Source organism: Microtus oregoni, unplaced genomic scaffold, assembly GCF_018167655.1.
Source record: "Microtus oregoni isolate MIOR12 unplaced genomic scaffold, Mior012 000020F_ref0000438, whole genome shotgun sequence".
Lineage (NCBI taxonomy): Eukaryota > Metazoa > Chordata > Mammalia > Rodentia > Cricetidae > Microtus > Microtus oregoni.
Window position 1 is genome coordinate 16,695,548 of NW_024543079.1, and position 102,065 is coordinate 16,797,612.

Below are 102,065 nucleotides of genomic sequence, written 5' to 3' on the forward strand. Positions count from 1 at the left end.
CCCTGCTTAGCCATCTCTTCCTGGAGACAGCTTTCCCCGTGCACCCATTGATTGAACTCTGCTCTCCCCCAAGATCCTAGAAGGAGCCTGTCATCTTCTCCTGCCACACCGGGATCTGCCTGAGGGTGGCGACATTGAGCACAGAGCCTGGCGTTCACTCACCATCCAGTAAGTGTTGAATGGGTGGCTTCATGGCCAGCCCCTTAAACTTTACATACTGCTATTCAGAGAAGAGTGTTTTGGGGCATCCTAGTGGCTGCCTGCCTCTTCACCCACCAGGGCACACACGACCTTCACTTCAACCCTCCTTCTGTCCCAGTGCTTGAGTATAAAGCTTTGCCTTCAGAGATAATCATGATTGGCCTTCAAGTATCTCTTCTTCCTTAATCTCTCTTCGCCTTTCCCCACCACATGGATTCCATATCTGCACATTTTCCCGACAGATATAATGTATTTATAACCCCTAAACCAACACTCTGCAAGCAGAAGGGACTGGAGGAGCTGGGAAGGAGGAGTTAATGAAGGGGGGTGCCGCTCAGGAGAGCGGAGCTGAGTTTTCAGGGTGACGGTAGGCTTGATGAGCAGTTAGCTATTCGTGGCTCAGGGGAGAGGTTTGGGAGAGTTTTTTAAATGCTTCTCAAAACAGCCAGTTTCGGGCATGCAGATAACAGGAAAAGGCTTTTTGGGGGACCCAGGGAATAGCTGGTCATCCTTGCTCGATACAATGACCAGGCTTCTGTGATGCAGAGAGCATTTTACAGGAGCCCCTGAGGGAAGCGAGTGAGCTAGCCTGCAGCACAGACCAGGTCAGTGTGTGTCCTCTCAGCCCCATCAGCCTGGTCAGCTCAGGCACATCTTAGCCAAGCCTGAAAGTAGCCCCACCCTCTCTAGCAATTCGCTCATGCTCTCCATCAGCCTGACTCCATCTGTCCCCACTACCTGCCCTGCCTTGAGTCCCATCATTCTTTCCCTTCGAGTCACACCCACCACTCTGTTGTCACCCCCACTTGCCCCTCCAGATCCAGATCCCTTACTGGTCCCCTCTCCATATCTGCATGCCTCCTTTTTGTTGTCTGCTTATCTGCCATCTTTGTGAATGTCTCTCCATTATCTGTGGTTCATTGCTATGTCCTCATCTCCCGTGCTATGTCCCTAGTGCCTCCTCAGCATCCTGTCTACCTGTGACCCCAACTAAATCATCCTCCAGACCCTTCATTCCATGATGTCCCTCCCAGCATCTGAATCTATCCCCTCCGACCCCTCATCAACTCTTTCCTTACCCTCAGAGTGGAAGGGTCTTAAGTTCTGAAACTTACATATCCCATTAACCCTAGCAGGCCTTCAGATTTCCCAGTGTTCTCTTCTCTCTGCTCAGGTGGAGATAGCCTAGCAACTTCTCTGGGCCTTGGTCTCCCCACTGTCTTCTTCACTGCTGCTCCTTTCCAATAGCTTCAGATTAGTGAAAAAAAGACAAGGAGTGTCCCTGTAGGATGCCAGGAGCCTCCCTATGCCAGGCCCTTTGCCTGACTACAGTAAGGGCTTAGTCTCAAAACCCACTCCTGTCTCCTCTCTGGCGTGGATCTGGGGTCTGAGGGTCCCAGGTGAATTGGTTTCTGTTTACCCTTCTTCCCAGGGTATCAGGCATGGAACCCCAAATACTCTCAAAGCTCAACAACCTCTGAGAAGTTCAGAAACCCTGGTAAGGATGCTAAAAGTGCTCCCATCTGACCAGCTGCCAAATCGGAGAGGACCTGAGGGTAGAAACAACTAACTACCCTGCATCTCTTAGCCAAAGCATCCAGTGCGAACAGGCCAAAGCCACAGAGCTAATGCTTGAGGCCCTGGCTGATGCCAGGCGTCCTCCGAAGCATCCCCACAATTTGTGTGACAGAAACACCATTATCCCTTTTGCCATCAGACACCGCCTATCCTTTCCTGAGCTCACACAGTGTGTTACTAGGAGGTCATGGCTGCCCAGCGGCTGGGGAGAACAGGTTCTGAGGCCTAGTGCAGAAGCCCAGAACCTTCAGGAGAGTTGCCTCTCCTGCCGGAAGAGAGCTATTGAATTGTCGATCTTATTACTATGTCTGCCGCCATTACAACCTCTTCTGGTGGGGCTGCAGAGAGGGCTCAGTCTTAAACAGCTCTCTAGCTCTTCCAGAGGGTAGGAGTTTGGTACCCAACAGTCATGTCCAGAATGGCTCACAACCACCTGTAGCTTTAGTTCTAGGGCATGCGACAGGCTCTCCTGGCCTCCATCGTCATCTGCACAGACTTAGCACACATGCACAAACATAAATAAAAATAAATCTTAAAGAAAAAGCCCACCACTTAAAGAAGCTCCTGGAATCCCAGACCACAGGTCAGGCCTCCCAATGCCCTTAGCACTAAACTACAGCAGTTTGTTTGAATTGGGGTTTATTTAGTTTATTGGGTTTGTTTGTTTGTTTGTTTGAGAGAAGGTCTGGAACAGCCCAGGTTGGCCTATACTCGAAAGGTGGCAGAGGACAGTTTTGAACTTCTGATCCTCTTGCTTTCACCTCCCATGTACTGGGATTACAACTGTGTGCCATCATACCTGGTTCTCGTGTAAGTTCATTTTATTGTTTTTAATGATTTTTAAAAATGTAATTACATCATTTCCCCTTCCCTTTCCTCCCTTCAAACCCAGTCCCATGCACCCCTTCTTGTTCTCTTTCAAATTCATGGCCTCCTTTTTCTTTATTGTTGTTGCTGGTGGTGGTGGTGCTGCTGCTGGTGATGCTGGTGGAGGTGGTGGTGATGCTGGTGGAGGTGGTGCTGGTGCTGGTAGTGGTCCTGGTGGTAGTGGTGGTGCTAGTGATGGTGATGGTAGTAGTGTTTGTGCTGGTGGTGCTGGCTATGCTGGTGGTGCTGGCTATGCTGGTGGTGCTGATGTGTGTGTGTTCCTAAATACATGAGTACAACTTGCTCAGTCTGTAAATGTATACTTGTAAGTATATGCTTTCAGGGCTTACCATTTGTTATTGGATAATTAATTCCTGTGCTCTTCCCTGGGAAGACTATTTCTCCAGCTCTCAGCATTCCTTAGTTGCCTGTGGTTCTTTGTGTAGAGTTGAGACCTCACCTGGTTGTCTGCGGTTCTGGGGATGGGAGAGGGCCTCATGCACACAAGAGGAACACTACCAAATGAGTTCCCAGACGACTAGTGTTTCCACAGTGGGATCTATTGTTACTCCTACTGCCAGACTTATTTATCAAAGTTGCTGATTGAGAAAGGTAAAGTGGCAAAAGTTCCCATGATGGAAACTAAAGGGGACAGCTGCTGCCACCTGCTGGGGGTGCCCACTAACTTCAAGCAAATTCTCTTCTGCCTGCAGCCTCTTCTGTGACATCTGGAGCCCAGAGTGCTCCTGTGGGTGGCACCCAGGATGAGTTGGCCCAGCGTCTGTGCCCGGGCAGCATGTTGGTGTGGTCTAACTGGAGCATGGTGCACCTGCCAGCTGCTGGACATGTCGCTTCCTGCAGGACAAGTGCCCATAGTGTGGCACAGGCCTGGACAGTGGAGAGCACTCGCTCACGATCGGGGGCCCGCCCGTGGTCATAACTGGGAAACAAGACACCACACAGAGGCACCAAGAATGAGAAAGAATGTGGGCATCAGGGCGGGGGCAGATTCCTTTAAGGCCTATAGGGACATAGGTAGGGGCACTTTTGGAGGTGAGACAAGGGCACAGGACTTGGGCAGGTGTTTAAAGTGGGCATTAGGGACAGTGGGCACAAGACAGGCATTGACAAATAGCAATGGGTAAGGGATGGGCAAAAGGCATGGAGTGATCATATAGGGGTAGGAGGCAAGGGACATAGACACTGGAGCATGGGGTAGATGGGGATGGGGCATGGAAGTGGGCACAGGGCATAGGTGCACAGGGGATGTAGGTGTAGGATATGAGCGCTTGGCCTAAATCCTGTGTTTGGATGCCAGTAGCTAAAACACCAGTACCTGTAGAACTCTTGTCTTTGGAAAAATGAACACAGCTTTAAGGCAGAATCAAAGACTACAGGCTGGCTTCTTCCCAGGGCCACTGTTCTTTACAGATCGCTAGAGGCGAACCTACTGAGGAGGGGGGGAGGGCTTTCAGTAAGGACAATGTCCTCTTTGTCCTCCCCCTGCCTTGTGAGTGAGGTGACTTATCGGATTCTGATTATGGATGCCAACATAATAAATCCCTTTTAACAACGTGTCAATGTGCCTCTGATTTTATTCTTATTTCTTGGTGCTGGGACTCAAACTCTGGGCCTTGTGCATGCTAGGTGTTTGCTCTGCCACTGAACTACACCCCCAGCCAATAAGCCGCTTCTGTGTGGAGAAAATGGTGTGATTTGGCAACAGACTGAAGTTTACTGCATTTTTTTCGTCCAGCCATTTCAGGAATGTTTATTGAGTTGCTGCTGTACTCCAGTGCCCAGTGCTGGATATGGGGGACAGGCCAAAAGAGTGTCGTCTTTACTCTCTTGGGGTTCACAGCCGGCTTCCAGCTGAGGTCCTAGGACTGCCCCCACTCCTGACCTTCACAAATGTGATGATGGTAAGGAGTTACATAACAGCTGAGTTAAAAACCAGGTTTATCATTCACTAAATGTGCAACCTCAGGAAGCGACTTTCAGAACCCCCACCTGTGAAGTGCCCTGCAGAGGGCGTGGTGTGAGGTGTGAGCGCGGATGGGTGGATAAGCTTTCCAGGCCCACTGCAAGTGGCCACTGGCTTGGGAAGGGGCAGAGAAAACACTGACCCACTGGACAGGCTGACTTCGGCCACACCCTTGCTGTACCCCAGCTCCAAGCTGAGGTTGGGGAGCCTAAGTTCATAGGACATCCAGCCCGTCCTCTGTCCTCTGAGCTCTCCCAGGGCCAAGGCTTCTATGGGATCCAGGTTAAGAGCTCGGCCCAGAAGGCACTCCTCCCCACACCAGTCACTAGAGGGCGCCAGGACTCAGGGGAACTGTGTTGAGCAAGCTCCTTCCTGTCCTTGGAGCCCTCCAGAGTCCACAGGCCAAACACCAGGACCTGGAACAGTGCGGCTCCAACGGCTCTGGCTCTGCAGTGTGGGAAGGGGGTGGCAGAAGAGAGGAAAAGCCAGAACTAGGGTACTTGAGAAGCCTCTGTGGCTTGTCCCACTCCATAGGGACACTGCTTAGATTCCACCCTTCTCCCCTGCCCCACCTCTGGTCACACCTGTGTCTCTGCAGCCCCTCTGTCTGAGTCCAGGTTTCTTCATTCGTTTCAGCTACTGCGGATGACAGTTTCTCTGTATGCTATGGTCCCTCTCCGAAAGGTCTAGGTTCTCTCTCTCTCTCTCTCTCTCTCTCTCTCTCTCTCGTCGTCTGTCTGTCTACCCGTCTCACTCAGTTTCAGAGCCTGGCTCTGCCCTCCCACCTCTTCACCCTGCAGAAGCTCACAGCTTCCGACTGCTGGCCTCTCTTGCCCGCCTCCTTAGACTTGACAAGGGCGGTGAGAGAGGAGGGAAGGGCAGCGTGGTGGGCCCACCTCCTTTTGCCTTTCTAGGCTGGGAGGCTGGGCCAGTGGGTCTTTTAACGGCTTGGGCAGCCTGTGCAGATCGCCAGCCCTGAACACTTTGCCTGGCTCTGCAGTCAGCATGCAGCAGCAACCATCATCAGGGCCCTTGGCTCCTTCTGCAGAGCCCACCAAGCCCCCTTACAGCTACATAGCCCTGATTGCCATGGCTATCCAGAGTTCGCCGGGTCAGCGGGCCACCCTCAGTGGCATCTATGGCTACATCATGGGCCGCTTCGCCTTTTACCGGCACAACCGGCCAGGCTGGCAGAACAGCATCCGCCATAACCTGTCCCTCAATGAGTGCTTCGTCAAGGTACCTCGTGACGACCGCAAGCCGGGCAAGGGCAGCTACTGGACCCTGGACCCCGACTGCCATGACATGTTCCAGCATGGCAGCTTCCTCCGCCGCCGCAGACGCTTCACCAAGCGCACAGGTGCCCAGGGCACCAAGGGGTCTATCAAGGCAGACCCCAGGCCTCTCAGATCCACCAGCCGGGACCCAGGCACCCCCAACACCACTACTGGCAAGTTGTGCCCATTCCCACCAGAGGTGCCAAACCCCAAGGGCCTAAGCTTTGGGGGTCTGATGGGGTCTTTGCCAGCCAGCGTATGTCCAGCAACCAGTGATGCCAGGCCCCAGTTGCCCATTGGACCCAAAGAGATGTGCTCACCCAAGTCTGCAGGCCCAAGAGAGCTCACCTCGCCCTCCCCGTGCCCAGCATTCGGCTTTTCTGCTGCCTTCTCTGAAGCGGAGAGTCTCAGCAAGGCCTCCACACCTGGTGTGGCTCCTGAGGGCATGGGGAGCAGCTACCAGTGCCGAATGCAGGCGCTGAATTTCTGTGTGGGGACTGACCCTAGCCTTGAACACCTCTTGGCCTCGGCAGTTCCCACCCCGACACCTTCGACTCCTTCAGCCTCTCACCGGGCCCCACTGTCCCTGCCAGCTGACTCCAAGGAACCCTGGGTGGCTGGGAACTTCCCTGTCCAGGGAGGTTCCGGGTACCCCCTGGGGCTACCTCCTTGCCTTTACCGGACACCAGGAATGTTCTTCTTCGAGTAAGTGACTGCAGTGGGTCCCTCTGCAGGGCCTCCGTCAACTGTTCTCTGCAGATTTAGTCTGGCTATAGGACCTAGGACACTCTTCAAGGGCCCAGCCCTGGCAGGCCAAGGACTGTGAGGAACGGAAGGCAGAAGTGAGCAGTCGTCAGCCAGGTGCCCCCGGCCTCCTGACAAACTTGGGATGGGGCCCTCGAGACTTTCTCTGTGGTTCTCAGGGCTAATAAAGCCAGTGTGATGGTGAAGGTCTGTCTGCTGAATGGCTGGGGCTAAGGGTGTGGGGGCACTGTGGTATGGGGGGTGCTCTAGGGGAGGGGGACCTGCCTGGAAAGGTTCTGCTTGAGACTTTCTCCTGCTGGGGACTTTCTTGGGGAGTTTCCCAGGAAGGGAAAGTAGGGCATGAGGGCAGGCAGAGGGGAGAAGCAGCCAAGATCCACAGAGTATGGGAAAGCCGGACTGGCGGAAGAGGCTGCCTTCAGTCCTTGAACTGTAGCTAGATGCTGTCTTTATGAAGCTTCACCATGCCCACTGCCATCCCCTCCTAGGCTTGTTTCTGTCATCTTGCCTGGGTTCTATGGAATATCAGCCCAGTTTACAATAGTAGAATCCAAGGCTCAGAGCTCACCCCAGCTCCAGGAGAAGGTCAAAAAACTAGCGGAGTGCAAGGGTACCCAGGTCTGTGTGGCTGACACAAACTGAGGGAAGTACAAGGTGGAGAGCTGGCTGGGGACAGTGTAGGATGCCCCAGAGGAGAAATTGAGCCTTTCTGAACCTGGGGCTGATAAGACACCCTTCACTCTGTGGACAGGGAATCAGGGTTTAAAGGCAGCGCCTGGTCTTTATTTGAACTCTCCACAGTGATGGAACCTCTCCTGGGTCCCTGGGTCTCTGAGGTCTCCTGCTTACTTTTTGCCGAAATCATATTGCATTAATTTGTGTGTGTGTGTGTGTGTATGTGTGCGTGTGTGCACATGTGCGTATTTGTGCGTACACAGGGCTCAGAGGCAACTTGTGGGAGTTGATTCTCTGCTCCCCCTGTGTGCGGCCTAGGAATCAAACTCAGGGGTCATTACCCACCTAAGTCATCTCATGAACACATTTCTTTGGGGGGGGCATGGGTGGGGACCCACGACTGTCCTAGACACTGAACACAGGCAACTGAGCTCCAAGCTTCAGCGTGAACAGAGCAGGAAGGAGGGCTGTCCGCATATACCCTCTAGAAGAACCTGAGACCTCACTGTCGCTCCAGCACTTCGGAGAACAGAAGCAAAAGGCTTCCTGAGACTTGGTCTCCTCTACTGCACCATGGGTATGGGCTGAGGCAGAGGGAAGAAGTGCTGGTGTGGCCCCATTTCGTCTCCTACAGAGAGCCCACAAGGCCTTGTGTCCCATGAGGTGGCACCCAGTGGCTGCCCTTTCTTAGTCAGGTGACCTAGTCTCCTCCACAACTCCTTCCCTGGGCAGCTTATCCAGTGACTTCAGGCTCTGTGACTCCCCCTTCCCTTCACAGGTCCCCTGGGGCTGTAGAGGAAGCTGGCCTGCTGGCTGGCCTGACTGAACTGTCTGGTTCCCACAGACTCCAGAACTGAGGTGGAGGGGGAACTGAGGGGCGCAAGCTTGGTATGACTGGAAGGAGGTGGAGAATGCCTGATCAGCTGGGCGAAGGAGACTGCCCCCTTCTCCCCTCCCTTTTCCCCCTCCCAACCATGCCTGCTGCACCCCAACCGGCAAAACAGTGGGCTGTTGCGGTGGGGAGGTAGCAGGCAAGGTCCTCTATAGTGAGGGGTGCAGACACACAGAGCAGGGGACACTCATTCATGTGATGTGGGGTCAGCATTGTGGAGTGTGGGAGTGGGTATGCTGGGGAGACACGGTCCCTAGTGGTGATTCTTTCTCAGCTGGGTCAGGGAAGGAGGCCGCGGTTGGGCACTGTTCCTTGCTTTGCATTCCTCTGGAGCCTTGGTGACCCCAAGTCCCTTCTCAGCCTGGCAGGAAGAGGAGAAACCAGCAGGGCTGGGGAAAGCACCCAGCCTCCCCAGGATGTTCAGCCTCTGCGCCCAGGGCCCATGTCCCTGCAAGGAAGGCTGTCACCTCTATGCCTTCCAGGGCTTGGGCTGGGGTGACAATGAGACTTGGGTTCCTCTCTGGTTCTCTGGTTGGTGCTGCCCATACCGCCATTCCACTGGTCTCCACCCAAGGGAGTAGCTAGCTCATAAGCAGGCTGAGACTTTGCAGGCCCAGTCCTTAGGAAACACGGGGCGGGGGGGGGGGGGGTTGTTAAGATAGAGGGAGAGAGACAGCCAAACTTAGCTATGACCACACCTCTGTCCTTAACCCCCAAGACTACTTGTCTGTCAAGAAATGGTGATGTTCCCAAACAGCTAAGTAGGACCTTGGTCTAAGCCTACCTGGAATACAATCTTAGACCAAGACCAGTCCTTGGGGCCCTGGTTTCACTCTTTTTGTCCAGAGGGCATAAAATAGGTCATTTGATTCGACATGTGAGTCTCGGGAGTATCTGGCCTGGGGGACAGCCTGGGAGATGTCCCATCCCTTGGTCAGGAGTCCTAGACATCATGATCTAACACTATGCTCAGTATCCAGCGGGGACCTTACCACTGGGCGTCCTGCCCTCACATTCTTTCTGTGGCTTACAGATGCTTCTGCCACTTGCCTGACTGCCCCTTGCCTGACTGCCCCTATTGGGAGGTAGGGTGTAGAGCCAGTAAGTGCCCTCATCTAGGTCATTCTAGATTAAAACATCTTGATACAGATGGTCAAAGTCACGCGGCAAGGCACAGCAGAGGTATCTCCTCAACCCACCCCATGCAACTCGTAGGGGCAGAGATGTGGTATCTGACGCCTCAGGGACTCCTTCAGTGGAGGCTCATCTGTCTCCAGGCCCAATTCCAGGGACCACTTACTTTTCTTCAGAAAATTAGAGCAGACGGGTTTCTGAGACCAAATCAAATCCTAAAATGGTAGAATCAGTATTTAAGACTATTCCAGAGTTCTTAATCACGTCAGCTCAGATCTGTGGAATGCAGTTGACAGGGACGGCTGACCCTCTTGCGTTATGTGCATTCCAGGAAGCAGAAAGGGCCTGTTCCAACAAAATATAGCCACCCTATTGGACTGGCATTACCTGCTGGCATTTGGTCTGGCTGCCCAAGGTCAGAGCGCCCATCTGCCTTCAGAAGGGCACGGATGGGGTCCCCACCACACCCCCAAGGGCCCACCTCCCTCATGGACTCCTCCACTGAGCTTATCACAGGCCTGCCTCCCGCCCACTGCTTCCTTCCCTGCTGAAGGCATTCCCCTGCCTGAGTTACAAGTTACTCATGCCTTCCCACACCCCCAGACAGCATTTGGCTGGTGAGAGACCCTCTCCCCCAGAGGGCGGCTTCCTGCAGCTGCCACAAAGATGAGAAAGCAGGGGGAGGTTGTGTTGGCCTGGCACATCTGCCTGTGGGGAGTGCAGGAACCAAGGAATCCAGGCCCAATATATCCTCCCTGACCAAGCTCCCATCACCCCCTAACCCAGGCCGCTAGAGGCAAGACTGCCTTCATTGCTGCCGCAGCTGTGTGGCCTGGGAAAAGAACTTCCTTTCCCTGTTCTTCCGAAGGATACAAATGCTGTCGTCCACCCCCAGGAGGCTGGTGGAAGGACTCTGTAAGTTAGCTTTTGCAAAGAGCTTAAAACTAGGCCTGGTGCTCAGAATTGCAATATAAATGATAGTTAAGTGAAATAAATCTGTATTCGGGGGCTGATATGTCCCCTTTATCCCCTGCCAAGATGGTGTCTCACTGCTCTAGAAGACGGGGACAGAATGTAGAGGCAGGACTAAACAATACTGTCCTTTCGATTTCTTGCAGTGTGGATTCACTTGTCTGAGCCTCAGTTTCCTCGTCTGTAAAATGGGGTGCTGTTTTCGATGCCCAGGGCTGGCATGTGGGACCCCATCTGCATCCTCGTGTGTAATTTGGTCAGCAGGGATGAAATTAGAATTAAGAAGTATCCACACCTGAGGTCTCCCCAGTCTCCGCCCAGGTCTCTCAGCCTCCACAGCAAAGCCATTCACTGGAGGCTCCTCTGCGCTCCTGCTCCTCTGTCCTCACCATGCTGGTAACTGACGGGGTGACTCAGAGGAACAGTTGGTAGGCAGAAGGAAGTGGCCCCACAGCTAAAAACAGACCAGAGGCTCCATTAGTCACTCATCAGCCAGGAAGGCCAGGGATGCCCCCAGGTCACTGTCCTCTGGGCCCGTCCCAAGGTAGCCCAATGTCACTTAGGTACACGGAGCACAGCAGCTGGTCCTCCCTCCTTGCTGGCAGCCAACTCCTACGAGCTTCTCCACTCCAGAGCTCTGCGCCCGCTGCCTGCTCTCCAAAGCCTGTCCCCTCCTTGCAGGGTGGCGTGCTACATACAGTTTCTGTCATTGGTCAACACCACCCCAAAGGACGCCCCCAAAGCCTGAGTCCAGCTAACTGTACCTCACCTTCCCTCTCCTACAGTGTCATGCTGCCTTCACACAGCCCCACTGTGAGGCAGTCACAGCGGTAGGGTCTGCACTTATCCTTCTTCACCTTAGAGCACAGGTTTGGGGGCAAGGGCTGTGTCTGCCCTGTTCACTTTTCCTCCTCTCTACCTCACAGTAGGTGACTAAGAGACAGTAGGGATATGGCGAATGCTTACCAAGTGTGTGGCGCCTTGGCTACCATCGTCCTCAGTGGGCTGTCCCAAAGGAGCCCAGGGACTCCCTACCTCACTCAGCACCACCTAGGGCTTCTGGATAAGGACGTGCATTTGATATCTCTCCCTTCACTGACTGAACCCAGCTTTCATGGCACCCTTTCTTCTGCCTGCACAGCCCTCCACTACCCTCCATAGGGCTCTCTCCTCGCTCCCAGCCCCCACCAAGCATCCTCAGAAAAATACTCCCTGACCACTGTCCCGTTCTCCCCCAGTCAGCGCATGCTAAGGTCAGTGTGCTTTGTCCCCTACTAGCTCCCTGAGACCAGGGACTTTGTCTGGTCACTGCTGTCCCTTGCTGCAACCACTGAAATAGCCTGAGACTGGCTCAGTAACCTGCGCCAGGCTCTGCCTGGGCATCTCACTTGACTTTGGCACTGACCTTGGGAAGTGGGTATTATCATCACCCCCGTTTTACGGACAGGAGCCTGAGGCTCAAAGAGGGCAAGTAGGTAGATTTGAACCCGGAACTGCATATCTATGACTGCCCTTGAAGCATCTGAGTTCTCCAGATTCATTGCTGTCTCTGCTAAAGCCACTGGATGCAGCCTCCTCTGCTCTCCCTCGCCGCAGTCTCTCCCAGTTACCCAGCGGGCTATGGGCAGATAGCCGTCTGGAGCATGAATATTACCATACTCTTCCTCTGCTCAGAGTTCTTTTGTGGTTCCAGTACCCCGACTCAGCCTGTCCCCCAAAATTATTTCCTTCAACATATGCAAAAACCTTCCTAGAATGTGCTCAGGCAAGTTTGCTTTTAGGCTTTCTGTACTTCTACACTCGCCCCGCCCCCATATTCTCCCCACTGCCGTAGAAAGCCCTGTTCATTTGCCCTCACCAGGAGTGTCACTCCTAGAGAGATGACACGTCAAATTGATGACTTTTTCCTGTCCCTATGGTCTCCTGAGTTTTCTTCCAGATTCTTCAAGCCACTACCCTTCCTCTGGGGTCCCAGAGATGTTGTGAGCCCTCCCTGGAGATTGGCCCAAGGAAACTTCACCCACAATGCCCACTCACAACCTAAGATCCACTGAGAAACTGCACCTCAGTTTCCTCAGCTGAGAAATGCTAGATGGTTAACACAGGGATTTTCTCAATGCAGTGCTAGGGTTCAAGAGGTGCTTCCTCTTGAGGCAAGAGGGGGAGGAAGAGAAGCAGGTGCAGAGCTGTCTCACAGGCAGGAACCAGCCCCCAACCTCGCAGAACAACCCTGGCTGCCTTGCTCCCTCTGGGCGAGGGCCTGTGTCTTTTCCCACCACTGCCTGCTCGGGTTCAAGGTGGCCAGAGGAATTCAAGGCCACTAGACTTAGACAGGAAGAGGCAACGTCACCAGTGCTGGTGTAATCCAAACCAGATGTGGCCTCGGTGGCTTCCAGACCCAGGGGGTGGTCACTGTGGGCCTGGCCCAGGCCCAGAGGCAGGAAATGGCCTTGGAGGAACACTCTCTGGGCTGAGCCCAGCTAAGAGGAGGGTCCACTGCAAGCTCTTAACCCTTCTTGGCCCAAAGGAGTATCCAGGCCTAGCCCAAGGCAGGCACACACATCAGTAACACAGGGGACAGTCACTGCACTGTTGCTGAGACCAACGCTGCGCAGAACCAGCCATGCCCCTGGACTATGAGGAGCAGGTTACACTCTTCCTGGAGTTCAGGAAGCTCACAGTCTGGCATCCTGGGGATGGCAGTGACCTGGGCCCAGAGCCCTGGCCGTGGACTACTTTGAAGTCTAGCTCCAGCTTGAGAGTCCTCTGTCAGCTGTGGCCTCCGGCCTCCCTTGGTGCAGCGCTAGGGTGCAGATGGTTCCTCCCAGCTGCAGTCAGGGACAGAACTCTGTTGAGAGCAAGGAGCTTGGGTTCCCAGCTCCAGAGAGGCCAAAGACACAGCTCGGCAACAGGCCAAGTCCCTATGATCTGGGCTCAGTGGCACACACCTTTAGTCTCAGCACTTGGCAGGCAGAGCCAGGTGGATCTCTGTGAGTTCAAAGCCAACCTAGAATAGCCAGTGAACCTTCCTGTCTTGGGGAAGAAAAAGTTCTTATAAAACCCCGTCCTCCCATCTGTGTTGTCAAGTCTATCTGCTCTGCCTCTGAGCTCCCGGGAGGCCCAAAGCTGTCTGATTACTCACGCAGATACAGTTCTGGGAGAAGGGAGACAGGGTAGATTTGGGGTTGGAGCGTAATCATCCCTGCCTGTGATTCTTGGAGGGCTTCTTGCCCTGGAAATATTAACTTGTTGTGTGGTCTTGGGCAAAGTCATCTTTCCGCTCTGAACCTGTCCCTCACCAGTGACATACAGATGGGCCCCCATCCTATCTCTCATCTGTCGTGACGACCCTAGAAGTTGAAGAAGAAAGAAGAGCTAAGGCTGTGATCAAGTCATGGAGATGGAAACAGACCCAGGTGTGGTAGCGCACACCTTTAATCCCAACACTCAGGAGCAGAGGCAGGCAAATTTCTGTGAGTTCAAGGCCAGCCTGATCTATGTACTGAGTTCCAGGACAGCCAGAGCTAGAGAGAGAGCTCCTGTCTCCAAAAAAAAAAAAAAAAGGAAATAAACCTTGTACTTGAAGTCAGGGTTCTAGGTCGTGTTGTTGAAGTCTTTGGTGAGGGGCCTATTGTAGCCTCGGTTTCCCTGAGGGGATCCAGACCTTGCTTCTCTGCTCAGGCTAAACCTCATTCCCTTCCCTCCCCTCTGGGGTGACTCATCCCTCATCATCTCATCATCGTTCTGTGTGGCCTGATGCTCAGCCAGGGTGGGGCCAGGGAGGCAAAGAGGACCATTCAGTGACAGCCCAGACCCAGCTGGTGGAGGTCAGGGTTGGGAGAGGCAGCAGGGTACCAAAGGGCACTGGGCAGCAATGTGTGGTCTTGGGGGCCCCGCTGTTAGGACAGCTGCCATTCGCACCCCCAAACAGGTTTTTGAACCTTTCAATTCCCAGTGCTAAGGTCAGGCTTAGATCCCCCCCCCCAGTCCCAGATCCCACACCCCATGTGATACCTGCTGCTGCATGAACACAAGACCGGGGGAAGGCGTGAGGTGCCTGAATCTGTACTCATGGAGGCAGGGAACATACGACAACATCTCTGCGGTCTCAGTCTGTAAACACACCCAAGGCCCAAGCCAGGGGCAGTAGGGCAGCAGCCAGAGCAAAACCATTGCCTGATCAGTCTGGATGCTGAATCTGGCTCCCTGCCGCCTCTCTAGCCGTCCTGAAATCAGCTGTTCCATCTGACAAAAGGCGCAACACTTTCGTGCTGGTCACTGCAGGCTGGGGACGCTGGTGTTCACTTGTCACCTATCATCTCTGCCACTCTGGCAGGGCCGCCCCTCTAGCAAATGGCCCCCGCCTGCGAGGATGGCCTGGATGAGGCCAGTGAGAGCAGAAAGCAGGGCTGACCATAGCATCACAGGCCATGGGATCTGTTCGCCTTTTTCCTGGATGTTCTGTGTTCTGCTCCCTCCTTGATCAATGCTGAGTTCATGGCAAAAGTTTGTTTTGAGCCCCGGCCCCAGACTTATTGAGCAGGCTTCGAGTTCCTTCCTTGCTCTGAGCCTCAGTTTCCTCGCCTGTTGAATGGGGACAAAGACTGCCCCCATTTCCTCCCTGGGCCTTCTATAATTAACTCATCTTGTCTCCATCTCACCAGAGCGCCATCCTCTTCTCTCTGTGAGGCCGCTCTTACCTGCGTCTCACCTGACTCAGTTTCCCTCTGTGAGATACAAATAGTATCTACCTCACCATCCCACTCAAAAGAACAAGGATCTAATCCCCGTTGTGCCCCTGACTAGGGTCTAGCACAGGTCACTCTGTGCTTCGACTCTTGTGGTGAGGAAACCGAGGCACAGCAAGGAAGCCGCTTGAACCCATTCTCTCCTCCTTTGGTGGTCTAGCTCCTGAGCCTGCATCTGTGAACACCACACTGTGTGTGGGTGTGTGAGCTCGGTGACCGGCACGTAGTAGGTGCACAATTAACGAAATCTGTGATCTCACATGAGTATGGGCACGTGCAGAGGGAAGGCGGTCGCCTCCAACCTGTATGTTTATTTACAAGGCACAAGCTGAGAGCAGGTTGGGGTCTGCCCGATGGCTTCACACTCCTGCAGGACAGCTCATCCCGACATCTGGGACCGTGAATGTCCCTGGGATGGGCACAGAGTAGCCGGGCTGGGAAGACTCGGTCCTCAGGTGAACTTGGAGGTAGTCTCATGTCTTCCAGGCCTCTCCCCACCACCGCCACCACCACCACCACCACTCCAGGCCTGCGCTGGCTTTCTCTCACAGAGTTCCTGTGTGTTGGGTGGGGGCCAGGAGGCCAGATGACCTGTTGGGCTCCTGAGGCAGGGCATGGAGGTCCTCTCACACAAAGCCTACTCTGTCCTCCCCTAGCAGCTGGGCTACATCCTTACCCTTCTAGAAGCTTCCCATCCACCACCACAGCAGCCCACCTGCTGGACCCCCAGCCATCCCACTCCAGGCAAGGGTGCCCCAGGTGGGGCAAAGCAGAGGCTACAGGGCAGCAGTTCAAAGGAGGGAGCTAGGGAGAGACTGGGGAACGGCCTGGACGTCCTTGGAGTCTGGGTGGGGCTGATGGGCCACGGCCCTGTCTGAGGAGGCGGTAGCAAGATGGATTCCAGGCCACACTCCACGTTCACAGAGGAGAAGCGATACTGAATGAGGGCCTGGGGAGCCTCGAGCCTCCCGGCCTGGTGCAACTTTGCTCTGCCCAGCCTCCTCTGGAGATCTGGCTGGCTCTCTCTGGCCTTCTGAGCTGTGTGGCTTCAGCCTTGACCACTGTGCAGCTGCGTCCAGGCTTAGCTGCTCCTGGGGCTCAGACCCCCAGAGCCATCAGTGCCCCCGAGCTACTGATCTTCTTGAAGCGATTGGCTGCGCTGACAGCAATGAAGTTTTTCTGGGGGATGAGAGAGAGAAATTCTGGTCAGCACTTGAGCAGAGGAGAACCTGGGGATGGCGTGTCCTTCAGAGTCCCCCCATTCTGGCCAGAGAGAGGGCTTAGCAGACAAAGAAAGGTGCTTGCAGACAAGCCTGAGTTTGTTTCTGGGAGCCTCATGGTAGAAGGACCCCCAAAGCTGTCCTCTGACCCCCACACAGAGGCCACTGCACGAGCGTGTCCTCTGTACCCTCTATTATATACCCGTCACTATTTATTTATTTATTTGCTAATAACTAAATGTTAAATAAAAAAATTTTAAAACTTTTAAAAGACCCACCCCCATTAAAGGAGAGTCAGAGGCCAGGGGAGCCACAGTGCCTAGCCCAGCTCTGAACAGCACCAGGACACTGTGCAAACAAAAGAGGCCCTACACCCCAATCTGTGAGTCCCTCAACCTGTGGGTGTCGACCCCTTTGAGGGTCAAATGACCCTTTCACAAGGGTCACCTAAGACCATCAGAAAACACAGATTTTTGCATTATGATTCATAGCAGTAGCAAAATTACTGTTATGAAATAGCAACAAAAGTAATTTTTATGATTGGGGTCACCACAGCATGAGGAGCTGTGTTCAAGGTTTGCAGTATTACCGCTGTTCTACAGCTGGCCTTCTGTTCCGCTCTGACCTCCCTTTCGAGTCCAGCCATACAGCCTGCGGCCTGGTGCTCCCACCATTCAGGTTCCACCATGGGGCTTCACACTGGCTGCTGTCAGCCTGGATCCCTCCCCATCCCCCCGTCTCCTCCGCCTCCTCCTCCGAGGTCTTGATTCACCTGTTGCTCCTTACCAGGCCCTAACCTGTTTAAAGGTGAAACCCCTCCCCCGGCACTCCCAACCATTCTCCTGCGAACTCTCTACTTTCACTGCAGGTCAAGTCCAAGACCCAGATTCCTGCCTCCTGTCTCCACGGCAGCAGTGGAGCCTTTAGTAGTAACAGGTGTTCAATAAACACTCGGGTCATGAAGGGGGTCGGAGATGCTCTCTGGAGCCTGAACCCCCCTTTAATGATCCTCCCCTGGCAGGAGAGGTGGGCGACAACGCCAGCTCAGAGCGGGAGCCAGCCCAGGACCCAGAGAAAAGCCCACGTTTTCCAGGCCCTGCCAACAGGGATGGTTGGGCTGGACCTGGCCTCAAGGCTCTCCCACCCCTCAGGCCTCCTCCTCCTGCCCCAGCTTTGGTACCTTCCAGCGCCTCTTCATGAGGTATTTCTTAAGCAGGATCTGGGACTTCAGACGGCGGTTGCAGCGTTTGGCTTTCTCTGCCAGGTTGTTGAGCCAGGGGTGAGCCAGGCACTGTTCCGCACTCATTCGGGCGCTGAGGAGAAGGCAGTGAGGTGAAGGCAGGCCCATGCCAGGCCCACTTGACCGGGATATGCACTCTGCCCTTGAACATACAAGGTCCCCAGCCTCACCTCTGGTCCTTCATGATGAGGTTGGAAACAAAATCTTTGGCCTCGTCCGACACAGCCTCAAAGGTCTCCTCATCAAAGTACCAGTTCGCAGACAGGACATTGTTTAGGGTCTCTGTGTCATCATCTCCCAGGAAGGGGGAGAGACCACTCAGCCTAGCGGGAAGGAGAGTCCGGCAAGACAGTGAGGCGGCAGGGTGGGGCAGAACCCAGGAGGCAGCATGTGCTGGAAAGACCCGGGGCTTCCAGAGTGGGACAGACCTGGGTTTGAATCTGGCTGGGTGACTTTGGGCAAGTCACTTCCCCTCTCTGAGCCTCACTCTTCTCATCTGTAAAATGGGCATGGTCACCCCAGCTTCCCAGGGTTGCAGTGAAGATGGGGAACGGTGAGTGTGAAACACACAGTGGGCGCACACAAAAAGATGTCCCCTGTCCCTCTGTCCTTACCCCAGGGGCATGGGGAATCTGCTGTCCAGAGTCTGCCCAGGATGGGATACTGTACTTTTCGGTAACCTTGGTTCTTCCAAATATAAAATGGGTATAAAGTTCCCCCTTCTGGTTCTCCCTAGCATTCCCCCCCAAAAACAAACACCCTGGCTGCGGGGTCAGACCACTCCAGCAGAACCCCAAAGTCAGTCTTGTCTTCTACCCATCCCCGTGCCCCTGCTGACTTGGGCCAGCACCTCCCCAGGGCTCACAGCATATAGGTGATCACCCCCAGGCTCCACATGTCAGTCTTGTCAGAGATCTGGTCATAATTCACCACCTCGGGCGACAGGAACTCCGGAGTCCCAAAATTCACCTTCAGTTTTTCATTGGGGTTGTACCTGGGAGAGAGAGATTGAGAGCTCAGGTCCCCAGCTGCCACCAGAAACATCCAGCCCCTTCGCCACCTCTCTCGGCCCCATCCACCCACCCACCCAGGGGTACCTCCGTGCTAGACCGAAGTCAATTATCTTCACCAAGTGGCCGGTGGTGTTCACACACAGGATGTTCTCTGGCTGAGGAGACAGGGATGGCCCAGGTTGGCCTCTGACCCAGCTCACCCTCCTTTCCCTACCAGCTTCATCCGGGCCCCTTATTGGGGCCCCCGCACATGGGCGCAGATCCTTAGGTGATGCTCATTGACCCTTCAGGCCTGTTTGCACTCTCCCTAAGGAGGCTGAGGTCCTGTGAGGGAGGGGCTTGTCTCAAAGCACAAGATGGCCCAGTAGGCACAGATGGAATCTTTCTCCACTCAGTCGTGTGGAGGGTGGAAAACTGAGGTCTGCAGATAGGCAGTGTGCCCTGGCCAGAGGGCAGGCAAGGATGCTATCAGAACGAGCAGCCTTGTAGGTCCACGAGAAGGCCTCTAATCAGCAAGGTTTCTGCTGCCTTTAGCTGGGCAGTGCCCGCCTCTCACGAGCACTAGGCCTGTGCTACTTCATTTAACACATGTGTGCATTTTGCGTGTTATGTTGCTGTGCATGCATACGTGGAGGTGGGGGGTCTCTCTCAATCATTCTCCACCTTGCTTTTTGAGATAGGGTCTCTCACTGGACTTGGGGCTCACTGAATGGTGAGACCAGTCAGCCAACATGTCCCCAGATCTTCTGGTCTCAGCTCCCTGCTGCTGGAATCACAGGAATGAGCCGCTTGCACCTGGCTTTCTTACCATGGTTGATGGGCATCCGAACTCAAGTCCAAGTCCCCGTGCTTACATGGCAAGAACTTTACAGACTTGGCCATCTCAGTTCCTTTTATCTATTTTTTTTTTTTGAGATGAAGGTCTCACTATGCTACCCCAGTATGGTTCTGAATTGCCAGGCTTGAGCAATCCCTCAGCCTCAGTGCTTGGACTATAGGCACCTGCCACTTCTCCACCTTACTCCTCAGCGCTCCAGGCCAGGGACCACCTTCTCCCAGCCTCTCCTATGCTCCGTCAAAGTTGGTGGAAAAGTGTGCTAGTGAAGGGCACATAAACTCACCCCAGGCCTTCACTTTATCTTCTTCCCACAGGGGACACAGGACTAGGTCAAGAGTAAGTGGGGTGAACATTGAAGTTAACATGGTTCAAAGACAGGAGCTAACGAGGTGCCACCTCTGCAGAGTGACTTCCACACCTACACCATCCAGGGCCTTCATCCCCCTGACCTGACCATTCAGCAGAGCTCTATGGTCTATTTGAGCTCTGTGGTCATTCAAGAAAACAAGACGTGGGGACTTCGCTAGCATCCCAGTGCAGGGAGAGAAAGAAAAGCTCCTGATAGAAGTGCACAGGGACCCAAAACCTGATCCAAGCCTTCTCAGAAACCTATTCCCACCAGACTTAGGGATGCCCTGCAGCCAAGACACACTGCTTTCTGCACTACGAACCCCTATAAGAGCACACTCTTATGATTTCTTGGAGGCACACTCCCTTCTCCTGGGACCTGGCATTTTAATTAGGGACCCTACTCTACCCCCAAATCAGCCTTCACAAGGGAATAACAGACATCCTATCCTAGCTCCTAGAGGGACCCATCTGTCCCTCTAACTCAAGAATTACCTCTGACTCTTTCCCAACCCACTCCACACACGCCCTCAGCCAGGTACTCCTATGTTTCCAAGCGCACCCTGCAGTCCCCCCCACCCAGGCTCTCTCCTAGCTTCCTACCATGGCCTCCTAAGCCCCCATCTCCTCTCTCTCCTCCCATTTGTCCTCATAAGTACCTGCAGGAGCTGCTGGGAGAATCCCATACCCTCTCAGACCATGACACTGAGCAAAGCCAGAAGATGTTGGATGCTCCCATCCATGACTCTGCTCTACCGGACAAATGTTTGCTTCTCCATCTCTACTCTCTGCACGCCCTGGGTACTCTGTTGTGCCTTCTGTAATCTTTTTAAATGAATTTTACTTATTGGACATTGTATAATGAACAGGGAACAAGTCCATCCTAGTCCCAGTTGTAAGTTCCCGCACTAGGATGCTCTTTCCTGCTGCAGGCACTCAGCAACTGTACGTTAAGTGAATGAAGCAGGTACCCACCCCCGTACTGATGGAGCTTATTAACTTTCCCTCTCGATACTCATTAGCGTCTGTCACAGCGACAGGAGACACCTGGTAGCTTGTGTTTCTCCTCCCCATTCCAGGCCCTAAGCAGTTGCCTCTAAGCTCTCTGCAGCCACTGGTGCTGATGGGAGTGAGTGCACCGTGCGGAATCTGTCTGCTGCCCCTGGTCAGCTGTGTGCAGGATGTGAAAGTCCTCTTAGAGTTCATCACTGGCGCCTGCCTCCTACGCACTGCGACCCTGGCATGAGGCTTCTCAGCGAGCTCCATGGAGGAGTCCCAGATCACGGGACTGCTGGGAAGTGGACCCTCAACTCTAGGTTCTCCATCTGAGTAAGGAATGCACACTGGCCATTCCCAAGCCAACACAGATATAGCCGCTATGTGACACCAGCAGCTGGAAGGCATCTAACACCAGACAGTGAGCTCCATGGACGTTGAGACTAAGGGATGCCTCCCCCAACGCACCGCTGCCTCTCTATTCCTAGCACTTAGCGAGCACTCGGGGTCCACTTGGAAAAAGCTGGAAGATGGAGAAAGGGGACTAGGAGGAGCTAAAGAGACGGGTGGGGACAAGAGTGACACGGGATGGTGAGCACTGTTCCAGGGAGCTTCAGCCCACTACCTTGAGGTCCAGGTGCAGGACTCTCATCTTGTGCATGAAGAGGATCCCATCACAGATCTGCCTGACGAACACCATGGTATCCACCTCGGTCAGCTGGTAGTCCTCATCCACGATCCTCTCAAAGAGCTCGCCACCCTCGATGCTGTGTGCACAGACCCCTCTGCAGACTGGCTCCGGGCCGCTGGCCCTGCCACCCAGCCCCGGCTCCCACGTCAGGCACTCACTACTCCATGAACAGGATGATCTCATGTGAGGTCTCAATGGCCGAGTACAGCTGGATCAGATTGCGGTGGTTCAGCTGGTTCATGACCTCGATCTCCAACAACACCATTTCCTGGGGAGCAGGAAAATCAAGGGGACCCACTGGGCACCAACACCCCCACCCTCCAGCCTCTTCCCTTCTGGTCTCCTTGCCTCTGCCACTCTCTCCCTATAACCTCACCCTGAGCACTTGCCTCAAGTCCATAACTATGTTGTATCCAGGGGGAACCAGTTCCCAAAGCCATGTGTGGTGGCACATGCTTGTAATCCCAGAATTCAGGAGGCAGAGGCAGGAGAGTCAAGAGTTCAAGACTAGCCTGGAACACACAGTAAGACCCTGTCCAACCCCCACCCCTAAAATGGGATTGATTCTCAAATACATCATGAACTCTGCCCTCATCTATCCAGCGACCATCTTTACCATTTCCCTTGGGGATCTAAGCAAGTCCCAGATTCTTCGTGTGCTAAATACGTCCGTGGTACCGACCCTTCTCCGTGATTGACTTGCCAGCAGCCATCAGAAAAAAAAAAAGACAGAATCTTCAACAAGCATTGGGGACAAAGAGCTAGGAGCTGTGGTCTCTGCATGCCCACCGACAGTCATTAAGGCCTTTGCCACAGTTCCACCAAAAACTAGATCAGAAACTCCGCCATTCCTCACCCCCTCTCTCTAAACAACTGTCACTTGTGGTGGTCAGGCCAGTGGTTCCTTTGCCGACTGATGTAGGTAGGAATGCGACTGGCATGTGCTATTGTTCAGGCCTCTCCATGTACCCGCATCCCCAGGGAGCTGCTAAACTCTAGGGACCAGTGCAAGGCTGTCCAGTTGCAGCTCTTTCCCCTTCATTCCACCCCTCCATCCAGCTCTCAGTTCACCTCCTACCACTTCCCCAGAGAGGCCCGCATGTGACATGGTCCCTCTGATCAAACTCCCCATCCCTGCCCTGGTTCTCTCAACACCTGGTGCCATGCTCTTCGTTTTGTTCCAGCTTTTAGTCATCTATCTGACCCTACTCTCTGATGTGCTGGTCCCATGAGGTTGGGGACTTTTTCAGTCCTGTAACATTTCTCTGGCACCTGATACAGTGGAAGGCAAAGAAAAAAAAATGTTCCATGATCAATGAACCAACAGCTGGCTCCAGTTAATTCACACAGCGCATGGGCACTGAGCATCCATGCTGAAACAGATCCTGTGATAGAGGCCAGGGAAGATCAGTCAAAAGTGCAGATCTGAGTGCAGATCTGAGGCTGGGGATGTGGCTCAGTTGGTAGAGTGCCTGCCTAGCATGCATGAGGCCCTGGGTTCAATCCCCAGAACCACATAAACTGGACACAGTGGCAAACACTGCAATCACAACCCTCAGAAAGCAGAAGCTGAGGGACCAGGAATTCAGGATTCAGCCTCTGCTCCAAAATGAGCTCAAGGTCACTCTGGGATATGTAAGCCCCCATCTCAAATAAATAAATAGGTAAATAAAAGATACACACACCAGTGCAGGATGAAGCCACACAGAAAAGTCCCAGCTGTGCTCTGAGCAACACCGTGGCTGTGTTCCCATGGTCTTGGTGGGTCCCAGCCTTCCATACATGTGGCTATCTTTTCCTAGGACACCCTGTAACCTCAGCCCCTGCTATCTCAGCCCTTTGGGCTCCTCCTCCCTTCTCTCTCCTCCTTCTTCCATCTCTGTGATGCCAGAGTGAGTCCTGAACGCCAGGAAATTGCTCTGCTTGAGTCTCTTTCCCACGGTCCTCTGCCTGAAAGTCTCCCGTGGCCCGCCACTCAAACACTTTCCTCTGCAAACCGTCACTCTGTAGATGCTGGTCCAGCCGGGGCTGAGGCAGGAACCTCTCTGTTGCTCCTCACGCCCTCCCCTCCCCACAGCTTTCCTGAGACACAGCTCTGTTGGCACCTGTTGCCAGGCAGACTTCACTTCGCCCACGGCCCTCAACCCCTGTGAACCCGCGCACAGCTGCTCGCTCCTGGAACCAGAGCTGCTTAGACCTGCGCAGACCACTCTGGCAGTGGAGGAGAAACTCTCCACTGAGCTTCCTTTCCTTGACACAGGCTGCCTGGGGGCAGGTTCCCCAATGTCTGTCACAGAACCTACACCAATAAACAACCATGCTCCCCAGTGCTACTGAGCTTCACAGAGGGCCCAGTAGGAAGAGTCCCTGAGAACTGGGGTATCTGGTTTATGGCTTGGGGCACCAGCCTCCTGCAACAGGCTGTGTCCACCCTATTCCTTATGTGTTATCTTTAATGACACAAGCTTCTCGTATCAGAGCCCAAGCCTAGCGCTGTGGGTAGGTAGAGATAAGAGATGGTCCGCTTTCCACCACTACCTTATCCTTGGGAGTCTGTTTCTTGATGACTTTGGCTGCCAGTTTGAGGCCTGTGGCTTTCTCAGTGCAGGTGCACACAGCTCCAAACTTCCCACTAGAAAGAGAAGTTGAAGTGAGGATGCTTCCAAGACCCAAGGGTCAACAAGAACCTGTGCTCTGTTCTCCTCTGCCCAGGCCTGCCGGTGACTCTGGCTGCCCCTCTGAGAGATGGGCGCATTCACCCCACCGGCCCTAACTCCCTCATGATGGTGTCTGGAGAACATGGGCGAGGTGGACCAGCCTGTGGATTTCCTATAGGAATGGCCAAAGGCACATCCGGGGATGTGACCACAGTCACCACACCTCAGGATGTGATGGATAGCACGTGAGATTACATAGAAGCAAGTGCATGCATGTGAGCCATGTCCTAGTGAGTGTGCCTGCGCCGCAGGAGCTGGTACACCGACCCCTGCCTGCCCCGTGCATGGTTCCAGGCTTGGGTCCCTGGCTCACCCTCCCAGTGACTCCTTTGAGTTCATGCTGAATTCACTGTTGACATTTCCGGTTCTCAGCTCCACGATCCTGTGTGGGAAGGGGGCCGGAGGTGGTGGACAGTCATCTAAGGAGACAGAGTTGAGCTGTTAGAGCCAGGGGCGGGGACCTCTGGGAAAGGTCTTTGACACCACTGTCTCCTGCCTACTGATCTGCCCCCACTCCTCCCGAAAAGATGAGTTTACCGAGTGATTCCTGAAGGATACCTGATCAGAACGGGACCCGGGTTCCAATTCTAGTTCTGCTGTGTACACCCAAATTGGCCTTTGTACACCCAAAATCTGTCTCCATTAGGGGAATTCAGGTTCGCTGCAGAACTGAGGCCGCTAGCTGACTGGACTTAAATGCAAGCTCTAGCGGGGAGGAAGGGCTGTTTCCATTAAAAAACCTCCAAACACCCAAACAAGCCCCCACAACAGCTGTGAAGTGGAATCCCAGACAGTGTGACTGCTGTGTCTGGGTGATGGTGTGGGTGGAGACACTTGCTCACCACCTCATTACACCACAGCGGGGCGCCCAGGGACGCAACAGTTCGGTGGTGACATGCTGCCATCTAGTGGACATCATGGGGACAGCGGGCTTGGAAGGCCAGCCGGCTGACTCATGGGAATGGAAATCTTTAAAAATAGTCCGAGGCAGCAGGGAAGCCACTCTGGTGATAAATCAGACAGCCCTTGGAGGTGGTTCAGGTCCAATCATGCCAAGGATGTGATCTCTGGGCGGGGTGGAGGTCTCTGTCGCCGCGAGGGCAGGAGGCAGGGCCCCTGGCCACCGCCCAGCCGCCAGGTCCTCCCACCCTGTCTGGGTGGCACTCTGCCGCGAGCCAGGCAGACTGGCTGGTCTCCCAGGGCACCTCAGTCTGGAGGAGGGGGTGTCAGGACACTCTGGGCTCTTCTGACCCTATGTCACCCCACCCCCAGCCCGACGGCACCCTTGCTGGGACCCCTTCCCCCTTCCTGCTGCTCAAGTTGGCTCTCCTGCCACCCAGGGCTTTCGCTGAGTACCTGTGGGGTGCGGCCCCAGCTTCCCTGGCCCCTGGTCCCACACACAAACACCTGTGCAGCTCATGGAACCGCTATGACTCCCTGAAACCCTCCCCTCCACCATTTCGTTGCCCTGCACCTGTAATTGGAGCCCTTCCTCAGACAGAGCCCGCAAGCCCACTTGGCAGCATCTCTGGCTCCACTCGGCTGCGTGACTGTCTTTCTTTAATGCCGTGTTAGCGGAAGTAGAAGACAATCAAAATTGGATTTTGAGTCTGACAGCCTTCGCCATCTGTCTTTGGGCGTTTAGTTTCCCTGTCCCACCTCTATCAGAAAGAAACACTACCCGGTGCCCTGTGCCATTTGAACTGGGGAGCCCAGGGGAGACCCGGATCAGGGTAGATCAGGCCTCTGCATACGGAAGGATCCTTGGGACTATCCCATCCCTTCCCTCCCCCATCTTCCGTTCGCTTCAGCCCCAACCTGCCCCTACCTACCCAGAATTTGGAAGCAGTCTTCCTCCCTGGCAGTGAGACAGAGGGCCTGCCCCACCTCCGCTCTCTCTGAGGGAACAGCCTGGAACTCGATCCTCTGGGAGGTGTCCCCTTGCACCTTAGCCTGGCCAGCCTGGCCTGGGGCTTTCTCTGCCTCTGCCTTCTGGTTCTCTTCCAGGGTGTTTGTCCCGCCTTCTGCCTTGGCTGGCCCAGGATCTTGGGAGTCGGGGGTCACAGACACCCCTGTGAAGATGAGTTCTGTTGTCTCAGTTAGGGGCTTCTCAACCTGTGTCTTCTCAGAGCTAAGAAGCCAGACACACTGTGCAGGTTAGAGGCTTCAAAGACAACCTTGTTCCCCCTCCCCAAATACGTCCACCTCCACCATCCACTTCAAAGGCCAGTTCTCAACACACGGAGGAACTACTGACGGGATCTGGCTGCCATGACGTAGCTCATTCTACCGACTGACAGGAAACTATAAGCCCCTGATTCATAAAAACAGTTGCCATGTAACTGCCACTAATGTGTTACTATCAGATGGTGCAAGAAGTGTCACTATTGTGTCTGCAGTTCACGAGTGTCCAGTTGTGCGGAACTGATTGCATTGGCTGACTAGTGAACCCTTAGTCGCCTCCTTGTCTTAAATTAAGAAGGGCTACCACTCTCCAGCTCGCCACTTGCCACTCATGAAATAAGTCCCCAGAAGTCTTGAGAAAACAAACAGGCAACCTGGGTGGCCTTTGGGGACATCCCCTGTCTGACGTTCTGTTCTCTGAACAAAGGTAATATCCTGGTTTCTTCGGGGACAATGTGGGAGAATGGGGGGGGGTCTGGGACAGAACTACCTTCCCAGTGCTAGATGTGATAACACCCAGTACTCAAGCCAGGGGGAGGGGTAAGCCTGGAAAGGGAGCTCCCCGCTGTTTCCCTCCCCGAGCAGGGACATTCACCATGAGATGACGGCAGGACAGCTAGGGCTATGAAGAAAGGCGGGTGAGCCTCTTCGTCCTGCTTCTCGACACTCCGCTGCTTTCCTGCCCGCCTTGGGCTCTCCAGGTCCCTGCTTGCCCGAGAGTGCTTGCTTGGCATCCTGATTCTGGACGCTGGCCTCAGGGGTGGCAGAGGGCTGGGGCAAGGCTGCAGGAGGCCCCACACTGCCTTCAGCAGGACCCCCGTCCCCGTCCCCATCTCTTGAAGGGCCCTGGCTGCTGGCTGAGGCTGGAGTTGAGTCACCCTTTTCCGCTGGAGCAGGGGCTTTGGCATCTTTCTTCAGGGAGGGTGGATCTGAACCTTTCTTTGGGTGCGGAGTATCAGGGTCTTTCTTTGTGCTAAGGGGGCCCAGGTCTTTCTCTGTCCCAGGGTCCTTCTTTGTGTTTGGAGGGCCCAGGTCTTTCTCTGTGTCAGGGTCTTTCTTCGTATTAGGGGGGCCCAGGTCTTTCTCTGTCCCGGGATCTTTCTTCGTATTAGGGGGGCCCAGGTCTTTCTCTGTTCCGGGGTCTTGCTTTGTGTTTGGGGGGCCCAGGTCTTTCTCTGTGCCAGGGTCTTGCTTTGTGTTAAGGGGACCTGGGTCTTTCTCTGCTCCAGGGTCTTCCTTCGTGTTAGGGGGGCCCAGGTCTTTCTCTGTGTCAGGGTCTTTCTTCGTGTGAGGGGGGTCTGGGTCTTTCTTTGTTCCAGGGTCTTTCTCTGTGTTAGAGGGGCCTGGATCTTTCTCTGTTCCAGGGTCTTTCTTTGTGTTGGGGGAGCCTGGGTCTTTCTCTGTTCCAGAATCTTTCTTCGTGTTAGGGGGGGCCAGGTCTTTCTCTATTCCTGGGTCTTTCTTCATGTTAGGGTGGCCTAGATCTTTTTCTGTCCCAGGGTCTTTCTTTGTGTTTGGGGGCCCCAGGTCTTTCTCTGTCCCGGAGTCTTTCTTCATGTTAGGGGGGCCTGGGTCTTTCTCTGTTCCAGGGTCTTGCTTTGTGTTAGAAGGGGCCAGGCCTTTCTCTGTTCCAGGTTCTTTTTTCTTGTTAGGGGGGCCTGGGTCTTTCTCTGTTCCAGGGTCTTTCTTCGTGTTTGGGGGGCCTGGATCTTTCTCTGTTCCAGGGTCCTTCTTTGTGTTTGGGGGGCCTGGGTCTTTCTCTGTCCCTGGGTCTTTCTTCATGTTAGGGGGGCCTGGGTCTTTCTCTGTGTCAGGGTCTTTCTTGGTGTTAGAGGGGCCTGAGTCTTTCTCTGTTCCAGGATCTTTCTTTGTGTTAGAGGGGCCCGGGTCTTTCTCTGTGGCTGGGGGGCTGGGGTCTTCCTCTGAAGCTGGAGTTCCATCGCCTGCAGCACCTTTAGGTGTCTGTTCTACAAAGGAGGGGGGCATCATCAGCATCCCCGTCCTCCCTTCCCCTGCCAGGCCTGACAGAGATCGCTCTGGAACAACCTGTCAATGCCTGAGCCACCAGGACAGGCCTCCCACCACTCTGCATACTCGCGCTGAAGTGAACCCCAACAGCCACTGATGGAGGCTCCCCATCTCCCCGGTCCCTCCAGCAAGGGGTTCCTGGACCCAGCCAACTCCACGCACAGATTATCCCCATTCCCGTGCAAAACAACCTTGGGCACAGACTTCCCTGTGAGGAACCTGCCCAACCCTGGCTTCAAAAACATCCCTTCTGAAGCTCCTCCCTCCCATCTCCTGCCCCAGCTTGGCACCTGCTGACAGGCTCTGGATTCCCAGCTCAACTGCTCCGTTTTCTGTAGCCATGAGGTAGGTAGGCGTGTGTTTCTGCTTGTCTAACTCAAGTCTTTGTTGCTGCAGAAAGAGGAGAAAAGTGTATCAGGCTGTCAGACACCCTCCCCCTCTTTTCCGGTTTTGGAGAGAGAAGGCCAAGGCCAAGCAACTGGGAGGAGAGATGTACCTGGATAGAGAAGGGCAACGTGGTGGCCGGCAGTCTGCTCAGGAGCAATCCTGGGGTGGTTGTAAGGGATTGGACCCGGTGGGCAGAGGCGGAGGTAGGGGCGTGGGCAGTGGAGGCGGAGACTAAGAGGAGGATCTTTGACACCAGGGGCCATGGAGTGCGGGTTGCCACCACCTGTCACTCTTGGCCCCCGTTCAGAGGACACGGCATTCTTCCCACGGCCTGACATGGGGTAGAATAGCATTGGAACCATCAGGAAGAAAAAAGGAGGGGGCACCTGGGCCCTGGGGAACAGACTGTGGCCAGGCCTTGCCGGGCATCCCCTGTGATTGGGGTAAGGGTTAGGGGCTATAAGAAGAGAGGCCCTTGGTGGGCTGAAGGGCAAGACTATGGCCAGGACCAAGTATGGCTCTGCCCACCTCTTTGCCACACCTCTCAGGGTTCCCAGGAGCTTGGGGAGAGCCACCGTGACTTCAGGGCCCAGCTCTGTGCCCCTTGGTATCCGGATCCACTCAGACCATCTCTGGGTAAGAAATCACGCCAGGGTCACTTGCTTAATTGTCTATAGGTCCAGTTTTTTTCCTGAGAAAAAGTTCCTTTCCCTGAGTTCTTTGGGGCTGTGGAGGTTTGGGTGAGTAGCCCAGGGAGACCAGGAAACATAAGATGGTCCCCCTCAAGAAGGGCTGATGGGAAATTTCTTCAGGGATGGGGACCCAAGTTCGAGGTGTTCAGGCTGAGATAGGGCAGGGAGGACCATGCTGTAGGGTGCTCTCCCCCTGCCCAGAGGCTGCGGCCCACACTTTTCTGGGAGAGGCCCTGAGCACTGGCCAAAGCTGAGTGTTGACGGGATTGTGGGGTAGGTGTCTGGGTCCAGATGCCAACTGAGGCAAACCTTTCAGTGGCTCACCATGCCTAGTCCTGGCCACCGCCCCGCAGAGGAGGGATGGAGGCTGCCAGGAGCCCAGGACCTCTCTGTAGTGGGGGAAATGTGGCATTGTGAAATGGATCAGGAAGCTGTTAGGGACAAATATGAAGTCACCTCCAAAGGAGGGAAAAATCAGGTGCAAAACAAGACAGAGGGGCTGGAATTTGTGCAGACTTCTTTGGCGGGATAACGTGAAATACATAACTTGGGTGGAAGGAAGCCTTCAGGGCTTCTTACCATTATTTGTTTTGATTTTATTTTTGGTTTTTAGACAGGATCTTGCTATGTGGTCCAGGGTAGCCTAGAACCCATGATCCTCCTGCATCGGCCTCCAGAGTGCTGAGGTGACAGACATATGTCACTCACATCTCCAGCCTTTCACTGTTTTCCTTGGGCTTGAGAATGTATTAAATTTCAAAATGCATGATTTCTTTGAAAGCAGGCAAATGTGGAAGGTGCTTGACAAAGCTAACAGAAGCTAGTGCAGGAGCGCCCCAGGCTTGGTTTCTGGCTCCGTCTCCTCTCTGGGCTGGTCCTGTTCACTATTTCTCTTCTTCAAGGTTCAGCAGACAACATGCCTCTTCCAGGAAGCCAAAACAAGCAATGTCTATGTAGTGCTTCCCTGTGAGGGCTGGGCTGGATATGAACCTAAGCTCACCTAAGATAAGAAAGGGAGTCCCAGCCACCAAGCACCTCCTATTGGCCTTTTCCAACTTCTCATTTCTCATTGTCGTTGGTCGTAACTGTGGGCCACACTCACCCCATTTTCTGGATGCAGGCAAGGAGGGCTACAGGAATGAGTGACTTGCCTAAAGCCTCCAGCGTAGAGGAAGCTAGGCATACAGGTTAGTAGGATGTTCCATACACTTCACTCTCTCCTGCCATGTAGATCCATGGCATTCAGAAGGTTCAAAATGTTTCCTGCCCTCGCCTGGGATGGGGAAACCTCTGGCCCTCTATTTAGCTGTCTCCCTAGCATGGTTTGGCTTGCCTTGAAATGTTGAAATTCTCCACCCACAATGCTCCTTGGTGCCCTGAGACGGTTGCTATGGTCAGCTCACAGCCTAAGCATGGCCACCTGGTACTTGGCTATGTCCCCAGCATCACATACCTGCCATAATGGCCAGTGGTTGACTAGCAAGGCTGGTTGGGAGTCTGGATGCTTTACTAGGGTGGTCCTTGACGACATCCCCTGGTTACCTCTGTGGTTATCAATATGTCACCTGTCAGACCCTGAGCGCCAGGTCTGATAATGCCACGAGTTTTCTTTTGACCCAGCTCCCAGGACCCACACAAGAGTCCTTAGAGTTTGGTGTTTCACATGTTAAAGATGCAGAGACCGATGCTGCGTATGGGGAGCGGGGGCGGTAAGTGGCTTGTCCCAAAGCCCTCAGCCTGGTGAGTGGCTTCAGAATGGTCAGATTTGAACTCGGAGCTACCTCTCATCACAACAGACTTTTATTCTAATCTGTTGGTCTTGTTAGTATTCCCACACAAGAACCCTAGCACAAACCCTCCCCAGTGCCAGCCAGGTGCTTGAGGAGCATTGTGGGTGGTGGGGGCAGAGGTTGATGTTCAGTTGCCCCACCTGATCTGTGTAGGTTTTGTTTGTCCGTTTGTCCATCTTTGTCAACTTGATACAAGCTAGCATCCTCTTAGAAGAGGGAACCTCCTCGGTAAGATTAGCCTCTGTGCAAGCCTGTAAGGCATTTTCTTGATTAGTGGTGGATGTGGAAGAACACAGCCCATTGAGTGGTGTCATCCCCTGGGCAAGGAGTCCTGGCTTGTATAAGAAACATCCGTGGCCTCAGCTCCAGCTCCTGCCTCCAGGTTCCTGCTGTGAGTGTCTTCCCTGCGTTCCCTTCATGGTGGACCGTAAGCTGTAAATTGAAATAAACCCTTTTCTCCCCAAGTTGCTTTTGGTCATGGTGTTTTATCACAGCAATGGAAAGCAAGCTAGACGGGGTCTGTCACTGAACACAGTTTAGCTGGGCTGACTAGCAAGGGGCCCTTGGCCTCTCTGGTGCGGCCACCCCCAGCTTTCACATGCGTATCCAGGATGGAACTAGGGTCCTCATGCCTGTGACACAGCACTATACAGACTGTTCCACCCAGAAAACTGGCTGCCTCACGGCTGACTCTCTGGAGCCTCTGGCAATGTGTTTTGAAGAGTGAGTCTCCCCAGCCCCAGGAACATCCCGCCTTTAATCTCGAAGCAGCCCTATGGGGTCAGGGTCAGGCGCGCTACAAGGGAGTTCTCAACCACGATTTATGAAGATGGCATTCGCCCCAGAGGTCTCCTCCTCTGCTGGATGACCCCCTCCCACAAGGAAGCTCACTGAGTTTTTAGAGACCTGTGAACACCCAGGGTGGCTGAGAATGTATGCCCAGCCTGTGTATGTAAAGCACTTGGTACAGGAGAAAGAGGCTCAGGACTTGGTGATGTGGTGACCACTGCAGATACAGAGCCCAGCTACTTTGCCTGCTCTATCTATCCAAAGTGCCTGGGATGGGAAGTCGGCCTAGTTCTGATCTGTGTGGGATGACCTGGTCTTGTCAGCTGCTCGCAGGGAGTCCCCAGGGTTCTCAGAACTCTCTTGGAGGCTCAGGGGAGGGGCACAGGGAGAAGGGCACAGGGGAACCTCCTCAACCTGGCAAGAATCTACCAGAACCACTGCCCACCTAACTCATGAAGGGGTTTCCCCGCCCTGTGCCAGCTGCGCAGACGCCCTCTGTCTCCGTGGGGCCAAGGCAGGAAGTGGGACAGTGCCAGGCCCAATTAAACCTGCCAGGGGAATTAAGGTCAGCAGGATGCAATTATGCCTGTTGGATTTAACAAGGCCAAAGGGAAGGCTTCTCTAGCCAGAGTTCACGGCTCCTTAGGCCACTTGCCCTGGGCAGCTCTGCCTTCCAGGAGCACGGGTCCTGCCCATCTCCAGGCAATCTCATTGGGAATGCAGGGGTTAACGCCACCCAGCACTGCTTCTTGGCTCCCCAAAGGAAATCAGTCTGTCCAAGAGGCTTTACAAGGGCCTGCTTGAGGAGACGCTCCCCCGCCTGACCCTTTCCTCTGTGATGGAAAATTCAGGCAGTTGAGCAACGACAAGGGAAAGGCCGCGTGCACTCCAAACCTTCTATGAGAGCCACTGGGCTGTCATCAGCACATTGCTTTCCTTGTCCTCTCCCACTCGGAGCCCCGTCAGTCCTTCCCAGCCAGTCCTGTGAGAAAGCTCTGTCCCTGTCATACACTCTGTCCTTCCTGCTGAGATTGGTGGAGGAGAGACAGCAGCAGGCATTCTGAGTGTCTCTTACTCGTTTGAATTGTGTGGTTCTTTTCAATGACCCCTTCTAGCTATGACTGGATGAATCATAAGTGAAACCCTGTCAACATGGGCACAGACAGAGCACAGTAAGGGTGACGCTGAGATCTGAAACACACGGTGGGCAGGAGTGAGTTCTCAGCAGAAGGCACCAGGCCGGTGCTCCAAGCTCTCTTTCTGCCTGAGCTCCTGGAATTCATTTCGGAGGAGGGCTGCCTGGGATTGGGTACCAGGAGTTTGTCATTTTGAGCAGCTGAGCAGGACTTCAGATGTTTTGAATGCAAACCCAAGATGGAAGATTGCCATGCCAGAGACCCGCTCACTAGAAAGCATTACCAGAGGCCCAGAGAGGGCCAGCTGCGAGGCAGGCTGTCTCGGGCTGAGTCACCTGGGTACAGCCAGAGGAACGTTCTGGGGACACATCCTTGTCCTGTGAGGCCATCCTTCTTAGCCCAGATGCACACCGAAGCCCCTCAGGGCTTCCATAATCTATGATGTCCCCGCTTCTCGAACTTAGCCAATTACATCAGAGCCTGAAGAAGGGGGCATCTCCCCAGAAGAATCTGAGGTGCAGTCAGGGACTTTCCTGGGAGGCAGGAACTGCTTCTCCCTTGCCTTGAAATCCCTCCAGGGGTGGGAGAAAGTGACGTATGTGGCAGCTGTTACTTTTGACTTGTAGGGGGCGTTTGCACATCCTCCTATCTGAGACCTCTGTAAGCCCAGGTGTTAGGGACCACGTCTCCATCAACCCCGTGTCCCAAACAGCACATGTAATGGTGCTGTGTGGTTGACAGTGACAGATGCTGCTATTCGCCATGTGTTGATGCTGTGCCGGTCAGGCGTCCTTAGCTCCCCTCACCACAGACAGTAGATGTTAGAATCATTCCCTTATCTAAGAGGAAACTGAGGCAGAGAAGAAACTGAGCCAAGGCCTCAGAGGCAGAATTTGAATTCTAACTTCCCCTGGACCCCACGGGTTTCATTTCTTCTGTGTGCCAGAAGCAGTGGCCACTGAAAAGCAAACTCTTGTGTGAAGAAAGCAAGAGCCAGGAATGGCAGAGCAAGCCTTCTTAACCCCAGCACTCAGGAGGCAGAGGCAGGCTACCCAATGAGGCCCTATCTAAAAACATAAGAATACTGGGATATTGTCATCAACTTGATGGCCCCAGTAGTTCTATTAATATGGAAGAATAAATACTCTTTCTTTGGCATGGCTCTGGGACAAGGGAAGCCGGTCCAGCCCCTCCTCTCCTCCTTCCCCCACCCCAGTCCAACCTCTGCAGCATAAACAGCAAAGCTAAAAATAGCTCCCTAATGACGTCAGAGGAACAAGGTCATCTGAAAATTGCCCACAGCCACTGGACACCTCCCTATAGGATCAAGTGGCAGAAGGGTACCCCAGTCCGGTGCAGCTGTTCCAAGAACAGGAAATGTCCCGGGAGCAGGCTTGAGCACAGTGCACGGGAAGGTAGGGGCGACGGGGTGAGGCATGAATGTGTCACGGAGGAGGAGTGGGCCATGCAGAGTGCAGACCCAGGAGTTAGTAATCTGACTTTGTTCTGGGAGTTATTCTCAACACACGATCCCAGGAAACGGCTCAAGAAGTGGAGAAATCGTGTTCTGTCCTGTGGGTGGCCAGGCAGCTCCTAGCCTGGCCTGCCTCTGCTATTTTTAAAGCTCCAGGTCTCTTGGCTAACCAAGCTGTGTTACCATAAGATTGAGGGGATGCCTGGCAAGCTCCGAGGGGCTTCTGGGTGGAGGAAGATGAAGGGTGTCCAAGCTGAGTAGAAGTAGAAGCTGAGAAGGTTCCTCCTGGGTGTAGCCCACCTGACACCTGGGCCACTCTGCCAATCATTCAGGCCTGCTGAAGCTTGTGGCTCTAATGACCAGAAGCTGCCACATCCCTGACAGGAGCCTGAACATCCAGCAGGGCATGGCCCCCATCAAGGGGATTCCTGTTCTAGCAACTGTTGAAAAAGGAAAGGATCTGCCCCGTGGCCTGAGAGGCTTAGCTGGAGTGCCCCTCCCCCTACAACACACATAGACAGTGCCCAGCTCAGAGGGTACCCCAGCTCACAAGCCTCACCCTCCAGGAGCCCCTAAGGACACTCACACCCATGCACAGACCTTGCTACTTCCAGCAGCATAACAAATAATAATAATCGCTGGTCTGTTACGTGACTTGTTGGAAGAATCTATGAAGAATCACTGAAGAGATAAACACCTATTCAAGGAACTTAGCAACAGAAACGGCTGGACAGAGAAACTCTCCAGGGCCCCGAGTAGGGAGGAGAGTGTGCTCATCCTGGGTGTTTCTGAGAGTGGCTGCCAACTCCATGGGAACCTGAGTCAGGATCAGCAAGTCCCCTGCCTGGTACAGTGGTCTCCACCTTTGGGCATGCAACACCTCCCTTGGAGGGTTCATGAAAACACATAAGCCTGGGCCCATACCAAGGGCATCTGATTCAGCGGGGCCAGCATGAGGATGGTGAGTTTGCATTTCTAGTCGTGGGTGATGCTGAAGCTGTGGCTTCATGGAGAAAGCTCTCAGGCTAGGATGCTGAGCCTCCCTTTGCCAGGAAGCCTGCGGCAGTAGCCAACAGTGTTGGTGCACGCGAGGAAACACAGACACACTCAGCGAGACACAGTCAGCATCCCGCCACGGTGGCTGGCTAACTGCTTCCTGGACTGGCCTTTCATTGCCTCACTACACACTTCAAGGAAGGGAAAAACGTGCACACGTAAGGAAGCCAAGAAGAGCCATCGCAGCATCGCAGGCTCAGGGAGCCCAGCACCAAGTCAGCGGCCAGTGGGACCGTTGCCACCAGCTCCGCTCAAGCCCATCCCTTGCTCCTCTCACTTGTGTGAATTCCCATAAACCTCCTGCCTCACAAAGAAGGCACCTGGTTTCCTTTAATTGGCTGCTAATGAGGCCACTGAGCCTGTCCTGTCAGGCTGTTAACCAAGGGTGAACAGCAGGGGCTTCTGGCCACTGCTGGTGACACATACCCACTGACAACTAATACTGAAAATGTGACTCAAGCGTGGTCATAGTCACAGAAGCTAGCAGTGACCATTGGTACCCACAGTGGCCGGGGTCACATTAGAGCCAGGGAAAACTCCCCTTCACCAAGCTGGAGAGGCCCATTCTGGGCACATTGTTCCAATAACCTTCATCATCATCTTTCCTTTCTGAGACTGTCTCCAGCCAGGCAGACCTCAAGCTTGGTACAGCCCAGAGATGATCTTGAACTTCTGGTTCTCCTGCCCCCACTTACCCAGTGCTGGGATTACAGGCATTTGCCACCATGCCTGGTTTAACAAAGAAGCTTGGGATTGAACCTGGGGCTTTGTGCATGCCAGGCAAGCACTCTGCCAACTGAGCTACACCCCAACCCCTACCACTCCAACTAAGATGAGACTGAAGTCCGGAGAATTCGTCATACTCGAGGCCATGAAGCCGGAGGAGCAACTCCCAATTCCCCAATATCAGGTTTGTTTAGCTCTCCAGTGCTCCCCCCAGACTTTGTGCAGGCTTACAAAGCAACTGGTTTCCTCAGCCACCAAAGCCATGAAAAGCAAAGCGCAGCAGGGAGAAATGAAAAGAACAAGATGAGGGCTGGAGGGATGGCTCAGTGGTTAAGAGCATTGCCTGCTCTTCCAAAGGTCCTGAGTTCAATTCCCAGCAACCACATGGTGGCTCACAACCATCTGTAATGAGGTCTGGTGCCCTCTTCTGGCCTGCAGGCAGAAGCATACAAAATAATTAAATAAATAAATATTTAAAAAAAAAAAAAAAGAACAAGATGAGGATTTACTGCATCATCTTAAACCGTCTCCAACACGACTGCTTCCAAGGGGAGAAAAATGAAAAACATGTATCACATCTTGGATGGGGCAAGAGGTAGCTTTATGGAGTCTGTTAGTAATTGAACATTCTGTGCAGTCTTTAACCAGTTCCAAGGTCAAGAGAAACATCAGAAAATATGTGTGTGTCAGAGGACAGCAATATTCAGGGATTAGTTCCCTGGAGTGATCTGGGTTCTGCTTCCAGAACAGCCCTTGGAAAGTCCTCAACAAGATAGCACGCTGGCCTCCAGCATGCTTTATTGACATGCACGTGGGAAAGCAGGGCTGGGAGCTAGAGGCGTTCTGGCAGTGCGCAGCAGCAGGCTTTAAAAGAGCCTGAGCATGGAAGTGAACCGTGGCATCTGAAGAAATTACCTAGGGAAAACTCGGGAGGTGACAAGATGAAAGGAGCCTTATGCATTGTCCTGGCTCAACCTTACTTGACAGAACCGAGACTCAGAAAAGAGGAATAATGCACAGAATGTTCAATTACTAACAGACTCCATAAAGCTACCTCTTGCCCCCACTTTCCAAAAGACACATCACAGCCTCCAGAGCGAAAAAGTCCAAGGACTTTCTCCTTTCCAATCTGACCGGAAGGCTTGGGGACAACAGGTCCACCGTGGACATCAACTTGAAAATGTAGCTGCAAGGCTTTAAAACAACATAACTGGAATTATTTCCAGGAAGGCTTGGCTAGGTGCCAATACATTTTTGGTTTTGCTTTTGCTGGGCGTGGATGTCAGTAATGCTGACACCATGCTAGCTAAAAGCAGCTTTCCATTGCAACTATGAATAACTTGCAAATAAACATGCATGCCAGAATAACGCTGCTGCTGTGCTTTCCCTGTGCTGCGAGTGTGGCATGTACTTGTCTGTGCGTTATGTGCACACCTGTGCCTCTGTGTATGAAGGCCAGAAGTCAGGTGTCCTCATTTATTCTGCACCTTTGAGAGAGGATCTCTCACTGAGCTCCAGAGATCTGCCTGTCTCCCTCCATAGGTGCTGGGGGTGCAGATTCGGGTTCCTATGCTTAGAAAGCAAGGGCTTTATAAACTCTGTCTAACCTTATCCATGACTGCAGCTTTTAGGGGAATTTGTGCTTTTGCGTGTGCACATGTGTGTACGTATGTGTGTGTTTGGGAGCACGTATGTGCATACGAACGCCAGAAAACAACATTGGGTGTCATTCCTCAGGACACCCTCTACCTCATTATTTTTTAAAGAATCTCTTTTTCTTACATTCTAAAAATACGGTTGCATTTATTTACTTATTGTGTATGGATGCATGCCATTGTGTATGTGGAGGTCAGAGAATAACTTGGGGAAGTCCATTCTTTCTGCCATGTGGATCCCTGGGATTGAACTCGGGTCCTAGAGCTTGGCAGCCAGCACTTTCACCCACTGGACCATCTCCCTAGCCCCACCAGTTTTTGAGGCACGGTCTCTCACTTACCTAAAACTCATCAGTTTGGTTAGGATAGCTGGCTGCAAGCCCCAGAAAACTGGGATTTCTTCATCTCTTCAACACTGGGATTACAAGACTATATTTTTATTCGAAAACAGACTTTAGCCCGAGCACAGCAGCTCCGGCTCTTCAATGCCAAGTGGCCATGACAGGAAGTCAGCAGGAGCCTGGAAAGCTTACCATCACCACCTCCCTTACCACCAAGCACTGTTGAGCAGCGTGGCCCCAAACTGCTTCTCACGTTTACTGTTTAGGTAGCTGACTTCTCTGACCTTTGCTCCTGAAAGAAGACCTGAGAATACCGTCAGAGCCCAAACAGGCTGGGTAACAGCCCCTGGCCACGGTCCTTGGCAGAGTCACACACCCACACACAACTGCCCGCAGAGCTGGGGCTAGCAAGTCGTAGCTACTCCAGGCTCTGCATATCAGAAATGGTCAGCATCCCCTGCCCAGTCTTTTCTGTCCCCCTAAAGAGAGGCCAGTTGATGACTCCAAGGCTAGGCTTCTTTCCTGATAAACCTAAATCTCCTCCAGTCTACAGCCTGAGTCTGCAACCACACTTTCTATTTACACACTGCTTTCAGGGAGACCAGGACCACAACACACAGGCATGGCTTGGCCTGAGCTCAGCTTCTGTCATACAAGACAGGAAAGGGCAAAACCCATCAGCACGTTTGCAATGTCAGCTGCTGCCTCCCCCACCCCATGTACGCGCGCATACACAGAGCACTGAGACGTCAGGTATGTAAGAAGGCAGAAGAAACAAGGGGCCCATGCCTCTGCCCTGGACTTTTCTGTAGCAACATTGGCTTTAGCTGAGTAACAAATTGTCCTGGAATTCTTGGCTTTGGAGCAAACATGTCAGCTCCCTGGTTATACCTTCGTCACTGCTCAAAGTGCCTTCCTGCTCTTTCCATAGGCCTGGGTTTGTCCTGTCTCCAGGAAACTTTATATGTTGTCTAAAGTGAGCGTCCCAGCAGGCTGCAAGGCAGATGGCAGCTCAGGCTTCAGAATGTTGACCAGCTCCTACCAGGTTCCACACCAGACTGACAGCCTCTGCAGAAACAGGAGCCTAGCCACGTGGATCACAGCTTTTGTAACTGCTGCTGTCAGCACTGAGGAACTTCCCCCAGAGACTTCTACAAATTGAAAAGACCCAGAGGTGTGCACCTATAATCCTAGCACTTGGGAGGCTGAGGAAGAACCATCCATAGTTCAAGGCCAGCCTGAACTCCAGTGAGGCCAAAACTAGCTGTGCTATATTAGGAAGCTCTGTCTAAGTAAAATAACAGGAGAAGGAGGTTCAAGCAGGCCCTCCATTTATAATACACAAGTCCCCAAGGCTCAAGAAGGCCAAGCCAAGGCCAGGTGTTGCTTATCTGTCCCTGGACTTCAGACTAGCACTTGTTGCTAGATTCCCATGAGACTTCACACTCAGAAAGTCAGGACCTGCTCAAGATTGTACATGAGCGGCATCATTCAAAGCCAAACCACACTGAAATGAGCATGAAGCAGAGTGATGGAATTTGTATATAAAGGCAAAGGAGGGAACGTGTGTGTGCAGAGGCTACAGGGAGAATACAAGAAACTGGTGACACCATCTCTGGGGAGGACAACTGAACAGCTGTGACAAAAGCTATGCCTTTCTACCTTCGCAGCTTTGAATCATATGCATGCTATGTATAAGCTTTCCAAAACCAAATCAAGAGCATATATATATATATATATATATATATATATATATATATGGACTGGAGCTAGAGCTCAGTGGTAGAGCACTTGCCTAGTTAGTACAAGGGACTAAGGTCACTTTCTAGACCTCCCTGCCAAGTATTTGTGGGCATTGCTTGATAAATATACACACACCTACAGAGACATTTCAATGAAACCCAGTATGGACGGGTTACTCCTAAAGAATACGAGGTGACGAATGTCAAGCATGTGTTCTACATAGCATGCACCATTTTGTGGGCAAGGAGCAGTACTACTACAATAGCAGCTTCTCTTCACCAACGCTGCTCTGCCAGGCAGGGTACCGAGCTGTGAGCCCGAGTCACGGCCATCTGGTACTAAAATGCTAGAGCAAGCAATACCAACCACAGTCTGCATACCACTCAGGTCTACTTCCGGGGACAGAAACTCGATGGAAAAGAACCTGGAGGGAATGAAACAGCAATCAGAACAGCAGCCAAGCTACTGCACAGGGGCAAGTGATGGGCTGAAGGAGGGTGACAATGGTCTTGCCTGAATTGGCACAGAAACATGCAAGGGGAAGTCAAAACAACCTTGAGATTCACTCCCCAAACTGTGGGGAAAGAATATTGCATACATAATAAATAAATAAATAAATAAATATTTAAAAAAAAAAAAGAATAGGCCTTGCTTTGCTTAGTCTCCACAGCCAATCTGTTAGCAACAAAGTACATTCAGAGGGGCTAGAGTCACGGTTCTTCAACTGCATGCAACTCCAACGTCAGAGGTCTTTTGGTCTCTGACAGCACATACCCTTAAACATTAAAATAAAAGCACTCAGAATCCAACCACACTTACCATCCCTACCACAAACTCAAGCCCATGTTACAGTCGGTCCCCTACTGGATGGAACCTCCTTGCCAACAGCCTCATCAAAATGCCACAGGCTCCCCTGCCACCAGGCTGCTTTATTACAGACACGTGCCCACTGTTCGTCTCCCTGACTGAAGTATAAACAGGTCTTTTCTGTTGCTTTAGCTCTTCTCTGGATTTGCGGAGGCTGGCAGTGCCAAGCTGTGCATGTGCAGCACCATGTCCTTGCAGAATGACTAGATGACGAATAAAGGAGGCGCTCTCCGCACTGCTTTGTGGGCCGTCGGGAGGACCAAGATCACACATCACACTACAGAAAACCCTGGTTCTGTGACAGAACCTCTGACTAAAGTTACAAAGGCTTGTATAAAATAAATTTAAAAGGTAGTCACTGCATGAACAACAACCACAACAAAAAGAATATAAAAATAGGCTCAATGTCATATACGATGCTGAGAACTATCCTGGCCACAAAATGAACATCTTTTGCAGTGGACTTGGAATTAGCTTCCGAACCCCACATGGTGATTATCTGTAACTCCAGTCCCAGGGCATCTGGACTCCTCAAACACCCACTGGTACAAGTATACAAGAATTCCACGTACATACACATAGGTAAAACAGCCACACCAAATATAATCAACAGATTTCAGGAAGGAAGGAAAAAGAGACAATGGGAACTTCTGAAGCTGAAATATGCGCGTTTGCACTGGGCAAGAGCCAAGAGCCTACAGGGCCACAGGTGAAGTGCTATGGTTTGGATGTAAAACACCCCCATAGGCTGGTTTGTTTCTTGGTTCCTAGCCTGGTACTGCTTTGGGAGGCTGTAGAACCTCTGTCCTGTGAGGTCCATCTGGGGAATGTAAGCCAACAGGGTACAGGCCCGTGGAGCTTACAGACATGTCTTAACTTCCAGCCCGAGTGGTGCCTTCTGGACACCCTGCCACAGACTGAACTACATCACCTTGTCATCCCCGTCAGGAGGATGGACAGCATTCCTGGAAAACAGTGAGCAGAATATATCCCTGTGACCTTTAAAAAAAAATGTTATTCCAAGTCAGGTTTGAAAATGCAGGCTGCACCAACGGTAAAGAACGTGCTTCAACAGCAGCTCTGGATGAAGGCGTCCGTGAATCCATGCCGTTGTCTTCCTTGGTGCCATTAAGGACGGCCCCTGCCTCAGAGCACAGAGCTCCTTAACCACAGACTCTATCTGAACAGTGAATGAATCTGACAGATTGGAGGCTTCTCATTCATACTGTAACGGAAACCACAGCCCAGGATTTAACGTCCTTTATTTTGTGCTTAAAATATACATAGAAAAGAAGGGTGGAGGGAGATTAGGAGAAAATGATTAGCCTGTGCTAAAGTAAGCACTTGAAATTCTAGTCAGAGCTAAGCCCAATGGTAAAGGAGCAATTGATGTTGGAAGGAAGACAGCTACAAGAAGTCTGGTTAAAGCCTAAATGAGCTGTGTCTCATTAGCTCAAAACTGTTTATAATGATCCTCAAGAAAACTGGCATCCATAGTTGTCAGGTCCACTGCCACGCAGAGGTGGCCTGAGAAAAGGCTGTCTCTATGCCCGGTGTGATGCACAGAGCATCTACTGGAATCGGGTGGAGAATTTAGGAGACACGGGCACAGTCAGCGGCAGCTCGCTGGACTTCACCTCCACGGCTGTGTACTTGCGGATCGGATTCGCCTTGTGCACCTGAGGAGGAGGAGAGCAAAACTCCAGTGAGAAGGATGCTGCACAACTACGCAGTCGCTTGCTTTGTCTTTTATAGGAAAGCGGTTGGAAAGCTTGACAGAGCCCAATTACAAATATCAAATGGAGAAGTAGGGTGTCCTAACAGGTTTCCACTGTCGCTTACTGGGTCCCTCACTAAGAATGTCAAACTCATCCTCAGTGTAGCTTACTAGGGAGAGTAATAGAGCCTTTCTCAACCATGGCAGACAAAGTCACAAGGTAAAAAATTGTGCCAGAGCTTGGAGCAATGGCTCAGGGATTAAGTGAGTGCATTGACAGCTCTTCCAGAGGACCCAGGTTCAATTCCCAGCACCTACAACCATCTGTAACTCTAATCCCAGGGCATCTGTCACCCTCCTCTGACCAGAGGACACCAACAAAGCACACACAGGGTGGATATGCATACATGCAAGCAAAACACTTATATAAATAAATTAATAAATCTTAAAATTAAAAAAAAGTAATATTTTTAAAAAGGAGACCTAATGCCCCTTTTCTAGCTTCCATGGGTACTCCAATGCAAGTGGTACACAGAAGTATGTAGTCAAAACACTCATATCTAAAAATAAAAAAATATTTAAAAAAAAATCACCAGAGTAAAGTTTTAAGCTTATTTGATTGACTTTTAGTATTCAACAAAATCAGTTCAAACCTAAAGACAGAAGAGCAATAATCAAGAAGGCTGCTGGAGCGAGAGGTGTCAGCCACTCATGAAGAGTGTAAGATCAATCTTAGAGTTAGCCAGTTTAATGCAGCAACAAGCAGCAGTGACTACTTGTGCTTAGGATGCTGCAAGGACCTACACCGAGAATCGCTATAGAGATAGATTTATACTGGGAACAAACTCAGGTACCAGGCAGGTAGCTGAAAAAAAAAAAAAAAAAAAGAAAAGGGAAGAAAAAAATAACATGACAAAGTAGAGGCTGATTTTCGGGGTGTACGTGGGAGAGACGGTACTGTTCCCCTCACTAGGCTGTCAGGTGGATGTGGAATAGCTTGCCCCAGCTCCACCAGAAAACACAACAGAGACGAGCCAGGGTTTGGCAGTGCACACGCTGCCCAGTCGATTACCAGTTCTCTCCGTAGCCTGGCCAGCTCCTCCTTTTGCTGCTGCTCTTCCTGTTGCCTGGCCTCCTCCAACTGCTGCATCTTCCAGGCTTCCATTTCAGCCGTCCTCTTCTCCAGCTCCTGCCGCTCCTTGGCCCTCTTCTCGGTGGCCAGTTGAAAGGGTTCCTGAACTAGAGAACCAGAAGGGTTCTCTGAGTACAGAAACAGAGACAACATTGATGCAATGCAGTACTTCATAAACCTAGTCCCCCAGGACTAGGCCAAGTGGAGAGACTTGGCTAGCACCCAAAGGCCACTGAGGAAGAAGCGTGAAGTAAAGTCACATTACAGACTTGCAATGCTGAGTAGCTGGGAAGGCTTACCGAAATAATTTAGTGTAAATGAGACAAAAGCAAGACCCAGAGAGGTGAAGTAGCTTGCTCAACCCTGTATGCTAAGTAGAAGAATCCCAACTTCCTGCCATGTTGCCCACAGTTAAGAAATCTCCACACCCTTCCCTCATCCACTGGCTCTCTTCCTGGGTATGACTAGCCTGTGACTATCACTGAAAGGCCAGCTGTGTCTCCCACGACTCCTGTTCTACCCCAGTTGCCCCAACACACGACACCTTAAGGGTGCTACTAGGTCCAACAAGAGCAAAAGGCCGGGTCTGAGGGAAGAAAGCTGCCATCCTCTCAGAGAAGAGTTCTTGTTGGCATAGCAAGTCCTAGAAACCCATTCTGGCCCAGCCCCGGGTAGCACATAAAATACTACCAGCAACTGATTTCTTCTCCTTCTTGGGAACAAAGGGCTCTTGGAAGATGACAGTGTTTGGACGAGCCTTGAAGCAAGCTGCTTCCTTCTGCTGCTTCTGCTCTTCCTCCAGCTGTTAAAAGGAAAGCCTGTGAGACAGCAGCATACAGTGGCTCCTGACGACTGCACCAGCAGCACACATTCGGGAGGTTCTGGACTGCCTGTTAAAAAGCTAGCACTTCCTACACCTTATTTCCTGTGAGTGAGTGGTCAGACCCAGAGGCTCAATTAAATCAGGGTTAGTTTTTGTTTTGAGGAGAGAAAGAGAATAGTGATAGTAGCAAGATTAGATGACAATTATACCAGCCTATAAGCAATCAATCAATCATGCCTTTAATCGCCTATTATGATATATAAAGATCAATTATATCACATACCATGCTGAGAAAACAGCCTGTCTTATTGAGAACCAATTCTCTCAGCACGATTTTTTACCAAAGCACCAACTTAAGGAAACAGATGAGAAAGGAGTTACAGAAACTCTTGACTAAGGAGTCCTGCACCACCAGGTGACTGCTAACGGAGAAGCAAAATTCAGCCTTCTGGCCAAATGCAACTTGAACTAAGAATAGTATTTACATGTTCAAATATACATATGGGGCAAATGGGGCAAATGGGGAACGAAATTATTTGACAAAAGTCATACATAACCTATTAAACTTAAAATAAACGTTACCTGACCTTTTACAGAAAAACCAATGTGACTCCTGGTTTACACAGAATATACTAAAGTAATCAAATCTCTCATCCCAGACGATTTCAAGAGATAGTGGATCTACCTGTCCAACCTCTAGTCCCGCCCACTCACTACACAACCATCAACCAACAACATTCCAGCTGCTCCCTATTCCTACCTGGTGCTTCCACAGCTCCGTCTTATAGGCGCCTCTCTTGTCTGTCTCCAGCAAGAAAGGCTCAGCTTGAGTCACATTCTTTACCTTTTTCTCTGGCAAATTAATGGTGTCAAAATCGGGCAGAGGAAGTGCCTTGAACTTGGGCACCTAATGGAAAAGCAAACAGAAGAGTAACATAAGGATCTTCGATCAATGGGGAAGTCAGGAAAACGTATCCCACAGAGGACATCTGATTCTGTTGACGACTTCGGTACCTTCCCATCTTCAAATCACTGAATAAAATAGATAAACACAAAAACTTACAAGGAACTCTTGCCAGACTTGGCAATGCACACCTATATGCCCAGACCTCCGGGAGCTGATGAAGCAGGGTTAGGAGATCAACGCATCTGCCTAGACTACATAGTGAGACAATTATCTCAAAAGTCAAGCAGAACCAAAAAAAAGCCTATTAGCAAGTATGCTGGTGAGCATTTTGCCAGCTTGACACAGTCAGGGTTATTTGAAAAGGGGAAAATTCAACAGAGAAAACATGGCCAAACAAGAACCTTCTTCCCAAGCCAGGCGGTGGTGGCGCACACCTTTAATCCCAGCACTCGGGAGGCAGAGGCAGGCGGATCTCTATCAGTTCGAGACCAGCCTGGTCTACAAGAGCTAGTTCCAGGACAGGCTCCAAAACCACAGAGAAACCCTGTCTTGAAAAAAACAACAACAAAAAAAAAAAAAGAACCTTCTTCCCAAGTGCGGTATTTTATCATAGCAATAGAAAGCAAACTGAGACAGATAGAAAGCAATATTTGTTCCTAAGAATGTGCACGAACCTGAAAGACAGGAAGCTAAGTCAGTTCTCAAAGCCACATGGTCTAGCAGAAAAGCAATTGACCTTTCTCTATCCCAAAGAAAACCTAGGTTTTCCTCCTAATCCTTCCAATACTAGCCTCCTTGTGCCAGGCAGATTACTTAAGTTACTTGCCCAAAACAGATTTCCAAAGAGGTCTTGCAAGCATCAGTGGAAAGCAATGGTTTTAATAGTAATTTCATATAAAAGGCATACATATACTTTTCATTAGAAACTATATTTTCATATATTTAGTAAAAGTTCCCTGAATGCCAAGCAGTGTTGGCGCACACCTTTAACCTCTGCACTCGGGAGGCAGAGGCAGACCTAGCTCTGTAAGTACGAGGCCAGCCTGTTCTACAGAACAAGTGCCAGGACAGGCTCCAAAGATACACAGAGAAACCCTGTATCAAAAACCAAAAACAAAGTTCCCTGAGTGAGGTGTGGTGATACATCCCTATAATCCCAGTACTTAGGAGGCAGAGGCAGGACAAACACAGATTCAAAGCCAGTCTGGTCTACACAGCATGACACTGCCTTAAAAAAAAAAAGCAGAGGGGGGAAAAGCTTCCCTTTAAGAGATCAAAGAATAGTATTTTGCAAAATAAAATACCTACCTCTCCTTTCTGCATTTCTTTTATTTTCTTCTCCTTCTGCAACTGGCGCTCTTTGTCCCGGGTATCAAAGGAGAAAGGGCACACCTCCACAGTTCTGGCCTCTGGGATGTGGGGCTTGTATGGCACCCCATAATGTGGCACAGGTTGAGCTCGTATCACGACTGGTTTATCCTCTTCCTGAGAGAGAAACTACAGTTTAGAAACAAGACTCCTCAAGACTCCCTGCCCACCCACCTCAGAACGGGAATTCTCAGAAGGCACTGTATGAGATTAAGTCACTCAGCCTGAGATGTGACTACAGAAACCTAGCTTCCTTTTCTATCAAAGATGGACAATGCCAACTCAGCTGCCACACCACAGGTCATTGCAACGTAAAAACATTTGGTAAACGACAACACAGTTACTCTAAAAATCTCAAGTTCCTCACAGGGATGCTGGAATAACTAATGAGACCCAACAGACAAAATGAGGAGCAGAAGAAAGTACTAGGCAAGCATACTTCCACCTTAGACTCTGACTCAGACTCTAGACTCCACTAAAACATGTGACTGGAATTAATGGTTGCCAAACCCAGAATAGGACCAAGTTAGTTGTTTGGGTTCAAGCTAGTAACATAAGATTACCGTGTATTTTAGTTTCCACTGAACCTATAAAAAGGTTTATGCTGAGGTTTGCTATAAAATTACCCTAACTCTGGATATATATAGATAAAATAGGAGATGTAATAAGAAGCCAGCATGATCAATGACAATTAACATTTTATAGTTCCATGAATCACCACTTTCAGACACCTTTGTGACCCTTGTGTATCAAGGACAATACAATGTAACTGCTTTTTTAAAAGTCCCTCTCTGAGCAGTGACAATAATTCAGGGAACTCTTGACCATGTTACAAAGCCAGCATGACCAATGCTAGAGGAATGGACAAGCCTCTGGTGCTTAACTTCCCTGCTGTTTTCACAGACTGCAACCCGTTATCGCTCAGTCGAGAGTCACACCTTACCAGTCGCTCTCAGAGGAGCAAAACAGATGGTCAAACATTCATATCATTCTTACAGACTAGAGCTGATTGCCTTTGGGCCCCATTAATTGTAAAAACTCAAATTGATGATGCAGAAAAAAAGGAAACATCCTCCTCCCAAGCAATCACCTCATCTTCTCTGGGGGGCAATCGAATTCTGTTCTTCAATGCAAAAACTGGTGACTTGGGGACAGTGGCTGGAATTACCTTCTTTTCAGGAACACCCTAGAAGGAGCACACAGTTCAATTAAATATTCCAGAACAATATTTCCAGTACACAACATGAAATACTAGAACCCAGGCTGAGAAAATAAAACCCAGATGAGCAGACACTTGCCAACAAGCCTGACCTGCATTTGATCCCTTAACCCATGGTGGAAGAAGAGAACCAACTCCCAAAATTATCCTGACCTCTACATGAGTGTGCAAGGACTAACACTCTCATACAAACATCACACACACACACACACAAAACCAAAAAAGGGAAATTAAATGCTTTCAAATGTTCATGTGCTGAGACAGCAGAGGCCTCCACTGTGAGCATTGTCAGGACCTCCAGGAGCCTCACTCACGGAAACCAAAACTGATCATGTGTAAATTCAGTATACAAAATGGTGCAGTATTTGCATTAATTGATGTACATCTTCTCATATAGTTTATGTCATTATTGTATTACTCATAATACCTAACACGATGAAAATGTGTTAGATATATTTATTCTAGCATATTTATTATATCATATTATGTGAATTTATTATATCATACAATGTAGGGAATATTAGCCAAGGAAAGAAGTTTGTACATGTAATGTATTTTTTTTCTAAATATTTTTCCATCCATGGTTAGTTGAATTCACAGATGCAGAACCCATTAATTACAGTTGATTGTACATGCAAAAGTTTATTGTACCTATTTATTTTTATTTTATGTGTATGAGTATTTGGCTGCAAGTATGTATATATGTGCACCATGTGATGCCTGGTATCAGAGAGGTCAAGAGGGCATTGGGTACCTGGGACTGGAGTGATGGAAAGCAGTACACCACAACCTTATGGGTGCTGGAAATCAACCCAGCTCCTCCAAGAGTCATGAATGCTCATAACTGCTGAGTCATCTTTCTAGAAAGCCCCAGATTTTCTGTTTTCTGAAGACTTCTATCTTCACAGGAAATTCAGTCCGCAGACTTTGTCATTAATATGCTTTCACATGTTTTAAAAATCTGTATTAAGTGTTTTGCCTTGGGTTTCAGGTTCCCTGGAGCTGAAGTTACAATTCTTACTACAACAAATCTGACGTTCGGCTACACCCAGCACAGATGGACAGACAGCACCACTGCGTGGTGAACTGCACTAGGACTGTGACAAGGGAAGAAAGCCTGGAAGCCAGGGTTCTGCTCTAGCCCAGCTCTGCTTCCCACCTGCACGAGTGAGAGCACATCAACAGCTTCCTAGGCCACAAATTCTCACAAAGCAAAGCAGTTCAATATCTAAGGACTCATTTAGTTTGGAAAGACCCCCTCCCCTTTCATTTTTTTTTACCTTTCTCTGCTTCCAACCCGGGGATACAGTAAGAGTAGTCTGCTTACAGCATAAAGAGAAGCAATGAAACCCCTAAGCAGCAGCCACACAGACAGCTCGCAGAGCAATCGATCCTCATAATTTCAGAAAGGAAAAGGTGTTCTGTAAGGAATGATCTGGAGTCCAGCATGCGTATCAGTTGTTTACAAATACCTGTAACTCCCATGAATCATATAACCCCCCCTTTGACCTCCATATAAATAAAACAAACCTTTTAAGAAAAAAGAAAGAAGCCGGGCGATGGTGGCGCACGCCTTTAATCCCAGCACTCGGGAGGCAGAGGTAGGCGGATCTCTGAGTTCGAGACCAGCCTGGTCTAGAGAGCTAGTTTCAGGACAGACTCCAAAGCCACAGAGAAACCCTGTCTCGAAAAACCAAAAAAAAAAGAAAAAAGAAAGAAATCTTTGGGGAACCAGTGAGATGGTTCAGGGGGTACAAGCGTTTGCTGCCGAGAATGGTGATCAGAGAGTTCCATTCTTGGAACTCCCAAATAAACACAAAAAAGTTATGGTTAGCCAGGAATAGTGGTGTACAACTTCAATCCCAGACTTATCTCTGTGAATTCAAAGCCAGCTTGGACTACAAAGCCAGTTTCAGGCTAGCCAGGGCTACACGAGTGTCCCCCCCCCCCGCCCAAAAATAAATAAATAAATAAAAAATAAAAAGGAAAGATAAAAGTTAGTCAAAGCCAATGAGGGCCTCTATTAGACACGAAGAAAAAGCCAGGCGATGGTGCTCACACCTTTAATCCCAGCAGCAGAGGCAGGCAGATCTCTTTGAGTTGGGGATCAGCCTGGTCTACAAAGGCAGTTCCAGGACAGTCAGGGCTTGTTACACAGAGAACCCCATCTCAAAACAAAACAAGAAAAGAAATACAATTTCCACAAACAGAAGTTTCCTTTTTGTTATTTTTACATTTCAATTTCAAATTCTGAGGCCCAGGAATGTTGCCATTTGCATCTGTCTGCCTTCACTATAGTGTAGGGCAGTGGTCCTCAACTCTCCTAATGCCGTGACCCTTCAATACAATTTCTCATGTTGTGGTGACAGCAACCATAAAATTATTTCCTACTGTTACTTCTAAACTGTAGTTTTGCTATTGTTATATATATATATATATTATATAATGTAAATATCTGTGTTCTTTTATGGTCTTAAGCAATCCCTAGCAAATGGGTCATGACCCACAGGTTGAGACCCTTTGGTGTAGGGTTAGTGATCCAAATTCTCTTCCTGGCTTGAAAATCCACCAATCCCTAGGCTTGCTTTGAAATTCCACCAATCCCCACCCTAGAAAGCTCTACCCTGGAAAGCTCCTCCCCCAAGAAACCCTATATAAGCCTGTCTCTTGCTCAGTTCTTTGCTGCTTCTCAACTGAGCAGAGGCAGCGATCCAATAAATCTCTTGTGTGAAGTTTGTTGTGCAGTGTGACTTTGTGGTATTCCTTGGCTCCCCACAGCCAGGAAACCCCTCGAGAGCTGTACACTTCCACAGAGCACCTACAGGAGATCTGGGGATGAGAGCATGCACTCTATTCTACCAGGCTCTGCCAGCTTTAAGGACAAATGCCTGTCTTATTCCCCCTTTGAGCTCCCAGTGTCTAGCACGGATTATAGATAGGAGCTGGTACACATCAGCTTATAATGTCTCTCACAGGGCTTTCAGTTAAAGAGGGAATGATGATTATTCCTAGGTATGATCATGGTTTTTATAAAGCCTTGCAAGTATAACTTGAGGTTGCAAGGCAACACACAGTAAGTCGCACAATGGCATGAAATTTGCAGTACTGGATACCAAGAGGTAGATACAAGGACATCTCTGCATCCTAGAAGTTTAAGACAAGACTGAGCTACAAAGCAAGACCCCACCTCAAAGGAAAGAATAATTATTTCACCAGTGCATTGTGTGTTAGTTTATACTTTATCAACTTGAGCTTTTACAGATCCTGGTTATCTATGCAAGGTTCAGAAATCAAACTTGCCAATCCTGAGGGAGGACGCCATACGAAAGGGGGCATGTGTCAGCATCACAGCCAGCACAAGGATGTCACTTCTACTATGTGTCACCAAAGCTTGCCCCTCTACAGAGCACTCTCTGAAGTTTCCCTCCCTCTTCTCAAGTTCTGCAGCCCATTAACTACATCTCTTGCCCGGGCATGGTGGTGAACACCTTACTCAGCACTTGGAGGCAGAGGCAGATGGGTCCCCGGTGAGTTTAAAGTCAGCCTGGCCTACAAAGTGAGTTCCTTGACAGTTAGGGCTACACAGAGAAACCCTGTCTTGAAAAGTCAAACAAAAAAAACCCAAACCCCAGAAAAGTTACATCTATTTTCAGAACACATCCACCTATAAGTCTATAAATTTTTTTGAGTCTCTATTATTTACCCACTCGTTGCCTCTTACTAGACTTGACATTTTAAGACCAAAATCCAATCCTGCTGGATCTTTTTGTCATTCTCCAGACTGATACAATGACGCCCCGCTCACGTACCAACATGAACATTTGTGAGTAGGCGGATCTTTAGTCATGTGCAAAACACCTCTGCCTGCACCCACACCTCAAGTATTCTTACCACAACATCCTCCAGGATCTTAGTTGGGCACGGTCTGGAATGAAACTCAAAGTGTTCATCCTCTGATTTTTTCTTTGATTCTCTCTCCTGAATTCGTTTCTCAATTTCCAAATCAAAACCAACAGGCTGAGTGGGAGGTTTAACAGGTATCTTGGGCAAGACAGGGCCACTTTCAAAAATTCTGGGATCAAGTTCCCGAGCTTTGAATTTGTATCTGTAAGGAGGGAATTTAAATAATAAACAAAAAAGGCTTTTTAAATTAAACTACACAAAGTAGAACAAAACCTATAAATAAGCAATAAGATGATCCACCATGTACAGAAAAATCTCTCCTCTCCATCTTCTCTTCACCTCCTGAGAAGACTAAACGAGGCAGGTGGGAATATAGAGGCTTGGGACTCCATGATGGCAAGCACCTGTAATCCTAGCATTCAGGAGATAGAGACAGGGGACCAGAAACTCAAGTTTGGGGCTGGTGAGCTAGCTGGCTCAGGGGTTAAAAGCACTGGCTGCTACTCCAAAAAGCCTCAGTTCCCAACAGAGAACAACCATCTCTAACCATCTCCAGTTCCAGAGGATCTGATATCCTCTTTCACTAGGCACCAAGCATGCCAGTACTGCAAATAATACATGAAGGCAAAACTCCCATAAATATAAAATAAAATTAAAAAAAAATCAAAATCATCCTTGGCTAATAGCAACTTTGAGGTCAGCTAGGAATACATAAAACCCTTGTCTTAAAAAAAAAAAAAAAAAAAAAAGTAGGGGCAAGCAAGGCTGGTCTGTAATCCAAGCAATTCAGGCCGAGGCAAGAGAATTGGATAATTAGACATACCTGTGCTACAAAGCCAGCCCAAGCAACTTAGTGAGCTCGACTTAAAAAGTTAAAAAGGACTGGGACGTAGCTCAACAGTAGTGTTTGTCTTACGTGCACAAAGGCCCTGGGTTCACCCCAACACCATGATGATCAGGAAAGATCTAGGCAGACAAGTTCTAGCCTTTTCTAAGAGGAGAGCTATAAAAATCCTTTGACAGCCAGGAAGAGGTAAGGTCTACCCAGACTAAGAATCCAAAATTAAGTTCTGCCACTCGGACTTCGGCTTTGGACTTTTACCAGATTGTGCTCCAGGGCACCTCCACATTCCCACCTCAGTCACAGTGACTGGAGCACAGTCTACAGAGCCACCATGAGAAGGAAAACAGCAAGTGCTGCCCCCATCGGGCCGAAAGCAAACAGGCAGGCTTTGCTAGCCTTCCTCGGACACGCCATCAGGACTCACTGCTGCAGCTTCTCAAGCTCCTCAGCTTCCTGTTCTGCTGTACTTTTGCAGGTCACAACTCTCGCACGGTATTTAGTTTGCAGTATGGGAGTCTGGGGGTCTCTTGAGATCTTGGTCACAGATCTGGAGGGTAACAAGTCTGTAAAGCAAAATCAAAGACATTTGCTTAGTTCTCCAAAATCCAACTGACCTGTAAATGCTGACCCAACCAGATAGAAAATGGACAAAGCAGGGCGCCTGGCTTTGTGTGCTCAACCCACAAATGTTCCCTCCCTTCTTATCGAAGGGTAAATTCTTCTGCCATCTTTGCACTGAAACTTAACTATGCCGATGGAGGTCTCTGCCATTGCATAGGCCTTTCGACTGACAACAATCTACTTTGCTTGTTGTTAACAATGTTTTATTACAGTTTTCAGACCTTTACAAACCAATGAGAAACTCCCAACTTTATGAATTTCACAACAAACATCCGTATCACTCATAGCAAGTCAATGGTAAAGCCAGGCATGATAGTACATGCCTGTAATCCCAGCAATTAGGAAGCTGAGGCAGGAGAATCAATACTTGATGCCTAACCTAGGCTACATTTCAACTTTCAAACCGACCTCACTATAGCTACACCAAGCAGGGAGGCAAAGAAATCAGATAGTAACTGGGGAAAGTTAGAGACAAACAGAAAGAGCAAGAGCAACTATCCCGACACATTAGTATTTAGAGCCGTGGTTCTCAACCCTCCTAATGCTGCAACCCTTTAATATAGTTCCTCATGTTGGAGACCCCCAACTATAAAATTATTTTTGTAGCTACCGCATAACTGTAATTTTGCTACTGTTATTAGCCGTTAAGCAAATATCTTTGCTTTCCGACAGTCTTAGGTGATCTCTGTGAAAGGGTCATTTGACCCCCAAAGAGGTTATGAGCCACAGGTTGAGAACGGTTGATTTAGAACCTTAACAATGCTCACAGAGGGTATTTCCCTGGTCAGTAACAAGCCTGACAATTTTCAATCTAGACCTTATATAAAGGTGAGAAAAATTATTATCTGACTCATTTACTGGAGTCTCTTTGGAAACAGAATCTGACTATGAAGGTGTGACTAGAAGAAAACTTAATTCCATGAAGATTAAAAAAAGTCATTATTTTCATAATATAAAATGTCAGGATATAGTAGCAATCTTAAGGAACACTGTAGTTAGGGTTGAGAATGTAATACATCGGTAGAGTGATTGACCAGCATACACAAGGCCTTAGGCTGAATCCCCAGCACTGAAAAGGAAAACAGAGAAATACTGCATTTAAAGTAAGTAACTCATGTGGTCACCTACAACAAAGTGCTAAGCAATGCCTAATAGGAAGAGAAAATTTACAGAGCTTAAAAGCGCACCCTGTTTTACCCAAAATATTAGCCATATTTGTTTTTGAGTCTGGGTTCTTTGTCGTCCACGCTAGCCTTGAAATCACTATTTAGACCAAGTTGGCCTTGAGCCCCCACCTCCCAAATGCTCAGATTAGAAGCATACACCACCAACCCCCCTTAGCCACATCTCCTGGTAAGTTATTTTACAGTACTTTTTTCTTTTTTCTTTTTTGGTTTCTCAAGACAGGGCTTCTCTGTATAGCAGCAGCCCTGGCTGTCCTGGAACTCACTTTGTAGACCAGGCTGGCCTCGAACTCACAAAGATCAGCCTACCTCTGCCTCCCAAGTGCTGGGACTAACGGCGTGTGCCATACCCAGCAACTATTTTCAATTTGTAGACTTTATCTTCTTGTAGAAATTTCTTTCATAAAGACAGAAACAAATAAAAGCCTCTCATCTGTCCACCACCAAGCTGGGACAAACGCATCAGCATTTGCGCCCGTTCCCCGCGCTCTCCGACTATCCCTCTAAACAGCCCCAGCCAGCAAGGTCCGGGGAGGAAACTTACTCTCGTCCTTCTTATTCCTCAGGTGGTATCTACTAGGGGTTCGTTTGTGGAAGGCTTCGACCTGCTGTGCAATGGGCACATAGGTAGAAACTGCTTCGTCAAATGTTCTTTTCTTTCCTTTGGACAGATTGAAGGGCTTAACAATGGTGCATCCTTTAGTCACTCGGGCCTGTGAAGGGAAGAGCGGTTGAGCAAATTAAATGAGATCACAGCCACATACTTAGCCCAGCTGTGGAGCTAGGAGCCTTACACATACGAGTCCTTCAGCAAGGGTTACATCAGTCTGTGCAATCATGTTTCTTCTTTTGAAAACTCTAGCACTTAGCAAATTGTTTTGCTATAATAGTACATATGCAGTTTTCCCCAAGTATATAATGCTTTGAACCAATCAAGAGCAAGTTTTCTTGGAATTCAAAGAGAAAGGGAAATGAAAGATAAAATCACTCATACGAAACTGGCATGGGCTGCTGGGTCTGCATCAGGTCAGGCAGAGGCCTAACTTAGCTCTCTCCACATAGACCCTCAAACTGATTGACACAAAAGTCTACCCACTGTGGAGCATTAACTTCTCATCTATTTTTAGTGAGGTTTTTGGTCGGGTCTCTCTGCATAGCCTTGGCTGGTCTGGAACTCACTATGTAGACCAGGTGGCCTTTAACTCATGAGAGATTCACCCATCTGCCTTCCCAGTGCTGGGGTTAAAGCCATGCACCACTAGGCCTGGCTCAATCATTAATTGCGAATGGAGGCAAAACTCAAGGGCACATTTCTAATGAGGCAGCGACGACAAATTCTTAAGGCTGACTTGAGCAGCGACAGAGTATGATCTCATCTCAAATAAAAGACAAAGATGACTATATAAATGTGAGCAGCTCACTACCTGCAGAATGTTGATTTAGGATCATCATTGCTTCTGGTGGTGCTCTGCTAATAAAACTAGACACAAGGCCAGGCGGTGGTGGCGCACGCCTTTAATCCCAGCACTCGGGAGGCAGAGGCAGGCGGATCTTTGTGAGTTCGAGGCCAGCCTGGTCTACAGAGCTAGTTCCGGGACGGGCACCAAAGCTACAGAGAAACCCTGTCTCGAAAAACCAAAAAAAAAAAAAAAAAAAAAAAAAAAATAGATACATTTCGGCACCAGTCATATATATGATGTATAGACATTCATGCAGACAAAACACATGCACACATTAAATAAATAAATAGGGGAGGCTGGAGAGGTGACTCAGTGGTTAAGAACACCTACTGTTCCTCCAGAAAACCTAGAGTTCAATTCCCAGCGCGCACATCAGGTAGCTCAGACAACCATCTAATTCCAGCTGTCAGGTAGTGATCCCACTTCCTCTTCTAAACTCCACTATTACCCACACATACGTGACACGCACTCACAAGACACACAGGTATATACATAAAGAAAAAGAAATAATAAAAGTATTTAAAAATAAAATTTTGCCTGAAGTCAGGAGGGTGGTATACACCCAGCATCCCATTATTGGGGAGGGGAAGGCAGGAGAGTCAGGAATCATTCTCAGCTACACAGTGAGTTTGAGGCAAACCTGAACAAAATACAACTCTGTCGTTTAAAAAAAAAAATCAAACAGCTGGCTGGAGAGTGGTTCCACAGTTAAGAGTGCCTATTACTCTTTTGAAAATTAAAAAAAAAAAAGGAGCAGAACAGTGGTCATGAATTCCTTTAATCCTAGCACTTGGGGAGGCAGAGGCAGGAGGATCTCTATGAGTTCAAAGACAGCCTGGTCTACAGAACAAGTTCCAAGACAGCCAGGGCTACAAAGAGAAACTTTGCCTCTAAACCCAACCACCACCACCACCACCACAATAATAATAATAATAATAATAATAATAATAATAATAATAATAATAATAAATAAACTGAAAACAATGAGGTCTGCTCCAACTTCAGTTTTCACATGGGCTCTGTTAGATCTTGAACTCAACACTGTAGCAACAAACTTTTTTTAAGATTTTTTTTCCTTCAGATTTGATGTTTATTTTTTGAAAGAACAGGTCCTAAAACCTTTATGCAAATAACTAACCCCTGGTTCTACCCCAATCTCCTTTATCAATTAGCAAATTTGTCCTGCAGGCTAAACTAGGTGTCAACTATGCTCACATGACCCTAGGTTTATGTCTTTTATTTCTGACATTATAATTACATCGTTTTCCCCTTTTCTTTCCTTCCTCCAAAGTCTCCCATATCATCACCACCCCAATTTCAGATTTATGGACTCTTTTTTTATTAATTTTTGTTACATACATACATATATATTCCTATATATAACCTGTTCAGTCTGTGTTCTGACTAGTCTTATGTCAACTTGACACAAGCTAGAATTATCTAAAAGGAGGGAACCTGAATTAAGAAAATGCCTCCATAAGATCTAGCTGTTTTTATCTTAATGATTAATGTGGAGGGCCCAGACCACTGTGAGTGGTGTCATATAAAAAAAAAAAAAACAACAACAACAACAAAAAACAGGCTAAGCAAGCCATGGGGAGAAGCCAGAAAGCAGCACTCCTCCATGGTCTCCAAGTCAGCTCCTGCCTCCAGAATCCTGCCCCGTGTGAGTTCCTGTCCTGACTTCCTTCAGTGATGAAGAGTGCTGTGGAAGTATAAGCCAAATAATCCCTTTCCTCCCAAGATTTCTGTGGTCACGGTGTTCTATCACATCACCAGTCACCCTAGCTAAGACAGTCTGTACAATGCAACTCGTATGTATGTTTCAGGGCTGACCCTTTGTACTGAATAACCAATGGATGTGCTCTTCCCTGGGAAGACTATTTCTCCAGCTCTCAGCATTCCTTAGTTACCTGTAGTTCTCTGAATAGGACTGAGGCCTCCTGAGCTTTCCCTCATCCATGTTAGCATGCCTACTGTGGCCGTCCTTGTTCAGCTTATGTTTAGGCAGTCACGTGGGTGAGACTGTAGCTTCTGACATTCCTAGGAGACACAATCTCACAGCAAACTCCCTGATCCAACTGGGGCTGGGGCAGCCCTCTCATGCTGTGTCCAGTCTCATTAGCAGAGTACCACCAGAAGCAATGACAGCCCCATCTTCACATTTGCTGTCATCATTGTCTTTCATTTGAGATGAGGTCATACTTCCCACACTCTCTTCTACACCTGAACCTTCAGGTGCTGGAGAAAGCCTCTACAAATTTGCCACACAAAATTTTATGTGCTTCCTATTCCATCTTAATTTTTACACCAACTTGGTAGCATGCTTTCCCAGGAGTGATTTGCTGACAGTCACAGTTCACAGGGAATTTGTATCTACCTTGATTCAAAAGTAAGCCTCAATCATCCTATATCGTAAATAATGACCACAAATGCTCCAGCTGAATCCTACTCAATTAGTAATAAAAATGCTGTTGCCTGGCAACTTACAGGCGATGCAGGATGCTTTCGAAGTTCAGACATGAAATTCATTTCTTTATACTCTTCCTGGTTCTTGGGATGTTGTTTGATTCGCTCATCTGTGAGGAAGTGAAAGTCAACTGTTTTGGTGACTTGGCTCACGGATTTCTTCACAGGTTGCACTGAGGAACAGAGGAACACAGCATTAAGAACAGAGAACACTCTTTCCGCATCTCTGTTACTTATGGATCGAGGTTTTATGTTCGCTGAGTTCTAGTGGGCTTGAAGTCCTTTGCTCAGATGCAAACTGGGTAAGGAAGAAGAGTCGGCTACTGGGATGCAGTCAGAGCTTGGAGAAAGATATTCACTCCAATTGCTTTGATAGAGTCATGACCTCACCCCCCTTTGTGAATCGGTGCTAGAGGTGGAACCCAGGGCCTCACAGATTCTAGTCAAACACTCCATACCACTGAGAATCCAAGCCCATCGACTGACTTGAAAGGCAAAATTTAAGTCAGAACTATTTGACAGAACTATTTTTTCTCTTCCACCTTTAAGATGAGAAGGAAATGACAGGCTGGCCAGGCTGCCTGAATCTCAGTCCTTTTGCTGACACACAAGAGAAGAACAGCATGCTCTGAGAACGCACTGGTGTAGGTGGTCAGGTTGAGAAAGAAATCCTGGGATGCAGCCAGTTTTAAATAAATACATGTCCTATGCTGGCTACTCCAACTGGTGTTTTTGCTTTAGAGACCTCAAAAAATGCTACCAAAATTCCAAGAAGCACCCTCCTAGTTAAGGCCCAGCGAGGCGCAACAGACCTGGCCCTGCCAGAGCAAGCTTCTTGAACTCCTCATTCTTCTTCCGCATCTCCACCACCTCCTGCTGCATCTTCAGTCTTTTCTCCAACTCCTGCTCCTCAGTGCTTTTGAGAACCTTCTGCCTAGAAACAAGAATCAGTAAGAGAGAAGAAAGGTAAAAAGGGTTAAGTGATTCAAAGGATGCAAAAGCTGATGGGTATAATCTATGATATCTGTCAAAACCAAAGTCTATCTACTAGAAACCAGTGTAGGCTTAATTAGGTAACATTAAGAGAAGATGGGTACTTTCCATGAAGACACTATAAAATTTTCAGAGAACAAAGCTTAAACTACACAAAACACTAGACACCACCAAAGACTCATGTATTTGTCTATACCAATAATAAGCTTTTGTGCCACATGAAAAACTAAGCTAAAAAGCCAGAAAAGCCACAATAGAATTCCAACATTTGGGAGGTTAAAGCCAGAGAACTGTAAACCAGCCCAGGTAACCTAGCTAGTTCCAGGTCCAGCAGTGTAAGAAGGAAAGAAAAAGCCAGCCAGTGGTGATATATGGCTTTAATCCCAGCACTGGGGAGGGACAGGTAAGCAGATCTCTAGGCGTTCCTGGCCAGCCTGGTCTACAGAGAGAGATTCAGGGCAGCCAGATCTACAGAGAGAAGCCCCATCTCAAAAAACAAAAAAAAAAATAAGTAAATAATTTGATGCTATAAATATTGTATCAACTAGATCTGAAACAATGTAAAATTAAAGAAGCAGATAAGGGGCTCGGGATGTAGCTTTATAGTCAGAGAACTTACTAACATATGCGAAATTTAATCTCCAGTACCACACACACACCAGGAGAGGTGGTGGATATCTACATCACCCGCACTAGGGAAGTGGAGACTAAAGAGCAGACGTTCAAGGTCATCCTTGGCTACTTAGCTAATTACAGTCAGCCTATGCTACAAAAACAACAAAAAGGTGTGATACTGCAAATCTTTTTTTTAATTTCAAAATAAAATTTGTAATAAATATCAACACCCATAAAACCATTATCTATTATTAAACCAGTGGTTTCCTAATGTTGCGACCCTTTAAGACAGTCCTTTGAGTTGTGGTAACTCCAATCACAAAATTATTTTCATTCTTACTTCATAACTGTGATTTTGCTACTATTATGAATGTCATTATAAATATTTTTGAAGATAGAGGTTTGTCAAAGCGGTTGTGAGCCACAGGTTGAGAACTACTGTACTAAAATATGAACAAAATTTTCCAGAAAAAAACTGAAATAATCTTTTGGCAAATGAATAAAACTGACACCCTCCCCCCCAAGTCGATTACTGACTGTAAATCCAAGGATAAGAAGCTCAAGGAGGCCTGTTCAACTGAGATGGGAAGAAGTTGTACTGATCTTGTCCTGTGTTTTTTGTTTTGTTTGTTTTTTAGCCCTGATTTTCTTGGCACTCTGTGAACCAGGCTAGCCTTGAACTCAAAGATCTACCTGCCTCTGCCTCTGCCTCTCCCAAGGGCTGAGATTAAGGGCGTGCACCAGAGCCCAGCTTTCCAGTGCCTGTTTAAACTAGCACCAAGGCCAGCTGGCCTGGGTCTGAAAAAGCATGGAATAAAACCGGACTCGCTGAACATAGCAGACAATGAGGACTACTGAGAACTCAAGAACAATGGCAATGGGTTTTTGATCCTACTGCACGTACTGGCTTTGTGGGAGCCTAGGCAGTTTGGATGCTCACCTTACTAGACCTGGATGGAGGTGGGTGGTCCTTGGACTTCCCACAGGGCAGGGAACCCTGATTGCTCTTTGGGCTGACGAGGGAGGGGGACTTGACTGGGGAGGGGGAGGGAAATGGGAGGTGGTGGCAGGGAAGAGATGGAAATCTTTAATAAATAAATAAAAATTAAAAAATAAATAAAATAAACCAGCATCTGTGAACATCTGCTTTCCATCTCGGCATCCTGCGGGTCACAGACAGCTTCCAGGGGTTTCCCGAAATAGCAGGTGTGCTGTACTTACTCTAAAGTTTACACTGGGAAAGAGATTTACCTTGCAGGTGGAACAGCAGCCACAGTATGTCTGCCCTTGGCTTTCTCTAGACTTTCTCTCTCCTTCTTTCTGGAAGTACTGCCTTCCTCCTCTTCCTCTGGTTTCTTTTTATGAGACCTTGAGTTCAAAATGAATAAAAATAAATAAATTTCAGCTTCCTGAAGCACACCCTCATCTGGGGGACTAACAACAATTGAAGCACAAGGCTCTTCAGTCCCATCGTCAGACCATACATAGCAACAGCTCCAACAGAGGTCGGTGAGGCATCTGCCATGTTAACCGACAGAAGACAGTAGTCAACCTTCCTGACAGCTATGATCTGTTTCTCAGTAAATTCAGAAGTAGCAACAATGTAGCCAGCTATAAGTAAGCACTGTACCTGCTTTGCAGCCCCCACTGCAACTGGGAGATCCAAGTGACAATCTGAACAACTAAGATAAAATTTAAGATACAGTCTCTGGAGAAGGCCTCACTTTCCTGAGTGAGTGACAGCTGCTCCCTTTACAATCTACGCTCTTGAACACTGATGTACTGTCCACAGACACAGCAGCTGCTTTCTGGCAACAGCTCAAGCAGAATGAAAAAGCTAGGATGTCAGAGCTAAAAATCAACCAAAGCCTTCTTTTCCAAAGAGACGTCTGAGAAGCAAAAAATTTAGTCACTTTAGAATATTCCTTGTGGTGAAACACATTCCCAAATAAATAAATAATAATAATAAGCACGAACATCATATATTCTGGTCAGTCTTTGCCACAGAAGAGCACTGGGGCAAACCTCTAAACTAAGATTCAAGCATCTCCAGAGGGGACACAGGAAACAGCTTAAGAGTTTCCCAATCTACAGCCAGCAGACTGTAGATGGACCCATGGGTAACTTTAATAACTCAGCACTCTCTGCTCAGGAGAGAGACCTACCTACCGCACAGCACAGAGGTCTTGCAAGGCCAACGGTAAAGCCTTGGCGACTTACATTTTCATTCTTTTGGGAAGTGGTAGGTCACGGGCAGGAGTGGTGCATCTCTTGGCTTTCATTTCAACAGGGGCATGTTTTTTGTCTTTGTGCTCCAAATCCTTCTGAGCAGAGAGTCTAAGGGATCTCCTATGGTGGAAATGACACAATTTATCCTATGATGAATATATTTACTACAGATACACAAACGTTCTTCAGACAGTAGAAGTTTGTCATACTGCAAGGCCAATAAAACATTTATTATCCATTCTCTAGTAACCTAATGTTAGTGAAAATTTGCTGTTTCCCACCATAAAATTCTGGTATTCAAATTTGCTGGTGGTTTATAAATTAGTCCTCAATAAAATTGACATTTAAAAACACCAGCAAAACAGACTAAATAGGGTCACGCTGTTGTAATCTCAGCACTCAGGAAAGCTAATATAGCAGACTGGCAAGACCTTGTCTCTAAAAGAGAAACCTAGACTCAGAGCCCTGGGTGTGGAAGTAGATGCCTCTAATCCCAGGGTTGAAGAGGTGAGGAGGGAGCATTTGAGATTAGCCTAGCCTACAAATTGAGTTCCAGAACAATCTTAGCTATATACAATGAAAGCCTGTCTCAAAATTTAAAACAGAGTTAAAATACTAACTATATTTGAATGAGGCTGGGATAGTTCAGTGGTAGAAGACTTGGTTGGAAGGACAAGAAGCAAAGATCTGGGTTCACTTCCCAGGGGAGATAGGGAAATAGGATAACATCAACAACAAAAGACAGTGACCAGAAAACAAAGCAGTGATAGATCTAACCAGATTATAATATAGTAATATAAATACAAGCTGGCAACATTTCAAATAAAATAAAAATTAATGAGACCAGGTTTTTTGAGGGGGTTTTTTGTTTTGTTTTTTTTGTTTTGTTTTTTCGAGACAGAGTTTCTCTGTGTAGCTTTGGTGCCTGTCCTGGAACTAGCTCTTGTAGACCAGGCTGGCCTCAAACTCTCAGAGATCCACCTGTCTCTTCCTCCCAAGTGCTGAGATTAAAGGCATACGCCACCACCGCCTGGCCCCCAAGACCAGTTTTTTCTTTGGTTGCTTTTTTTCTTTTTTTGGGTTTTTGTTTTTTGTTTCGTTTTTGAGACAGGGTTTCTCTGTGTAGCCCTGTCTATCCTGGAACTCACTATGCTGACCAGGCTGGCCTGAAACTCAAGAGATTCACCAGTCTCTGGCTTCCAAGTGCTGGGATTAAAAGCGAGTGCCATCACCTCCAAGCTGGGATTTTTTTGTGTTTTTTTTTTTTTTTAAAGCAAGAGTCCACTAAGTGCCATCTACAAAACATAACTGTTTGTGATTGTTTAGTTACTTTAAAAGTTCCACATGCGGCAGGAATGGGGAGGAGGGGGGCAGTCAGATGATTCAGTGAACAGAAGAGCTTGTGTCCAAGCCTGATCCCAAGTTCCTATTGCAGGAACCACACCGTTGAAGGAGAGAACTGACTCGAGCTACTGTCCATATGCATAATGGCATACACACACAACATAGGTGTGTGTGTGTAATTTTAAATTTTTAAAAATGTTTTTAAAGATTTATTTTTATTTGCTGTGCATTAGTGTTTTACCTATATGCACATCTGTATGAGGGTGCTGAATCCCCTGAACTGGAATTACAGACAGTTGTGACCTGCCATGTGGATTCTGGGAATTGAACCCACATCCTGGGGAAGAGCAGCCAGTGCTCTTAACCACTAAGCCATCTCTCCAGCTCCATAATTATAAATTTTTAAATAAAAGCTGGGCATATAACTCCGCAATAGAAAGATGCTTAGCACAAATGAGAGTGGTTCAAATTCTAATGTCACAAAATAGTAAGATGAATAATAAAGACAATGATAGAATAAAAGTAAAGAATAGACGATATATATAAACCTGATCATGAGAAAGCTTCTGTAATATTCAGAAACAAATAAAGGCATTTGAGGGCTGAAAAGACAGACTCAGTGGTTACAAGAAGTGGCTGCTCTTCCAGAGGATACGGGGTCATTTCCCAGTACCCTTATGAGGGCTCACAACTGTGTATAACTCCAGTTCCAGAAGATCTGGCACCCTTCTGACCAGGTGCCAGGAATGAACATGACACACATAAATAAATGCGAGCAAAACACCCAGAAACATAAAATAAAATAAATGAAATCTTTTAAAAAGAGAGAGGAAGGTAATTGACATCAGAAAAACATAACCTGCCAGGAGGTGGTGGTGCACACCTTTAATCCCAGCACTCCAGAGGCAATGACAGGTGGATCTCTGTGAGTTCAAGGTTAGTCTGGTCTACAGAATGAGTTCCAGGACAGCTAGGACTGGACAGAGAAACCCTGTCTCAAAAAAATGAAAAAGAAAAAAGAAGAAAGAAAAACAATCATTTTATTCATACAAAGTTTTAAAATAAAACTGATGAGTTTGAATCCTGGCTTTGAAACGAACTTGCCTTGAGCAAGCAGCTAAGTATGTATGTAAGCTCCTACCTACAAATTAAACCTACAAGCTCCAATCCACAAGCACTGAACGAACACAGCAGTCTAACAGCACTGACACAGGCCATCGATCCGCAGAGTTACTTTACTGCTTGAGCAGTTCCAGTAAGACCCACAACTTTTTTTTTTTTTTTTTTTTTTTTTTTTTTTTTTGGTTTTTCGAGACAGGGTTTCTCTGTGGTTTTGGAGCCTGTCCTGGAACTAGCTCTTGTAGACCAGGCTGGTCTCGAACTCACAGAGATCCGCCTGCCTCTGCCTCCCAAATGCTGGGATTAAAGGTGTGCGCCACCACCGCCCGGCAAGACCCACAACTTTTGTGCCCACTCTTACCTCTGAGGCTGGACAGGAGTTTTTCCTGATACAGTCCCCTCTGCAGTCACGGAAGAACACACATTTGATGGAACGGAATGGTTTTGAAGATTTTCTTTTTCTGCCTCGTTATAGTAAGTGTTGTCAACTATGAGAGACCAAAAACCTAGTTAGGCTACTGCAGAAATGTCCTAAAATACCCACTTATAAATATATTAAAAGGGCTGGGCGGTGGTGGCACACGCCTTTAATCCCAGCACTCGGGAGGCAGAGGCAGGCGGGTCTCCGTGAGTTCGAAGCCAGCCTGGTCTACCAGAGCTAGTTCCAGGACAGGCTCCAAAGCTACAGAGAAACCATGTCTAGAGAAACAAACAAACAAACAAACAAAAAAATCATATGGGGCTGGAGAGATGGCTCAATGGTTAGGCACATTTGTTGCTCTTTGGGAACCTGAGTCGAGTCCCTGTACCTACATGGTGGTTCACAACCACCTGTAACTCCAGTTCCAGGGGTTCTGACACCCTCTTCTGACCTTCATGGGGACCAGGCATTCAAGTGATGCAAATATATACATGTAGGCAAAACACTCAGACATAAAAAAAAATGAAATAAACCTAATTTTTAAAAGAAAAGCATGTCTGCGTGAATTCAAACAATAAATATTCATTTTTAATTTTAATATTTTAATACCCCACAATCAATACTTAAATCTCAAGAAAAGCAAATACATGTGTATATATGTGAGTATGTGTGCATAAGCATGTTTGTGATGATACAGAATTCTAAATTAAAATCATATGTATGCCATACAAAAATATCATTCCAAAGCATGAAAGCTTTAACTTAGGTAAAGTTATGCAGAAGGCCTGCTTACAAAAGCTATTTTGCTTATACAACATATACATGCGTCAAATTATCACACTGTACCCTATAAACATACAATTATGTTTAACAATTAAAAACAATTTTTAGGTTGGCTATAATGACCTAAAGACAGTCTGAACTACATGAAACCATGTTTAAAAATTTTAGAAACTAAGGTCTGGGATGCAGCCCAGTAGTAAAGCATTTGTTCACCATACTCAAGGACCTACATTCAGTCACCAGCATAGCAAAAAGGAAAAGGAAAAACAAACAAATGCCAGAAAACACACACACACACACAAGAAAGGAAGATTATACACTAACATTATTTATGAACCTTGATGCAAAATTCTTTTAAAAATGCAGCACTCAATTATTAGCACTTATCAACCATGCATAAGGTCCTAGACTTAATACCCAGCACTAGGGAAAAAAAAAATCTCCCAAATGAATCCTAAAGGCATATAAAAAGAAAGCTACAGTCGCGTATGGTGGTGCCTACAATGTCAGCATGCAAGAGGTGAGGCAAGAGGAGCACAAGTCTGAAGCCAGCTTGAGCTACATACAGACCTCTTCTCAGGAAAAAGAGCAGCACATGGTTAGCTGTACATCCACTACGAACTGACTCCACCCATTCACTGACAAACCAACAGCCTCTGCTGACTGACTCCCTCAGAGCCACAGCGCTAGTCCCCACCGGCTATGGTCCAGGCTCTTGTCTAAGCTGGTTCTCCTTACCTGCCTTCAAAGGTGTGACACGGCCTTGCTGAACTTTGACTTTTCTCATTCCCTGAAAAAGCTCACCAATTCCATTCTTCCCAAGAAATTTGTTCTCCAAGCTGGCCTTCTCATCTGTGAAATAATCAGTAAGGAAGCAAAACAAAGAAGAATCAAGCATTAAAATGGGGAGTAAAGTCTATTGCCAGGACCTTTAGCACAAACACAATTCTAGCAACTAAAGGAAAGGAATGTGCAGTCAGGGACAGACTGCAAACTCTCCCCAAAGCAACATCCAACAACATCTCACAGTTAAGGAAAGTGCAGATTCTGTACTCCTTTATCTTTGTAAGGATACACAGTTAGGGCCACACCAATATTATCTGGCCCTATTTACCATTTAAATGCATCACATTCTCCTTGAAGAAAACTTGTAGCCACCAGGAACTGTAAAATTACAAAGAACAGATTCTATTCACAGAGTGTGGGGTGTGTGAGAGGGGAGCAGAGCAAAGTTTTCTCAAGGAGTTTTATCTTGGGTTCTGCTGTGACTAAAGCTGGCACAAAAACAATCTGTTCCAGCAACAGGAGCACAGGGAGCCCCTGAATAGCTACACTGTGCACGGACATTCTGATTATAACCACGTGAAAGATGGGACAAGATGAAAGAAAACAAGAAAGAAATACACTATATAGCTAAAGTGATTTTCTAAGTACAGGATTATTTTTTTTTCTTTCAAACTTTGCATTTAAACTTAATGCTATGCTAATATTCCCTTTCTGTGGATATCGGCAGGGTAAAGAAAAACTTGTAAAAGGAAATCTTTGGACAGTCTGGGTGTTACCTCGGGGTTGCAGTGCTATTGGGAATGGTAAAGACCACTCTAGGACAGCAAGCCAGACTATCTGTTTTTCCTTCCAACAGAGCCCTCTGCTGAGAGTAACACTGAATCCCTTCCTCAGGAGAATACCAGACACCATCTTATTTGGACTCTGCATTTTAAGTGGTAAATGAAGCTGCAATAGAGTCATTTGTGTTCCTACCACACAGTGATGTTAATGTCTCTTAATGAGGAAGGTGGAGACAAGAGAAAGAAGAAAATGAAGAAGCATCATCAACAGTTGGACTCACATTATCCCAAAGTTTTCTCAAAATACAGCTACAAGCTGAGGGCTGTCAAGATGTCTCAATGGTTAAGAGCAATTGCTGCTCTTACAGAAAATAAAAATTCAGTTCATAGCATCCATGTCAGGCAATCCACAAATAAACTAGGCTCTATGACCTCAGACCCCCTCACCTGGCCTCCATGGGTACTGCACTCATTCACACACAGATGAGACATACACAGACATACAAACAAAAATCTTTAAAAAAACAAAACAAAACAAAAAACTTGGCCTAGTTTTTATACCATGTCACAGAACATCACAGACTCAAATCTGTTTGTGGATTAGGTTGTTAGTACTAGAATGCCTAAAAACAATTTTGGAGTCTGGCAGTGGAAGCACACAACTTTAATTCCACCATTTAGGAGGCAGAGGAAGACCAGTCTCTGTGAATTCAAGGCCAGCCTGGTCTATAGAGCTAGTTCCAGGACAGCCAAGGCTACACAGAGAAAATCTGTCTTGAAAAACAAAACAAACAAATTTGAGGAGTCTGGAGTGATGGCTCAGTGGTAGGAGTATGTCCTATGTCTTCAGAGGACATAAGTTAGGTTTTCAAAACCATATCAGGTAGTCCACAACTGCCTGGAATTCTAGTTCTAAAAGATCCAACACCTGGTCTTTGTAGGCAAGTGCACTCAAACACACATACCCATGTTGGGGACAGTCTATGCCCAGAGGACAATGGGGTAGGTTTTATATCATCACATATATTCATGACATCATTTTTGATCCCCCCATTTACGCCCAAAAAAGCACCTATAAACTGCATATCGTAACATATGTCTATAATCCTAGCTCTGGGGAGCTGAAGACTGGAGGACTGTTAGTTTCAGGCCACTCTGGGTTATATAGCAAATTCAAGACCAATGTGAGCTGGGCTATGCAGTAAAGTAGTGCCTAGAAAAAGGAAGGCAGGAAAGTGGAAAGGAAGAAAAGTGGGTGGGCGGGCAGGCCAGGTGCTTGCTACAGCAGCACACACACTAAAACTGGAACAGTACAGAAGAGATTACCATGGCCCCTCCACCAAGGATGACAGGAAAATTCGTGAAGTATACCAAATTTTTTGGAATTGTCTTTTCCCCCCCATATCTGTGGAACTGTATTGTAACCCTAAATTATCAGTAAAGATGATGGTTCCATCTTTTTATAAAAAGAAACAAAAGCTAGGCATGCTACTTCACAACTGTAATGCCAGCATTTCCAAGGCAGAAGCAAGACTGCCAAGAGTTCTAGGCCACTCGGGGCTACGGTATGAGACCTTATCTCAAAAAGCCTAACTTTACATATGAACAGACATATGTAGTCAAAATATTAACTGTTTTACTAAATCATGAGTGAGAAGCTGTCATGGTGTGGAAAAGAATGTACAGACCAAGCCAGGTGGTATTTGTGCATTCTTTTAGTCCCAACACTCTGGAAGCAGGGGCAGGTGGATCTCTGAGTTCAAGACCAATGTGGTCTACAAGAACGAGTTCCAAAAGAGCCAGAGCTACACAGAGAAACTCTGTCTGGAAAAGGAAGGGAGGGAGGGAGGGAGGGAGGGAGGGAGGGAGGGAGGGAGGGGAAAGAAATCTAGTTATTTCTTTAGAGTCTCTTGCTTTTTAATTTGTTTAATTTTATTAATTTATTTTTATGTGCATGGGTTCTTTTGCACACACGTGCATGCCTGAGCCTGTGGTGGCCTGAAGAGGGGATCAGATCACCTGGGACTGGAGACATAGACTGCTACTATAGTGGGTTTTAGGAAGGACAGCCAGTGCTCCTGATGCTCAGCCATCTCTCCCAGCCCTTCTACTCTTCAAGTGTCCTCAGTGCAAAACAAGACACTAACCCTTAAATAAACTGGCAGAGAAAGCAGAAACTTACCAAACCAAGAGTCTATATTTTCAGTATCTTCTTCAGCATCCAAAGATGAAAAGTTGATAAAGTTGGTGGGGGCATCAAAAGAGTAAGTAGTTTTAACCTGTGACATTGCCCCACTTAACGCAGAAGAATCAGCTTTTCCCAAGAGGGTGACACTCTACAATAGATGACTTCTGAGGAAAGAAATGGTTACAAAAAAATGGTTGTTCATCAATATTAATTATTGTTCTCTACCAACTACTTTTTGTATCAGTTTTATATTTCTGATTTAGAAAATCATCTGGGGAGCTGGAGAGATGACTCAGCAGTTAAGAGCACTTCTACCAGCCTGGTCTACAGAGCTAGTTCCAGGACAGGCTCCAAAGCCACAGAAAAACCCTGTCTCAAAAAAAGCACTTCTAGAGGACCCAGATTCAATTCCCAGCACCCACATGGCAGCTCACAACTGTCTGTAACTCAAAGATCTAACACCCTCATACAGACATACAGGAAGGCAAAACAACAATGCACAGAAAATAAAAAATAAACTATAAAAAAAGAAGAAGGAGGAGGAAGTGGTGGAGGAGGAAGGGGAGGAGGAGAAGAAAGAAAAGAAAGAAAGAAAGAAAGAAAGAAAGAAAGAAAGAAAGAAAGAAAATCACCTGGAACTGGGCATGGCAGTACAGTCTTTAATCCCAGGACTTGAGAGGCAGAGGCAGGAGAATCTCTGAGTTCAAGACCAGCCTGGTCTACATAATACATTCCAGGTCAGCCAGGGATACATAGTGAGACCCTGTCTCAAAACACCCTCCCCCCCACCACACACACACACAAAGCATCTGAAAAATAGACCTCACTTTGTCAAATCCACCTACAAGTTAGTTGCTTGTGAGATTGTGAGATTACTTGTTTTTGGAATTAGAAGTCATTTTGGGACTATTGAGATGACTCAGTAGGTAAAGGTACATGCCACCAAGCCTGATGACCTAGTTTGATGGCTAAAAGCCAGTTGGTGGCAAAACAGAAACCTGACTCCTGCAACTTGTCCTCCATATACCTGTTGTGGCATGCATCCACACGCAAAAGATAAATAAATGTACAACTTTTTTCCCTTCTAAAGAAAGGCCAGGTTTGATGAGTGCCAACACCCGCCATTCACTGTTGGATGTTGCACTCATTATTAATTTTCCCTCTGTCATTTCCTGTTTCGAAGCCTTTCTCCCATTTTCACTCTGTGCCTGGTAACCTAATGTCTAAAACGATGTCGTTAACTTTTACACCTATCGACAAAAATCTTTACCCAAGTCAAACTAAATCTCTAGAAAATGTTATGCAAAGTATCCAAAACCACAGAGCTTTAGTTCTTCCAGAATAATAAGCATCTAACTTTGTATCAGTTGACTTCATAAACATTTCTCCTGGTACACTGCAGGTTCTGAAGACTAAAGCCAATCTAACTTGTATATCAGGGTGTTTAGCAGAGGACCTTATGTATAGAAGAGAGAAACATAGTTTTCCCAAGTACTGGTTTTCATTCCTTAGAAATATTTTAAGAAAAAGAAATATTCTATTCCTGGGCTGGAGGTGTAGCTCAGTGGTAGAAAGCACATTTAGTATGTATGAAGAAGTGAGTTTGATCTCTATTACAGAGGGAGGAAAACAAAATTCCCTAGGCATGAAGAAAATGAGTTAATACACATCAAGCCACAACATGCATAATAAGTAAAAGGAACAAGTCAACAATACAGACCTAAATCCCAGCACTTGGGAGGCAGAGGCAGGCGGATCTTTGTGAGTTCGAGACCAGCCTGGTCTACAAGAGTTACTTCCCAGACAGGCTCCAAAGCTACAGAGAAACCCTGTCTTGGGAAAAAAAAAAACAAAAAAACTCTGCATTTCACTGTGTGCAAACCCACTCTAGCTTTATCTACGTAACACAATAGTTGAAAGTAGTCTGAAAAATATTCTAAAGGTCATACTCACTGACAAATCATTGCCTATAAATCCCATTAAACTGTTTGTCCTAGAAAGCATTCTCAGACAGGCCATCAGGGCACAACATCTGTAAATGCCAGCACTGCTTACTGAGTGTCCATGCCAGAGCTATATAGGGAGACCTGGTCTAAGGAAAACAAAACAACAGCAACAGAAACCTCTCTAAACTCCTATAAAAACTAATTAAAAATTCATGCTTGCCGGGCACGATGGCACATGTCTTTAGTCCACTAGTCAGAAGGCAGAGGCAGGTGGATCTCTGAGTTTGAGGCCAGCCTGCAGAGCAAGTTGCGGGACAGAATCCAAAGCTACAGAGAAACCCTGTCTGGGGAGGGGGGAAATTGAACCAGTGCCAGATGTAGTGGCATACACATGTAATCTCAGTATTGAGTAGGTACAGGCCAAGGCTAATGTGTACTGTGAAATAATCCTTCTGTACACTGTGAAAATGTGTTATTCTCATTGTTAGTAAAAAGATGATTTTTACTAAGCAGGATTTTTGGGGGAGAGAAAATGCTGGGAAAAAGGGCAGAGTCTGAGGAGCCTCGAGACAGACACAGAAGAAGGTTGAGAGATATCAAAATACAGTTTGGGATCATAATGCAAGTTATGATAGAAAGTAAATTAGGTACAAGACTTTGGACTCACCAAGATAAGATGCATAATAAATTATGTTCTCTGAATTCATCAAATGCAAATGGACTAGACATTGTTGATGTACTTATTGCCTGTATATATTATATATAGTTATTGTACTTACTGTATATAGTTTTTCTTATATTAGCTATAACCTTTTTAAAAAAATAATTTATTTCTATTTTATGTATATTGGTGTTTTGATATGGGTGTCAGGTCCCCTGAAACGAGTTATAAATAGTTGTGAGCTACCATGTGGGTGTTGAGAATTGAACCCAGGTCCTCTGGAAGAAACACTGAGTCATCTCTCCAACCCCTATAACCTTCTTTTTTCTCTTAGACAAAAAAGGGGAAATATAGTGACATTTTGTTTATGATCTAACAAATAAAGCTTCCTGAAGATCAGAGTGCAAAGCAAGCCTCACTAGTCAGCCTTACAGGCCAGGCAGTGATGGCACACACCTTTAGTCCCAGCAGATACACTAGTTAGCTACAGAGGCTGGGCGGTAGTGGTGCACACCTTTCAAACCAGCACTAGAGAAGAATATAAGGTGGGATGTAATAGGAATTTGCTCTTTTTCAGTCTGAAGATTCGTAGAGCTCTCTAGTGGTTGGCTGCTTTGCTTCTCTGATCTCTCAGCTTGAACCCCAATATCTGTTTCTGGGTTTTTATTAGTAGTACTATAAGAAGCAACATGGGAACTTTACTAATGAGGTAAATGAGCCTCAGGGCAGCCCATAGATGAATAGAAATGGGTTAATCTAAGTTGTAAGAGCTGCCTGGAGACAAGCCTAAGTTATCGGCCGAACACTTATAACTAATATTAAGTCTCTTTATGTTGATTTGGGAGCTATTGCTGGGACACAGAGAAACTTCACCTGCAAGTCTAGGCTACATAAGGCCCTGCTTCAAAGTATACACACACACACACACACACACACACAAAGCAAGGTCTGGTAGCTTACACCTAGAATCCCATCACCCAGGAGGCAAAGGCAGGAGGACTTACAAGTTCAAAGTCAGCCTGGTCTACATAAGTGAGCAAACATTACAGTCATATAGCTGCAATCACAACACATCTTGAATCTGCTTCACATATGTTATACAATACTCCATGGCAATAAATTTGAACATATACCATCACTTAATCATGTGTAAAATTATACTCCATTTTTAGAGTTTTCCCCAATATTTTCACTAAAAATACTTCTAACTGGGCAGTGGTGGCATATGCCTTTAATCCCAGTTCCAGGACAGGCTCCAAAGCTACAGAGAAACCTTGTCTCAAAAAAAAAAACTTCTAGGAGAACATTTTTACAGCTAAATTCTGTACATATTTGTTACTTTTTCTCTAAAATAATTCTTAAGAGGTAAAGACGCTGATTCAAGGGATGTTAATGCAGACTATGAAAATGTTCCTCAGAAGAGGAGAGGAGTGTGCCAGGTCCTCAGCCCCATCCACCACCAACTCTATGCACTGGCAACTTGCATACTAGAGGTCTGCAAACTACACCACTGCCCCATACTCTGAGTTTAGCCACCCAACCTTCATTACTGCTCAGTGGTTTGGCCAGCATTTCCTTAGCTTCTCAGTGACCTGAGTAATGAGAAAAATATTTCTGGGTTTTATAGTGTCTCAGAAATAATTGTAACAAATAACATAGTCAGACGTAGTGGCACACACCTTTAATTCCAGTACTTGGGAGGCAGAAGCAGGCATATTTCTGTGAGTTTGAGGCCAGCTGGTCTACATAGTGAGTTCCAGGACAGCCAGAGCTACATAGTGAAATCCTGTCTTGAAAAAATAATAGGCCCAGGTAGTGGTAGCACACACCTTTAATCCCAGCACTCAGGAGGCAGAGGCAGGTGGATCTCAGTGAGTTCAAGACCAGCCTGGTCTACAAGAGCTAGTTCCAAGACAGCTCAGACTGTTATAGAAAGAAACCCTGTTTTGAAAAACCAAAATAATAAATAAATGAATGAATGAATGACAGGATTTTGTTTGTTTTTGGAAACAGTTCCTGGCTGTACTGGAACTCACTCTGTAGAACAGGCTGGCCTCGAATTCAAAGAAATCCACATGTCTCTGCCTCCTGAGTGCTGGGATTAAATTGTGTGTCACCACTACCAAGCTAAATAACAGGCTTCTGCAGTGACATCACTATATACACCATACAGTTTCTTCCCATCAACTCATTACAACCTGAACTCTTTTTCTCACCCCTTTAGTTTTTCAAGACAGGGTTTCTCTGTGTAACTTTGGAGTCTGTCCTGGAACTCACTCTGTAGACCAGGCTGGCCTCGAACTCACAAGAGATCCGCTTGTTTCTCCCTCCCAAGTGCTAGGATTAAAGGCGTGCTCCACCACTGCCTGGCACAGCTTTAATTCTTTATAACAACATTCTCTTTGAGGACTTAAGAGTAGAAACATGATACTCTCAAATTAAAAAGAACCATAGGTAACATCTGACTTTTGTAATTTATAGATAATGATTAATAAAAACAAACAAGGGTAGGGCTGGAGAGATGGCTCAGTGGTTAAGAGCACTGGCTGCTTTTCCAGAGAACGTAAGTTCAATTCCCAACAACACATGGTGGCTCACACTGCCCTCTTCTGGCCTGCAGGGATACAGTAGCTGCTTGTAGCTGAGGATAATCTTGAACTCGCAGAGATCCGCCTACCTTTGCCTCCTGAGTGCTGGGATTAAAGGCGTGTGCCACCACTGCCTGGCAATAAATAAATCTTTAAAAAACAAGGGTTGCCAAAGACACATGACAACACTTAAAACTGTGGTTAAAAACAACTGCAGGAACAAAAATAGCTACTAGAGATGCCAGGTTGTAGTAACTACTAAATCTTTAGTGTTTCTAAGGTTCATTTACAACCTTGTAAAGCATCACTTACCATCCTCATGCTGGAAAAGGAAGCTAAGGATCAGAGACTGTCCAGCCACGTTAAGAGCAATCAGCTCCTGGCGGCAGCACACCCTCTGGCAGCCCTCACGGGTCCGCAGGAATCAGCAGTGCTGGGAGGGTCAGCTCTCTATCTGCCCTAAGCCAGCCCTTCACGTTTCCATAGTCTTTTGACTTGAGAAGGCTCTCTATTATGCCATTCTAAACTTTTCATTCTCCTTCATTTCCGCTTCATCATTTGTTTAATATTCATTTTGTTGTTGCTGCTGCTGCTGGTTTTTTTGTTTTGTTTTGTTTTGTTTTTTAAGACAGGGTCTCACTATGTAACCCTAGCTTGTCTGGAACTTGATCTGTACAACAGTGATGGCCTCAAAAATTTATCAGTTAGCCTCTGCTTCCAAAGTGCTGGGATTAAAGGCATGCATCATGACTCCTAGCTTTTCTGTTGTTGCTGGTAAGGGTGGGGGTAAAGACAGGGACTTACATAGCAGATTGGCCTGGAACTTGCTATGTAGCCACACATACACAAAACAGAAACAAATTCATACCATATAAATAAATACATAAATAAAGGCAATTTTTTTAAAGGCCATTAGTGAAGAATTTTTCGGGCAACAGTCAAAATCCCGTGGTTGAAAGAGGGCATTTTTCTCTTCTTTTGAACAACTATGCTGAAAGACATGGGAAAATCTTAAGATTCCCATGATCTCAATGCCTAATTGAGGTCACTGGGAACTCTTCCCAGGCAGGACTATAATGAAGACAAGCAGAGCTGAGGAAGGAAGATGGGAATGTAACAAGCCACAGTTACACTTAGGCCTCTGCAAACTATGACTTCAGCAGCTCTCTCGAGAAGCACGTAATCACTCTACAATTTCTATTTTTTGTCCTTTATTCAAGCCTCTTTCCTTTTCTTTTATTTATTCTTTTTTATTTATTTTGTACTTCTTATTTATTTTTATTGTATATGCATGGTGTTTTCTCTGCTCGTATGTCTGGGTACCACCTGTATGCAAGGCCAGAAGAAGGGCAGATTCCTCTGGATCTTAGATGCCATGTGAATGTGAGCCATCAAACCCTCTGGTAGCAGCCATGTTCTTAAATGTTGACCCATCTTTCAAGCCCCTTTCCTACTCTTCATACCAGGCTTAAATCTATATTAAACCCCTTTCTAACTCAAGCCAGGTGTGACATTTGAAAGGCCGAGGCAGGCAGGCCAGCCTGGTCTACAAAGTGAGTTCCAGAACAGTCAGGGCTACACAGAAAAACTGTCTCAAAACAAACAAACAAACAAAAAAAAAAAACACTAAAAACCTGCAAAGTGTTCAAATCTAACCTTTCACACGCTTTTGTTGTTGTCTCTTTGGCTGGCCTAATACCTCCCGTCTGAGCCTCTGTGATTTCAAAAAATCAAAAAAAGAGGAAAAAGGCAACATATTCATACATCCACATACATGAAGGAGTGTTAGTAACTGAGTCTGTGCAGGGGCCTGGGAGACACATAGTAGGAGAGACTGCACTATAAAGCTTTGTGCTCTTTGAGAATATGCTTTATTATTATATAATGTCTACCTTTCCAGTTGAAAGGCTAGTTAGGTAAGCAACATTTACTTTCCTCTAAATTTGCACTTCAGAAAAGATTGAATTCCAGGAATGTTTGCTAAATATTCTTGATAATCTGTCCGGGTCCGATGCTAGCCTGGACTCTCAATTATTTCTCTAGACCAGACCACAACATAAACTATCTCTCCCTGGACCGGCGTGGAGGCGCGGGAATAAAGGCACAACTCACATGGCTTTATCGGGAGGGAGATTCTCTGTGATCCCTCATGAAGTCCTGAGTTCACATCCTGAAGAATTTTTCTCGTTTATTCTCCAAACAGTCTTTATACCAAAATTTAACTTAGGGGAAATACATGAGCATTCTGTCTCCTAGGTAACCAGGAGAATGGCTTTCAGTCCCATCCACAACCACCTGGCTGCTGTGGATGCTAGCTGTCACGTAGGTTTGAATTGGCATTTCTATCAGGCATCCTCCAAATTACAAAGAAGGAGCAAAACCATCCTGACCTTTTGTTAGGCTGCGAAGGCCTGTCTGGTAGGCTACGTGGCCATCCTCAGGTGGTGCCTATGGCTTTAGAGCCTGGCTGCCATTCCATATAGAAATATGGGCCTACTATAATCCAAGAATAATTTCAACCAACTGGTTTTTGGAAATAATGTTTTCCATTTATGTGATCCATAAATTGACCACTACCTTGATTTGTTCAAACATTACATATCTTTCTAGTATTTCCATATATAGGTTTTCTTAAGATTTATTTATTTATACATTTTAAGTATGAGTGCTCTGCCTGCATGCATGCCTGCATGCCAAAAGAAGGCATCAGATCCCATTATAGACATGTGAGCTGCCATGCGGTTGCTGAGAAGTGAACTCAAGACATCTAAAAGAGCAGCCAGTGCTCTTAATTGCTGAGCCATATTTCCAACCTCATCCTTTTTTTCCCCACTTGTATGAATATTTTGCCCGCACATACACATATGTGCACCACATGCATGCCAGTTGCCGGCAGACGTCAAAAGAGGGCATCAGATACCCTGGAACTAGTATTACAGAGAGCTATGAAGTACCATGTGGGTGTTGAATTCAAATCTAGGTCCTCTGCCAAACCAACAAGCACTTTAACCATTGAGCATTTGTCCAGCCCAATTGTCTATTTTTAAAATGATTTATTTATTTGCATTGGTGTTTTCCTACATGTGTGTCTGTATAAGGGTGTTAGATTACTTGGAACTGGAGTTACAAACAGTTGTGAACCACCATGTGGATGCTGGGAACTGACCCAGGTCCTCTGGAAGAGCAGCAGTGCTCTTAAACGCTGAGCCATCTCTCTCTCCAGCTACCACCTCCAGTGGTCTATTTTTTTAAAACGCTCCTTTTACACTATCTTTTTGTCTAGATTGGCCAACTCAGGAGGCTACCCTGCCACTCTTGCTGGGCATGGTGTATATACATACACCTATAATTGCAGCACTTAAGAACCTCAAGCAAGAGTACTGCCTCAAATTTGAGATCACCCTGGGCCTACATATTGAGGTCCAGGCCAGCCTAGGCTACAAAATGAGACTGTCTCAGAAAAAAAAAAAAACAAAAGAACAACAACAACAACAAAAAAAAAAACCACTCTGCCTCTCCTCAAAGTGGGCTCAAATTAACAACTATATATCCATTATTCCTTGAGAACTCTCATCCTCTCCATTAAAGGCTAACAAAGTATACGAAGAAAACCTAAAGAAGGGTTGGGGAGGAGGCTCAGTGACAGAGTATCAGAAGAGGGAGGAGGGACCAGCACACAAAAGTGAAGTAACAAACTGTAAATCAAGACAGTTTCATAATACTGCCTCACCACAAACAAGTCAAAATATCAAAAATTAAAGTCTATTAGAGCCTAGTGGGATACCGCAGAGGTCAAGGCAAAGGCAGCTGTTTAAATGAGAGCCCCACGAATGGTGGGAACTGTACCCATCCTGCACCCCTTAATCAAGATTGAATTTCTGTCAACACATGTCTCAATCAAGGGCGGGGGAAGGCACATATGTCAACCACGTTCCCTTAAACAAATCAAGCTGCCAAGCAAGAGAATTAGCTTCATATTTCAAAATTATCTAAAACTGCCACAGCGCAGGCCCCTGAAAAATTATAGATATTCGCAGTAGAAAAATAGCCTTCACCTGGGCTTGGTCACACTTTAATCCCAGCACTGGGAGCCGACAGGGGGTTTGAGATCAAGGCCAACCTGGTACACATAGCAAATTCTAGGTCAGCAAGGACTACACACTGAGTCCTTGCTTCTACAAGAGAAATACATGAAAATTAAAAACAACAACAACAATAAAAATCAGCTGTTTTGTTTGTTTGAGACAGGGTTTCTTTGTACAGCCATGACAGCCCTGGAACCAGCTCAGGAAAAACAGCTTTTAATGAAAAATAATCCTACAGGAAATCTGAGAGCATGGTCTGCTCTTCCAGAGGTCAGGGACTTGATTCCCAGCACCCACATGGTGGCTCACAACCATCCATAATTCTGGTTTGTAGGGATCTGATGCCCTCTTCAGGCCTCTCTGGGCACCTGGCAAGCACATGGTACACATACATACTTGCAGGCAAAACACCCACACAAAATAAAATAAAGTAGAAATATTCTTTAAATAAGTAAAGAAAGCCAACTCAATATGGTATGCATGAACCAAGCTATGTATAAACTAGTTCTTTATAAAATTGCCTGTTACAGGGCTGGAGAGATGGCTCAGTGGTTAAGAGCATTGCCTGCTCTTCCAAAGGTCCTGAGTTCAATTCCCGGCAACCACATGGTGGCTTACACCCATCTGTAATGAGGTCTGGTGCCCTCTTCTGGCCTGCAGACATACACACAGACAGAATATTATATACATAATAAATAAATAAATAAGTTTAAAAAAAAAATAAAGTTGCCTGTTACATATCATCCATCATATCGTATAGACCCTCTGTTTCTCCCCACCAAAAAATAAAAATAAAATAAAATAAAACACTGAAAATATACACATGTGTAATCCAAGTAATCCACAGTAGAGCCAAGCTGTGGTGGGGCATGCCTTTAATCTCAGCAATCAGGAGGAAGAGGCAGGCGGATCTCTGTTAGTTCAATGACTGCCTACAAAAGAGTTCCAGGACTACAGAAGAGTTCCAGGACAGGGCTGGAGAGATGGCTCAGTGGTTAAGAGCACTGCCTGCTATTCCAGAGGTCCTGAGTTCAATTTCCACAACCACATGGTAGCTCACAACCATCTATAGTAAGATCTGGTGCCCTCTTCTGGCCTGCAGAACACTATATACATAATGAATAAATAAATCTTTAAAAAAAAAAAAAAAAGTTCCAGGACAGCTAGGGCTGTTATACAGAGAAACCTTGTCTCAAAATAAATAAATAAACAAGGATCAGAAACTGGCCTCATGCTACTGCTGGCTGGTCTCTTCACTCTCCCCCAAACCGAAAATAACTGGCCTTGACAAGCTCTATAAATCAAAGTGGGCAGGTTCCGAAGGGGTGGGGAGCAGCACAGAGCACATTCTAAGCAGGCCTGAAATTGTAAGCCTGAGGCTCCTAGCAAAATAGGCGGAAGTGAGAGGTCAAGCACCTCACCACCCAGTTTGTGAGACCCTGAGGAAAGCACGAGCTAAACCGTTGGTGATTCAAGAGCCAACAGAAGCCGAGGCTTCAGTAGAGGCAGTCAGTTAAAACAATCTTATCCAGGCAACCCTCTCCCTCTCCCAACACCCTCTCCCACCTGCACAGGGTGAGGGATTTTACATTAACACATACTTTCACTTTACCCAGAGATGAAACATTCACATCTTTTCCTTGTACACAAGGGGATTAGAAAGTCAATAAATGGCAACAAGTCCAACATCTACTTTTGACTATTAGTCAAATGTACAAACTAAACCTGAAGAAAGCTTAATGAACTTGGTTACACATTTGCTAACTTCTGTGTTGAAATTCGATCTGTTTACAGTAACAGATCTGCGGAGCTTCCAAAACTGGGTCCATTTAAGATCCAAAATCAACAGGGTGGTGGTGGCACATGCCTTTAATCCCAGCACTCAGGAGGCGGAGGCAGGAGGATCTCTGTGAGTTTGAGGCCAGCCTGGTCTACAAGAGCTAGTTCCAGGATAGGCTCTAAAGCTACACAGAGAAACCCTGTCTCAAAAAAAAAAAAAAAAAGGAAAGGAAGGAAAGGAAAGGAAAGGGAAGGAAAGGGAAGGAAAAGAAAAAGAAAGATCCAAAAATCAATCCTTTAGCATCCCAACACTCAGAAGTCAGCACAGGACACACTAGACACTTGTTCTAATTCACCCAGAAACACCAAGCAAATGTATTTTCATTTCTTTTTCAAACTTACCAATTCCAGAAAGACATGGTGTCACCGTGAACTGAACGGTTGAGGCAGCAGGACAACCATCAGTTCAAGGACCAACATAGGATATTTTACACAGTGAATTTGAGGCCAGCCTAAGCTATCTCAAACAAGATAGCACAACAGAGATGACTCAGTCGCTAAAGAGGCTTGCTGTGCCAGCCTGACAACCTGAGCTTGGTCCCTAGAATCTACGGTGGAAGGGGGAAAACCATTCCTAAAATATCCTCTGGCCACACACACACCATGGTACTCATGCCCCTAACTGCATGCATGCATGCACACACATACATTTGTGTGCGCATGCACGTACACATACACACGCATGAATACATATACATACACACACACAAACACACACTCCCACTCTCTCACACACAAAAAAAAATTGTAAATCATATTTTACTGAGTTTGTTTGTTTTGAGACAGAATCTCTCTATGTAGCCCCAGCTGTACTAGAACTCACCAAACAGACCAGGCTAGCCTAGCCTTGAACTCACAAAGATGACCTGCCTTCCAAGTACTGGAATTAAACGTATGCACCACCACACCTGGTTCATGTTTACTGTTTTAAAAACTTTTATTTGTGTTCATATTAACAAGACACATCAATTCAGGGCTTGCTCTACTCCCATACCTCCCTTGACATATCTTTGAGACAGGATCACATATTGCCCAGTCCAGCCTTAAAATGACTATATTGAAGAGTGACCCTCAACTCCCCAGTGTTTCTGCCACCACCTACCAAGCGCTGGAATTATACAGGATGTGCCACCAAGCACAACTTGTTCTTTGTTTTGTTTTTTAGTTTTTTTGAGACAGAGTTTCTCTATGTAGACCCAGCTGTCCTGGAACGCATTCTGTAGACCAGGCTGGCCTTGCACTTAGAGATCCGCCTGCCTCTGTCTTCTGAGCGCTGGGATTGAAAGCTGTGCCACCACCGCATCTCTAAAGAGTTGGATAGTGCGTGATTTTACTTCGTTTCCGAATTTAAGGAATTTCTTTCAAAAATATGTACTGGCTTAAAAAGACACACTTCAGTTATATAAACACTGATGAAGCTGATTTACTACCACTCTTTCACTCTTTCGCGTGCACCTCACCATGGATACACACCTGCCCTGTAGTTAATGCCCACGTCACAGATCACCTTCTCAGGTCTCTTCTGAACATCCACAGATACTTCTCATTAAGCACCTGGAAACAGCAGAAAGGTATTTTGAAAGGATAAACTTTAAAAATTTGGCAGGCAGTGGTGGCGTACATACATTTTTAATTCCAATTTTAATTCCATTTTTAATTTTAATTTGGGAGGCAGTGCCGGGCGGTGGTGGCTCATGCCTTTAATCCCAGCACTTGGGAGGCAGAGGCAGGCGGATCTCTGTGAGTTCGAGACCAGCCTGGTCTACTACAAGAGCTAGTTCCAGGACAGGCTCCAAAACCACGGAGAAACCCTGTCTCGAAAAAACCAAAAAAAAAAAAAATTTGGGAGGCAGAGACAGGCAGATCTCTGTGAGTTTGAGGTCAGCCTGGTCTACAGAGAGAGTTCCAGGACAGCCAGAGCTGTTACACAGAGAAACCCTGTCACAAAAAAAAAAAACAAAAAGAAAGACAACTCAATCAAGCAGTGACTCTGATCGCAGCTGTTATATCATAAAGTCCTTACTTGAGCAGATTAACACATCTCCCGGTACGCAGGTATCGATCTAGCAAATGCCTTTTTCCCAGTACTTGTCCATAACGACCACCAGAAGGAATTTGCTTTCAGTTGGCAATGCCAGCAGTATACTTTTACAGTTTTACCTCAAGGATATAGTAACTCTCCAGTCTCATGTCATAGCTTAAATCGACTGCACATTGGTGCACTATACTAACAACATTATGTTGACTGGACCAAGTGAGCAGGAGGTAGCTTTGGACTGGTTGATAACGCACATGCACATCAGAGGATGGAAAATAAATCCAACCAAAATTTAAGGGTCTTCTACTTCAGTGGAATTCTTGAGTTCAGCGATGTGGAGTATGAAGAGATATTCCTTCTAAGGTGAAGGAGATATTATAACTACCCCCTCCCACCACCAAGAAAGCAGCACATTCAGGGGCCTATTTGGATTCTAAAGATAGAACGTACCTCATTTAGATGTGTTAATCTGGCCCTTATACCAAATTTTACTAACTTTGAGTGGGTACTGGAACAGGACAAGGGTCTTCAACAGGTCCAGGCTACTGTCCAGGCTGCTCTACCACTTGGACCATATATATGATCTAGCAAACCTGAGAGTTCTTGAGGTGTAACTAGAAGGTAGAAATGCTGTTTGGAGCTTTTGGCAAGCCCCTATAGACGAATCACGGAAGAGACCTTTGGCATTCTGGAGCAAGGCTCTACCATCATCTACTTACTAGTCTAGCCTGCTTAGGGGAAACTGAAAGTTCAGTCACGGGCCATCATGCAACCTGAGCTAGCCATCACGAGCTGAGTGTTATCTGACTCAGCAAACCATAAAGTAGGACATGTAGAGCAGCAATCAATGTAAGTAGTATGTATGTGAGCAGGTCTGAGTAGCTCCTGAAGGCACAAGCAAGTTACATGAAAAAGCTGCCCAAATGTCTATGGTTTCTACTCCTGTTACGACACCATCTGCTGCCAAGCATGCACCTATAGCCTTATGGGGTGTTCACTATAATCAGTTGACTGAAGAAAAGGAGACGAGGGCCTGGTTTACTGATGGTTCTGCATGTTATGCAGGCACCACCCAGACATGGACAGTTGCAGCATTACAACCCCTCTCTGGAACCATGCAAGTACTGGACAGAACTCATGGTCATACATTTTGTCTGGAAGGAGAAATGACTAGACATTCAATTCTTCACTGACTCATGGGCTGCAGTCAATGACTGGAAGGTCAGGGACTTGGAAAGAGCATGATTGTAAAATTGGTAAGATGTCTAAGGAAGAATTATGTGAGTGGATTTCTCCAAATGGGCAAAGATATTAAGATACTTGTGTTCCATGTAAATGCTCATCAAAAGGTGACTTCAGATAGGCGGTGGTGACACACGCCTTTAACTTAGCACTTGGAAGGCGGGGGCAGGCAGATTTCTAATATCTCTGTGAGTTCGAGGCCAGCCTGGTCTACAGAGCTAGTTCCAAGACAGCTAGGGCTGTCACACAGAGCATTCTGTGGACAGTCAACCTCTTTCCCCAGCCATCCCTGTCATGGCTCATGAACAAAGTAGCCATAGTGGCAGAGATGGAAGTTGTCATGGGCTCAGCAGCATGAACTTCACTCACCAAGGCTGACCTGGTTACAACTGCTACTGAGTACCAGAGCTGACACTGAGCCCCAGATATGGCACCATTCCCCGGAGTGACCAGACAGTGGCCTGGTGGCAGGTTGATTGTATTGAACCACATCCTCCATGGAAAGGACAGCATTTGTCCTTATTCTGGATATGGATTTGTCTTTCCTGCATGTAATGCTTCTACCAAAACTACTATCTGTGAGCTACACAATGCCTTACTCACCATCAAGTATTCAACAGTATTGCTTCTGATTCACTCACTTCATAGCCAGAAAAGTGCGACAGCGGGCCCACAATCATGGAATCCACTGATCTTATCATGTTCCCCACCATCTGCTAGCCTGAGAGAAAGATGGAATGGCTTTTGAAGACAGTTACAGGGCCAATTAGTGGCAGCAGCATGGAGGGCTGGGCAGGATTCTCCAGAGGGTGGTATTTGATTTGAATCAGCATCCAATATTCTGATCTACAGGGCAAGTTCCAGGACAGGATCCAAGATCCAAAACTACAGAGAAATCCTGTCTCAAACAAGCAAAGAAAAGGGGGGGAGGGGGTGTGGGGGGTGTGGGATAGTTCCACATTCGCTATCACCCCTAGTAACCCTCTAGGAAAAATTTTTTGCTTCCTGATCCCTCAACCTAAAGTTCTGCTAACCAAGAAGTTTTGGTTCCAGAGTGTATAGTGTTCTTGCCAAGAGCCACAGCAAATAAATTCTATTGAACTGGAAGTTCAAACATCCCCTGGCCACTTTGGCTAAGAAAGGAATAACAGTGTTAGGAGGGGTGACTGATTCAGATTACCAAGGGAAAATTGTATTGCTTTTCCATAGTGGAGGTAAAAAATATTTATCTGGAGTACAGATGATCCTTTAGAGCGACTGTCTATTGGTGCTAGCATATCCTGTGACCCCAAACCAATGGGAGACTACAACAATCTAATCCAGACAGGATGAAAAAGGGCACAGACCCTTCAAAAATTAAAGCCTGGCTTACTCCTCTGGGAAAGCGGCCAAGAGCTTGCTGAAGGAGGAGGAAATGCAGGAAGGGTATTAGAGGAAGGTAGCTGTAAAGACAGCTAAAGCAACGTGACCAGTTGTAGAAATGAGGATTACAGTTGACACGTTTCTGTCATGTTTTGTTAAGAATGCTTCTGTACATGTCTTTTCTTTCCTCAATCTCTTTATCATGCAATGCAACATCAGTTAAGAGACTATCAGTAGTTATCATATTAAAGTTTTGAGATCCCTAAAGAATGTCCCTCGGGGCTGGAGAGATGGCTCAGAGGTTAAGAGCACTGCCTGCTCTTCCAAAGGTCCTGAGTTCAATTCCCAGCAACCACATGGTGGCTCACAACCATCTGTAATGAGGTCTGGTGCCCTCTTCTGGCCTGCAGGCATACACGCAAAACAGAATATTGTATACATAATAAATAAATAAATAAACATTTTAAAAAAAAAGAATGTCCCTCATGGGTCATTACCATCTAGTCTAACATTCATAATGCATTTGTAGAGTATGTTGGATAGTTATATGATGTCAGGTGTTAATTATAACCTGATTATTGTTTTCATCTGGAAATTAATCATGACATACATGGTTGTGTCAAATTGGCAAGGGGTCAACTTGTGCTGGCTATTCTTGGTTGTCAACTTGAGTACATGGAGTATTAACTAAACCCAAGCAGTTGGGTACACCTGGGAGAGATTTTTTTTTTTCTTAATTAAATAATATGAAATGGGAAGACCCACTTTTAAACAGAATCTCTTGAGGTGGAAAAAACACATCTTTAATTCAGATCTTTTTTAGGTGGGATTCTTTTAATATGGGCCACACCTTCTGCTGGCCGCCTAAATAAAGGACACAGAAGAAGGAAGCTTGCTGCTTCGCCTGCTGGCTCCCACTGGCATTAGAGCACACACTGTGGCAGGTACTGAAGACCAGCTGAGACACCCAGCCTCAGGGAACTACTGGATTCTTCCTTGGTACACAGTCACTGTTGAAGCAACTGGACCACAGCCTGTAAGCCATTTTCTAATAAATCCCATACAGACATCTTCAATCTATAAACTCTGTTCCTTTAGAGAACGCTGACCAATACAGCATCTTTCTATTTATGTTTAATTCCATCTTTTTCTTGTAAAGAACAATTGGGCTGATTTACATGTCTTTGTCTCAAATATAAATCTATCTACACAATAACTCAGGCTAGTCAATCACACCATTATCAATCCTGCTTCCTAAACTTTTTAATCCTGATTCCACAAACTTTTAGCTGGGTGGTGGTGGCGCACACCTTTAATCCCAGCAATTGGGAGGCAGAAGCAGGCGGATATCTGTGAGTTCAAGGCCAGCCTGGTCTACAAGAGCTAGTTCCAGGACAAGCACCAAAGCTACAGAGAAACCTTGTTTTGAAAAACCAAAAAGAGAGAAAAAAAAAAAAAGCTTTTTTAAATAAAAACTTTTTTTTTTTTTTGAGACAGGGTTTCTTTGTAGCTTTGGAGTCTGTACTGAAACCAGCTCTGTAGACCAGAGGTTGGCCTCAAACTCAGAGATCAGCCTGCCTCTGCCTCCTAAGTGCAGGGATTAAAGGCATGCGTCACCACCGCCCGGCCTTAAATAAAAAAATTCTTAAAGGGAAGAAGCAGGGTATAAAGGCTCACACTGTAGAAAACAAATCCAAGAAAAGCTACAGGAAAAAATATATAAAGAAAATGTAGAATTCAGTCCTACTTTTCCACATAGCTTTCTCTTGACCAAATTTAATTGTACTTGCCAAAATAATATGATGAGAATTTCATTCTAATTTGAATATTAGCATAAACCTGACCAAAAGAATGTTTTTACTGAGCCCGACAGTGGTGACATACCCTTTTAATCCCAGCACTCAAGAGGCAGAGGCAGGTAGATCTCTAAATTAGACGCCAACCTGGTCTACAGAATGAGTTCCAGGACAGCCAGAGCTACACAAAGAAACTCTGTCTTGAAGAAAAGAAAAAAGAAATGCTTTTACTTACATACTAGAAAACCCAAATTTGCCAACCCACTTGGTAAGATTGAGTTTTCCACACTTGCTATTCTGTTGTAAACTTTGCAAGGCCTTCCTAGCCATCCAGTTCATAGACATGCAACCTGGTTGTTCTCATCCCCGTCTAGCCAAACCCTGCTTTCCAAGAGTGAGTTTATGTTCCCGTATTAAGTCTCACCCATCTCCTTTACTTCTAAAGTTGCCAGAACCCTTACAAAACAATTTGTTTACATAACAGTAACTTATCCAGTTTATGTCTTAAAATTAAATTGGTAGAGTTCTTGCTTGGCATACACAAAGACCCAGGCATTGAGATCCCAGCACCACATAAACAGTGTGTTAGTGCAAACCCAGCACTCTGGCAGTGAAGGAAGGAGGAAGAACAGCCTATGCTATATATCTTCTTTCAGATCCATGTGGGCTACAAGAAGACCCTGTCGCAACAGTAGTAATCATTATCGTCATCATACACACAAAAAGGACAGTACCCCAGTACTCCCCCTACCATGAGCAAGGTACTGGGTTCACACCCCAATACCACACACACACACACATCAACCATTTTGTCCTCAAGTATACATGAATATATCATGTATCTGTATACAAATGGTATCTAACATGAACCAACAAAAGCTCACAATACACTCTCAAAGGCCAATCAGTTGGTTTTGCTGGCTAAAGGCCACAAAATTTTTTTTTTATTTAATTTATTTATTTATTAAAGATTTCTGCCTCCTCCCCGCCACCGTCTCCCATTTCCCTCCCCCTCCCCCGATCAAGTCCCCCTCCCTCATCAGCTCGAAGAGCAATCAGGGTTCCCTGACCTGTGGGAAGTCCAAGGACCAGCCACCTTCATCCAGGTCTAGTAAGGTGAGCATCCAAACTGCCTAGGCTCCCCCAAAGTCAGTACGTGCAGTAGAGGCCACAAAAATTTTGAACCAAAAATAGGAACTTGATACTATTGAACAGACACTTAAACCAACAGAGGGGCACATATGATTTGGGGGGTGGGGCTTGACAGGTGTTGTAATACACTTAGGCCACACACAAGAATATTCTTACTATTCTTACTAGCCAGGCATAGTGGCACATGCCTTTAATCCCAGCAGTTGAGGGGCAGAGGCAGGCATATCTGTGAGTTTGATTCCAGCCTGGTCAAGATGAGTTCTAAGACAGCCAGGGATGTGTAGAGAGACCCTCTCTCAAAGCAACAACAAAAAGAATAGTTTTACTATAGTAGCAAATAGTTCTTTAGTAGTTTGTATTTTTTTAATATGAGAAAAAGTTAAATAAAGGCAAAGGGTGTGAGGATACAAGGTAAGGATGAGTCAGGAATGCAGGAAAAAAGAAAAGAGAGTGGGGAGAGGGAGGGAGAGGGAGCAAGCAAGCAGAAATAGTTTGGTGGGAATCTTTGCTACTGAGAAAATTATATGCGATTACAAAATCAAGAAAATAGGGGGTAAAAACCCACAATACTATGTTAATACTAAAGGATACACTTTCCTTCTCCTCCAATCTATAAATGTTCCAGGAAAGGAAGCTAAAAGGGCGGAAAGATGTAATGCCTCGATACAAAGGGAAAGGAGAGTAACGATAACAAAATTAATGTTATATCACAAACAGAAGACAATCAAAATAAAATTAACTCTGCCTCAACCGTGTTGGCAAACAACAAAATTACTTTCCTATCTCGGATAAACGCAGTTGGTGGCGATCACATCTCTTTTCCTCCACCAATGCTAATTAATGACAGGGCCATTCCCACCCACTGGGCCTGGCCTTCCCTAAATGCTAAGAGCGCTTAATGCAAAGTTTAGAGCGGAAATTGGAGAGCAATGCTAACACGAACAGTCGTTAACAGTCTAAGGCCTGACAGCCTGGAGCAGCTTCTGCTCCGGGGTTTCCAGGAATACCGACTCCGAGTCCGAAGCTTTACCGCAAAGTCCGGTCGCCGGAGCCCGCGCGCTGCCTAGGCTTTCAGGGCCTGCCCCTAGGATCGGAAACCTAGAGGAATGGCTCCCGGTGCACCGCGGCTCCCCCTTTCCCATCACTTACCCGGCTTCGCCTTGCACCCACTTATCTAAGAAGACACAGCCGCCCCTGCGCTTCGGGATTCAACCGGTACGGTTGAAAATTTGAACTCAGGAACCCGGTCGAATGCACCAATCAGAGGGCCGGGAACAGACAAGCCCCGCCCTCTGATTGGACTCAGAAAAAGGAATGTAGCGACGCCGGAAGTTAGGAGGCGGGACCAAGCTGACAACTGGACGGAGAGCCTTCAGGGAAATGTCTCTTGCATGTGTGGGCGCACATTGAAACTGTACTACAAAACCCAGAATCCTCTGCTCTTATTTGGTTTTGTTGTTGTTTGGGGTTGAGATGGGGGTGCGAGGTTGTTTTGCTTTGAGGTAGGGCCTTTTGGAGCCCAAGCCAGCCGGAATTCTCAGTGTGACTGAGGCTGACTTTTAAACTTTTTTTTTTATTTCCTTTTTTTTTTTTTTTGGTTCCCTGACCGGGAATCGAATTTTTTTTTTGATTTTTCGAGACAGGGTTTCTCTGTAGCTTTGGAGCCTGTCCTGGAACTAGCTCTTGTAGACCAGACTGGCCTCGAACTCACGGAGAACCGCCTGCCTCTGCCTCCCGAGTGCTGGGATTAAAGGCGTGCACCACTTTTAAACTCTTTATCCTCTTGCCTCCCCCACCTTCCAAGCACAGGATTTTCAGGTGTGTATCATCATGCTAGGCTTGTTCCTACTTAATTGGGAGAATTATTACTAGACAAACTGAAAAAAAATTTTAAGTATATAACGGCAGCTAAATATAACGCATACTAGACCTCCCGGAATTCATAGGAGGAAATTTTTTACTGGTTTGTTTGGTTGGGTTTCTCTAGATAGTGTTTCTCTGCACAACTATGGGCCCATAAGAGACATTTCTTTTTTTGTTGTTCTTTTTTTTTTTTTTTTTTTTTTTTTTTTTTTGGTTTTTCGAGACAGGGTTTCTCTGTGGTTTTGGAGCCTGTCCTGGAACTAGCTCTTGTAGACCAGGCTGGTCTCGAACTCACAGAGATCCGCCTGCCTCTGCCTCCCGAGTGCTGGGATTAAAGGCGTGCGCCACCACCGCCCGGCCTTTGTTGTTCTTTTTTTGGGTGTTTGTTTTTGTGTTTTGTTTTTTTCAAGACAGGGTTTCTCTGTAGCTTTTGGAGTATGCTCTGGAACTAGCTCTTGTAAACCAGGCTGGCCTCGAACTCACAGAGATCTACCTGCTTCTGCCTCCCCAGAGCTGGAATTAAAGGTGTGCGTGACCACTGCCCGGCTAAGAGACATTTCTTCAACAGTCTTTTCTTGTCTACTTCCAGTACTGTAGACTCAGCTGTTAACACAAAAAAGTGAAGCTGTAGAGACAGCATCATGGCAGCAAGGACAGAGGCAGTGGTGTGGCGGTGGCAGCGATAACTGAACAGCCCAGAGGCCAAGCTAGCTACAAAAGTGGCCAGGTTGCCCGCTGCTCAACAGCTGAAGAAGCAACTGAGCAGTCCAAGAGTTCAATGTGTGGCTCACGCTTGTAATGCAAACACTTGGGAGGTGAAAATAGGAGGATCAGGAGTTCAAGACCAGCCTTCACAGCCTAGTGACTTTCAACCAAAGACAACATCAACAAGAGCGTGCAGAGAGAAAGAAGGGTTGTAACAGAAGAGAGACAGCAGGGGAGGGTAGAGAACTAAGAGTGAGGGGAAAGAAAAGCTGTACAGAGTCAGAAGAGAAACTGCAGACCCTGGTTGCTGGAAGAGTTCCAGACAGCAGTGAAGTCTTTGGAGCCAAATGTCTCAGACCCCAAACCAAGAGCTGTGACACTAGCCAGTGTCAAGGATAAGGAATCTTGACTTCCTAGACCTACACAGCCATAATACCCTATGCTGTCAAGGACCAAGTCAATTGTATGGTTCAGGCCTGCCTGGAAGTTGCAATGCCAGTCACAGCAAATGGTTAAGGAATCATTTCTTCCTAGGTCAACGCATGAGTGTAACAGACACAAGGCCTGAATGAGAACAGTAACACTAGAGGGTACTGCCTGCAGCGTTCCTGCCTGCCTCCTGCCACGCAAATATGCTACCCGGAAAATACATACCTGTAACAAACAGAAACCAGAAAGCACATTTAAAAAAAAAAAAAGAAAGAAAGAAAGAAAGAAAGAAAAGGGAAGGAAGGGAGGGACAAAGGAGGGAGGGAAGAGAAAGGAAGAGAAGGAAGGAAGGAAGGAAGGAAGCAAATAGAGAATTTGTGGAGGGTGTAGAGAAATGGCTTCCTTCCACTCTTCCAGAAGACCTGAGCTTGATTCCCATCATCTTTGTCGGGTGGCTTATGACCATCTATTCCTTCTTCGTAGACAGATAGACAGACATGTGGATTTCTTTCCCTTCCTTTTTTTCCTTTTTTTGTTGTGTTTTGGTGGTGTTGGTGAGTTGGGGGGGGGGATGTTTTTGTTTTGTTTTGTTTTTGAGAAAGGGCTTCTCTATGTAACAGTCCTGCATGTCTGGCTGTCATAGAACTCACTGTGAGTTCAGGCTGGTCCTGAACTCACAGCGATCCACCTGCCGCTGCCTCTCCGGGATTTAGCACCATCATGCCCAGCCACATGAATTTTTAAAAAATAAAAATAATCTACGTGACACAGGACAAAATCCAACACAAAAAAAAAAAAGTAAAAACAGGGCTGAAGAGATGGCTCAGTGGTTAAGAGCACTGACTGCTCTTCCAGAGGTCCTGAGTTCAATTCCCAGCAACCACATGGTGGCTCACAACCACCTATAATGAGATCTGGTGCCTTCTTCTGGCCTACAGGCAGGATACTGTATAAATAAATAAATAAATAAATAAATAAATCTTTTTTTAAAAAAAGTGAAAACAGGCAGTTCTCAGCAGAATAATACCTTCATACATCAAAGACATGAAAAGAATCTAGCCATGGTAGCACACTCCTGCAGTCCTGGCTCTCAGGGCTTGTATATTCCAGGCCAACTTGGGCAACACAGCAGCACCCTGCTTCTGCCTCCTGAGTGCTGAGAGTACAGGCATGCCCCACTTAAAAATAAGCATTTTTACAGTGCTAACTGTTAGATCTCAAAAGCAAAACAAATGGCCAGTGTTAACTGAGGTGCCTATTAACATAACAAAGTGGACGCTGGCTGCCAGTCTACCTGTTACAGGGTCCTCCTGGCTGGCATACCCCATCCCCTACCCAAAATTCTCCAGCCCAGGGACTGGCTGGGTTTTTTTTCCCCTCCTTTCACTGATTCTTATATATCCCAGCCATTTTGGCTGTGCCAGTCTGTTGACCTCTGTGCCTCTTGGCAGCCGGTGTTGGTTCCTGCTCTCCTGGCCTCTTGGCTTCTGGTTCTCTGCTCCTCTTACGCGGCCCAGCTCAGTCTGATCACTAATAATAATAGAGGGATTGCTTGGTGGTTAAAAGCACTGGCTGATCTTCCAGAGGACTGCAGTCTGGCTCCCTGTACGCATATCCAAAGACTCACGATTGACTGTTTCTTCAGTTCCAGGAGATTTGACACCCTATTCTTTTTTTTGTAAAGAGTCATCTTACTGTTTTTCTCCTTTTTTAATGATTTATTATTTATTATATATACAATATTCTGTCTGTGTGTATGTCTGCAGGCCAGAAGAGGGCACAGACCTCATTACAGATGGTTGTGAGCCACCATGTGGTTGCCGGGAATTGAACTCAGGACCTTTGGGAGAGCAGGCAATGCGCTTAACCACTGAGCCATCTCTCCAGCCCCTTGACACCCTATTCTGACCTCACTTATACATACATTAAAAAATAAAAATAAGTGGGTGGGGGAGTTGGAGGGGTGGCGCACACCATTAATCCCAGCACTCAGGAAGTAGAGGCAGGCAGATCTCTGTGAACTTGAGGTCAGTGGTCTACAGAGCAAGTTCCAGAACAGGTTCCAAAGCTACACAGAGAAACCCTATCTTGAAAATACAAAAACAAAGAAATAAATCTAAAGTCAATGATCTTTTTAAAAGTGAGGGCAGGCGAGGGGCTGGAGAGATGGCTCCGTGATCAAGAGCACTTGCTGCTCTTCCAGAGGACCTGCATTTGATACCCAGCAAACACATGGCAGCTCACAACTATCTCCAAGTCCACTTGCAAGAGATCTGATGTCTTCTTCGGCTTCCACAAGCACCAGGCATCCCCACCAGCACAACCCCCACAACCTCTCCAGCATAAATTGTCATCAGTGTTTTTGATCTTGGCCATTCTTACAGGTGTAAGATGAAATCTCAGAGTTGTTTTGATTTGCATTTCTCTGATGACTAAGGATGGTGAACATTTTCTTAAGTGTCTTTCAGCCATTTTAGATTCCTCTGTTGAGAGTTCTCTGTTTAGGTCTGTACTCCATTTTTTTTATTGGATTATGTGATCTTTTGGTGTCCAATTTCTTGAGTTCTTTGTATATTCCGGAGATGAGACCTCTTTCTGATATGGGGATAGTGAAGATCTTTTCCCATTCTGAAGGCTGTCGTTTTGTCTTGTTGACTGTGTCCTTTGCTTTACAGAAGCTTTTCAGTTTCAGGAGGTCCCATTTATTAATTGTTTCTCTCAGTGTCTGTGCTGCTGGGGTTCTATTTAGGAAGTGGTTTCCTGTGCCAATGCGTTCAAGTGTACTTCCCACTTTCTCTTCTATAAGGTTCAGTGTGACTGGCTTTATGTTGAGGCCTTTGATCCATTTGGACTTGAGTTTTGTACATGGGGTTAGATATGGATCTATTTTCATTCTTCTACATGTTGATACACTTGTTAAATATGCTTTCTTTTTTCCAGTTGATATTTTTTGCTTCTTTGTCAAAAATCAGGTGTTTGAAGATATGTGGATTGATATCCGGGTCTTCTATTCGGTTCCATTGGTTTCTTTTTCTTACTTTTTTTTTTTTTTTTGGTTTTTTCGAGACAAGGTTTCTCTGTGGTTTTGGAGCCTGTCCTGGAACTAGCTCTTGTAGACCAGGCTGGTCTCGAACTCACAGAGATCCGCCTGCCTCTGCCTCCCGAGTGCTGGGATTACAGGCGTGCGCCACCACCGCCCGGCTCTTACTTTTTTTTTTATCTTAAATTTTACGATGTTTTATTTGGGGGAGGTGCGGGGGCAGAGGGAGATGGGTGGGCTCTGGATGCATGATGTGAAAGACACAAAGAATGAATAAAAAAGGAAAGTTTAAAAAAAATGGCAGCCATGAAGCCTGATAATGGTAGTGCATGCCTTTAATTCCAGCTCAGGGAGACAGAGGAAGGTGGATCTCTGTGAGCTAGAGGCCATCTTGGTCTACATAATGAGAGGATTTATAGTTCTGGCTGACCGCGAACTCACTATATAGACCAGGCTGGCCTGGAATTTTTTTTTTTTTTTCCGAGACAGGGTTTCTCTGTAGCTTTGGAGCCTGTCCTGGAACTAGCTCTTGTAGACCAGGCTGGTCTCAAACTCACAGAGATCCGCCTGCCTCTGTCTCCCCAGTACTGGGATTAAAGGCGTGTGCCACCACGGCCCAGCTTGGCCTGGAATTGTTAAGAGCTCCTCCTGCCTCTACCTCTGAAGTGCTGCAATTAGAGGCCTGCCCCCACACCTGGCCTTATTTACTGTTTCTCTTATTTTCAGCCAGCAGAGAAGGAGGTTGAGGGAGGGAGAGGTGGGGAATAAAGAAAAGGGGGTAAGAAACCCCCCAATCTGTCTTTCTAGTGCTGACATTCTAGTGACAAGACAGATATCAAACAGGGTAAATAAGTAATTGGTAAGGATGCAGTGAGCTAGGAGATGAGCTATGTAACAGGTGTTGACTCGGCTCGAAGGGTGCCTGTCGAGATAGATGAAGAGGCAGACAGGGGTTGGACTCAGGCAGCAGGCAAGGGAAGGCAGGGGTGTGTCTAGGCCATGGCTGCCCCATTTCTAGGACATGCATCACTGAACCAGCAGGTCCTTGCAGGGCCTGGGAGCAGACAAGCTCAGGAGGGGATAAGGGTACCATGTTTTTGTTAAGAAGAAAGGTGCTGCTGGGCAGGGGTGGCACCTGCCTTTAATCCCAGCACTTGGGAGGCAGAGGCAGGAGGATCTCTGTGAGTTCGAGACCAGCCTGGTCTACAAAGTGAGTTCCAGAACAGCCAGAACTGTTACACAGAGAAACCCTGTCTCGAAAAAAAAATGGAGAAACACAGGGCCCATCTGGTGCCCTCCACCCACAATTCCGGCATTACTGACAGAGGGCCCAAGAACAGAAATAAGGAAATTGGGGACATCTCTTGCATTGTACAAAAAATTGGAAACTACCTAAATCTTCCTAAGTAGGGGAATATTTCATGAAACTGCCTCCAATGCAATTATAAGTAGAACTTTGAGAAGCTGGGCAATGATGGCTCACCCCTTTAATCCCAACCCTTGGGAGGCAGAGGCAGGCAGATCCTGAGTTCCAGACCAGCCTGATTCCAGGATAGCCAGAGTTATACAAAGAAACCATATTTTGGGGGTGGGACAGGGAAATGACACATTTTTCTTTTTCTTTTTCTAAAGATTTATTATGTGTACAGTGTTCTGTCTGCATATATGCCTGGATACCAGAAGAAGGCACCATATCTCATTATAGAAGGTTGTGAGCAACCATGTAGTTGCTGGGAATTGAACTCCGGACCTCTGGAGGAACAGTCAGTGCTCTTAACCTCTGAGCCATCTCTCCAGCCCAAAAGGACACATTTTTTCACATTAAAAAATGAATCGAGGATAAAGGTACTTCCTTCCAACCCTAAGGACCTGAGTCCCACACTTGGGAGCCACACAAAAGGAGAGAACCCACTCCTACAAGTTGTCCTCTGACCTCTATACATGACCACACACACAAACAAATAAGTAAAATTTAGATGAATTGTTAGTGGATATAAATTCATTATGAAGCTATTATGTTTTGTTAAAATATCAGAGAAGTGGGGGACAGGAGAGATGGCTCATAGGTTAAGAGCACTTGCTACTCTCAGAGAGCCCCAGCTTGGTTTGGAGCACTCATCCCCAGCAGCTCATAACTGCCACAGCTACCCTTCAGTTGCCTACTGGACTCATCTAGAAAGAGGGAACCTCTCAACTCGGAACTGCCTCCAACAAACTGGCCTCCAGGCACGTCTGTGAGACATTTTCTTGATTGCTGATTGGTTAAAAAGGGCCTAGTCCACTGTGGGCTGTGGAATCCCTACACAGGTAGTGCTGGGTTATGTAAAAAAAAAAATAGTTGAACAAACAAGAGGAAGCAGCAGGTAAATAGCCTTCCCCTGCTGTCTCTGCTTAGGTTTCTGCCTAAGCGTCCTTTGATGGTGGATTGTGACTGATTCTTCCCTCAAGTTGCTTTTGGTCAGTGTTTTATCACAGCAAGAGAGAAGAGAGCTAGGACAGCCTGACCCTCTTCTGTCTTCCATGACCAACACGCATGTGATGCACATACATACATGCGGCACTCACGTATACACATACATACGTGCAGGCACTCACGTATGCACATATATACATGCAGGCACTCACGTATGCACATGCAATAAATACATTGCAGTCAGGTATGGTGCCACACGCCTCCAATCCCAACATTCTAGAGGCAGAGGCAGGCAGATCTCTAGGAGTTGAAAGTCAGACTGACCTACCTACATCTGAGTCAGGACCAAACTTCCAAGGACAAATACTGCCAAGACAAAGGTGCACCCGTCAGTCATCCCAGCTACGCGGGAGGCCAAACCAGGAAAATCACAAATTCAAGGCAATGTGGCCAGCTTGACAACACCACCTCTGAAACTAAAAACAAGAATGGCTGGGAGCGCAGCTCCATGGTAGAGCACTTGTACAAAGCCCTGGGTTCTATCCTTTGCATTGCAAAAACTGAAAAGAAGGAAGGGAAAGAGGGAGAGAGAGAGAAAGAGCGAGAAAGGAAGCCAAGTGGGGCTGGAGAGATAGTTCAACAGTTGTGAGCACCTAATGCTTTTGCAGGGGATGTAGTTCAATTTTTAGCACTCATAAGGTGGTTTACAACTCTAGCTCCAGGGGGATCCGAAATCTCTAGCCTCCTAGGGCACCTACACTCATGCACATACCCAAACACAGACAGATACATACAAACACACTCACAGCACACACATGAACACAAACAACAAACATAACATGCACATAGACATACAAGATATTTATAAAATAATAAAAATAAATACTTTTTTGTTTGGCTGGTTTTTCAAGACAGGATTTCTCTGTGTAGCCCTGGCTGTCCTGGAACTGGTTCTGTAGACCAGCTGTGCTCAAACTCATAGATTTGCTGCCTCTGCCTTCTGAGTGCTGGGATTAAAGGCATGCAGCACTACTGCTCAGGCAACAAAAATAAATCTTTTAAAAAATGAGGAAAAGTTGAAGAGAAAGACCAACTGAAAAAACAACAAGCAATATAAACAAACAACATTTATTGGTGTGTGTGGTAGTAGATGCCTTTAATCCCAGCACTTGGGAGGCAGAGGCAGGCGGATCTCTGTGAGTTCAAAGCCAGCCTGTTATACAAGGGAGTTCCACACCAGCCAGGGCTGTTACACAGAGACACAGCACTTACCACAACTAAAAAGATAATAAATTCTTCAACTTCACTCACAGTAATATTAGAGATTGCTTTTCTGTGTTGTTTCATTATTGTTGTTTTGTGTTGATAATATTTTAAGACAGGATTTCTTGTAGCCGAGGCTGGACTAGAACATCCTTTGCCCAGAAGATGAACTTTAACTCCTGATCTCCTGGGATTACAGGCCCAACTGCCTTTCAGTTTTAACCCATCTGACTGGTGAGGATGAAAACAAAACAAACAAACAACAAGGCTGGGGTTGAAGTACAGTGATAAAAAACCAATCTGATGGAGCTGGAGAGATGGCTCAGTGGTTAAGAGCATTGCCCGCTCTTCCAAAGGTTCTGAGTTCATTTCCCAGCAACCACATGGTGGCTCACAACCATCTGTAATGAGGTCTGGTGCCCTCTTCTGGCCTGCAGACATACACACAGACAGAATATTGTATACATAATAAATAAATAAATATTTAAAAAAAAACAACCAATCTGATGTGTGAGATCTTGGGTTTCCTCCAACACAGAAAGTACCCCTGCACACACCTGTTATAACACGCTGTGATCTTACCATGTGAAGAACTGGACACTTCGTAATCTGCTAACGGGAAGCTAAACTAGGTACAGTCACTATATGGAGCACTTTGCCAATATTCACTAAAGTCAAAACAGATTAATCTGCTTATACTCCGATAATTCTACTTCTAGGAACCTTTATCTAACAAATGCCAACACATACTGTGTTCAACAATATGCAGAACACAGATTAGACAAATTATAGCATTATTTGTAATAGGAAAAGATTGGAAACTACCTAAATGTTCGCAAAGGGGGAAATGGGTGATTAAATGATAGCATATCCTTATAAAGTTAATGTTTTTATGTTTCTAGTTTTTTGTTTTAAGACAGGTTCTCACTGTGTAGACCAGGCTGGCTTTAAATACACAGATATCCACCTACGTCTTCCCTCAAGTGCTGGGACTAAGGGTGTGTGCCACCATACCCTACCATGCTCTTTGGTTTGTTGTTGTCGTCGTTTTAATTTAGAGAATCAGGTCAATGAGAAGGCTCAGCATGTAGAAGCACTTGTCACTCAACCCTGACCCTGTAAGTTTGCTTCCCAGAATCCACATAAGAGGCAGATGTGGCAGCTTACATGTGTACTCCCAGTCAGAGTGCTCCTACAGCAAAGAGGGGAGCAGAGATCAGAACAACAAAGGGAGACCTCACCTTGAAAACAAAGAAACAAGGTGCCGTGTGAGGAGGAAACCTACTCCTTAAATGTTGCTTTCTGATCTCCAGAAACAGATCGCTAACATTTTCTTTAGATTTATTTTTTTTCTGCACTAGTGTTTGGTCTGCGTGCCTGTGGTGCACCACGTGCATGCCTGTGCAGAAGTTGGACGAGGACTTCAGCTCCCTTGGCACTGGAGTTACAGATGATTGCAAGCCACCAAGTGGATGCTGGGAACTGAGCCTGGGTCCTCAGAAAAAAGCAAAATAAGTGCCCTAAACCACTGAGCCATCTCTCTAGCCCCACAAAATACCCAATGATCAAATAAAATAGGTAAATGGAGCATCACTAGTTATAATATGCTACACATCTGTAGAAATCTTTTTTAAAAATTCACTTACTTGCTGGGCGGTGGTGGCACAGGCCTTTGATCCCAGCACTCGGGAGGCAGAGGCAAGCAATTCTCTTGAGTTCAAGGCCAGCCTGGTCTATAGAGTGAGTTCCAGGACAGCCAGGGCTACACAGAAAAGCCCTGTCTCGATAAAACAAACAAAACAATTAATAAAAAAAGATACACGTATTTCTTTGTTAAGAAGAGAAGATTATTAGTGGTTTGGTCTGGGAAAGGAGCTGACAGCAAATTTCCCTTTAGACAATGCGCAACAGAGAGGGCACACAAACACCAGATCATGGGAAGGCATTTAGGATAGTATGCCACACAAGAGGGAGCACAGCGGGGCTGTGGGCTGAGAGATCTTCATACAACTACTGAGAAAGTCAGCTTAAGGTGAATGGGTGAAGAGCTGCTCTGAAGGAGGAGGGAGGGAAAAGGAGGATGAGAGAAATCAAGAGCTGGCCAGCCAGGGAAGCAGAGAGCGGGAGCCAGAGATGGCCTACTTTTTAAAGGCTTCTCCGGGAGGTAAGGGGCCTGGCCATGGCTCAAAGCAGAAAGGAAACAGCACGTTTCTTTACAGATTTGCTAACAGCCTTAAGAAAGGGCAGCGGGAGGGGAAGGGGAAGGCAAATCTGGTCCTATGATTGAACAATACTGTTAGATCATGTTATGTGTGCGCACTACCAGGAATTGTAGGGTAGGGGGGACAATCCTTCTCACTCTGTGGGTTCCAAGGTGGAAGGAAGTCAGGTTATCAGGATTGGTGGCAAGCAAGCTTCCAGGATGAGCCCTCTCTCTCTCTCTCTTCTCTCCTCTTCTCTCTTCTCTCTCTCTCTCTTTTTCTCTCTCTCTCGTTCCCCATTTAACCTCCAGGCCTTTGCAGCGAAGCTGTTAGGACTGTAGTCTCTGCCAGCTGGGGAGCGTTGAGGCTGACACAGGTGGAGACCACACAAGCCTTTTCATCCAGTGATGGACCTCGAGTTTATCATGTTGGTTGAGCCCTGACTTTGGTTTCAGACCAGCCTGTGTCGCCCACTCTGCTCGAGCACCCATCACTTTTGTTTCAGATTCTTTCTGCTCCCGCCACTACTTTTTCTTACTCTGGGTAATTTATTAATTTCTTTTAGTCCCAGCTTCCTTTGGCTGACTTGTACGAGACTCAGCAAAGATAATGAGTTTGAAACAAGTCTGGTGTGTCTGTTCCACGTGGGCTCAGCTCTCTCACACACACAGTCAAGGGGCTTCCCAAAAGGGCGACCTCTTGACAGCAGTGTGTTCTGCCGCATCCTCAGTGAAAGATGAAAAGTCTCCAGCATCAGGGGATGTGAGAGCGGCCCTCCTCTTCCTGATGCCATGTCCTTCAACAGCCCGAGAATCAGGAAAGAGAGAGCTCTTGTATTATATTAGGGACTGGGTAGTTCACCATGGTCATCTGCAAACCAGGAGGCTGAGATCCCAGTAGCTCTCCGTACCCAGAAGCTGGAAGCCTGTTGTGAGTTCAAGGCCGACCTAGACTACAGTGAATTCAAGGACGGGGCAGCCTGAGTTACAGAACCCCATAACTAGACCCAGTATAAAAAGAGAGAAAGATCTGAGTTCCTCTTTTTGACAGAATAAACTCGCAAGAGTTGTCTTCTGACCTCCACGTATGCACCACACTTACACACATGCCCCAAATAAAATAACACATTTTTGAAAACCCTGAGCTGGGGGCTGGGGGGGGGGGGCTATATACCATTTGGTAGAACGCCTGCCTGGTATGCATAGAGTTCTGGGTTCAATCCTTAGAAACACATAAACTGAGTATGATAGTGATACAGTGGCTTAGAAAGTAGGGTCATCCTGGGCTATATAGCTTGAAGCCAGTTTAGACTGAAATACTTTTCTACTGCACCAGGCAGCCAGAGCCGAGCTTCACATTTTTGGACACTCACTCTTAAGTAACTGAGGCTTCACCATCATTATCAGGATGCCAAGATTGGTTTGTTTGTTTGTTTGTTTGTTTTCAAGGTATTAGCGATTACCTTGCTGGACACTATCTCCGCCCCTAAGGTATGATGAAAACAAAGACCCTGT

The 102,065-nt window shown here is 47.2% G+C and overlaps 3 protein-coding genes and 2 non-coding genes across 6 annotated transcripts; 3 read left to right on the top strand and 2 right to left on the bottom strand.

Moving 5' to 3' along the window:
- The first annotated feature begins 5,613 nt into the window (after positions 1-5,613).
- Positions 5,614-6,820, top strand: Foxs1 (forkhead box S1). The gene has a single exon (XM_041670859.1). The coding sequence runs from the start codon at positions 5,636-5,638 to the stop codon at positions 6,614-6,616; it is 981 nt and encodes a 326-aa protein (XP_041526793.1). The 5' UTR covers positions 5,614-5,635; the 3' UTR covers positions 6,617-6,820.
- An 8,547-nt stretch (positions 6,821-15,367) lies between these two features.
- Positions 15,368-28,898, bottom strand: Mylk2 (myosin light chain kinase 2). Its single transcript, XM_041670657.1, has 14 exons — positions 28,862-28,898; positions 28,656-28,755; positions 28,193-28,304; positions 26,933-27,292; positions 25,986-26,284; positions 24,467-24,572; positions 23,975-24,068; positions 21,595-21,704; positions 21,371-21,512; positions 18,648-18,718; positions 18,416-18,544; positions 17,721-17,873; positions 17,491-17,623; positions 15,368-16,269 (listed from the first exon to the last, which is right to left on the bottom strand). Exons 2-14 carry the CDS (start codon positions 28,705-28,707, stop codon positions 16,189-16,191), a joined length of 1,842 nt encoding a protein of 613 aa, XP_041526591.1. The 5' UTR covers positions 28,708-28,755; positions 28,862-28,898; the 3' UTR covers positions 15,368-16,188.
- Trnaa-agc lies at positions 22,885-22,959 on the top strand. The gene has a single exon. It is a non-coding gene; the product is annotated as a tRNA-Ala (tRNA).
- Positions 28,899-42,267: 13,369 nt separating the features above from the next.
- Positions 42,268-89,876, bottom strand: Tpx2 (TPX2 microtubule nucleation factor). Of its 2 annotated transcripts, none has more exons than XM_041670426.1 (18): positions 89,787-89,876; positions 82,521-82,601; positions 69,923-70,092; positions 66,911-67,024; positions 65,330-65,456; positions 62,497-62,625; positions 61,528-61,644; positions 59,481-59,602; positions 58,690-58,841; positions 55,284-55,452; positions 53,359-53,497; positions 52,079-52,292; positions 48,059-48,154; positions 46,909-47,085; positions 45,454-45,600; positions 44,561-44,672; positions 43,811-43,977; positions 42,268-42,700 (listed from the first exon to the last, which is right to left on the bottom strand). In XM_041670426.1, exons 3-18 carry the CDS (start codon positions 70,026-70,028, stop codon positions 42,593-42,595), a joined length of 2,196 nt encoding a protein of 731 aa, XP_041526360.1. In that variant the 5' UTR covers positions 70,029-70,092; positions 82,521-82,601; positions 89,787-89,876; the 3' UTR covers positions 42,268-42,592. The 2 variants fall into 2 exon arrangements, with proteins under 2 accessions (XP_041526360.1, XP_041526359.1); XM_041670425.1 differs by having other exon boundaries at positions 43,811-43,998.
- On the top strand, positions 69,013-69,120 carry LOC121460572. Its single transcript, XR_005976065.1, has one exon. It is a non-coding gene; the product is annotated as a U6 spliceosomal RNA (small nuclear RNA).
- Positions 89,877-102,065: the final 12,189 nt, after the last annotated feature.

Bases quoted from the DNA above. Each gene is read 5' to 3' on its own strand.
- Foxs1 (XM_041670859.1), top strand. From the start codon at position 5,636: ATGCAGCAGCAACCATCATCAGGGCCCTTGGCTCCTTCTGCAGAGCCC.
- Mylk2 (XM_041670657.1), bottom strand. From the start codon at position 28,707: ATGGCTACAGAAAACGGAGCAGTTGAGCTGGGAATCCAGAGCCTGTCA. The intron at 21,705-23,974 runs GTAGTGGTGGAA...CCTGCTCCCCAG, and splicing joins AACAGACTCCCAAGGATAAG to GAAATGGTGTTGTTGGAGAT. The intron at 17,624-17,720 runs GTGAGGCTGGGG...CCTTCTCCTCAG, and splicing joins CTCATCATGAAGGACCAGAG to CGCCCGAATGAGTGCGGAAC.
- Tpx2 (XM_041670425.1), bottom strand. From the start codon at position 70,028: ATGTCACAGGTTAAAACTACTTACTCTTTTGATGCCCCCACCAACTTT. The intron at 62,626-65,329 runs GTAAGAGTGGGC...TTTCCACCATAG, and splicing joins ACTCCTGTCCAGCCTCAGAG to GAGATCCCTTAGACTCTCTG. The intron at 61,645-62,496 runs GTAAGTCGCCAA...TTTGAACTCAAG, and splicing joins CTTCCCAAAAGAATGAAAAT to GTCTCATAAAAAGAAACCAG.